Source organism: Hemitrygon akajei, chromosome 15, assembly GCF_048418815.1.
Source record: "Hemitrygon akajei chromosome 15, sHemAka1.3, whole genome shotgun sequence".
Lineage (NCBI taxonomy): Eukaryota > Metazoa > Chordata > Chondrichthyes > Myliobatiformes > Dasyatidae > Hemitrygon > Hemitrygon akajei.
In genome coordinates, this window is record NC_133138.1 from 14,738,247 (window position 1) to 14,882,425 (window position 144,179).

At 40.6% G+C, this 144,179-nt stretch overlaps 1 pseudogene; it reads right to left on the bottom strand.

Annotated features, from left to right (window-relative positions):
* Positions 1–17,745: 17,745 nt before the first annotated feature.
* On the bottom strand, positions 17,746–75,908 carry LOC140739539 (elongation factor 2b-like; annotated as a pseudogene).
* Between the last annotated feature and the right edge of the window lie 68,271 nt (positions 75,909–144,179).

Sequence of the window (144,179 nt, forward strand, 5' to 3'; positions counted from 1 at the left end):
ACCAGATCCGCACACAATACTCCAGGTGTGGTCTTATCAGCAATTTGTACAATTGCAACGTAACATCCCAACTCCTGTGCTCAGAAGGCAAGCATCCCATATGTCTTCTAAACCACCCTGTCCACCTGTGTTGCCCATCTCGGGGAACTATGCATCTGTAACACTAGGTTTCTCAATTCTAAAACACTCTCCAAGGTCCTACTGTTTACATACAAGTCCAGATGTAACTTACCAAAGTGCAACACCTCACACTTGCTCGTAATTAATGGAGCATGAGATAAATGCAACTTCAGTCTGGAAAAATAACACATCCTACACTTCCTCATCAATTGCAAAATCTTGGAAAACTAGAAAAGCATAAATTAAAGCAATAGTGATATTTGTGATATCTGGTTCATCAAGTAAAGAGGTCTCATTATTAAATATTCACTATCAATGTATGGATATTGCAGAAGAAAACTAATCATCTGCTTGGGATGAAAGAAAGGTAATTGATCAGGTCATTTGTAAGACATTGTGGAAAACATGTTCCAAACTACAAGGCACAATTGAAGAATATACAGTCAGAGGTGTACTGTATAAAAAAGGCCCTTTCAGCCCAAAGTTTCAGCTATATGCTACATTTTACTGCATTTTACAATACATTTCTATTGTTACATGCCACAGTGAGATCTTGTGAGTGGGATGATGTAATAGTTTTGTGATAGTGGGGTGATGTGATGTCACATGATGGGATGGTATAAAAGAAAAGCCCGCGACTGTGACGCAGTTCTTATTTGTATTTTACGGCGCAACCCTGTTGATGTCAGTTGGCAGTTTTGGTAAGACGTCACCGGTTTTGTTTGTTGCACACTTCTTTTTCCCATACAGTTTAGTATCGGAGAGTGAAGACGTTACCAGCGTTATCCGAACCCAAAGGATTGGGTAAAGTTAATGTCATTCGGTGTTTTGGAATTCGACCTTTTTGATTCTTCGTTCGGGAAATTGTGGTATGCACGTTTGAGTTAAACCCCTGCAAGGTCATGAAGGTTTGTGCAGTGACCACCCTCCAGCCAAAAGGTCAGTTCCTTTAAGACACTTCATTTCTTCATGATCTCTTTGGACAAGGCATCTCTCAGCTGTGATCGTCAGATTTGTCATTTCTTCGAAGGAATCACTGTTTCGGGAAAGTCTCTCCTTAATGACTGTATAAATCACATGGACTTTTGAATTTACCATTTGAAGTCTGTGCTTGAATGAGAATTCGTTAAGAACTATTTCTAAGTTTGAGTGTTTGTTAGATGGAGCCTCATAACTGTTTACTTCCGGTTAGGTTAGTTGTTTGCTTACTTTTCTATGTTCTTGAGCAGAGGTTAATAAATTATGTTGTTTGTTTATAAATCTGGACTGAATTTCATATCTATTGCTGCTGGTTCATAACAGTATGTACATCTGATTAATAAGTAAATCTATGTCTATGTCCATGATATCGGTCTAGACTAGAGAAATACATATTTGTTGAAAAGCATTAATCTATATAAACAGGGTATTAGTCAGCATCTACTGCAGAGACCTGATATTCTATTAGTCTGTATTCAGGTTTCTGCTCCCTTGAATCTAATAAACTCCATTCCATGATTTCATGGATGCTTTCCTAATCCTTGGAGTAACTGGTGAAGGAGAGTGCACTTGCTTCTCAGCAGGTCACAGTTGGAGTGTTAGCATCCTTCACAGTGCCTGACAGTGAACGAACAGAGTGGAAAAGCCACTGCAATCAACATGATAAACATGCCCTAGATTCTGCTTCCTGGGCACAAGTTTCTGCTCTTAGCAACACAGTTGAATCATGGCCGTTGGCGGGCTATATTCCCCACAAAAATTGATTATTTTAAAATAGTTCATCAAACCTAATTAATTAATTCTCACTAAAACATCTAAAAAAGGTGAACTCAGATCCACTATTCCTAAGGATTATAAGGTACTTATAAGGAAAATTGAAATTCTCTACAACAGTAGAGAATCCTTCACAGAACGTAAATTTGCATCACGCTGAACTTTTTGATCCTATTAGATAACCCAACCATCAGAATCTCAATAAATTACAGAGCATGCTATAAATACAACTTTATTCTAGAGAAACTACATATCCTATATGCTTGTGTTGCAATAGAATGTCTGAGAAATTTAATCACCTGATGTTGTTAATGCAGCATTTGTTAAAGGAAATCAATGTTAATTGTCATCACTGAAAGGATATAAAAGCCACTTCCCAGTTTTGCAACAGCCCTGAAAATCACTTCTTGGATGCACCATGTTTGCACACTGACATGATTTATGGGTCAAGGACACACACAGGATATATTCTTCCTTTTGGAGTACTTTAGAGAAATGAGGACCATGTTGCACCAACGGTAAACATAGCAAAGCATAGGCAGGACAACCACATCAGCCAGCAGGGGTCAACAGGGACAGCTGCCAGAAGAAAAACTATCATTTACCTTCTCTTGTGTCCCTATTTAACTTCATACTCAGGAAGCACATGCTGCACAAAAGTATTGCGCCAATCCTATACCTTGTCCCTTCATTGACCCCTCATCCATCACAGTTCCTCCAATCAGTTGTTCCTCCACAAACCCATCACAGGTCACCCATCTCTAGCCCAGTCTTAATCGCATGAGCTACCACACACAGCCCATCCAACAGTGCAGGTCCAGCCTTAATCTCCTGAGCTCATTCTCCATCCCTTTCAGCATCATAGACCCACACCCTGCCACCCTAACCACTGCCCCGATTTACCCATCCATCAAGACAGGCTACATCCTGACCTGCTTCCCATCCACACCCAGGTGCAGACTAGACCAGCAGCATGGAGGAGTCCTGGGGAAGACCAGACATCAGCCATTCAGGTGGGGCTGAGAGAAGGTTGGCAGCTGCTGCCTTTTGCTTTGGTAAGAGGAGGTTCAGAGTCTGTCAGAACTGTAAGTGATCAGGTATTGTAGAGGTTATGATGTGGCTCAGGGATATTGAAAGCTATGTTTTAGAGTTGTGCAGTTACAGTTCTTCAGTTATTTATTGTGAATGGAGATTTTAAAACATATATGAACAAATAAGTACAAGAGGTGATCTGTTCATGGCCTAAGGTAGGAGTCAATTTTAGAAAACCTAGCACATTTATTTTTCAACATAGTCCCCGCCTACATTTACACGTTTAGTCCAGTAGTCCTGAAGCATACGGATCTTGGACCTCCAGAAAGCGGCCACAGGTGGGTGATCAATAAGTTCGTGGCCTAAGGTAGAAGGAGATGAGTTATACAGCTCTCATTACACGCACATGCAGTTCAACTCTTTGAGTGATTATGCAGAAAGTTTGAAGTTAATAATGTATCTCCTTCTACCATAGGCCACGAACTTATCAATCACCCCTGATGAGTTATTAACTTTAAACTTTCTGCATAATCACTGAAAGAGTTGAACTGCAAGTGCATGTAACGAGAGCTGTATAACTCATCTCCTTCTCAAGTCAAGTCAAGTCAAGTCAACTTTTATTGTCATTTCGACCATAACTGCTGGTACAGTGCATAGTAAAAATGAGACAACGTTTTTCAGGAGCATGGTGTTATATGACACAGTACAAAAAACTAGTCTGAACTACGTAATAATAAAAAAAACAACACATAGAAACCTGCACTAGACTACAGACCTACACTGGACTGCATAAAGTGCACAAAAACAGTGCAGGCATTACAATAAATAATAAACAGGACAGTAGGGCAAGGTGTCAGTCCAGGCTTCGGGTATTGAGGAGTCTGATGATTTGGGAGAAGAAACTGTTACATAGTCTGGTTGTGAGAGCTCAAATGCTTCAGAGCCTTTTCCCAGATGGCAGGAGGGAGAAGAGATTGTATGAGGGGTGCATGGGGTCCTTCATAATGCTGTTTCCTTTGCGGATGCAGTGTGTAGTGTAAATGTCTGTGATGGCAGGAAAAGAGACCCTGATGATCTTTTCAGCTGACCTCACTATCCGCTGCAGAGTCTGGCGATCCGAGATGGTGCAATTTCCGAACCAGGCAGTGATGCAGCTGCTCAGGATGGTCTCAATACAACCCCTGTAGAATGTGATGAGGATGGGGGGTGGGAGATGGACTTTCCTCAGCCTTCGCAAAAAGTAGAGACGCTGCTGGGCTACCTTTGCTTTGGAGCTGGTGTTGAGGGACCAGGTGAGATTCTCCATCAGGTGAACACCAAGAAATTTGGTGCTCTTTACGATCTCTACCGAGGAGCCGTCGATGTTCAGCGGGGAGAGGTCGCTCCGTGCACTCCTGAAGTCAACAACCATCTCTTTTGTTTTGTTCACATTAAGAGACAGGTTGTTGGCTCTGCACCAGTCCGTTAGCCGCTGCACCTCCTCTCTGTAAGCTGACTCGTCGTTCTTGCTGATGAGACCCACCACGGTCGTGTCATCGGCAAACTTGATGATGTGGTTCAAGCTGTGTGTTGCAGCACAGTTGTGGGTCAGCAGAGTGAACAGCAGTGGACTGAGCACGCAACCCTGGGGAGCCCCCGTGCTCAGTGTGATGGTGTTGGAGATGCTGCTCCCGATCCGGACTGACTGAGGTCTCCCAGTCAGGAAGTCTAGGATCCAGTTGCAGAGGGAGGTGTTCAGGCCCAGTAGGCTCAGCTTTCTAATCAGTTTCTGAGGGATGATTGTGTTGAATGCTGAACTGAAGTCTATGAACAGCATCTGAACGTATGTGTCTTTTTTGTCCAGGTGGATTAGGGTCAGGTGGAGGGTGGTGGCAATGGTGTCATCTGTTGAGTGGTTGGGACGGTACGCAAACTGCAGGGGGTCCAGTGAGGGGGGCAGCAGGTTCTGCCATAGGCCACGAACTTATCAATCACCCCTGCTGTGGACACTTTCTGGAGGTCCAAGTTCCATATGCTCCACGACCGCTGGACTAAGTGTGTAAATGTAGGAGGGGACTATGTTGAAAAATAAATGTGCTAGGCTTTCTAAAATTGACTCCTTCTACCTTAGGCCACAAAAATATCAATCGCCCCTCGTAGGTCAGGTTTCTTTTATCTTCTGTTCATCCTCTTAGTTAAATTATTTCTCTTTGCTTATTTCACTTTCTCTGTCTGATTTACAGGACTGAGGCATATATATCTATTATATAGTGAGGATGCCTAAGACATTTGCACAATACTATATCTGTCAACGTGTAGCAGGGAGCAAGTTTATAAATGTGGCGGGAACAAAGGATATTAGGAATGGCGAGGGTGGAACACCACTGGAGAGATGTGGGTCAGGTGGCAGAGAAGCAGTGCCATGAGCAGGGAGTGGCACGGTGCAGCCACACCCAGTCTGAGACAGCAGTCAAGCCCATTTTATTCCAAACATTTGTTTACTTGATCACTGCACCTCTCATCATCCTTTGCTCCAAAGAGAAAACTGTAGTTCATTCAATCTGCCTTCATAAGATATGTCCTCTAGTCCAGGCAGCATCCTGGTGCATCTCTGCACTCTCCCTAAAGTTTCCACATCATTTCTATAATAAGGCAACCAGAACTGAACACAATATTTCAAGCATGGTCTAACCAGGGTTTTATAGAGCTGCAACACTACCTCTTCTCCTGGCTTAATCCTCCCAACTAATGAAGACCAGCTACCCATATGCTTTATTAACAACTCAATCAACTTACACAGCAATCTTGAGGGATCTATGTACGTGGACTATAATGATAGTTTAATCTCCAATGCATGGAACAAGACCAGGGCCCTTAAATATTGACAACAGTTAAGTCTCACATCCATTTGCAAAGCAGGGCCCCTCTAATATCAGTTCCAATGACATTATTTAAGACCCACAAGGAGGATCTCACCTGCTTCCCTGCCTCTGTACCCAAACCTGCGGATACTGTAGCATAGGCTAAGAAATGTGATTCCGTAAAGCCACTTTGTCTCTGCTGTAGGCTGACAGCGTGGAAAATGCAGCTAGTACAATCTACAGTGAGGAAGATTCAGTGTAATGAATCAATACAACAGACCAGCGGGAGTCTTTTAATTACAGTAGGGCATTCTAAAAAAAGGCTATATAATATCAGGCTCAGCAGACATCTATAATCCTTATTATGGTGGTGATGCCATTGTGAATCAGGAAAATGTCAACATTCGCACAAATATTAACTAAAGGCAGCTAATTATCACCATTCACATAGTATTTATTGTGATTTGTTGAACTAGTGATTGCTTAAGTGCTACAGCAAGATTGTTTTTTTCTCATTGTGTAGAAATTCTTTAAGTACAAGAAATATTCTATCTGACACTGGGACCTGTTAAAAGTATGTTGAATTTAAAGAAAAATGTCCTGATGATTGTATTTCTATTTCAATCCTTGTCATTGCCAAGTTCTGCCATTGCAAAATTCAGTCATGATATGACAGTGCTGGGTCAGTTCTAATTCTATCGTACACACCTATACTTACAATAAATATTATGCCTGCTACTATAACAGTAGGAATGTGCTGATGTTAACAGCAACCTGAAGTAGTCAGAAAACAAGCACCATAACTCAGTTTTCGTGGAAGGACACTTTCACAAGGGATGGTTTAAAGAAGCAACAGCAACTTGCATGTTAGAGCCTAGCTGACTTCTACTAACTGTAGCTTTTGCTGAGTCATTTGCTTTGTAGGATTTCCTGAAGGTGTTAGAGGGAGCAGTCATGGGTTTTGAGTTTTGATCTTAGCTTCAATATTCTCCAAAAGACAATTGCTCCAACACTGCTAAATACGATAAAATTCCTCTTGGAATATGTCATGGCTGGGTACATGAGTATGCAGAGGAGGAGTTCTGGAGATGACTAAAATGATGCAAGATCTCCTATTGGCTGCCATTTCCATCCATGGGCTTTCAGGGAGGAATTTTCCTCCCTGAATCTAAGGAAGAAATTGAGTATGAAGTGGTTAAACTTGAGTAAGGGTATCCTAATTTAAGTATCTCACCAACTCAGAGCATACAAAGATTCTATCACTGATGGCTTTTAATATCATCAAGTCTGTGGAATTCCTGCAGGCCAGCAATGAAACTATTTGCAGTATTGTTCAATTTTCCATGAGAGAATACTGGACCGCCTACAATTCGCCTACCAACACAACCAATCGACAGATGACACCATAGCCACAACTCTACACACTGTCCTTGCACACCTGGAGAAGAGGAGATGCTTATGTGATCTTGGACTTCATTTCAGCACTCAACCCGATAATTCCCTCAGGCTTGACAAGAAGTTCAGAGACCTCGGCCTTCACCCTGCCTTGTGTAGCTGGATCCTGGACTTCCTGTCAGATCGCCGGCAGGTGGTAAGAGTGGGCTCCCTCACCTCTGCCCCTCTGACCTTCAACACAGGAGCCCCTCAGGGCTGTGTCCTAACACCCCTCCTTTACTCTCTGTATACCCATGACTGTGTCGCCACCCACAGCTCCAATCTGCTAAATAAATTTGCTGATGACACTACACTGATTGGCCTTATCTCAAATAATAATGAGGCAGCACCCTGACACAGTGGTGTCAAGAAAACAATCTCTCCTTCAATGTTACAAAAACAAAGGAGCTGGTTGTTGACTACAGGAGGAACAGAGACAGGCTTACCCCTATTGACAACAATGGATCTGGGGTTAAGAGGGTGAAGAACTTTAAGTTCCTGGGTATACACAGCACCAAGGACCTCACTTGGTCTGTACATACCAGCTGTGTGGTGAAAGAAAGCACAACAGCGCCTCTTTCACCGCAGACAATTGAAAAAGTTTGGCATGAGTCCCCAAATCCAAAGACCTTTCTACAGGGGCACAACTGTGAACATCATGACTGGCTGCATCACTGCCTGGTACGGGAACTGTACTTCCCTCAATCGCAGGACTCTGCAGAGAGTGGTGCAGACAGCCTGGCACATCCGTGGATGTGAACTTCCCACCATTCAGGACATTTACAGTGACAAGTGCGTAAAAAGGGCCTGAAAGGTCATTGGGGTCCCAAGTCACCCCAACCACAAACTATTCCAGTTGCTACTATCCGGGAAACAGTACCACAGCATTAAAGCCAGGTCCAACAGGCTCCGAAGCAGCTTCTTCCACCAGGCCATCAGACTGATTAATTCACGCTGACGCAATTGAATTTCTAAGCTACATTGACTGGTCTGTCGTACGTGCTATTTATTACAAATTACTATAAATTGCACATTGCACATTCAGACGGAGACATAATGAAAAGAGTTTTCATCTTCATGTATGTGAAGTATGTAAGAAATAAAGTCAATTCAATTCTTAATTCAATTTATAGTATTTTTATGTATTGCACTTTACCTCTTCCACAAAACAGAAAATTTCACAACATATGTCAGTGATATTAAACCTGATTCTGTAATCTCAGCGCAATGTCAGGAAGTGGTAAAGCCTAATGGCACATACTCAAATAACTCCCAAGTCAGAACGTGTTCCAATGTTTCCAGAAGGCTACAATACACATCCTCCTTAAGCAATACACAATGGGATTAACACTGCCCAAGCACTGAAATATTTCTTATAAGCAAACCACATGAATATGATGAACTGCCTTCATGAACGGCAGGCAAGCATAGGTTAATTAGCCACCGCTCACTGTCAGGGACAAATAGGCTCAACTCCGTTCGTCTCTTTGTTGACTGGTCTGTCATAAATGTGCTATGACTGGATAAAAATGAGATCTAGGTTGGCATTCTCAATCAGAGAACCCACTGGGAGAGTTGCCATGGAAATTTCACTATTACCGTTGAAAGGAGGGTCATTACAACGTTTGCATGAAGTAAACAAGTCAGTCCTGAAGCCATATCTCTTTACTGAAGCATTTTGTTTTGGACAGATAGAGATATATAAAATTTGGTGAATTCATCATAATTGGCTCACCCAAACATTATCTGTCTATAATTAAGTATAATTTTCACACCTTAAAAGTGTTAATTAATAATACTCCTAGTTCCTGGCTCATTGATATTCATTACTCGATTTTATTCATATTAATTTCTCCTGATCTCATCTTTAATTGCCCTGAAATTATCTATAAACCTCACATTAATATTCCTGAACAAACTTTAGTAGCAGAAAGGTGCAGTTCACTTGATAAGTGCTGATTATTTATTCACAGGAGTATTTCTGGGTTCCTCCAGGTTATATAACACATTATAGTCATTGCTTAACATGGAGACTTAAGTTGTCCCTCTTAAGCAACAATCCAAACTCTACCAAATCTATGATAACCAAATAGTGCACAGTGGAAATATGCAGCCCCCTTCTCTTTCCCTGGTTCAGTCAGCCTTCCTACCACTGCAAGTCAGCTCCAATCATGGGACCTCAATGGCATTTTAACCGGAAGCTTGTGTGGGGAAGTTTTATGACTTTCCCATCAAACAGCCCACAATAAACTGCAAGGAGAGAAAGGCCCCACAGAGATAAATAGTTTTTTTTTGGCGTGGAGCTGGGGAACAGAGAACAAATCTTACTTTATGCTGAATGGGTACATAATGATGAGATCTCATAGGTACACAGTCTGAGTAGCCTGTGAAAGCAGATACTCTCGTATTTAAGTAAATGCAAACGATGAATGTAACTGTATATCTCCATGTACATGTGAGGAACAAATCCAGATCTGAATCTGAAGCATTTAGATGAGCATCTGAATTGAAAGACATTGAAGGCTACAGCCAAGTGCTGGAGAATGGGACTGCATACTTGTTGATATGGACATAGCAACACACACAAAATGCTGGTGGAACACAGCAGGCCAGGCAGCATCTATAGGGAGAAGTACTGTCGACGTTTCGGGCCGAGACCCTTCGTCAAGACTAACCGAAAGGAAAGATAGTAAGAGATTTGAAAGTAGCAGGGGGAGGGGGAAATGCAAAATGATAGGAGAAGACCGGAGGGGGTGGGGTGAAGCTGAGAGCTGGAAAGGTGATTAGCAAAAGGGATACAGAGCTGGAGAAGGGAAAGGATCATTGGACAGGAGGCCTAGGGAGAAAGAAAGGGTTTGGGGAGCACCAGAGGGAGATGGAGAACAGGCAAATCTCCCCTCCCACTTTTTTTCTTGTTGTGTGGTGAAGATTGCATCCAATATGCTTCCAGATGGAAATAATCCTTATTGCAATTTGGGGTCCAGCTCTTTGGCCACTTGGAGAGGTAGTTGAGAAAGACTCTGGAAAACCCTTTTCATGTGACAGACTGCTGAGAGGTCTCTCTATTACCACCACCAAATTTATCTGCTATTTTGTTCAGTTCTGATCACCACACTACAGGAAGCATGTATATACTATAAAAAGAGTGCAGAGGAGATTTAAAAGGATGTTGCCTAGATTGGAAGGTGTACCTTACAAGAATAGTTTTAGTGAACTCGGCCTTTTCTCCTTGGAGCGACAGGGGATGAGAGGTGACCTGATAGAGGTGTATAAGATGATGAGGGGCATTGATCATGTGGATGGCCAGAGGCTTTTTTCTCAGAGCTGAAATGGCTGACACGAGGGGGCATAGTTTTAAGGTGCTTGGAAATAGGTACATAAGGGATGTCAGGGTTAAGTTTTTTTACACAGAGGGTGGTGAGTGCGTGGAATGCACTGCCAGTAGTGATGGAGGAAGCGGATACAATAGGGTCATTTAAGAGCCTCTTAAAGAGGCACATGGAGCTTAGAAAAATAGAGGACTATGCGCTAGGGAAGATCTCAGCAGTTTCTAGAGTAGGTTACATGGTACATGGTTGGCACAATATTGTGGGCCAAAGGGCCTGTAATCTGCTGTAGATTTCTATGTGGCTTGCTGTTTATGTGTATGTATGTGTATATATATACAGAAAGAGATATAGATATTCACAGCATATAATTGGCTTATGGTCTTGTCAGTTTGGTAAAGGAATAATTGAAAATTCAGCTGTTCTGTGTTTAGACACCAACAGTAAACAGAAAAGTGATAATTAAAAATAGTGTGAGTTAGGATGAAGGTAGCACAGGTCTGTGTATATAAAAAGTTGGAGAAATTCCAGGACTGCAATAGATTAACTGGGCCTACAGGTAATGGAAGGACAAATAATTGTTTCATAGTAATGGTTTCATTGAAAGTAGATGATCAGCCATGATCTCAGAATGGCGGTGCAGGCTTGAAGGGCCGAATGGTCTACTTCTGCACCTATTGTCTATTGTCTATTGTCAGATAAGCTGAATTTGGGCCATGCTGGCACTGATGTAGGGATGAAAGGAGATAGGCTTGATAATGGACAGAAATTCAATACATTTTGCAAACAAGTCTCATTCAGCCTCAGAAAAAGGCCAGGGAGAATGAATTAGAACTAAAGAAAATAGCTTCATGTAGAATTCAATTGGACAACATTTTTGCTCATTCAATAAGAGGTGGTGAGAAATCGGCTGGTAATGAGTTGGTGAGTCAGGACCATATGTCATCAGCGCAGATGTAGGCCATCACATATTTCTAGGAGATGTCTCCAAGGGGCAACATGTCATTGAAAATTGGAAGAGGACAAGAATAGATACTTATGGAACTCCAGGGGTAACATGAGAAGTCATAGTATTTCATTACTCTGGCTATAATGACAGATACTTGAATGGAACCAATTAGTTTGTTCCACCCAGCTAAGCATCAGATGAAGATCATTAGAGGAGGGGTGTGGCCATGCATGTTGAAGGAAGGATGAAGAAGGACAGATTAGTTATGGTTGCCTTGCTTAAGAAGCAAACTGTGACACTGAAGTAGGTCATTTCAAAGCAAAAACCTGATTAGAGACATTCAAGCATATAGCCTCAGTGCTTACAGCTGGTAATAAATAATGGAAAGAATGACTTGTACCCTTCAAGACCTCAGGACATCCCAAAGCACTCCTTAGCAAATTTTTGAAATGCTGTCACTGCTGTAAATTATAATAAACTCCCAGAAACAGATAAGATGATGGATAAGATCATCTGTATATAGTAATATAGCTTGAGGAATAAATACTGGCTATGGCACCTGGGAGATCTCCCCTGCTGTTTTTTGAAATAATGCCAAGGATCATTAACATCCTTCTGGGAGGATGGGCAGGACCTTGGCGTAATATTTTATCCAGAGGACAGTTCTCCCTCAATGCAGCACAGGAGTGTTGACCTAGATTTTCTGCTTATTACTTGGGATTCGTTTTGGATCCATTAAAAAACTGCTGAGAATGGGCTAAGATATACTACAATTACTGTTGTTTGCTCCATTTGCCTTAGTGTGTTCCCCTGAAGTTAAAAGATAATCATTTGATAAAATTAGAGAAAATAGCTCAGGTATAGCAATAGGATCCACAAAAAGAGAGATAGTTGATCAGCTGATAGAGTCACTAAACCTGGAAGGTTTCAATAATCTTGTAATTTAACTGTATATTTAATGCTAAGTGAGCTCCCTCTCGTTGTCAGGTATCCATAGGGCGGTTCACCATTGATACTATTGTTTAATTAAACAAAGAATGAACGACAGCAATAAGCAAGAAAAATCAATCATTGTCATACCTTTGGAACAGGTAGCTCTATGAAATATGATCCTTATTGTTTGTTATACCCTAATTATAACTTCATCATCAAAGCACTGGCACAAGCCTTTACTATACAATATTAAAAACTGAAATATTGGAAATATTCAGCAGATCAGGCAGCATGCTTCTGATCAAAGAGAGATCCACTTCTGAAGAAGGGTCTTCAACAAGAAATGTTAACTATGTTTCTCTTTGCCACAGGTCAACATTTACCAGGAGCAGATCTCCGTGTGAAGAATTCCAGAACAAAGCTGACTTCAATGCAACCAGTGAATCCATGTGGTACTGAGTCTTCCAGTCTTCAGTAGCGGGACCAAGCAAACCCCAACTGCAGAACTGTTTTGGTAGCTGATTAAGTTATTCCCCGAGACAACTGACTATCTAAGCTGTTCAGCCTATTGAGGTGTCTGTAAATGACATTAAATGGCATAAAAGTCTTGTTCAAGAATATTCAAAGCTATATTAAAATACAATTAAAAATCTAAAAATTATAATAAAATAGTTTAAAATAAGAAATATTAAAATTCAAACATTAGAAAATTCTTTAAAAAACAATTAAATACGTTTAGGTAAAATCAACCAATTCAGAAAATTGTACCTCCTGTTTCACCTTCTTCCCTCACAGCTATTGATCTCCAATAAAATAAATTAAACATTTGCACTGTCATTAGGGATTCAGTATTCAGATTCCTTAGCATTATTATTGGGAAATTGCAACATATGATGCTGTCATCATTGGACTCAATCATGGTCCAATGTTGGAGTAAAATAGGGAATCGGCAGAAAGCTCTTCTTAAGAAGTTTGAGTTCCATATTCCTGCACACCTACATGGCACAGATGCAACCAGAGCTAGCAAAAGGAAAATAAATTTTTCAGCGGCCTCACCTCTACTTCTTGCTAAAATGGGTTCAGTACTTGTTGAAAGATCCTTAATCAGTTGTAATTTGTTTATTCTGACCTCAAATTTCAAATTCCAGACCTCAGACAACCCTGGCTCCATTTCTTTTAAGATTATAGCGTTATAGTACATTAAGTCAAAAGCTTCCATTTAATTAGTTAGGAATGGCAGATTATGGTCATTCTCAAATCACTGCACTTCAGCTAAATATATACTTGGAAATCATGCCTTTATGACAAAAAGTCAGCCAAAACTAATTTCCAGCTAGTTCTGAGGTGTTGTCATATGGGAACTGAAGAAGGAAATTAATATGCTAATTAGCAATTTCCCACAAAGCATGATATAGTACTAAACATTTTGGTTTTAGTTATGATGACTGGGTGATACATATAAACTAGAAGTGAATCACCCAAACAGGACACAAAGTTCATGTAATGCCAAAATACATATTTTATAAAGATTCATCTTGTCCCCTTCACCCTTGTACTTTTTTTTCCCTCAGATAACGTTTAATGACACTTCCTTCGTTCAATATTACACCTGTGAAACTAAAGGCTATAAACCGACGCAGTGTTTTCATACTTCACAGATATATTGACATATTCAAAAAGAAATGGGAAAAGATTGAAATGACATCACAAGACAACCCTTGCCATTAATGCAACCATTAAGTCCAGGGTTGCATTTGCATTTTTTTAACACTTTCTTAACATGTTAGTACTTTCAATGAACTTAGCACCCTCAAACTACCCTGTTCTTGAACCTTTATTAGATTGCATCCGGTAATTTACCTCTTCTCTGTCTTCCCACCAGAATGCTTTCAATGGGAGAATTAAGTTCCATCAGGCACCTAACCTCTAATTCCACCAACCTCACTGAGGTTCATTGATGTACATTAGCATTCTCCTCACATTCACTGTAGGTTTTGTGCCATCAGCAGATTTGAGAACTGCTATATACACCCATGTTCAAGAATTTCATATACATTAGGGAAAAAAATGATTCCAGGATCAAGTCCTAAGATAATCCACGAACTAAATTCTCCAACACAACACTGTTTCAACTTTTGTGGTCCTCTGGCACTGGTAGATATCCATCCAGGTGTGAGGTTTACTGTCTGGAGAGATGAACGGGACTCTGAAGTGCACCACAGGACCAGACTGTTCCAAACCAGGACAAATAGGTGGAATATGTTTGCTTCTGAGGATAGGGCAGATAACCTTAGATCTTGATCCCTGACCACAATTCCAGAGTGTATAAGATGGTGGAATGTCTAATGCAAGGGGTAGGATTTGAGCCCTTAGTGCAGGTAGGAAATAGGTATTTTTCCTCCTATGGTGAGCATACCACATTCTCCTGAACCTTCTCTACATACTCATCTCCTTCCAACTTTACAAAGTATGCAGCAACTCTGTGAAAAGTCAGCCAAGCCAAAAAGAAGTTGCCGGTTGGGAAGCCAAAATTTTTCCACAGTTATATTTTGTCTACGGTAATGCTTATTTGATGGTTTCAGAATTTAATGTTCATGCAAGAAGACTGACAAGATCAGAATATGCTGCTAATATGATGCTTTCTTTGACCATTTGCTTGTACTAATTTTTAATTATTTTGAAGCTGCATTTATATTCTGATATGTGATGAGATTTTTGAAAATATCTGTGTGATTTCTGTGTTATGCTAATTCACTAAATTCTATGTTTAGTTCAAGAATAATCTGTTTATAGTGATACTTGCGGGTGAGGTTCACAGCTGCTGCACTGTTTCTTGGTACCACTAGCTTTCTAATGATGGACATTATCCCTTAGCTAAAGTGTAATCTTTTGTGATTATGACTATTACTGAGAGCTAAATTTAGGCCGGTTTGTAGCTATAGCGTCACAGAACATGTTTGTAAATGTACACTCACTGGCCACTTTATTAGGTACCTCCTGTAGTACATAAAGTGGCCACTGATTGTGTATGTTGTTCGTGCTCTTCGGCTGCTGTACCCATCTATTTCAAGGTTCAATATGTTGCGTGTTCGGAGATGATCTTCTGCACACCACTGCTGTAAGGAGTGGTCATTTGAGTTACTGTCGCCTTCCTGTCATGAGTCTCACCTTTCTCCTCTGACCTCTCTCATTAACAAGGTGTTTTGATCCACAGAACTGCCACCCACAGGATGTTTTTGTTGTTTTTTGCACCATTTTCTGTAAAGTTCAGAGACTGTTGTGTGTGAAAATCCCAGGAGATCAGCAGTTTTTGAGATACTCAAACCACCTCGTCTGGTACCAACAATCGTTGCCCAGTCAAAGTCTCGTGGGTCAGATTTCTTCCCCATTTTGATGTTTGGTCTGATCAACAACTGAACCCTTTGACCATATCTGACTTGTATGACTGACCGTAGTGAAAACTGAGAGGAAGCTACTGACATGATGAAGGAAGCCCTGAACTCTGCAAGAGATGGAGGACTTTCATTGTTGCCCTAAATGTCAGCAGTATAACAGGCAATAATAGTTGGTAATAGTTAGTAACAGCGTAATAGTTAGCAGTGAGTGTATAATATCATTGTCTGGCCCACTCTGTGGTTTCATTAAATAGCTCTGTTACTTGGTTCTGTGTCCAAAGATGAGGGGAAATTATAGACATTAATACCTCATTAGTGGCTGAATGTGATTGAACATCTTGTTATCTAATGGCATACATGTTTAATGCAAATCAATCGCATAATCTATCCAATGTAATCTGTACATGTTTAAAAGATTGAAAGGTCACTTCCAAGTAAATTTCAAAACTGAATCTGTTGAGCTTTGATGATCAAAGTTGCAATTAATTCCTATTGCACTTCCTAGTTTCTGTGCTTTATTTGCTATCGTGCCTCTCAGCTGGAACCATCTCTCACTAAATAGACAAAGCAAAGCAAAGGAGAAAAAAATGGAGTGATTGGGAGAATAAAAAGGTAATATTCAGATAGAATAGAAAGAAACACAGTCAGTTAATAGAACAAAGACCTTCTCCATGGCCTCAAGCAAAACCTTCCAGTATGTATGCCCAGATATTGCCGGTAAATGTGGATGTTTCTAAGTAGAATTAATGATCCACACTTACCCATTGAAGCAGAAGTAGTTCCCTTATTACTTAGTCAGATGTGGGATACAATATAACCAACAGGCTTGGGATGCCAAATCAATCAGGTCACTCCACTCTAATATCAGCATACTGTATATCTGCAGAACACATTTCCACTAAGAGAACACATCTCTGGGATCCTGCACTAGGCACAGGATCTAGAACACTGGTGACCTCAATGGGGATTGTAGAACTGCTAACTGAGAAGAGGAAGATAAGATCCGTTGATGTAAATTACTTCAGTTTAATTTAATGTTTTTAAATTATTTATAATAAATATTTTACACTGCTTTGCCATTTTGGTTTTAACAATTTTAAATTTTACATCATATGTACTTTGATGTAACCATTTTTAATTGTCCTTGAATATCAGAGGCACTTAAGAACATTCAGTAATCTAGTTATCTTTACTACTAGTAATGCAGTTTCAGGGCTGTGGAGATTTCTTAGTCGCGTGCCAAAGACTCTGCTGCTACTTAGCCCTTGCCACTGATGCTCAGGCAAGGATGGTTCTCCACTTCCAGGCTTGCAAAGTTCAAGAATCAAGATGACAATTCTGGCCAAGGGGCCGTGCCATCAGGATTGATTATCCTTCATACAAACAGTCATTAGTTGTAAAGCTCTCTGATTAAAATTAAAACAGAAACAATTCACCTTTTTTAACTATCTTTAAGATAGATACATCCTCAATTATGATACTCAAGGAAAATATACACTCAGTGGCCACTTTATTGGGTACAAGAGTGGAACCTAGTGTGCTGCTGCCATCCATCCACTTCAAGTTCCAACATTCAGAGATGCTCTTCTGCATACCATTGTTGTAACATGTGTTTATTTGAGTTACTGTTGCCTTCCTTTCAGCTTGAACCAATCTGCCCATTCTCCTCTACCTCTCATTAACAAGGCATTTTTGCCTACAGAACTGCCACATGCTTTATCTTTTTTTTTTGTTTTTCACACCATTCTCTAAACTCTAGAGACAGTTGTGCGTGAAAATCCCAGGGGATCAGCAGTTTCTGAGATACTCAAACCACCCTATCTGGCACCAACAATTATTCCATGGTCAAAGTACTTAGATCAACATTGTGTATTAATACTTCAGTAATATTTGAGTAATATTGTAAATATATTGTTATGTTAAATATTCTTTGTTTGTTTGTATAATTCAATATGGGTTACATTTTAAAATGTGAATGGCATACAAATGTGCTGCGATAAAAGTAAAATGAAACCAAAACACATTATCTGTGGCTCCATGTTTCTCTTTTGATTAGTTTTATGTTTTGGTGCTACAAAACACAATAGTGGTGATGAAGAAGGAATCCAAGGCAACTTGACAGAAAGCTTCTTGCCATCAGCATTCGTGGCTGACTTGCCAGCAGGAGGATCAAAATACCTGTCACACCATAGTTCTCTCATCATATCTTCCACTTCCTTGGCATGCTTATCTGGAGAGAGGGAAGCCTCACCTTTGCCAGCAACTTTGGCAACATACATTTCCGTAAACTACTTCAGAGTGAAGGCCCATCCATGAAGCCCAGAACCAAAATCAACTGTCCCAAAATTTGGACCTACTGTGATGTTGCTCATGGAAACCACCCGCAGCTTCTCTGTAGGTGGAGAGGACGACATTGACATTCTCCATATTGTGTAGGAAAGTCCAGTACAGCTCCTCAGGGACAAGCTGCAGTTCCAGCAAGGCCCAGTCCACTTTGTTCACCATTAGAACTGGTTTGACTCGCCCAACAATGGCCTAATGGAGCATGATTTCATTCTGTATACAAACCCCTGAGACACAGTCTACCACAACTAGAGCACTTTCAGTTACACACAGAGCAGCTGTCATTTCAAAGCAGAAATCAACTTGTGCAAGTGAGTAAATCAGGTCGATAAGAAAGCCACTACCATCCTTACAGTGTTTAATGAAGGCCAAATTTTGTTCCTTGAGCTCATAACCTTTCTTGTTCATCCTTGCATGTGTCAGAGAACCTGGTTTCACCAGCCTGAGAGGGTCAGTGAGAGTGACTTGACATGGTCAGCACATGCAATCATGGACATGCTACAGATGTTGGACTTTTTGCCCGTTATCACACGGATCTTGTCTTCTGTGAAGTTCACCGTCTCGCTGGATTGAAGAGGATCATGTGGCTCTCAGACTCAGCTGTAGGACGAGCTATGCCAATCACCTAGGTGTGGACAAAATGAAAGTGGTGGCTCCAAGCATTGCCTAGTGGCCTGGGATAAATCAGCAGATTGAGCAGCTTACCACACACATTTCGTGATGCCACCACATCCAGACAAAAGGTATCCAGAGCTGTCAAGATTACTTCCTGCATTCCCAGAGTCAACTCCCACAACCACCGTGGAGGAGGCTTCACAACCTAAGATTGTTTCATAGTCACTAGTCTCTCCTGCCAAGCAGAGTAACGCCCTTATCAAGAAAGACATTAACCAACAGGAGGAAGAAATCCTCCACAATGATTAAATCTTTAGGCCTGAATGGGACAATTTAGAATTTACTAGGCTGTGGATATTTATTTATTACAAGTTATATGTAAAAGTACGTGAATGGCTTACGTTATCATACCACTGTATCACGTGTGTTTGCCTCACTAAAGGTAAAACAAAACTAAGACACGTTATTCCTGGATCAATGTTTTTCTTTCTTTAATTTTATGATTTGGAGTTATAAAACAACAATCACATTTCTTCCCCATTCTGATATTTGGTCTGAACAACAAATGAACCCAAGCCTTTAGAAGTGAGTTGCTGCCACATGATTGGCTGATTAGATATTAGGAATTAACAAGCAGGTGTACCTAATAACGCTGCTTTTATTGCTGCTATTTATTTTCATTGGCGGATACATCACTTGTTAATTCATCACAGTACATTGATTCACTAGAAAATGTTCAGCACTTCTGTGGTTGTAGTCTGTGTTATAAAGCTTGTAGACAGTGCGAGAGGGAGAACAGGCAGGTGATAGAGAAGGGACGCACTCAGACCGAAGGTTTGAGATGTGTCTATTTTAATGCAAGGAGTGTTGTGAACAAAGCGGATGAGCTTAGAGCGTGGATCAGTACTTGGAGATATGATGTGGTGGCCATTACAGAGAGATGGATGGCTCAGGGACAGGATTGGTTACTTCAAGTGCCGTGTTTTAGATGTTTCAGAAAGGACAGGGAGGGAGGCAAAAGAGGTGGGAGCATGGCACTGTTGATCAGAAATAGTGTCACGGCTGCAGAAAAGGTGGACGTCATGGAGGGATTGTCTACGGAGTCTCTGTGGGTGGAGGTTAGGAACAGGAAGGGGTCAATAACTCTACTGGGTGTTTTTTATAGGCCACCCAATAGTAACAGGGATATTGAGGAGCAGATAGGGAAACAGATCCTGGAAAGGTGTAAAACTAACAGAGTTGTCATGATGGGAGATTTTAATTTCCCATTTATCGATTGGCATCTCCCTAGAGCAAGGGGTTTAGATGGGGTGGAGTTTCTTTGGTGTGTTCAGGAAGGTTTCTTGATACAATATGTAGATAAGCCTACAAGACGAGAGGCTGTACTTGATTTGGTATTGGGAAATGAACCTAGCCAGGTGTCAGATCTCTCAGTGGGAGAGCATTTTGGAGATAGTGATCATTATTCTGTCTCCTTTACAATATCATTGGAGAGAGATAGAAACAGACAAGTTAGAAAAGCGTTTAATTGGAGTAAGGGGAATTAGGAGGCGATCAGGCAGGAAATTAGAGGCTTAAATTGGAAACAGATGTTCTCAGGGAAAAGTACTGAAGAAATGTGGCAAATGTTCAGGGGATATTTGTGTGGAGTTCTGTATAGGTACGTTCCAATGAGACAGGGAAGTTATGGCAGGGTACAGGAACCGTGGTGTACAAAGGCTGTAATAAATCTAATCAAGAAGAAAAGAAAAGCTTACAAAAGGTTCATAGAGCTAGGTACTGTTAGAGATCTAGAAGATTATAAGGCTAATAGGAAGGAGCTTAAGAACGAAACTAGGACAGCCAGAAGGGGCCATGAGAAGGCCTTGGCAGGCAGGATTAAGGAAAACCCCGAGGCATTCTACAAGTATGTGAAGAGCGAGAGGATAAGATGTGAAAGAATAGGACCTATCAAATGTGACAGTGGGAAAGTGTGTATGGAACCGGAGGAAATAGCACAGGTACTTAACAAATACTTTACTTCAGTATTCACTATGGAAAAGGATCTTGGTGATTGTAGTGATGACTTGTAACTGACTGAAAAGCTTGAGTACATAGATATTAAGAAAGAGGATGTGCTGGAGCTTTTGGAAGGAATCAAGTTGGATAAGTCTCCAAGACTGGACGAGATGTACCCCAGGCTACTGTGGGAGGCAAGGGAGGAGATTGCTGAGCCTCTGGCGATGATCTTTGCATCATCAATGGGGATGGGAGAGGTTCCAGAGGATTGGAGGGTTGCGGATCTTGTTCTTTTACTCAAGAAAGGGAGTAGAGATAGCCCAGGAAATTAAAGACCAGTGAGTCTTACCTCAGTAGTTGGTAAGTTGATGGAGAAGATCCTGAGATGCAGGATTTATGAACATTTGGAGAGGTATAATATGATTAATAGTAGTCAGCAAGGCGTTTTCAAGGGCAGGCCTTGCCTTACGAGCCTGATTGAATTTTTTGAGGATGTGACTAAACACACTGATGAAGGAAGAGCAGTAGATGTAGTGTATATGGATTTCAGCAAGGCGATTGATAAGGTACCCCATGCAAGGCTTATTGAGAAAGTAAAGAGGCATGGGATCCAAGGGGGCATTGCTTTGTAGATCCAGAACTGGCTTGCCCACAGAAAGAGTAGTTGTAGACGGGTCATATTCTGCATGGAGTTTGATGACCAGTGGTGTGCCTCAGGGATCTGTTCTGGGACCCTTACTCTTCGTGATTTTTATAAATGACCTGGATGAGGAAGTGGAGGTTAATAAGTTTGCTGATGACACAAAGGTTGGGGGTGTTGTGGATAGTGTGGAGAGCTGTCAGAGGTTACAGTGGGACACTGATAGGGTGCAAAACTGAGCTGAGAAGTGGCAGATCAGCGTGAAGTGATAGGTCAGATATGATGGCAGAATATAGTACTAATGGTAAGACTCTTGGCAGTGTGGAGGATCAGAGAGATCTTGGGGTCCATAGGATGCTCAAAGCAGCTGCGCAGGTTGACTCTGTGGTTACGAAGGCGTACTGTGTATTGGCCTGCATCAATCATGGAACTGAATTTAGGAGCAAAGAGGTAACGTTGCAGCTATATAGGACCCTGGTCAGACCCCACTTGGAATACTGTGCTCAGTTCTGGTCGCCTCACTACAGGAAGGATGTGGAAGCCATAGGAAAGGGTGCAGAAGAGATTTACAAGGATGTTGCCTGGATTGGGGAGCATGCCTTATGAGAATAGGTTGAGTGAATTTGGCCTTTTCTGCTTCGAGTGACGGAGGATGAGAGGTGACCTGATAGAGGTGTATAAGATGATGAGAGGCATTGATTGTGTGGATAGTCAGAGACTTTTTCCCAGGGCTGAAATGGTTGCCACAAGAGGACACAGGTTTAAGGTGCTGGGGAGTAGGTACAGAGGAGATGTCAGGGGTATGTTTTTTACTCAGAGAGTGGTGAGTGCGTGGAATGGGCTGCCGGCAACGGTGGTAGAGGCAGATACGATGGGGTCTTTTAAGAGACTTTTAGATAGGTACATGGAGCTGAGTAAAACAGAAGGCTATAGGTAAACCTAGTAATTTCTAAGGTAGGGACATGTTCGGCACAACTTTGTGGGCCGAAGGGCCTGTATTGGGCTGTAGGTTTTCTATGTGTCTATGTAACTCTTCTAAACAGTTTTTTATTGCAATGATAGCTGCATAACTCATACAATGCACATGTGCATCAGTTAGAATGTGTAAAATGGGTGTAATTTGACAGTTGTTATCTGATGGGTAATGAAGACGTACAAGAACTGCCACAGGTATTTGCAAAATCCATGCTGTAGCAACAAGACAAAATATCAGATTTTACTTTGTGAATGCAGAAATCAAAAAACAATTTAAACCAACCACCAGCTAAAGAGAGAAAAGTGCAATGCTTAACCTTATTAGCTTACTGATGATTCACAATGTTTTGTACAACATTAATGCCTCACAAACTGTAATGGCATCCACTTAGCATTCAATACAAATGTACTACTTTTTTCTTGGTTCCTTTAGGTAGTTATTGCCAGGAGTAATAATGGAGACAAACTCCCACTACCTATTAAATGCTGCCAATGGTGTGTAACTCGGAGTCTCTGACAACCTCGTCTAGCTCTTGGCCTTCACATGTGGTTTAGCTACTAAGACCTGCGGAATCATTTCTACTGACAGGAGAAAGGGAAAAGGTGGGTTAGTTGCACCTTAAAACCAGTCGCTTCAGGCAGATGGGACTCACCTGCTGTGGTTGGCAGCTTATTTAGGAGAAGGAAATCTCTGATCTCAAACCTCCTCTGCTCTGCGGTCATACCCATTCATGAGAAAGGCTTCGGGAGTAAACCCTGAGGGGAAAATCAGGAGCTGGAGTCCCTAAGGCAGTCCTAAGTTGAGTTCAATGCTGACTAGTACCAAACTCTACAGGTCTCTGTCTTTCCTTTGGGTTCATCAGATGAATAGGGAGGGAGAGCTTACTACATGGGCGCCCGCTTGCTCCTCATATTGTACTGCCCTGGCCTGCATATCTTGCATATCTAGGCAGATAGGACACAACATCGATGGTCAACCCAGACCAACGGAGGCCTCACCTCATCTTTACTTTTCCATTCTATTGCTCCCAAAATAAGATCCAGAGCTTTGTTTGATTTTGTTATGGTCTTCATGATCTCTGAGTAAATTGGTCACTACTTACAAGTCTGTACTCATACATCTTTTATTTTGCCTCATTTTTAGCTTTTTAAATAATAAGTGATCTCCTCACTTATCATAAGTATTACCTTCATCAATGTGAAATTAATTTATTAATTTTATGCATTCTTCCAGGTTGCAATTCATTTTTGCATTGTTGATGAAGGGAATGAATTTGAAACACTAAACATCATCAGCAGCCACTTCTGTGTACAAACATAGCAAAGTGAGACTACATTATAAAGCAGAGTATCAGCAAGAAAGGAAATAAGGAAAACTTTTCAATGATGAAATGAGAAAATGCCCATTGATTCATCTGTGCTTTATCACAGTTCTTAATATGATCTAAATTAAAAATAAAAACCTTAACAATGACACTCTCACAAAAAGCATTGAGAAAAATCTTCAATTCCATCAACTTCAACTAAAGCTTCATAGTTGATAATTTAAGTCCAAGTCAAATTAACCCAGGTAAAAGCCAATCAAATTCAGTCTGCATTGCAATCTAAGGCAATCTCACTATAAACCTTGAGTACATACAATGTGACAGAATCCAATCATCACTAAATAATGCTTTAAAATTAGCAATAAATCAAAATTATTATCATGGCATTGTCACAAATTTGATTTTGAAGAAATTGTATTACGCTAAGTGACGTTATTCAAAACCTTAGTATTGAATCCAAAATCTGAAGCTTGCTAAAATTAGCAAGGTTTAAAGCTTTAGCCAGTAAATTGAAATTGGAATATAAAATGGAAGCATATTTGCTGATGAAGCACTTTCTGCATTAAACAGCTGTGTAGAAGGTATATTTTAAAATAAATGTGATCTATCACAATTAAATTTTGGCAAAGAGTGAAGAATGAAAAGAGACTCTTTCCTCAAAGATCATTTGTACCAGCCCTTCCAATAAAAGACGACTGCATCACAAGTAAGTGTATTTACAGTTTGCCTAAGTAGGAAATGCAACTTTGATATATATTTTGATCTTCATTGATTGGAGAGAAATTAGCACTGGATCAGGAAACAGACTGGTGCTTGACGTGTTATCTGCAATAGTCTTTTTCCATTACTGCCACAGAATTCTAACTCAGGCCTGACAAACCCACATTTAGATTTAATTCCAGATGTCCTTAGCCTCATCCACATCTGAAGAAATAGGGAAATGATTTAAGTTAGTGAGGTCTATGTTTGAGCTGAATGCAATCATCCTAGCTAGTAAGTAATGTGTGTACACATTCTAACTCAATTTTCTCAGTGTTATTTAGACACGGTTGTTGCTTCAAGTTGATGGAAAGCATTCCTGTTCATGCCAATTAAAGCTAACTTCAGAATACTATCACACATTTGTCCTTGAAGCTTCTTGTGTACACATCTCTTACTTCATACTCCTTCTGCAATCTTATTTAAATCAGCTGCTGATACATCTTTTAATAACCTAGCATCATCTTGTGTTATTTTAATCTGCACTGTATACTTTTCCTACAGAATTTCATTTGGCTTGGATCTCGTCAGATAACAAGCAATTCCTTATTATACTGGATGCTGCTTCACTTAATTTAAGTTGAACTCTACATAAAAATCTGCAATCACACAGAAGAATTTGGTGTCTTAAAGAATAGGGAAAGATTTACATTAGCTGAAATATATAATTCAGGCAATTAGCAATTGTGACTATGTGTTGAGGCCACAGTCTGAAAAATTTTTCTCTGTTTGTGTACAAGTCCTCAAATTGTGGGGGTTGCTGTCAGCTAATGGTAGCTGAATACTCAAAACTGTTCTCTGGTTTATCCCCAGGGGCACTTCAGCCTTTTCTGCCTGCACCTTGGTTGTAGTCTATTAACTGAGTATTATTTTGTTCAAAGCTTCATATGGTGGGTGTGCATCTCAACTTTGGTCAAACCTGCAGTTCTTCATTGCAGCCCTTTGGGTGTGGTCATTTAACAGAGACAATTCCCGAGTTAGAGATTGCTGCTGAAAATCTGGGCTGGGGTTAATTGTCATAATTTGCTAGGATTACTCGTAGTAGTATTGTTAGGACGGTATTGGTTTTCATTGATCACTGACTGCACTGTTATTGCCCAGGTTCTTGTAATATCTCAATATTCACTACCTGTTTCCTTTCCCAAACTTTTGTCATCACACTCAACAGAAATGGGGCATATATGGAAAGAATTATGAAAAACACTTATTTACAGAATAGTTCAAGCATAGAAGGCCACTTAATTTATCAAGTCAGTACTGGCTCTGCGTAATATAGCTAATCCTGTTCTTTTGTCTTCTCCCCGTGAACCTGCTGATTCTTTCTTTCAAATACTTATCCAGCTCCCTTTTGAACTCAACAATTCAATCTTTCACAAGTATAACCCCTGACAATGTATTCCAGACCCTGAGTACCTGCTGTGGATAAAAATATTTTTGTTTCACAGGTTGCTAGTGCTTTTCCTTTTGCCAGTCACCTTCATTTGATGACCTCAATGACCCTCTTCACCAATGACAACAGTTTCTCATTAACCATTAATAAAAGCCTTCATGATTTCAAATATTTCCTTGCATCCTCTTCTATCTGAAAACAGAGACCTGGCTCCTTTGATCTATTTAATCGGATCAAGTCTCTTATGTCTGGAATCATTTAGGTAAATCTCTCCTGCACTTTCTTCAAAATTGTCTCATCATTATTTAAAAGGATGGTACCCCAAAATAGATACAAGACTCTTCTTGACTGAACAGATTTTTATAAATGTCCAACATTATTTCTTTGTTCCTGTACTCTTTGCCTTTAATTGTAAAGCGCAGGTTCTGATATGAATATTTGCTACTTCTTTTGGTATCTTAACAAAGTCTATGACTGCACCCTTCACAATTCATGATGGCAATATTTTATGCCATCTACAAACTTGGAAATTGTGTCTGTACTCCTGTTCGAATCATCATTATATATTAGTCAAATAGTGTTCTAATATAGCAAAGCCAACGTCTTATTAGGCAAAACTGTGGTCTTAATAATCTACAATTGTTTCATAATAAATGGCTCATTAAATTAGCACATAACTGTCAACATAAAACATGCAGATGCTTGAGGCTGGAGCAACAAATAAACTATTGGATGAAATTAGTAGGTCAAGAGGCATCTGTGAGAGGGAAGGAATTTTTCACATTCTGCGTCTTGATGCAGGGTTTGGACCCAAAATATTGACTGTTCCTTTCCTCCCACAGATTCTGCTCAACCCATTAAGTTCCTCCAGCAAGTAGTTCTTTGTAGTATACAACTGTTTCAGTTGAACACTTGCATCCCACTAAATTTAAAGGAAACCCAATTACACCCAGGGGCTTCTCACCCATAAATCAAGACTTCAATGGCCATTCTTTGCTATTCCATCAGACTATGCTTGTGCACATATCCTATATTAAATGACGGCTGCTCATTCATCTGACCATCTTTAACAAACTCCAGCTTGTACATCTCTGTTGGAATGGCATCATCCTTTGAAAACTGCAGCCAGCCAAACAAAGAATAATTAGCATAAACTTGATACCAAGTGTTCCTGGCAGAGTGACATTGGAGCGCCTAGAAATCCAAACTTATTCAATGACTTCGACAGATCTGGGCAGCAAGGTCCCACATCACCAGGATCAGGGACCCAACAAACATCAGACTCCTGAATCAGTATGGATAACTTCACTCACCACAACTTACAGAATCTCTTTAAGTGACTCTACAACTCATGTTCTCAGGATTATTTAATTTGTATTTGCACAGTTTGTCTTCTTTTGCACATTGGTTTCTTGTCAGTGTTTGTTTATACTATTTATTTCCCTCTAAATGCCTGCAGAAACTGTATCTCAAGTTAGTATATGGTAACATATGTACCGTTTGTATTTGCTAATACATTTACTCTGATTTTGACTTTGAGCACAACATATATTATCACCCATAAGGGGATATGGCGGATATGACTCGGAGAGCTCCCACGGCCACCGGCGATCTAAGTGTCTGAGGCCGACTTGCGAGCGGCCTTCAGGAAAGTGAACCCTCAAGAAGCATCCGGCCCAAACGGGGTACCTGGCCAAGTAGCAACAATTTGTGCTGATCAACTGGCTGGAGTATTCAATGAGATATTTAACCTCTCACTTCAGTAACCTTAGGTGTCCACCTGCTTCACTTATACCGGTGCCTAAGAAGAACGTGGTAACCTGCCTCAATGATTATTGTCCAGTACTATTTACATCCACTGTCATGAAATGTTTTGAGAGATTGGTGGTGAAACATATCAATTCCTTCTTAAGAAGCAACTTGGATCCACTCCAATTTGCTTGGCAGTGCAATAGGTCCACACCAGATGACAGTTCATTGGCTCTTCACTCAACCATGGAACATCTGGATAGCAAAGATGCATACATCAGTATGTTCTTTATCAATTGCATCTTGGCATTCAATACCATCTTCACCTCAAAAACTAATCAATAAGCTTCAAGACCTTGGCCTTGGATAAATGGATCTTCAATTTCCTCATTTGAGGACCTCAATCTGTTCAGATTGGCAACAACACCTCCCCTACAATTTCCATCAGCACAACTGCACCACAGGGATGTGTGCTTAGCCCCTTGCTCTACTCACTTTACATTTACGACTGTGCGGCTAAGCACAGCTCCAATGCCATATTCAAGTTTGCTGATGTCACCACTGTCATTGGTTGAAACAAAGGTGGTGACAAATCAACATATAGGAGGGAGATTGAAAATCTGGCTGTGGTGCCACAGCAACAGCCTCTTACTCAATGTCAGCAAGACCAAGGAGCTGATTATTGACTTCAGGAGAAGGAAACCAGAGGTCCATGAGCCAGTCCTCGTCAGAGAATTAGAGGTGAAGAAGTTAGCAACTTTAATTGCCTCAGTGTTATCACTTCAGAGGACCTGTCCTGGGTCCAGAACACAAGTCCAATTACGAAGAAAGCACAGCAGTGCCTCTACTCCCTTAGAAGTTTGCGAAGATTCAGCATGATATCTAAAACTTTGACAAACTTCTATAGATTTGTGGCAGAGAGTATATTGACAAGTTGCAGGACAGCCTGGTAGGGAAACACCAATGCCCTTGAACAGAAAATCCTACAAGAAGTAGTGGATACAGCCCAGTCCATCACGGGTAAAATCCTCCCATCATTGAGTATACATGAAGCATTGTTGAATTAAAGCAGCATCCATCATCAGGGACCCCGACCATCCAGGACATGCTTTCTTCTCACTGCTACTATAGGGAAGAAGGTAGAGGAGCCTCAGGACTCACACTGTCAGGAATAGGAATAGTTGTTACTCCTCATCCAGTGGCTGTTGAACCAAAGGGGATAACTTCACTTAACTTTACTTGCAATGTTTTCACAACCTATGGACTCAGTTTCAAGGACTCATCATCTCATGTTCTTAATATTTATTGCTTGCTTGTTTGCTTATTTATATATTTTTATTATTATATATTTCTTTTCATGTTTGCTCAGTTTGTTGTCTTTTTGCAGACTGACCAAGTTGTTGCAGTATTTAATTAATTCTATTATGGTTGTTTTTCTATTATGGATTCATTGAGAAAATGAATCTCAGCATTGTATATAGAGACATATGTACTTTGATAATAAATTTACTTTGAACTTTGGGGGATCAATATGGGTACAGAACAACTAGAAGCAGCCTTCAAGGGCAGAGGAAGAATTGTTGAATACATCTTCCTCTCCAAGGTAGCAGGGTAATGAACAATATACAAAATGAGGATATTCTTCCAGATGAGACCTTTACCTGTTATAAAAATTTCTGGATTGCTTAAGATGAGCCATCACAGTGCAAGATCAGGGACTGACTTGTAAGTATGACTTACGCTAGAAAGAAATATGACTTTGGTGTAGGAAGTAGAAGCCTGTCAGATTTTAGAATGCACATTTTTTGATTCCTTTGCTTTATTTTCCTTTTCTCGTGACACAATTGATGACAGAGATAATTCCAGCTTGTAGCAATGCCAGTTTTTCAGTTATAAAATAGCTTCATTGAAAACGTAAAACACAAACAAATTCTGAAAAAAATAGTTGCAACGTGCCCAAGTAAAGTGACAAATCGCCTTTCCATTTTTGTTCTCAAAAGCAGATTGTTTTGGTTTTCAAAATTCCCTGGAAACCATCCCAGTTCAATCACTATAATTTTCAGTCTTGCTGACATCTTGATTAAAATGCACTTAGAAATTACAGCTAACAATTTCTGTTCTGTAAGAAAAATATCTTTTAATTTATTCAGTTTAAGGCTAGTTCAAAATTATTTTTGTAAATTTCATTCAAACTGCTTCTGACAATAATTATAATTTGAAGAGAAGAAAGGAAATGAACATCCAAATTGTTTAAATGACTGAAGAGCATAGCACAGCAATTGTCATGCTTGTTTAAAATTGCAGCTGCCCAATAGCTATGTAGAGTTCTTGGACCATATTTGCTCACTCCCACTTGGAGATTGCCAGCGCTGAAGATATAATACACAGTCATAGAGTCATAGAACTCACAGCACAGAAACAAACCCTTTGGCCCATTGCATTTCCACTGACCACTTTGCCCATCTACAGTATTCCCATTTGATTTTTTTAGGTCCATGTCCTTTTATGTCTTGTTTAATCAAGTTTCTGTCTAAATATAGTATCTTAGTAACTCTTAAGTGTAGTAATTGTATCTGACTCATTACCTCTCTGGTAATGAGTCAGATACAATCAGGTAGGCTCCAGATGTCAACCACTCTCTCTTCCCCTCTCTCATGCAATGTCATAAATAAGGCCACACTAATTCCTCCATTACCTAACTAAACTGCTAATTTTACATGAAACACAACCACTGCACTTGAACAGTTTTAGGTGCACAACTCAATTGGATTGCTCATGAAGTTAATGACTTACAGAACATGCCAATTTAATCCTAGTCTTATCACAGGACAATTTACAATAAAGAACTAACAGTATGTCTTTGTACTGTGAGAGGAAAGCAGAGCACCCTGAGGAAACCCACATCCCTCACCGGAAAGACATACGAATTTTCTTACAGAGGATGCCAGAATTGAACTTAGACGCATTGAGCTGTAAGAGTCTTGCACTAACCACTATACCACAGTGGCACACAGCAGAAGCTGATGATGTCCAATTACTATGCATAAATATACTAACACTTCTTTTTTACTATCCTAGTGTTTTGACAGTCTTCTGCAAAGAGAAAGGATATTACTTCTCCTTGGGTGTTATCTCTTCCTTCTGGTGCCATACATTCTGACCAAAAGAATTTACTGGAGGTCTGTGAATAAAATGACTTACTATCAAAAGACTTAATCACTCTAAGAGCTGACAGAGTGTTAATGTGTATGTAAATACACTCAGAGGACACTTTATTACATATACCTGTACACCAGCTTGTTGATACAAATATCTAATCAATCATGTGGCAAAATTTTAAAAGCGTACAGACATGGTTAAGTGGTTCAGTTATTGTTCAGACCAAGCATCAGAATGGGAAACAAATATGTGACTTTGAGCGTGGAATGAATACTGGTGTCAGACAGGGTGGTTTGAGTATCGGAGAAACCACAGATCTCCTGGGATTTTCATGCACAACAGTCTCTAGAGTTTACAGAGAACTGTTTGAAAAACAAAAAATGACATCCAGTGAGTGGCAGTTCCATGGGTGAAAGTAAATTTTTTTTATAAGAGAGTTCAGAGGAGAATAGACAGTCTGGTTCAAGCTGATGGGAAGGTGACAGTAACTCAGTTGGCCGTGTGCTACAACGGTAGTGTGCAGAAGAATATCTCTGAACACACATATTGAACCATGAAGTGGATGGGCTACAGCAGCTGAAGACCATGATAATACACAGAGTGCATTTCTGTTTATCAGGTTAGTCAAAAATTTGTTTTTACCCATATTTTATTGATTGTGATTCTCAATGGAAATATATTCTTGGAACAATGTAGAAAAAGTCAAACTCAACTGTTGATAAGAAATTGATTTCCATCAAAATGCAACTAGCTTCAAATAAGAGATTTTGTAGAGAACTATATCTGACTCTCTGCCCCTTTGCCTTTAAGCATACATGGAGATCAAAATTATTTAATGTATTGTCCACATAATTACTGGTGTGATGTCCACACAACTGAAAAGGTTAATGATGGTGCTAGTGTGATGCTAATGAATCTTGAGAAAGTACTACTGTACATAGAATTAATATTATATTTATTATCTGTTTTACTTGTCTAAAATCACTTTTTCCTACTGTACAATTATTCTGTGTTGTTTCTCCATTATAAATATAAAAAAACTTTTTTGAGGGAGAGAGAAACATTTTAAAGTAATGGAAAGGAACGATAACTAAAGTGGAAGAACAGGAGATCAGATTTGGATGACTTTAGTAAAAAGCCAGTTCTGTGTCACTTGTCTATAAACGTCTGTATGAATAGTCAATGAAATAGACAACCTTGGTAAAATGGTTACTGTTGTTCATTCACATTGCACAGTGTTTTAAGGGAAACAACTTTCCCGTCTTACCTAACAAGTGGGCTTCAATAAAGCAGAGCAATGTATTTGTCCTAATGGCATATGATAGATTTTCAATAAGCTTCTAGAGTCATTGCAAATCCAGACTGCCATTAATTTAAATTTCATTATTCTCTGCCTTTCTCTTCATTCCAGATCAAACATTCTGCAGACAAAACTGAAATGAGAGACCTGTCAATGGTGGTGAGCCCAAGTGCAGAGTAAGGTCTAGAATTAACTCAGACTCAAACAAGATGACACAAATAAAATTCAAAGGCAAAATCGCAATCAGTAGTACTACAAATGAAACTCTTACAAATGGCACCTGAGTGCTTGGCATGAAGCCTTTAAGTATAGACATTCCATGAAGGAATGTGGCAGGCAATAATTAGCAGTCTGAGTCTTAAAGGGAAAGCAGCAGCTAGTTATACTCTGTGGAATTGCAGTGCTGAACCTTGGATGCCTGCTGCTGTTCATTTTGGGACCATGGCAGTAGGGTTTAAGATGTCCCATGAAGGAATCCAGTCATAATCCAAGAGGTACTGCCTTTTACCTCAAACAAGCAGGTGTCCAAAAGTCTCCAGACTGTGTAGGTGGATTGTCCCTCAAAACTTCTGGGAGACGGAGGAGGTTTGGGAACCAGAGCCTAGGGGCTCACACTTAAGGGCTTGAGAGGGGACATGGAATGTGGGGTGAATCTGCATGGTGCTTGGGATTTGGAGAGGATAGATAACTTAGTTGATGAATAGCAGTTTTTTGAATGGACCTAAATATCGAAGAGCCAATTTTCTGGATTCAACCCACATAGGAAGACCTCTTTGATAGCCAGGCCCACTGACTGGGAAGAAGTTCTGGTCCTTGTCTTCTCCAGCGGTAGGCCTGGTCTTCTTGTTGCGGCAAATTGGTCAGCATCTCTCTCGTCTTAACCCTTTTCTGGTGACATCTCTGGACCAGTTGGTCCACTGATGGAACCCGCCCCCCCCCCCCCCCGCACCCCCAACTCCTCCTCTTGTTCCAGGAACTGTGGAGAATGATACCCAAATCAGCATTTGAAAGGGGAAATTCCAATAGGCAAGTGCTGAAATGTGTTGTGTGCAAGCTCTGCCCAGATCTGACGTCACGCCAGATGGTGGGGTTTCCAGTGGCTAGACATCTGACTGGTCTCCCTAGGTACTGGTTAACCCTCTTCATCTGCCCACTGGTCTGCAGATGGAACTCAGATGGCAGACCAGCAGAGGCCCCTATCAGCTCACAAAAAGTCTTCCGAAAACCTAGAGACAAAATGATCATAGACAATGTTCTGGGGGAAACCGCGAATCATGAAGACATGCTGTGACATGAGCTTGATGGTTTCCGAATGGTAAGTTGGGAAAAGATACAACGCAGTAGGCCTCAGGGTATCTGTCTACAAACACCACAATTACTGTATTACCCCGATATGCTGTAAGACCAGTGACAAAACCCATGGAAATGTGGGACCAAGGGTGAGTAGGAATGGGGAGAGGCTGAAGCAGACCTTGAGGTTGTGCTCAGGATTCTTTATTTTTTACATGGTCATCAAACGCTAAAGCATATTTCCAGACAGCTTTGATCATGCCAGTCCACCAGTAATGTCTCTTGATGACCTCTAGGATGCAAGCCACCCCGGGATGCCCTGCCAAATTTGAAGCATGTCCCCAATTGAGCTCCTCTGAATGAACAGAGTCAGGAACAAAGATACATCTGGGAGGACGATTACCTGGGTCAACCCTATGTTGCTCTTGGGCTCGGCGTATATCAAGTCTATGTTCCAGAAAATGGACATCATAACTCTAGAGCTGAGAATTATATTTGAAGGGTTCTCTTCCCGTTAGGTGCTTCGAACTTTTGAGAGAGGGAATCTCTCAAATCTCTCTTTGATTTTTTTTTTGATCCGGAGTGGTAAATAATCAGAAAGTTGAACCTAGTGAAGAATGCGGACCAATGTGCCTGACTGGATTTCAGTCTCTTCACATCCTGGATGTAGTCTAGGTTTCTGCGGACTGTTCATGCCACAAACGGATGTTTTGGACCCCTTCAACCAGTGCCTCCGCTCCTCCAGTGCCAGGTTAACATGCATCGATTCCTGACTTCCAATGTCATCGTTTGCCTCTGCCGGAGAAGGGCATCTTGAGTTGCAGGTCATTGGCATGAGATGGCTTCTCCTTCCATGTCCGACACGTTGACCTCCACCACAAAAGGAAAGTCCAGGTCTGGTGGAACTAGAATAAGTGCGGATGTGAACCTTTGTTTTAACTCCACAAAAGCCGCCTCAGCCTCTAGGGACCAATAGATTTCTTTGTGAGGTTGGTGACCAATGCCACCACTGAACTGAAATTGTGGATGAACCGTTTGTAAAAGCTGGCAAAACCTGGAAACTGCTGATGTTGTTTCATGGAGGTGGGCTGCGGCCAATTCTGCATGGGATGGGTCTTATTGCGTCCATTTGTAGGTTGCCATTTGATATAACAAACCCAAGGAAGGAGACTGTGGATACATAGAATTCATTCTTCTCTGGCTTCATGATAGTTGCTTCTCAAGAAGATGTTGTCAAACCTGGCAGGCATGGTGGACGTGTTTGTGAGTGGGCCGGAAGAAAGTAAGTATATCATGTAGGTAGACAAAGATGAAATTCTGTAGCATTTCCCAAAACACATCGCTGATGAAGGGTGGAAATACCACTTGTGTGCTTGCCAACCCAAAAAGCATGACCTGGCATTCATAGTGGCCTGGAGGTGTGTTGAAGGCCATTTTCATTTCACCCCCACCACAAATAAAATTGGATTGTGGGACCGACGGAGGTCCAATTTGATAAATATTGTAGCTCCCTGGGGAATCTCAAAGACCATTTTGAGAGAGAGAGGGTACTGGTTTTTAACTAAGATCTTATCAACACACGCTTGGCAAATACTCTGAATGCTCATCCAGACTTAATAATTAAATATCAGCTATGGCTTCCATGGGAAAATTTGGCTGATATGTAGGTTCAGTCTATAGCACTTGAAGAAGAATGCTTACAAGTGAAAGTCACTGCTCTCTGTAGTTGCACATCAGCGTTTTCAATATAAAAGTGGGGTTGACAGTTGTGTACAATATATGAGGAGCACTATAGCAGGCACCAAAGTTGAAATGAGATGTTAAACTATGATTTTGTTTGTAAGTGAGAATGTCAGGAGAATTAAAAAAAGGATTAATATAGGATAAGCGTAACGGGTGGTTGATATTAGCACAATTCGATGGGCCAAACTGTCTCTATGAATCTAAGGCAATATTGAAGGTGAATGGAGACAGTCTTAAAGTTCTACCAATACCTGTCCTCCAAAGGCTTCCTGACTATATTTTATGGAACTTATCATGTGCAAATTAGCTGCCAGATTTCCTCAATGTGCTTTGGGGTGATCTGGTCCTTTAAATTGTGCTAAATTTACACATCTTTCTATCTTTAATCCAGTGTTTATACAGAGTAATCTCTTTCATTATGGTTACATGGGAGGTGAAAAGCTACTATAACAAGAATACGGGTTCTTCAAATGGTCATATTAGATAACCACTAGGAGCTCAGGGGACACAACTGCAATTTAAAGACAGTTCAAGCCAAGTAAAGAATCTTGACTGCAAGTTTAACTGTCATCCAGCCAGGTATATAACCTAGTGTTTATCCTGTCTACCAACGGAGATAAAACCAATCAAGATTCACAGACTGGCACAGCCAGAATGATAACAAAAGTGTATGAAACTGAACAATCACAACAAATAAAATCAGTGCAATTAATACCAATAATAGGACAAAGACATCATATAAAATTACAAAAAATATGATATAAAATAATGCAAACTTATGAACAGTATTACGACTTCTGAAAACTTTACCTTAAGTGGTCAGGTAGATGCCACTTAAAGATTGTGAGGGCCTTTGCCTCCAACCCCTCAAACATTTCAGACCCTACAACCAACTGAAAAAGATCTCAGACTGATAAAGTTTTTACCCGTATATCCACTGGTTTCAGACACCTCTACTATGAGGCAAGATTATTAACTTTCTACTGGGTGTAATTTTATATGCTTACCCTCCCTGGCTTCACCACTCCAAAGCATACAAGCCCAGTCTATTCAGACTTCCCTCACAACTGACACACTCCATCCCAGTGAATCTCATTTGCAGAGACTCTAGTGTGATCATGTTTTCCCTGAAATGTGGTGAAGAGAATTGTAAACATTGCTCCAATTGTAACAAAACCAAGCCTTCATATAGTTGTACTATAACCTCACTGCTGTTATATTTTATACCCCTGCTAGAGAGAGAAATTAACCTGTATCCCTCAACCACCTTATCGACATGCCCTGCCACCTTCTAACTGGAAACGATAGTAATTACTGCCAGATGACTCAACCCAATGTGGGCATTACAGATAGCGACTGCTTTTATAAAATAATATAAAGTAGCTTTAAAAATATTTATAACCGTGTTAAAGCAGCTTGGACTGCTGCCAATGTTCAGTCACGTTACGATGAAGACTTTGTTACCTTTCCAATTAGGGTTTCACGGAAGGCACAAGTGCAAAGGGCATTGGAGGCCGGAGTACTGTGTGAGTAGTTAAGACCTAAGTAAAATAGACCCCAGTAGGAGGCCTAGAAATCCCAGAGCAGTGTAAATAACCGGAGACCCAACAAAATGGGAAAGTCAGACCATTACATAAAATAAATCATGTAATGGCTGTGATTAAAGTAAAATTTATGTAACTGTCATCTTGTCGTGTTCAAGTCCAACCCGCAAACCTTAATTTAATTCATTTACTATTTTAGACTTCATCAACACTTAGACATTCATATAATAAAGAAAAAGTAATACAGATTAGCTGCAGTTCAGGGATATAAATACCTTATGCAATCAGCTTGACGCAAAATGCTAAATTCCTGCCATTATACCTTGCTGTCAAAGTAATTAATGTAAATATTGAACACAGCAAACCCTGATTATCAAGTAGGATACTTCAAGGTTTGCTTCGAGGATCACAAATTCAGGTGCTAAAATTTAATCAATGTAGAAATGTAAACATTAAGAAAGTTTTCCTTGACAAGCAAAACATTGCAGGTGCTGTAAATCTGATACAAAACCAGAAAATGCTGGAAGTGCCCGGCAGGCCAGGTGGAGAGAAATAGAGTTAAGATTACAAGTCAATGATACTAAATCGGAACTGGATTCTGATGAAAGATTATCAATCCTAAATGCTAAGTTTGCTATGAACACTTTTGTGGTAAACTATGTGTATACCTGTCTGGACACGCCCCTCTGCTGACTGATCCTGTGGCTCCTCCCACAGACCCCTGTATAAAGGCGATTGGAGGCACTGCTCCTCCCTCAGTCTCCAAGATGTTGTGGTCACTTTTGCAGCTAATAAAAAGCTGTCGTTTGCCTCTCATCTCCGAGAGTTATTGATGGTGCATCAATTTTCCTTAAATATCATGTGTGGTTATTGCGTGCAGTTCTGGTCACCTACCTACAGGAAAGATATCAATCAATAAGATTAAAAGAATACAAAGAAAATTTACAAGGATGTTGCCAGAACTTAAAGACCTGAGTTATAGGGAAAGGCTGAATAGGTTAGGACTTCATTCTCTGGAGTGCAGGAGAATGAGGAGAGATTTAATAGAGGTATGCAAATTGAGGCATAAAGAGAGAGTAAATGCAAGCAAGCTTTCTTCCTCTGAGGTTGGGGGAGACAAGAACTGGAGGTCAGGGGTTAAGGATGAAGTGTTTAGGGGGAACATGAGGAGTAACTTCACTCCGAGGGTGGTGCAGTGGATGCGAGTTTGATTTCAGCATTTAAGGGAAGTTTGGATAAGTGCAAGGATTGGACTGCTAAGGCGGGCAGGTCAATGGGACCAGGCAAAATAATAGATTGGCATGAAGGCTCGATAACTCTATGAATTTTAATTGATATTCCCGTCCATCAACTTCTGTGGAGAGAAGCTGGATTGTAAAATAGCAGGGTGATAACGAGCCATAAGATAGAAGAGTGTGATGCTGTTTAACTTCAACCAATCTGATAGGCTGCACTTGAAGACCTGTTTCTGGTTCAATATCTTTCTGGGATAGGTAAAGCACTTCACCTCTCAGTTTTGTAGAAGGATGTTAAATGAAGTTACAGGAGTATAATGTAATATCATCCAGACTGCTCAGCAGTATTTTCATTCACAGTTTGTGCTAATATGAAGTAGTTTATCTATTGATCACATTTTTAAAAAGGCATTGAATACTATCCATTTTTTCATGTATTAGCATCAGAAACAAGTTAGCTGGACATTGTTTGTGAAATTTTGCAAACAAAGTACTTGTCACTGCTCTTAAAATAAGTAATTGTGTGACAACCCGTACAGCACACAAGCAGATCTTTCACTTAGTTAAATGAATATCATCTTCTTTAAATAACTACTCACTTTGACAGGATTCCATTAACACTCTGTACTATATCTGTATGCACAGGATGTAGTCAAATTTAATCAGCCATTAAAGAAAACGAGTTCCTTTGACTGACAGGTGAATCAAAATACTCGAGCATCTTGAGCAGGCAGCACATGTAGCAGCTCCAAGGAGCAATCGATAAAAATAATTAAAGGAAGACTAGCACTGTCATGACACAACAATTTTCTTGAGGGCAGTGCATCACCAAGGAGATGGAATATTTCTCAAGATTCTTGCACTTGATTACATTTATTTAACACTTTCCAATACGTATTTTCATTGAAACAGAAAATGGAATCAACAGAAAATGTCTGTTCTCCATTTTAAACTGGTTTACTTTGTTTCTGGTAAAACTTAAAGAGAATTGAGTACATGCACCACAGTCTAATTTCTCTGAGCTATTTATGTACTTTCATCATTGATGTGTATTTTATTGTTCTTTCATCTGTGATTGAATAGATGTTTTAGCAACATTTTATCCCCGATAGGATGTCTTTAGACTTCTCTCATTGGTGACTAGATTGATTTTTTTTACAATAATAACATCAAAGATATATACCAATTAGTTGCACACAGTAACTGAATAAGAGGTCATGCAGAAGACCAGAATTACTGCAGGGTCACTGGAAAAAATCTGAAAATGGATGAGGACCTTAACATTAAGACATTGTTTAACCAGGAATCACTGCAAATGCGAAGGGACTAGATGACAGAGAGATGGTTAACTTGGGTCATGAGTGTTACCATTTTGGATAGTAAGTCTATGGGAGATGGGAAATGAGACATACCCTCAGAGCATTGAGAGAATTTTTGATCACCCCATACTGGCAGTCAAACAAGCCAAACCTGAAGGTGGAGGAGGTAGGATGAGAGGTGTAATTTTGAGCCATCAATATAAATTTGGAACGTGATGCCGCTAGCATGTGTAGCATGTGAATGGTCAGCGGGGGTGAGGGAAGGGTGGCAAAGGGTTGATCCTAGAAAAATGCAGAAGTCATGATGAGTGAGAAGAGAAACAGTTGCAGGATTTCCTCTGACAATAATTGCAAAAGGGAGAATAAATCAAGTCCTTCATCTCTGATTCATTGTTTAATATGTTTATTTTCTCAAATGGTTTAAGAATTTTTTTATTTGTAATGAATGCTTAATGTTCCTACATCCCAGAGAAAATAGCTTTCGTGTTCTTCATGTAAATTGTGTATGTATGTAATATTAGTCAATAAATTATCCATTAATTCTGTCACCCTCTTTTGAACTCGATCATTTGACTGCATGCATGTAGGTTTGGAGTGAAGTGTGGGACCTTGTAGGGAGAGACGGATTACAGGAAAAAGAGAAACATTCTGATAACATTTCACATTAATGTTGAAACAGTGCACGAGGACAGAATGTCCCAAAAGGCAGGCAAGTTTGAAAAGAAAACAACTAAAGGCATATCTTCTGGCTTTGCTAGAACTTCATTTTTTTAAATTTTAAATGACCGAGTTTACAGCAACTTGATTATAACTAAGGTAGACTTCATTTCATCCTTATTCCAGTAATTAGAAATATTCTTGCAACCCAGAATAGAGTTTTTGTTTCTTCCAAAAGATTTAGATTTCTTTTGTTCATGATTTCTGATTGTACATCCTGATTGCATAATATTATCAGACAATGGAGATGGAGGAGAGTTGTAATTTATATTACGTTATCATTTTGTTAATTTTTGTCTTGATCACACAGGCTGTGATCTATTTCAGGAGAACAATGAAGTATTTTGCATTAACATACTGGCAAAGCTACACTGCTACTTAATAGAAGCTATAAACAAACCCTCCCCAAAGCTCCCCAGCCTCCATCTATCGCCCCAGTCATTGAACTTTATGCTGAGACTGCTCAGGAACCTAGAATGTACTTTCACAGAGGAATGATGATATTTTAAAATCTCTATTTCCATCATCCTTCAATGAAGTTGGGCCACTGCTGCAAATCCATGTATCTAAAGGTCCCCAGCAAGGTCAGATATAGAGTACTGCAGCATGAGCAATCCTGGAATTACCAACACACTTCATATTCCCATACTTTCATTTTGAAGAAACTGCTATTATCACAATTAAATACAACAAATTAACTTAGCTACAAATTGATAACTTGGATATCATTCTTGTTATTTTGTGTACTTTTCTTTATTATATATTTTCTTCTATTAACTAATATCTATAGATTTGAGGTATTACGACTTCCAAAAACACAGATAGGACTGCATTACTAATTGACCTTTCCCCTGTTAAAGCCATCCAGAATGAAATAACATATCATTCCACACTACAACAATTGAGTGGCTGGTCAGAGCAGGTTATTGAATTACACTTTATAAGTTCTTTGAGAGTAATTGATTGAATACAGAACATATTACATTTCACATTTTGACCTTTTACAGAATGCCTCAATCATGTCATCAGATTTAGATCCAAGTTGAAATGGCTAGGTAAATGGGGTCAGATAAATAGTAGCAACCCATTATGTTTGTATGATGTTTATCAGTGGATCGTTCTAATTATTACTTGTAGATTTACATATATGATGGGTTCTCCCATTTTCTCTCTCATCACTTCCTTTGATGGCTGGTGCCAGTGAAGCAGCATCAGAATTAGCCAACAAAATTAAATTTTGCAAATAACAACCCCAGATAAAAATAAAATTTCATCTGATGTGAAAATCTTAAGAACTCTTAAATTTTGTCTTGTTACTTCAGTTTATATTTACATTTATTTCATCATCTTTGCAATATTTTGCAATTTCTATGACATATTATTCTGCTATGTGAACTAAATCACAAAAAGTGAACATTATTAGAACATAGAACAGGGTACAGGCACTTCAGCGCACAATTTTGTGCCAACCTTTTAACCTATCCAAGGTCAATCTAACCTTTCTCTCACACATAGTCCTCCTTTTTTCTTTCATCCTTCTACCTATCTAAGAGGTATCAAATCATAGACGGCATCAAATGTTACAGAGTATTACAAATGTAATTGTTTTGGCCAAATTTTGTCATCAGATTGGTATTTGTTAATCATTGGACAATCTTCCACTGGGAACTTTAAACTGTTCTTAAATTTTAGCACCACCTTTGAAGAAAATGCAATGGAATCGTACTGGGCCAGATGAGGAGAGGCAGGCATGATTCTGAGACCTAACTACATCAGGCTGGAAAAGAGGGCTTGGGTTGTTGGCCCAAATTGGGAGGAGGTTGCCAGACCCTGAGATTATGTTTCTGGATCGCTATGTTTTTTAAATGGATGCAGGTTATAATTTTTGAGGAATCTGTTGGTCTCACGAGACCATGATCTGCGCTTGGAAAGTCTTGCTTCAGTCTGTGCTCTCCAGGGCGCAGGCCTGGGCAAGGTTATATAGAAGACTGGCAGTTGCCAATGCAGTGAGTCTCCCCTCTCCATGCCACTGATGTTGTCCAAGGGAAGGAGAAGGGCCAATACAGCTTGGCACCAGTGTCGTCACAGGAGTTGCCAGAACGAGATTGAAGGCAACATTGGGCTACCTTAGGGACTCCAGCTCCAGATTTGTCCTCGGGGTTTACTCCCAAAGCCTTTCCCATGAGTGGGTATGGCCGCAGGACAGTGGAAGTTTGAAATCAGAGTTTTCCCTCTCTTAGATGGACTGCCTTCCTAGCCTGACAAGCTCCATCTACCTGAAGCACTGGTTTTAAGGCACCAGGACCCGCCTTCGCCCCTTCTCCTGTCAGTAGAAACAGTTCCGCCGGACTTAGAGGCTAAGCCACATGGAAAGGCCAGGAGTTGGACTTGGTTGTCAGAGGCTATTTGAGTCGCATGCTGTGAGGAGCACTTTTAGGTAGTGGGAACTTGTCCCCACTACCACTCCTTGGCTTGACAACCTTGGAACCAAATTATATTAATAAGGGTATGAATCAGAAACTATGGCTTGTTCTTGCATTCTGTAGCACACTAAAGACCTATGATTTTCCTTGGGTTTAATTAAATTAGCCTGAAATTTCTGGATGAATTCCCGATTTCCTGCCATAACCTCAATAAGCACTTCAAACTCCTACCCCTGCAGGCAACAAAGGTCTACAAGGCTTTGTTTATCCTTTGCTCATCCCTGAGCTTAATAACTTTGCAATTGATGTACCTTTACATTAAGGCCCAAGCATTAAATTTTCTTCTCAATAAAATTGTTCCTCAGCATCTTGTATCCCCTTCAAAACATTCTTTAAAACTTACCTAACATTTGACTCCTCTCCCCTAACATCCCTGGACTTACTTACTTCAGCCAATCACCCCTTCTGGGGTATAGACCGCTGACAGCAGCTCATCAGAGTCCTCTGTCCTGGGCCAGTTTTTCAAATTGACCTCAGGTGTAGCCCATTGAAGATTTTTCCTCTCCCGGGGATGAAGCATTTGGAGCTTCTGCTGGCATTTGTTGCTCTGGGCTTTTATGGGATGAGGTTACGAGTTCTATGCCCAATTGTCATCCTTTTGCAGCCTGGGCTTGGGACCATCCATGTGGGGCTATCCCATGTAACTTGCTTGGTAACATTCTTGACTCATAAATTCTGTTATGGCAATTTAAGTGCAAAATCACCAGGTTTCAAATGACAATGAAAATTATTATTTTCAATGTCTTACTCTAATCACAAGGGATTCTTCTAATCTTTCAAGCCAATCAGGAGAAGATCTAGAGGAATTCAGGTTCATTGTGTGCATGCAGTTACCCCAAAGAAAGACTCCAAGCACAGCAGTAGTCCACATGATCAAAACCTGAAATAATCCACTTTATCTGTGCATAATTTGCAGAAGCTGTGTGTAATAAAAATGTTATTCTGCAGCTATCCAAGAAGCATCAAGCAATGAATATCCCTTCACACATGCAACCTCGACTGTTTGAGTAAGCTGCTTGGTAGCTCGGCAGTTAGCGTAATGCTTTTGCAACCTGGGTTCAATTCCTGCTGCTGTCGGTAAGGAGTTTGTACATTCTCCCCATGACGACATGGATTTCCTCCAGGTGCCCCAGTTTCCTCCACGTTCCAAAGACATATGAGTTACATATGAAAATAATTAGTCACATGGGGTGTAATTGGGCAGTACAGGCTTGTTGGGCCGGAAGGGCCAGTTACTGTGCTGCATCTCTAAATATAAATATATATTCTAGCTCTCTCTGATTTACTTGTTTGTTAATGTCACATGTACTGATATATATAGTAAAAAGCTTGTCTTGTCAAATGGATCAAATCATTACACACTGCATTGAGGTAGAATAAGGTAAAATAATATTACAGGATAAAGTGCAACAGCTACAGAGAAAAGCAGTACAGGTAAACAGTAGGCTGCAAGATATTAATGAGGTAGATGGTGAGGACAATAGTCCAATATCATACTAGGGGCAAATGGAAGTCTTCAATGTACCTGCAGCTACCAAAGATTTTTTTGCTAATGAAAGGTCCCAGACCTGAAACATTTCTCTCTCCACTAAAGCAGCCTAACCTGCAGAGAACTTCCAGATCTTTTGCTTCTCATTCCTAATGATGATGATGATGATGATGACATCAAATCAGGCCTGAGAGGCCAGCATCGAGCATCTTCATGCCTTACAAGGCACAGAACGAAAGACTGTGTGGCGTGCCACTCCTCACACAGACATTTCGCAGTATTTTTCTTTATTTTACGTGGTTGAGTTGCGAGCTCAACACTCAACCCAGCACAGATGGAAAGCGTATTCGGGAACGGTCTCACTGGATTCGAACCTGGGAACCTCCGTTCCAGAGTCCGGCGCTGATGTCACTGCGCCACCAGCTGACCTATTCCTAAAGTCTGCAGTTATTTTGATTTCTATGCATAAGTTTTTTTCCTGTTACATCTAGCTCATCTAATGAGTGTTTTGCGTAATTATGCATTGTCCTTCTTACACACATTTCAAGATCATTCGATTGGTATGTGCTTCCATTACTGGCTCAGCACAGACTATTCAGTTGGATTGGACATGTTAAGATACATCTGAGCGTTCTGCAGTAGGTCTCACTATCATCTATCCCTGGCATACACTAAGTGTAATTGAAAGCTTATGAAATTCTAAATCTTGTCATAATATTTGTCAAAATAAGTGAAATTTTATGCAAAGACTTATTTAATCAGGAGTAAATATTTCAATTTGTTGCAGCTACCCTGCAGGGAAGCATCAGTGCTCAATATATACACAGTAGGGTTAATTTACCCAAAAGACACAATTCACATCAGCACAGTAAAAAGACTCCAATTCAGTTTCAGATGAGTTCACTTCTAAATATTCATATTTTGTGCATCCCATCCATGCATTAAATCCATTACAGAGTCAATTTGCTGGCCAAATAACCAGAATTTCAATGAATCGTGCTCAGGTGGTTAATTTTGTTTATTTAAACAATTATTTGCCTCAGCTCCTCTTACGAAGAAAAAAAATAGTTTCTAAGAATTCTAATTAACTTTAACATTTCCTTCTTTGTAGTTTTATTACATTTATATTAAATGTCTTAAAATTTTAATTTTTAAATAACAACATCCTAATTCTATTAAGTGGCTAATTATCTCTATAACCAGTGTGAAGGAGCTGAATCAGTACAAGTACTAAAGTTTAACTGATCACAAAAACTGGGTCAATTTCAATTTAACTTCCTCAGGCAGTCACTCCTCCCCAGTACATTCCACTGAGGTCATCACTACCTACTCTTCAAACATTGCTCTTTATTCTTAAACTTGATCAAATTGATGACCATAGTTGTGTATATTTCTAAAAAGAAGATTTGTACACAAGACCTTTATACTGCTAAGTTACCTGTCTCAGAATCATCACTATCCAAAAACTCTCAAATAGATGCCTGAAGATTCTTGAACCCAGCTATATTACATTGAACATTGACATACTAGTTGTTGTTATAAAAAGACAGCAAGCTGGAAATAACAGGTCAGGTCTCATCTATGGAAAGAAAAAGCAAAGTGAACACTTCAGGTTGAAAATCCTTGACCAGAACTTTACATCATCACTGAAATGAGGTGCTTAGCCAGGTGAAACCAAACATCAGCATTTTGCATCAGCACAAGTTTTTCTTGAAATTTGTATTTTCTTTCTTTTCTTGGCAGATTTAAACATATTAACATGGAAAAATGGAAGAACAATTAAGAGGTTGCAGACATCTGCAGCTGTTAGGAAGAAGAAGCATTTTGGTACCATATCCGTTTGATCTCATTTAAATTTGTGAAATCTCCCTACATTACATTTTTTTTAACAATGTATTTCTTCCAATGGTTCATTCAGGTAAACAGCCATCAAAGTGACAGAGAAAGTTTGAAAAGGGGAATGTTAAAACCTGTCCAGTTTGTGTGGAAAAGTGTGACACAAGGGAAAGAGTTTGGTGAATGAAAAGGAGGGGCTTCACAAGTTATCATTGCAACCAAATTACTCTGGAGGAGGTACTGGGATGAACCTCAGTTTGGACATGGTACAAATGAAGAAATGTTTGTTGAGAAGAAGTATTGTTTCAGGTCAAAGACCCTTAACCAGAACTGTGAAGGAGAGTAAAGCAACCTATTTATCTGCAGGGAGATGTTATTGATAGCAGAAAACTGAAATAACCATAGTGATAAAGGGTATAAAAGGTTATCTGGTCAATGAGTGAATGGGAGCAGTTAGGGTGACAACATGGGCAATGGAGCATAGTCATAGAGTGCCTGGATTGGAGGACTTTAGGGAGAGATTAAATAACTGTGTCTATTTCCTTTGGAACAAAGGAGGCTTAGAGGGAGGTTTAGGATGAGAGGAAAAAATTTTAAAGTGGATATGAGGTGTAAGAGAATCTTCTCCACAATTTCACGTATTTTCTGTAATGTGGTGACCAGAACTATTCACAGCACCTAAACTGTTATCTTACTAGTTACTATACATAGTTCCCTCATAACTTCTCATATTCTTTGCAAGCTACAAACGAACACCACAACTGTGTCTTTTTAACAACCTTGGTCTCAGTCTTTTAGGGTTCTGTAGACATTTATTCCAAAGTTCCTTTGTTCTTCCACAGCATCCAAAGTCTTGCAATCCATTATATATTTCAGAATCTCTGAGATTCATAACACAGCATCTGGCCCTTTGGCCCATTGAATCCATACTGACAATCAACCACCCACTTTGATACCCCCTTGATTTGTTGTATTTCTCTGCATTTTTTTGCATTTCCCTCGATTAGGTTACACTTGCCACTGTTCTGCCCAGTCTTATCTTTTTCCAGTCTAAAGCTTTGCTCCTTCATGTCAGGGCTTTCTTAATCTGTCACCTATTAACTTTGGTTTCCACTGACTGAACAAATTTTAGATAGAACTTGCCATTTCTTCCTGGGAGTTTATATTTTTGATCGGCTTCAAAGTAGGACCTTGGCAAAACACTTGTTAAAATACATAAAGACTGCATCAAATCATTATTCAAAGGGCTTCAGTGCCCAGCATTCATGAGGAAAATGTAGGGCTACAAAATAAGGAAGGGAAAGTGGAGTTAATGTTGTTGTTCAGCCGTGGCCTTCTTGAATTACAAAGAGAGGGAATGTCTCTCCAGTTCTTCCAGTGTTAATTCTTTACCCTATTGTATTGATGTATTCGGAATTAACTAAAATCTTTTTACTGTATCAAATCCCATTCCTGTAATACCTCCTATAAATACACTGAGCTGTACGAAGATTCTAATATATGTGAGAAAGGTTGGATTAGCTCCCCATATAGAACAGATGCTGAAAAAGCTTACCTCACCAAACAAAACTATCTTTAAAAGCACTTACAAAAATATCATACTTTGTTTCGAAAGCTCCTCTTTTTCAAGCACCTCCACTCCATCTGTAAGAAGCAGAATATCCCAGTTGCTAAACATTTTAATTCCTATCCCCATTCCCATTCTGACATGTTGGTCCATGGCCTCCCCTCCTGTCACAATGAGGCCACACACAGGGTGGAGGAGCAATATCTCATATTCCATCTAAATAGTCTTCAATATGATGGCATGAACATCGATTTCTCCTTCCGGTAATCTTTTTCCTCCCTCTTCTATTCCCCACTCTGGTCTCTTGCCTCTTCTCCTCACTTGCCTATCACCTCCCCCTGGTGTCCTGGTGTTTCTCCTCCTTCCCTTCTCCCATGATCCAATCTCCTCTCCTATCAGTTTCCTTCTTCTCCAGCCCTTTGCCTTTTCCACCTAACATCTCGCAGCTTCTTACTCCATTCCCCCCTCCTGCTCACCTGACTTCACATATCACCTTCTAGCTTGTCCTCCTACCCCTTCCTCCATCTTTTTATTCCATCATCTTCTCCATTCCTTCCAGTCCTGATGAAGGATCTCGGTCTGAAATGTCAACAGTTTATTAATTTCCATAGGCACTGCCTGACCTGTAAAGTTCCTCCAGCATTTTGTATGTGTGGCTTTGTTTTGAAATGTCCATTTTGATCCATTGATTCATTTTCCTCTTGCAGTGTTACAATATAACTTCACCAAAGTGTACATGCACAAAAGTTAACATCAGAGCTCTGTTTGTATTCAACCCTTGACATTTTATTATCATAGTCATAAGAGCCATACAGCATGAAACCAGACCCTTCAGCCCAGCTGGTCCATGCTGACCAAGATTCCCATCTGAGCTAGTCTTATTTGCATGTATTTGGTTCATATACTTTATTAGTCATAAATTTGTCCTTTTTAGTTTGTTAATGTACCTGCCTCAACCACTTCCTCTGGGAGCTGAAAACACTCAAGGTGAAAAAATTGTTCATTGAATTCTTGTAAATCTTTCCCCTCTCCTCTTAAACCTATGGCCTTTTGTTCTTCATTTCCCAGTCTTTGGAAAAAGGCTGCACATTCAACCCATTTATATTACTATACACCTCTGCAAGATCTCTCATCATTCTCCTGCGTTCCAAAGAACAAAGTACCAAATTGCTCAATCTCTTTCCATAACTCAGTTCCTCAAGTCCCAGCAACATCCTTATAAATTTCCTCAGCACTCTTTCCAGCTTAATAGCGGCAGGATGACCAAAACTGAATACAAGATGCCAAATCACCAAAGTTGTGTAGAACTGTAATATCCTAGCTTCCATACTCAGCACACTGACGAATAAAGGCCAGTGTGCAAAAGCATTCTTCACCACCCTATCAAACCACAATGCCGCTTCAAGGGAAGTGCTAGTATTCCTAGGTCCCTCTGTTCTACAACACTCCCCAGGACTCCAGCATTCAGTGCGAAATTCCTACCCGCACTTGTCTTTCCAAAATGCAGCACCATGCACTTATCCAAACTAAACTCCATTTGCCATTTATCAACCCACTTATCCAGCTGATCAAGATCCCTCTGTAAATCCAGATAACCATCTTCACTCTCAATGACATTTATTTTTGTGTCATCTCCAAACTTACAAACTTGTACATTCGCATCAAAATCATTGACAGATGACAAATAGTAATCAACTAATACTGGCACTCTGGGAAACACCACGAGTTGCAGATCTCCAGTCCTAAAATTAACCTTCCACCTCAACCACCCCTGCTTCCTACCATCAAGTCATCATTGTAAGCAGTTAACTTGCTCTCCCTGGATCCAATGAAATCTAATTTTCTATTGTGGCCTACAATGCAGAACCCTATCAAAGGTCTCACTGAAATCCAGATAGACAACTTCTGACACCCTGCCCACATCAACGTTCTTGGTCACTTTTTCAAAAAAAACTCAAGCAAATTTGTGAGACATGTCTTTCCCCAAACAAAGCCACATTGGCTACCCCTGGTTTCCCAAATGCTTGAATTTCTTATTCCTCAGAATCCCCTCTGGTAACTTTCCAACACAATGTTAGGCTTACTTTCCCAGTAAGTTCCCAGTATAGTTCTCAAGCTTTTCTTTGTAACCTTTCTTAAGTAAAAACACAGCACTAGCCATCCTCCAGTCTTCTGACCCTTCACTCATCACCAACAACGATGCACATATTTCAGCCAGGGCTCTGGCAACTTCTCCTTTAGCTTTATACAAGGTTGTAATTTTGTGGTAAGGAGTGGAAAATACTTGTGTTCAATATTATCAAAAAAAAGGGAACTGTGTGTCTACACTTAATCTAGAGTTCAGAAACAAAGCAGAGAAAAAGAACAGGTTCAGAGTAATTGTATATTTACATACTGAAATTTTATCTTTTGCATGACAAACAATTTACTTCATCAGGAATTTATTTTCCTGAGTTCATAATTTGCCACAGATTTTCAAATAAAAGAGAAAACAGAACTCTCAACCCCTTGCAATCCAATGTGACACCGTTTAATTGCATAAGCCAGTTAATCAGTCACTCATCATCCCGTCGAAATCCCTAAACAAAATTCCAAAGGATGACTACAAGCAGGGGCCTGCTCCCAACATGCAATGCTACCTTCAATAAAACGCAAATCAAAAAAAAATCTGAATTTGAAAATGGTGAAGAACAATATCCCTCATTATGTTAAAATGAAATAAGCAACAGCACAGATATGTTGAATATGACTCCCATGATGATTGTGAGACAAATCACAATTCAGACTGATGATTACAATGTAGAACATAATAAATCTCATCAACCTTACTAGGGTAACGGCTGCAATGTATTATAGGTGTTTCTTTCTTTTTGAGCTCCTTTTCAAATAGATTACAATACTAGAAAACAGACCTTCCACATTTAGAAATGGGCAAGGAAAAGAAATTCAGGATGTATATTGAATGTATTTCTCTGACATGAAATGTACTTATTGGAAATTAACAGTTCACTCAACTATTCACACTACCCAAATGTGAATATTATAGATGTTTTGCTACCAATTTGCTGTAGAAGTTTTGTTTCATGTATAAAGTAACCTTGAAACTGTTTTCAGCGTATAGGAATTACAAATCACGAAGATGCACATTATGTTCCTTGTACTAATGCTGGAAGTTCACTTGATTTCCAATTAAATCCAATTAGTGTGGCAGCTCATTCCGCATCCCATTTTTCACCCTACAGCATAACTTAATGCTATTAATCATAAATTTTTATTTACCATCTTAAACTAGTTCATTTTTATTTTATATCAATAACTTCAGTGTGAAATAACTCTTAGAAAAATCCCTAAGTTTCGACCTGATTTTCAGCTTCAATTCATTATATGATGTTGAGGTAAAACTAAGCCATTTGCAACATTGGTCTGTCTTAATGTGCTTGCACTCTGGTTGCTACCTTCTGCTATCCACCATCTGTCCCATCATTGTGGCCAAACATGCAATAAAAACATATTTAACTAAACCTGCACTGGACGGCCAGCTTTTATGACCTTCATACCCTCAGTGGTCACTTTGTTAGCTACCGCCAGTACCTAGTAAAGTGGCCACTGAACGTATGTTTGTGGTCTTCCACTTCCACTTTAAGGTTCGACATGTTGTGCATTCTTCTGCACACTACTGTTGTAACGCATTGTTATTTGAGTTACTATTGTCTTCCTGTCAGCTTGAACCAGGCTGGTCATTCTCTTCCAACCTCCTTCATTAACTATCATTTTCATTCACAGAAGTACTGCTCACTGGATTCTTTTTTGGGTTTTTTTTTTGCACAGTTCTCTGTAAACTTTAGAGACTCTTGTGCATGAAAACCTCGGGAGATCAGCAGTTTCTGAGATGTCTTGTCTGGTACCAAGAATAATTCCATGGTCAAAGTCTCCTAGATCACATTTCTTCCCCATTCTGATGTTCAGTCTGAACAACAATTGAACCTCCTGACCATGTCTGCATGCTTTTATGCTTCGAGTTGTAATCGCAGGAAAGCAGCATCCAAAGTCAAGGATGCCAGCCACCCAGGTCATGCTGTCTTCTCACTGCTGAATAGAATAGAATTAGAACCAATGGTGCTGAATGATGATCAGCACAGACTCAGTGGGCCAAAGGGCCTGTTTCCCATGTTGCATTTCTCAATGTCTATGGTTCAAGATTGCTAATTCTGCTTAGATATAATGCTGGATTAGAGGATGGATTTTTTGTACCTTCAGAATGAATATTTTGGTTAATCTTTCAAATTATTAATTACCTCACATAGCTCATTATAGTTTGCTTGTACCTTCAGTTTGTACCTTCAATTGTTTCCAACTGGATATAGGGAGAATCTCCTTCCATATCTGTCTTCTCTATCTGTCTCCCTTCATTTAGATATGATTCCATGCCATTCCATCAGACTGCCTCAGCTCTTCCTTTATTTCATTGAAATGGAACATTTTAAAGTTCACTTATGTTCATACATGTCCTTGCAACTTCTGAACCTCAGTGTCCATTCATTTTGTGATCATTGTTCACAAGGGATAGCTATGATTTCTTAATGTATCATCCTGAATATTAAATTTTACAAATACTTGGATATAATAGATCTTTGACTTTTTTAGTAGGATATTGCAATAAATGATCAGGCCATTTATTGAAATCTTAATGCTCTAATTTCAGCTTTTTCAAAAATATCTGATTAGGTTTAGACTTCTGCAGCTTTGCTCCACCCTGTTGCTCCAAATGTTAAAAGTCCTGAACAAATTAGATATGGCAAAGTTATTTCCCATGGTAGGGGATTCTAGGACAAGAGGGCACGACTTCAGAATTGAAGGAAGTCCTTTTAGAACAGATGCAGAGAAATTACTTTAGTCAGAGGGTGGTAAATCTGGGGAATTTGTTGCCACAAGCCGCTGTGGAGGCCAAGTCATTGGGTGCATTTAAGGCAGAGATAGATAGGTTCTTGATTAGCCAGGGCATCAAAGGGAATGGGGAAAAGGCAGGGGAGTGGGGATGAATGGAAGAATTGGATCAGCCCATGATTGAATGGAGGAGCAGACTCAATGGGCCGAATGGCCTACTTCTACTTCTGTATCTTATGGTCTTAAGGTTTTATGTTGACTTGTTTGTTAGGAACATCAAAGATAAAGTAAGTGTGTGTGTGTGTGTGTGTGTGTGTGTGTGTGTGTGTGTGTGTGTGTGTGTGTGTGTGTGTGTGTGTGTGTGTGTGTGTGTGTGTGTGTGTGTGTGTGTGTGTGTGTGTGTGTGTGTGTGTGTGTGTGTGTACATACACACACAGGTGCAATGAAACATGTACATGCAGTAGCATCTCAGGCACATAGCAGCAAAAGTGCAACATTCCAAAAATAAACGTAATTTTTTACAAATAAGAACTGAGTTGGAACAAAAACCATGTCCATTTCAGTGCAAACCAGCCATAATGTTGCCACATTCTAGAGGTTAAGATTGTGCCAGATGGTTCAAGAACTGAATGGGTGAGGTGAAGAATCTGTTTTGGAACCTGGTGATGTGGGATTTCAGGTTTCTGTATCTCCTGCCAACTCACAGCAGTAGAGACGAGTTTGGATAAAGAATCACTTGCTCTAGGTAGGTAAGGCACTTCAATGAATTATACTAATGTATTTTATCTCAACCATTGGACAAGTCCTAGGTCATTTGTAAAGCTTACTTTAATTTCCTAGTTTTCACCCTTTCAACCATAAATTCACAAAATGGCTTGGTAACTTAGCATGGAAGGACAGTGAAGGTTCCGAGAAGGACAAGGGATAATGCCCTACTAATTTTTGAATATAGTGGAAATTGGGATGTCTATGTTCTTGGATAATGCAGAGGATTTACCATCATCAATACATTAATTCTATTTCTTATCTTTTGACTTTAATAAATATTGCACCAAGTTTTAAAATCATACTGAATCATATTAAGCAGTTCAGAAGCATAATCACCAAGATAGTCATAATCATTACTAAATTAAATCTAAATGGTTCTGCACAGCAATCTATTTCCCCATTTAGTGCATAAACAACAATATATTCTACAATTAAACAGCTTTGGAATTGTATGCCAGTGGCAGTTTGCCAACTTTATCCCCATTATATTTCAAAATAAACTTCTTACTGGAATTGTGCCTTTGCCCTTTCTGCTTTTTGTAAAATCAATCATTCCTCCAAAGTCTCACTTATTCATAATCCTTCTCATTCTCCATTATCGCACCAAGTTTGCTTTGCAAAATTAGATTGGTATTCACTGCAATACTGCTTTATCACCTTTACAAGACAGTGCTGTCTTTTAGCAGCTTTAAAGCTTATTTTGGTAATAAAGATAAAGTCATAAAAACAGAGAGCAATATGTTGCAGTAATAACAACATCTCAAAAATTATACAGCCTCACTTAATTATTTCACTTGCAGCTTTTTAACTGATTGTGGTTACAGTGAGAGCAGTCTTTGTATATTATTCAATTGCCGGACAACTAAATGAAGCAAACATTTGTTCACAGTGTGAACTTTATCATTGTTAGATACCCATTACACATGAACTGATTTGAAGACCTGTACTGATAGAAGGAACAAATTCCTGCAGTGCAGTCTGATGTGGTTAAATCACTAACATAAAATAGGTAAATTAAAAGAAAGGTACTTGAAAAGACAATTGGAGAAAACTATAAAGTTCCATAGCAAAATGACAACCATAATTATTAGTGACCCAGGGAATGCATTAAACAGCGAGGGGCTGCCCCTTCCCCCCCCCCCCCCCGTGCCCATCCTCCCCCTCATCTGGTTTGAACTATCACCTGCCAATTTGTACTCCTTCCCCTCCCCCACTTTCATATTCAAGCTTCTTCCCCACTTCCACTCCATTCATTGTGAAGGGTCTCAGCTCAAAATGTCAACTGTTTATTCCTCTCCATAGATGCTGCCTGACCTGATGAGTCTGTCATCATTTTGCATGTGTTACTCTGCGCTGATAACCTAGAAGATATGAGTTCATATTACACTATAGCGAGCCATGAAACTAAATTCCTTAAAATATGAATATCACCAAAATGGTAAGCTAACATTTTTATATAGTATCATAATACCTAGTACAGAAGGAAGCCTTCTGGTCCATCATCTAAGCCTCCCAATCTCTTAATAGCTGAACACGAAAAAGATTCAAAAAATTTTATACAGAAAAAAAACCCCTAAACTAAAAAAACAAAACAAAAGCTGGGCTGCCATGTTTCATCAGTTAAAATCATTATTTGTCATTAACTCTGCTCCTCTGTACACGAACAGAAGGTTATTGAGAAGGATTCGGAAAAGGTCAGCTTGCATCATGTGAAAATGGTGAATAACTGGCCTCCAAGTTTCTTCAAATTTAACCGAAGTGCCACTCCTAATTTTTTCTAAGTTTAGACATGTTATAGTTTGGAAAAACCATTGAAATGTAGTAGGGAGATTAGAATATTTCCATTTAAATAAAATGGATCATCTGGCTATTAATGTAACAAATGCAATCAAATGGCAAACTGAAGGGGATAAGTGACTAGAGTCCATCACTGGTAATCCAAAAATTGCAGTAATAGGATGAGGTTGTAAATCAATACACAAAATACTGAAATCATATCAAAAATGTCTTTCCAATAATCACATTAAGTTCAAGGATCACGACAGAATCAATGAAAAACCTCATCCAACAGGATGGATAACAACAATATGCAAAAGTAAAACAACATACTGTGCTAATACAAAAAGAAAGAGAAGAAAAAGCAGTAGTAATAATAAAATAAATAATTAAGCAATAAATTGGAAAATAACCATAATAGAATCCATGAAAGACCATTCCAACTTGAGTGCTCATCAGTGTGCAAAAGACAATAAACGGTGTAAAAGACAACAAACACCACTTATGTTTTCAATTGCTTGAATGACCTTATATTTTCCTCTTGTTGTTATCTCCTCCAGCCCTCCAACTCCCCAAGGTGTCTACACCCTCTGCATGCAGCCACTAGATCATCACTGAATTTAATTGCTCCACTGTTTGTTACTGTGCCTTCACCTGCTAATGCACTGGAATGCCCTTTCTAAATCAGAATCAGGTTTAGTATCACTGTCATACTGCATGTCATGAAATTTATTGTTTTGCAAAAGCAGTACATTGCAACATATAATACAAATGACTAAGTTACAATAAGAAATATATACAATTCTTTTTATATTTTTAGGCACATATACAATATATAACTAGGGTGCTTAAGACTTTTAAATAATATTGTAGTAATTTAATGTATTGCATTGTACTGCTGCAAAAAAAACATTTCATGACATATGTGACTGATGATAAACCTGATTCTAATATGGGTCTCTATTGTGGTCTAAGTATGAGAAAAGGAGGGGAAGAGGGGAATCATGGCTGGGGAAAAGGGGAAGGGAGAGAGAAGCACTGGGAAGACATTTTGTAATGATCAATATTCCAATAGCTTGGAATCAAGTGACCTTGCCTGGTGTCTCAGGGCTGGGTGTGTCTCCACCTGCACCACCCTGCCCCAGCACTCCTTTTCTGCCACCTGTCCCACACCACTCCCGCGGTATGCCATTCTCAGTATTCCCAACATCTTTTGCTCACACCAGATTTACAAATTCATTCTCCACTCCATGTTGACAAATACAGTACTGTGCAAAAGTCTGAGGCATAGAACTATATATATGTGCCTAAGACTTTTACACAGTACTGTATAAAAAATTAAATCAAATAAGCAGTGCAAAAGAGATGGAAAAAACAATGAGGTAGGTGTACCTGGGTTCTTTGTCCATTCTTTAATCTGAGGCGGAGGGGAAAAAAGCTGTTGCTGAAACATTTAATTGTGCGTCTTCTGGCTCCTTTACCTCCTCCTTGAAGGTAGCAATGAGAAGAGGACATGTCCTGGTGATGGAGATTCTTAATGATAGATGCTGCCTTTTTGAGGCATTGCCTTTTTAAGGCATCCTCGATGTGGGGGAGGCTAGTGCCCATGATGGAGCTGGCCGAGTTTTCAACTTTCTGTAGCTTTTTCTGATCCTGTGCAATGTCACCTCCGTACCAGACAGTGATGCAACATTGTGGAATACTCTCCACAGAACATCTGTAGAAACTTACAAGAGTCTATGGTAACGTACCAAGTCTCCTGTAACTCCCACTGAAATACAACTGCTGTCGTACCTTCTTTGTAATTGTATTAATATGTTGGGCCCAGGCTAGATCTTCAGAGATGCTAACGCCCAAGAACTTGAAACTGCTTGTACTTTTCACTTCTGGCCCCTCAATGAAGACTGGTGTGTGTTCCCCCAACTTCCCCTTCCTGAAGTCTACAATCAATTCCTTGGTCTTATTGACATTGAGAACAAGGGTGTTGTTGCTACACCACTCAACCTGTTGATATATCTCTCACTCCTGTATGCCTCCTCATCATCAACTGAAATTATACCAAAAATCTCAATCTTGCAGCATCTCTACCTCTTATCCTTACTTTAAGAACTTACTTCAATTACCAGGCTTGTTTCATCTGCATCAAAATATTTCAAATTTTGTTTAATAATGTTCTAAGATGCAATTGGGATCATATTTTAATTGTGTGCATTGACAGTTGTATTTTAATGTTAAATAAACCTATTAATTGATGACATTGTTGCATACCCAGATCTATTTTGGCATATCTCAGATTAGTTGCCTTAATCTGTGAGAGTGCTGATGATTTACATACGATCTTATTGCCCAAAACATCGATGCAATCATGAAGAAGGCATACTAGTAGCACTACTTTGTTACAAGTTTGAGAAGATCTAGTAGGTCACCAAAGGCTGTTGTAAATGTCTATGGATGTATGGTAGGAAACATTGTGACTGGTTGCCTCACAGAATCACAAGCAGCAGCAGAGAGTTATAGCTCTACCAGAGGCACAAGCCTCCCCACCATCAAGAATATCTTCCAGAGTAGGTGCCCCAAAAATGTGGCATCCATCACTAATGATTCTCATCCAGGACTTGCACTCTGCACATTACCACCATCAGGAAGGAGGTACAGAAGCCTGCAGATTCACACTCCATGCTTCAGAAATAGCTTCTTACCCTTCACCACATGATTTCTGAATGGTCCACGAACACCTCCTCATTATTCCTTTATGTGCGATTTGTTTTTGTAGTGTTATAGCTTGCACTGCAGTGCTGCTGCAAAACATGTGTCAGTAATAATCAATCTGATTCTGATTTCACAAGAGAAAGGTCCTGACCTGTGTCAACTTTTGCAGATGCATCTGGCACTCCACCCCAGGGCGTAGGTAGCATAGCCGAAGAACTGCCAATCTGAAACAAGTAACAAAGGCGATATCACACAGTCAGCTTTCCACTACTTCATCGAGAATATTGGGCATAGTTACAGGGCAAGGGCTTGCCAGTTAAGTTTATATAGGAATTATTTATTCTCCCAGCCAGCAGGAATCTTTTAAATTTTCCTTTCCACAGGATCGTGGAGACTGTTTCGTTGATTCTATTACAACTCTAAGATAGACAGATTTTTGATTTATAGGACAGTCAATAGTTATGGGGAACAGGCCAGAATGTAGAGAAAACAGCAGCCTCAAAATAGCAAAATAGCAGAGCAGGCCTGAGAGGGCATAGGCCTAATTCCTGTTCCTGTTGCTTGTGCTCTTGTGCAATAAGTAGAGGGGAGGTAATGCAAGCATGCAGTTCCGTTTTGATTAGCACACAGCTGCACATGCATGCTGTTGGAGCATTTGCAAAAAGATTCTTTAGACATTAATTAGCCTTGAGATAGAATGCAAAGTCCAAATAAAAATGGAAATTGCAGCTGGTTGGTACAAGCTACAACCAATGTTTACAATTCAATGATGGCTTTCAGGAACAAAATCTTTTTACACTAATTCAGACCCCTTTACAAACAACTTTTGGCATAGGAGCATTCTGCACTGTGTTACAGAATTATTTTTACACTGTTTGCTTTAGAGTTGGATTTCTTTCATGCAGTTTAAATAAACCACAATACTTTTAGAATGATTCAGCTGGTTTGACTTTATTATTGGTTGAGTTCTGCAAAATGAGCAACTAGCACTGGCCATTTTCATTGAGAGTTCTCAAATCATACTGTTTTATACATTTCCATCTTCTCTGTTCTTATCACTGGCTGCTTTTCATTCAGATATTGGAGTACATAATGATAAATTGTATTGCACAAAGGGCTGGATCTACTGGCTTTACTCTGATCTTTGTTATAACTGTGACAAAGTGCACAGTGAATTGAATGTTATGGAATTTCATACTAGCAAGGAGATTAAGGGCTACAGAAAGGCGGCTGGAAAATGGGGTTAAAAAATCAGACATGATTGTATGGTGCACTAAGCTCGATGGGACAAATGGCCTAATTTTGTTCCTATATCTTAAGATCTAGCAGTGGCCTCAATTCATTGGTACCTGGGAAATGTGTTAAATGATCATGATGTTGCATACTGGCTAACACTGGTCCAACCAAGTCATCGTCAGTGAGCCCTGGGTCAATACCAAAGGTTTCAAGGACCTGGGAAGTTTGATCACAGGTCTAGATGTCAAGGTCTTCCGACCAGGGCCGTGAGTCTGTGAATATCTGTGGGGAAAGCAAATATGCAATGTCTGCAAATCTGTGAGTCTGCTAGGGGCTGAATGCCAAAGACAGCCTATCTTGGGGTTAGAGGACTGGGTTTGTGCATGGGTGGATGGGAGGGAGGAATGGGGCTGCCTTGCTATTGTTACTTTATCCCTTGGTACGTTCTGTATTGTTCTGACGAAGATGGTGGATTGCTATGGTGACGCTTGTGGATTAAACCCAGCACATTCTTGAGTGTGTTGGTTGCTAGCACAAACGACCCATTTCATTGTATGTTTCAATGTCCATGTGATAAATAAATCTGAATCTGAAATCTGAAGCAGGTTATGGGTGGGGGTTAACAATGTTGGGTAGGGATGAAGGTGTGTAGTCTCTTCCGTGTTGTAGAAGAACTGAAAGAAAGGAGGTTAGTAAGAGAATCTAGTCGAGTTGGGTAACATACTCTAGGCTATGATCCATTTAGGAAGCCATGCTATTAAAATCCTATTGTTCAGAGAGTCCCTAGAGACAGACAAGTTTTAAAATAATGTGACCTGGTTTTCCAGGCAAAGCTCTAAAGTGGTGTAACACACAAGCGTGATAGTCCATCATTCCATGTGCTGTTGCTGTGGAAATTGTGTCACTAGAGCAAATGCATCATATGACCAGAAAAGCTCAGTTGTATTCATGGACTAGTGGAATTCAACTGTGATACCATCTCAATCCCATTCCAGTGTATAAATAGTTAACTGCAGACATTTCACACTGAAAACGCAGTACCAGCCATATTCATTTCTAGGCCAATATGATACTCTTCTGCTGCCTAAGTGCAAGTATCTTTAAGCTATCCTTTCAGCAACAAAATAGTTCTACAAGCAAGCATCGAGTCAAGGGAAGCATTGCATTTAAATGATGATGTTCACTACGCCATGGTGCACTTGTGTTAAATAAAGTAACTATCTAGACTAATGGTTAGACAGTTTAAACTGATGTTGTGTCAAGATTTTTGGATATGTTGGAGCTTCATTCATGGAAACAAAAAGATATTATACTTTTATAGTCCTAGTTGGTCCTGTAGATGCTGGAAAAGCTTTTGGAAGTCTGGAGATGATTATTATGTGGAGTTTATCCAACCCTTCTTTACTTCTGCAGCCACAGTATCCAATTAAAGTTGCTGGCCAATTCTGGTCTCAAGAAGTTACTGACTGATTATTAAGAATGGTCAGTCTCTCTCCTGGCAGGGGCGGTCATTGCCTGAGACTTATATGCGTCACTTTTACTGCCACTCATTGGCTCATGCCCAAATGTGGTGCAGGGATCTCTCCTTACAGGTGCAAGCTGATTTATTTTGTGAAGAGCTGAGGTTTGGTAGGCTAGCTCATTTGCCTTAGCTGTCTCTGCCTAGAAAAATGGAGCCTAATGCAATTATAGCTGCCAACTATGAGTTCTGTTAGTTGGAAATCAGTAAGAATGGAGGTGTGAAATCTCACATGGAAGGACTGCAAAAAGAGATTTGCCTTGTCAAGTCTAAGCTGATTTTCTGTTTGAACCCCTAATCTGATCTACTTTTAAGGCACATTTCCAGTTTCTAAGAAGATATTTCAAGGACATCTTTTCAACATACACAGTGGAAAGTAAGTTAGAAGTTATCTCTCCGTACCATAACACTTTTGATTCTGTTATGCCTGTTCTTATTACAAACATGAATTACCTCTCAGGGAACCTCTAAGTTCAAGCCAATAGTTTGGTAGCTGAGGTGAAACACTTCAGATCATTGCTTCTTTCTTCCTTCTACAAATAGGGAATTGCTATTCACTAGGTACCATGAATAAGAAATTCAGGCCTGTCAGTATTATTACATGGAACACACTTAAGCTGGGTTCATTCATTCATGGGAACCACAATAGCATAGTGGTTAACACAAAGCTATTACAGCTCAGGGTGTTCTGGAGTTCAGAGTTCAATTCTGGTGCTGTTCTGTAAGGAGTCTCTGTACGTCCTCCCCATGGAATACATGGGTTTTCCCCTGATGCTCTGGTTTCCTCCCACAGTCCAAAGATATTCCGGGCAGGTTAAATGTCATTGTGAATTGTCCTGTGATTAGGTTCAGATTAGTCGTGTTTGTGGGCATGTTGAGGTGGTGTGGCTTGGTGTGCCTGAAGGCCCTACTCTGTGCTGTATTGCTAAATAAAATGCTAGGCTAATGTCGAGTAGACAACAAACTCGGATCAGAATGTAAACTCTATTTTGTTGTATTATGATTAATTGAATACTTAAATTATTTTTGCATATTGCACACTCGTTTACAGATTGGTTGTTTGTCAGTCTTTGATATTTACAGATTTTCATACAGTAAAGTTTATTGTATTTCTTTATTTTCCTGTAAATGCCTGCAGGAAAATAAATCTCAAGGTAGTATATGGTGACAGATACTGAACATACTTTGATACTAAATCTACTTTGAACTTTGAATTTAAATGGGGTAATATGAATGGGCATTTGTTGGATATCTCTATTGCATACATTCTCATTTAGGTCAATCCACAGCAAAATGCTGCAGTTTTTAAGATGTTAGAATAGCATTTATTTACCTGACTAATGGAGCGAGAAAAGGTTTCAGTCTACTCTTAATTTCAGGTCTCCTTAAACCAATAACAATGAATTTCTTCATTGATTTCCAATTTTATGTTTTTGTCTTCAGCTACTGCAGAAAGGTTTCATTTCATTTCATTTAGTGTCTGCCAGACACCTGTCAATGCCCATTTTCGAGATCCTCACCAGGTAGCAGCAGATTGCAGAGAACTAAGCTTCTTCACACTCTCTGCAAACCTGCAGAAACAAAATTAATGCTTTGGCAAAAGGCTAATGAAATCCTTTCATCTGTGCAGTAGAAAAAATATTTCATGGATCCTCGTTAATGAAACTGGAAGTATTTTGTGGTCTCCGTCCAAGAACAAGTCTGAACAATTTTGTCAATTCTGACCCAAGACATACCTCATATCATACTCCAAAATTCAGGATCATTTATTGTCCTTCTTCAGTACTCGTAAGTAAAGGAGAACAAAATGATTGTTACTCCAGATCCAATGCAGCATTAAAAAACTCAGTAAGCATAAAGAACCCAATAAAAATTCAACAAGAAAAGACACAATAAAAATAAATGTATAAGCATTCATATAAAACACAATGTACAAATAACATTTTACAGTATATATGCAGATTTATTGTTTGAACATAAAGTAGCTCTAGGTGGCCTGTATGCAGTAGAGGGTAGTGGGGTGAGTTAATGGGTGGAGATGTTGATCAGTCTGACGGCTTGGGGGGAGTAACTGCTTCAAAGTCGAGTTGTCCTGGCATGGATTCCCTGATGCGAGTCGGACAAGCAGTCCATGAGCAGGTTGGGTGGGATCCTCTGTGATATTGCTGGCCTTTTTCTGACCCTTTCTGTATACAAGTCCTAGATGGTGAGTAGGATGATGTCACTGATACACTGGGCAGTTTTACCTACCGGTCGTAGCACCTTCCTGTCCACCACAGTGCTGCTTCTGTACCACAAAGTACTTCCCTTGTCTGTTGCTAGTAATGAACTTGAAAATTAACTTTCCCCCAAAATCTCAGAAGAGGCCTTCACTTCTGTATCTATATAATGTAGTGTGTTTTATCTCTCAATGTTTCCATGCAGAATAGTTAGTAGATTAAAGGCAACTATTAATCCACTACCATTTTTATGCCATGCCCTCAACAGTTGGGGATGAGGAGACAATACCAAAATAGATTTCTGTCATGTTTAATCCTTAAGTCCAAGACACGGATCGTGCTTACCTGTGCAGACACAGATCCCTGATGTCATACTTCAGTAACATGGTTGTATGCCAAAAGGGAACCCTAATCAATCAATACATGCTTCTCTTAACCTTGAAAACCATAGAAAAATAATATTCAAGATTTATAGCCTGTGAAACTATGTGATACTCCAATGCAATAACACTTAGAATCAAACTATTTTCAGTATAAATCGACAGCAGGTTGTTTGCTTCATCACTCTCAATATGCCAACAGATGGCAACCATTGGGCTCCATCATCTGTCAACACTGGGGTGCTTCACAGAGCAGCAGCAGGAAAATGCTTCCACAATAACTCTGTACATTAGTTCCTCAGTAATTTGTTAACTGAGAAAATTAAATCTGCTGAAGTATATTGCCACCTTCGCAATCTGAATACTAACTTAGTACAAGCTGGCTGTTCAACAAGAAATAGTTAACATAAACACAAGAGATTCTCCAGGTGCTGTCCCTCATAATCTCGTAAACCTCTATCAGATCTTCCCTCAGCCTCCAGCACTCCAGAGAACCCAAGTTTATCCAGCCTCTCATGATAGCACATGCCCTTGAAACCAGGCAGAATCCTGGTAAACCTCTTCTGCACCCTCTCCAAAGCCTCAACATCCTTCCTATAGTGGGGCGACCAGAACTGTATGCAATACTCCAGATGTGACCTAACCAGAGTTTCATAAAGTTGCAACATAACCTCCTGACTTTTGAGCTCAATGGCTCAACTAATAAAAGCAAGCATTCCATAAGCCTTCTTAACCACTTTATCAATCTGTGTAGCCACTTTCAAGGAGCTATGAACTTTGATCCCAAGATCACTCTGCCTACCAACACTGTTAAGGATCTTGCCCATAGCAATATACTGTCTCCTTGCAATTGCCCTACTGAGGTGCAACACCTCACATTTATCTGGGTTAAACTCCACCTGCCATTTCTCAGCACATATCTGCAACTGATCGATATCTTGCTGTATTATTTGCAAGTCTCCTGCACTATCCACAACTCCAGCAATCTTGGTATCATCCACAAGTTTACTAACCCACCCAACAACATTTTCATCCACATCATTTATATACATCACGAACAGCAGAGGTCCCACCACAGATCCCTGTGGAACTCCTCTAAATACAGTCTTCCGGCTCAAATAAGTCCCTTCAAACATTACTCTCTGACTTCTATGCACAAGCCAATTCTGAATCCAAACAGCCAATGCATCTTAATCTTCTGGATTAGCCTCCCACACTAAAATCGACGTAGGCAACATCCACTGCCCTACCCTCATCAATCTCTCACCAAAAACCTCAATCAACTTGGTAAGGCACTGCCTGCCATGCACAAAGCTAAGCTGGCTCTCTCTCATTTGGCCATGCATTTCCAAATGCTCTAATATTGTATCCCTAAGAATTTTATCCAGCAATTCCCCTATAACTGATGTGAGATTCACCAGTCTATAGTTTCAAAGATTTACCTTGTTCCCTTCTTAAATAAAGGCACAACATTAGCCACTCACCTGTGGCTAGAGAGGACACAGGTATTGGTGAAGGACCCAACAATTTCATCTATTGCCTCCTTAAGTAACCTGGGTTAAATCCCATTAGGCCCTGGGGACTTATCCACCTTAATACTCTTTAGGATGCCAGACACTTCCTCCTCTTCAACCTCTAAACAACCAAATGTATTTTTACACTCAACTCTGATATCCTGGTCCTCCAAATCCTTTTCCTTGGTAAATACTGAAGCAAAGTACTCATTAAGTACCTCACTCACATTCTCTGCATCCAAGCAAATTTTCCCTCTTTATCCTTGAGTGGTCCCACCCTCTCCCTAGTTATCCTCTTGATCTTGATGTGTGTATAGAATGCATTGGGATTCCCCTTAATCCTACTTACCAAGGACCTTACATGGCCCCACCTGGCTTTCCTAATTCCTTTCTTTAGTTCTTTTCGGCCTTCTATATACTCATATGCTTCATTTGATCCTAACTTCTGAAAATTTACAAATTTTTCCTTTTTCTTGACTAAATTCGTCACCTCTCTGGACATCCATGGTTCTCTTATCTTTCCATCCCCATCCTTCCTTCTAACAGGGACATACTTTTCCTATATGCTATGCAATTGATCTTTAAACACCCTCCACATGTCTGATGTGGACTTGCCAGAGAAAAGACGTTTCCAATTAATGCTTTTTTGTTCCAGCCTAATGCCCTCATAATTTGCCCTACTCTAATTTAAAATTCTCCCACAAGGACCGTACTTATCTCTAGCTATCCTGACAGTTAAAGAGTTGTGGTTACTGTTCCCTAACTGTTCATCCACTGAAAGCTCATTTCACTGGCCAAGCTCATTACCCAATACAAGGTCCAGTACTCCAATATGTTGGACCATCCACATGTTGATTTTAGAAACCCTCCTGATATACTTAACACATTCTGCTCCATTTAAACCCCTTGCACTAAGGAGGTCCCAGTTTATATCAGAGAAGTTAAAATCACCCCTGACAACAACCCTAATATTTTTACACATTCCCTTAATCTGATTATGTATCTGTTCCTCAATGTTCCGGTGGCTATTAAGGGGTCTGTCGTACGATCCCATCTGTGTGATTGAACCCTTCCTATCCCTGAGTTCCACCCAAATGGACTCAGTGTCTGACCCCTCCAGTATGTCTTCCCTGAGTGCAGCTGTGATATTGTCCCCGATTAGTAGTGCAGCTTTCCACCATCCCCCACTTACCTTCGCCTCAATCTTTTCTAAAACTTAAAAAACCTGTTAAGAGTAATCAATCATTCCTGCCCCTCGCTCAACCGAGTTTCAGTAACAGCATAGTCCCATGTACTGATCCACGTTCTAAGTTCATCACCCTTACTCATAATGCCCCTAGCATTAAAATATGCATACTTCAAACTATCCGACCCATCTTAAATGCCATTTTAAATTTGCCTTTCAATATTCTTCCTGACATCTATCCTCTGGTCCAATCCTTCCCTTACTGACCCAGGGCTCTGTTTTCCAAGCACCCCCACCCCGGAAAACTAGTTTAAACTCTCCCAGGTAGCGTCGGCAAACCTCCCTTTCAGGTTATTGGTTCCCCTCCAGCTGACCCCAGAGGACATAACGGTCAGTGTTGATGAGGAGTCCCTGTTGATGAGAGTGCCCATTTAAGGATACCTTGGTCCTTCAGAAGTCCAGGTTTGATAAGGGTACCATTAACTCTTTGAATGCACCCTTACATCGACGTACTTCCTCGAAGGGGAATTACTACGATCAGATGGACAGAAAGGCCATGCGATCGCCTCTGTTGCCGACTATTGTTAATTTCTACGTGGAGGACTTTGAGGAGTAGGGGCTGAATTCATCGCCCTTACGCCTAAATGCTTCCGCAGATACGTCAATGACACCTTCATAGTGTGGCCCCATGGATTCCAGGCACTCCAACAGTTCCAGAACCAACTGGACAGTATACATACAAACATTCAATTTATGATAGAGATGGAGAAGAGTGGTTGCCTCCTGCTCCTGGACATTCTAATAGGGTGGAAACCAGCCATTAGCCTCAGGCAAGGCATCTATTGGAAACCCACTGACATGGACTTGTACCTCATCAACAGCAGCCATCGTCACACCTCCCCAACATAGAATGGTTCCTTCTTCATTGATTAACCATGCAAAAATTATTTCGGTCTCAGAGAGCTTCCATGAGGAAATAAGACAATTACACACGACGTTTCTACAGAGTGGCCAGAAGGTGAAAGAGATCAATCGGACCTTTAAAAGGGCTGACAGAAAAACCAGGAACTTAACAACGAAGAGGAACCCATCACTACCACCTGTCTTCCCTACATTTCCATGGTTCCTGGAAGGAACCTAAAGAAATACCAGATTAATATCGTCCACATATCCATAAGGAAGATCAAATCACAGCTCATGCAGGTCAAAGGTGAGCTGGGATTCAAGACGGCTGGTGGTTACAAGATTCCCTGCGAATGCAGAGCAGTGTATGGTGGTTGATGGGGCGCACGGTAGATACCCACATCAGGGAGCACAGGAGGTGTATCAGTTTGGGATACCCAGAGAAATTAGTGATATCAGAACATTGCAATCACAATAGCTATAAGATTTACTTTGACAACACTGAACTACTGTGCCGTGCTAATGGCTTTTGGTACCACCTGCTGAAGCAAGCCATTGAAATAAAACTAGAGAAATAATAAAGACGAAGGTTTCGCTGTAAGTAAGTGTAGCCCCCTGGTAAGCCTCAGGCTCGCTCAGCTCGCTTCCGTCTAGGGGGAGCAGACTTCGGCCCCGCCAAACTGGGTAATCAGCTTGTGTAGAAGCTGTGTGATGTCCCCGCCTCGCCCAAAAACAGACAGTACACCATTGGCGAGGTAGATAATTACACTTTATCAATCTTACTGGAACTATGTACTTAACTGAGATACAATATAACAGGAAAAGTAAAAGGCGCCAAACTTATCAAAGTCCAACCACTTTATGCACAACCCGTTGGAGCTCAGTTAACGAAGTCTTCTTGCCACCATTCGATCCCCTCCGACCTCCTCAACCCGCCGCCTGGGACCAACAATGGTAGTCAACCAGACGCTCCACACGAATCTGTCCTCGTCGAAACCCTGGGCCTCGGACCCCCGCTCGGGGCCGTTCCGTCACCCTGCTTACAACATCGCGTCTTCTCCTTCTAACCCCCTTGCACCGTCTCTCCAAAAGTCCACGAAACCACAGCTCATTGTCCCACAAGAAAGAATAACATCCATTCCAATTGGTTAACAAAGGAATACAATAGCCATTATCAGTAATCATAACCCAAACAAGCTTCGAGAGAAAACACCCTCTCTCCAGTTAGCATAACAAAGAAGCATTTTTACTTTTAACAACCAAAGAAGCCATTTTGATTAACGCACTCAGTAACATAAAGAGACAAAAAAACCCTTACACCAAGAAGAAACCCCCTTACATAAAAACTGGAATTCAATTTTAAATGGGGTGGGACTGCATGATCCTGATTGGATGAGGACAAACCAATTAGAAGGGATGAACAATGGGGGTATATATACCACCAGTCTAGACATGCCTAGGCATCATTCCTGGTGAAATTGCAGAGTTTGTGATTGAAACATCAGATAATATTGAACCTGTACCTGGCTGGAAGCCCGAGAAGAGTTTATTCATCATATCTGCTGGGAAAATACTAGATAATTTATCGGTTCCCCTCCATTTCAGGTCCCATGCCTCCGTGCTGCTTTACTTGCTGAGTTCCTCCAGCATTTTGTACGTTGCAACAGGAAATAGTTTGTGGTTTAACTTTTCCTAATTCCAATAAAAGATCATTGACTTGAAGTTTTAACTCTAATAATCTTCAAACAGCCAACCGGGGTGCAGAGTAAGCTCAGGACTGTAGTAGAAACTAATGATGGAGAATTATTGGGAGAATAACACAAAGAATTGTCAAACTAAGAGCTCACTTACTCAGGACTTGAGCACACTGACTTAGGCTCAGAGTGACTTTAAACAGAACATAAAGCACAAGGAGCCCTTGCAGGTCGAAATCAAAAACTAATCACTTAAGAATGGGAAGCATAAGGAATTCATGTTCACATAACGAGCATCACAAAAGGCAGTGACAGCCATTCTCTGCTTGAAATACTTTTATGGATGAGTCTCATATTGCCTCAGAAGTAGGCCCAGATGATGGACAAATTCATTCCAGTTATTTATAGTTTTGTTTCATTGAGATAACAGAGCCTGCAAATGGATTACTGTAGGTGAGGAGAAGCAGGTAAAAGGGTCAGAAGATTAACCACACAACCTCATTGCCAGCAACTTCCATTTTCATCTCAGCGATGTCATTAACCTGTGCAGGCCTCAGTGAACCTAGGGCAACCATTTCAATGGTTCCACCACCATTTTCCATCTGCCTGATTGTCAGTGTCATTACAGGGCATGAGTGAGTGCACAATGTAGATTGCTCAATTTGTCATCACGGTACTTCTTGGATTAGCAATTCAATATGCATCTTTCATCCCACTAAATGTTGTATCTACATTTGGATTTATTAACAATTTAGCTCCATGATATTTTACAATGAAGTTTTTTGAATTTTAAACTGCCGAGGAGGGAGAGAATAGGAATTTATTTTGGGGATTTAAAAGTATTACGGGATTTGGAGGAGAAAGAAAGACATATGCTAATCAGGTTACTCAGTTATCAAGCTGGCCTGCCATTTAGTCACATCGTATCCTGCAGGGCTTTCTGCAGGTTCTTCTTGCTTGAGTTGCCTCAAAAATATATTTTATCTCCTGTATATCTCCTATATATCAAAAATATATATTAAAATAAAATAATCATGTGACAAAGCACATGCAGGTTTAAAGTTAACAGTTTCCAGTAATCAGAGACAATGCATTGACTGACATACCTGACAATATACATCAGGTAATCAGATTAAAAAGGCTTTGTTTCATGGGAATTGATTGCAGTTGTCACCATTGAATCATGACAAAATCATTCAAAGTGCCTGGACCTGATCAATGGATCAAGCCATTCCATTTGATGAAGTTCAATGTGTGTTTATTATCAAAATATGTACAGTATAGTGCAAAGGTCTTAGCCACATGTAAAAAAAATTCTGTAAAGCTTTCAAAAATAGTGAAATGAAAAGTTTCTATTTTTTCAAAATAATTTGCTATAAAGAGGAGTAAACAGTAAAAAGATAAAGAAATCAATATTTGGTGTGGCTGCCTTTTGCCTTTAAAACCGCATCAATTCTCTTAGGTACACTGTCATACAATTTTGTAAGAAAATCAACCAGTAGGTTGTTACAAGTATCTTGGAGAACTTGCCACAGTTCTTCTGCAGACTTTGGCCATCTCACTTGCTTCTGTGTCTCCAGGTAATCCAGACAATCCAGACAGCCTCAATGATGTTGAAATCAAGGCCCTGTGGAGGCCATGCCATTTGAAACTATATATATTAAAAAAAAATTATTGGGTGTCTAAGACGTTTGCACAGTCCTGTATACTATATATAACTGTAACCCCCTCACTGGACTCCTTAGCTACTTCTGCGAACAGCTTCGTGACTCAGTGGTGGCCTCCTTTCATAGACAATAAACATCCAAGGTCAATATGATTTAGGGTTCAACCAAACAGGAACACCGTGATGTTTCAATTAAAGAAGCCTCAATTTGAGTGAATGCGGTATAAAGTCTGCCTAAACACAATTATTGGCCGCCAAGAAATAACTGATCATACACTGTATAAAATTATAAAGTAAGTATATTTACTAAATTCAGCTTTATCAAATAATTATTAGAAAAAAGAAAAGAATAGGGCCCACAATGTGCACATAATCATTGGAGCTCATCTCTTCCTAAACTGGGTATTTGGGGGTGTATCTCTTACTCACAAACTGGACTCACGGTCTGCATGAAAACACCTACCACATTTTCGAACTCCCCTTGAAGCCCATCTCAAGCAAACTGGCTCTCTCTTTCAGGGAGTATTGCTCTTCCTCCTTGGAACCATTTATCATCACAAAGCACTTCTTGCAAGGGGGACTCTCGTTTCCATGGCATTCTGCAGCACCTTCCCTTTTGTCCTGCTTTGCAGCTCCCGCCAAAAGACCCCAAACCAGACTACAGTCCTTCAGAAAACTTCTCCCCATAGCTTCACAGCTCCAAGAACCTTTTCTCACATCCCACAATCCTAATTCAGTGGCTCACATTCCTAAGCTGGACAACATGGCTCCTTATCTTAGCCAAAGCCAAAACACACTTTCCAGCATGGCATACTGCTTTTACAGAAGACTGTTAATATGAACTATCTCATAGCATAGCAGTAGAAATCCTAACCAGGGAATTATGCAAACTTGAGATTTGTCTCCTTACAGACAGCCACAAAAAAATAGAACCTGTTAAAAAAAGACCATCAAACACATAATGTATAAACAAAATGAACAAATCATGCAAACAATAAAAAGTAAGCAAATAACATTCAGAACTAAAGTTTACAAAAGCGAATTCACAGCCAAGAAGGCAGCCATGACTGCAGCTGATCAAAGGGCGTGTTAGTTACAGGCCACAGCGTCAGTTCAGTGCAAACCTCGCTGAGCAGCAAGTTGAGCACTGGCCAATCCTTTGCCTCTGGCCCTGGCCCTTTCAATCTGGTCCTGCACCTAAATCAGCTGCCCAGTGCTATCATGTTTGCTGTTGTGTGCTGGGGCAGTAGGCTGAGGGTAGCAGACACCAACAGAACCAAACAAACTCATTCGTGAGGCCAGTGATGTTGTTGGGGTGGAACTGGACTCTCTGACGGTAGTGTCTGAAAAGAGGATGCTGTCCAAGTTGCATGCCATCTTGGACAATGACTCCCATCCACTCCATGATGTACTGGTTAGGCACAGGAGTCCATTCAGCCAGAGACTCATTCCACCGAGATGTAACACTGAGCGTCATAGGAAGTCATTCCTGCCTGTGGCCATCAAACTTTACAACTCCTCCCTCGGAGTGTCAGACACCCTGAGCCAATAGTCTGGTCCTGGACTTATTTCCACTTAGCATGATTAACTTATTATTATTTAATTATTTATGGTTTTATATTGCTATATTTCTACACTATTCTTGGTTGGTGCGGCTGTAACGAAACCCAATTTCCCTCAGGATCAATAAAGTATGTCTGTCTGTTCTTCACTCTCAGACCTGGGCCCTGTCACACTCGCCTTGATTTGGCCCATACCCGATTATAAGCATCTTGGGGGACTGTTAGCAGCACATATTTGCTGGGTAGCTAGTTAGCATCATTTTGATTGCTGTGAGCGTCTGAGCACTTAATTGTTATATTGGTTGAATGTGTATAGTCTGAAGATTTTATAAACAGAAGTGATTCTGCAGCCGCTGGATATCCAGAACATCACATACAAAATGCTGGAGAAACGCTGAATCAGGCAACGTCTACGGAAATGAGTAGATAGTTTATGTTTTGGGCTGAGGCCCTTCATTGGGACTGGAAAGGAAGGGAGAAAGCTGAGGAAAAAAAATAACAGCAGAAAACATTGATATTTTGCTGAGTAAGTTTGCAGGACCTGTATCAGAATAGAATTACAGGCTGACATTAATGTTTCCATGGCAGTCATGAAAAATAATGTTCATACTTTTTCATACTTTAAGAAGCTACATAAATTTTGCTGTGGATTGACTGGACTGAATTCAGTTCAATTATCTGTTAAACGTTCAGTAAATTTTATCCAGTCGCCCATTACTTAAGTCATGATCAGATGGAGGGGCATATTCTTTCACTGAGAGACAGTTCGGCAGGTGTTGTTACAAAGATATGAAGTGATTTATTGCAGTCAGCGGAACAGTAGCATTGTCTCGGTATCTGAATGTGGGTAGCAACTTATTTATAGAACATAGAATATTACAGCTCAGTACAAGCTCTTCGGCCCACAAATTTGTACCAACATTTTAACCTGCTCTAGGATCAATCTAATCATTCCCTCATCATTAGCCCTCCATTTTTCTATCTGAGTCTTTCTATCTGTCTATCTAAGAGTTTCTTAAATGCCTCTACCACCACCCCTGCAGGGCATTCCATCCTCCTACCATTCTCTGAGTAAAGAACTTACCTCTGACATCCCCAGTATACGTTCTTCTAATTGTGCCCCCTCATATTAGCCATTTCCACCCTGGGCAAAAAAGGTCTCTAGTTTATCCACTCGATCTATGCCTTTTAACACCCTGTACACCTCTATCAAGTCACCTTTCATTGTTCTTTGCTGAAAAGAAGAAAAAGACCTTACTCACTCAACCTATCCTCATAACACATGTTCTCTAGTCCTGGTAAATCTCCTCTGCACTCTCTCTAAAGTATCAACATCCTTCCTAAGATGAAGCAACCAGAACTGAACATAATATTCCACATGTGGTCTAACCACGGATTTACAGAACTGCAACATTATCTTTCCGCTCCTAAGCTAATGGAGGCCAACATACCATATGCTTCCTTAACCACCCTATCAATTTGCATGACAACTTTGAGGAATCTATTAATATGAACCCCAAGATCTCTCTGCTCCTCCACATTGCCAAGAATCTTGCCATTAATCCTGTATTCTATCTTCAAATTCCACCTTCCAAAATGAATTATTTCACACTTTTCCAGGATGAACTCTATCTGTCACTACTCAGCCAAGCTCTGCATCCTGCCAATACCCCACTGCAATCTAAAACAGTCTTCCACACGATCCACAACTCTACCAACCTTCATGTCATCTGCAAACATACTAACCCACCTTTCTACTTCCTCAAAGCAGTCATTTATAAAAATCACAAAGAACAGTGGTCCCAGATCAAATTCCTGTGGAACACCACTGGTCACTGACACTCCATCTGCTACCATCCTCTACCTTCTATTGGCAATCTAAGACAATCTCAGACAAATGTCCCTGTATCCTGACTTTCTGATTGAGCTTAATATGATGTGTTTAAAAAATGCCTTACTAAAATCCATATTTGCCACATCTACCTTCATCAATATTCTCTGATGCATCGTGAAAGAACTCCATCAGGCCTCATGAGGCATGACCTGCCCCTAACAAAGCTACGCTGGTTATCTCTGATCAGAATATGTTTCTCCAAATGCTCATAAATCCTGTCTCTAGTTTGCTCAACACTGAAGTGAGATTCACTGGTCTATAATTCCTAAGTTATTCCTACTCCCCTTCTTGAACAAAGGAATAACATTTGTCACCCTCCAGTCAACTGGTACTATTCTTGTGGCCAGTAGAGATACAAAAATCATGACCAAAGGCACAGCGATCTCTTCCCTCAATTCCTGTAGTAAATCTGGACTATATCATGTCTGGTCCCTGGGACTTAACTATCCTAAAGTTTTCAAAGGTTTCACCATATCTTCTTCCTTAATGTCAATATTCTATCTGGATATATTTCATAAGGCATTGAATTGCTTCAGCCAACTCTGTGCCTCGATCGTGTTTTTGCTTTTAGTCTGCTCAGCGCTGACTGCATTGTTTCTCCTTCCAATGCACCAAACATGAAAAGCAACAGCAGACGCTGGAAATCTCAAGTAAAAACTGGAAATGCTTATCCTGATGAAATGTTTATTCTGGTTCAGACTCCATATGTGCTACCTGAGTTGTTGAGCATTTCCAGCGTTTCCTGTCAGTACCAAGCTGAAGCACCTTTTTTTATGTGCAATACAACTGTCTGTGACTTGCTCCTCTATCCCTTAATCTAGATGACATTGAGATGAAATGCTGTTATTGGAAGACCCCCCACCACCCACCCAGTCATACTCTCTTCTCACTGCTGCTATCAGGTAGAAGATACAAGAGCCTCGGGTCTTGGACCACAAAGTTCTCTCACAGCAAATACCTCTCAGTCTGCAGGCTGTTGAATAAAAAGGGATAACTACACTCAACACCCATAACCATTACAAGGACTCTTTTTCTCATTATCTTATGTTCTCATTATTACTATTTATTTATGTTTGTATTTGCACAGTTTGTTGTCTTCTACTCTCTGTTTGATCTTCCATTAATCCCATTATAGTACCATTAAATAGATTTCTTGAGTGTCCCCACAAGAAAATGTATCTCAGGGTTGTATATGGTGACATATATGTACTTTTATAATAAAGTTTAAGTTGAACTTTAATATCCCTCCCTACTAGATCTTACCAATGTTGGTTTTGAAACTTTTAATTGGTGTAATAGCAGTCAGAACTGGTTTAATATCAATATGGACAGAGCATGTGAGAAAGACAACTTTCTGATTTTTTTATGAATGCCTTAGTTTTAATCTAAGTACTTCAGTCACTTTTTCTGAACTTCCCAATCATAGGAAATTATTTGTATTAGAAGCTTATTCACACAGCACATAAAAGTGTGCTATTGAAAATAGCTTAACACAAAGTAGAGCATTTTGCACATATTTCATGGTGTTTTAGTGCTCATCCCATTTTTTGGCCAGGAATTTATATATGGTGCCAACCAATGGATAGAGGATTAAGAAAAACAGCGGCGGATTATGAGAAATGATTAGATAGGAAACATGACACTCGTCATTCCAGTGGGCTTGGAGACAGAGTGTGAGCAAAGGAAGGGGATTCCTTCTCTACATCTGAGATAGATTTCTTGATGGCTGAAAAGTGCACGTTCAGCAGCTGTCAGTCAGTCTTCTCTACTTGTCAGCCTCAAATAAGCCATTATGAAAATGAGTGGCCAGAGATCCTCTATTGTTACGTGCAAGCAATTCATACAATTTTGAAACAAATCCTGAAAGCTACAAGCTGTTAGTTATTCATAAATTCAGAACCAGAATCAAGCTTATTATCATGGGCATGTGCTGTGAAATTTGTTAACTTAGCAGCAGCAGCACAATTCAACACATGATTAGATTAATGTATAGAAAAAATACATTAATTAATAAGTAACAGTGAATGCATATATATAGATTAAAAATAGTGCAAAAACAGAAATAATGTGTTGTAGTATATGGGTTCAATGTCCATATAGGAATCATATGGCAAAGGGAATCACTGAGCGTTCCTGAATCACTGAGTGTGTGCCTTCTGTACCTCCTTCCTGGCAGTAACAACAAGAAGAGGGCATGCCGTTGGTGATGGAGGTCCTTTATAATGGATGTCACCTTTCTGAGGCACTTCTCCTTGAAGATGTCTTGGATATTATGGAGGCTAGAATTCAAGATGGAGCTGACTCATTTTACAATTTTCTGTAGCTTCTTTTGATACTGTGCAGTAGCACCACCCCCCACCCCCACACCAAACTGTGATGTAGCCTGTCAGAATACTCTCCATGGTACATCTATAGATGTCTTTGCATGTTTGATGTGACAAACTGAATCTTCTCAAACTCCTAATGAAATATAGTGGCTGACTTGCCTTCTTTATAGCCACATCAATATGTTGAGACCAGGTTAGATCCTCAGAGATCTTGACACTCAGGAACTTGAAACTGCTCACTCTCTCCAGCTATGATACCTCTGTGGATTGGTTCGTGCTCCTTCATCTTACCCCCACAATCGGCTCATTTGTCTTACAGACATTGAATGCAAGGTTGTCGCTGCGACACCGCTCAGCAAACTGGTATATCTCACTCCTGTACGCACTCTCATCGTCATCTGAGCTTCTACCCATGATGGTTTTATCATCAGCTAATTTATAGATGGTACTTGAGCTATACCTGGCCTTATGGGTATAAAGAGTAGAGCAGTGGACTAAGCACACACCCCTGATTTGCACCATGTTGATCATCATTGAGATATTATCACCAATCCACACGGACTGTGGTTCTGCCAGTTGGGAAGTTGAGGATCCAAATGCAGAGGGAGGTCCAGAGGACCAGGTTCTGTAGCTCGTTGATCAAGACAGTGGGAAAGATGATGTTAAATGCTGAGCTGTAGTCAACGAACAGCATCCCGTCAAAGATGTTTGTATTGTCCAGCTGATGCAAGGCTGTGAAGAGCCATTGAGATTGCTTCTGCTGTTGACCTATTGTGGTGATAAGCAAGCTGCAGAGGGTCCAGGGTTAACTCCTTTTACTCTGACATGGCATTTTCGACAGATTATGCAATTAATCTGAAATCCTCAAATTTCTGGTATGTTTCTTTGATCAAGTTAAAAGGAATTGCTCTGTATCTGAAAAGAGAATGATTATATCAGACCTGCTTAACACAAATCGACCTGAAGACCAAGTACCTTTAGAAACTTCAGTCTTACAGGTATCTACTATTGTATTTCTCAGCTATTTTCTTGTTTAGTAATAAACAATGTGGTGAAAATTTTAAGCAATTGAGAATGATGTAGAGAAATGTGAGATTATCTGTATTGATAGAGGGAAAATAGCAGAATTTTTCTTTACTGAAGGCATTAAAGAGTGCTGCTATACAATGGGGTCTGTCACAATGTTCACCGGCAATGTTTGAACCCAAGTGCAGAGGAAAGATTAGCTCCCATGTAGAGAGAGCAACCAGAGTTTATTCATTCATATTCCAACAGAACATCGGTGGCTCAGCTGAACTACACCACGAAACATAACTTTCTCAAAACTAGGATTCCGCGGTTAGTGCTAATTGGATGTCCACTTAAATAATACGAGTAACATGGAATCCCTGAGTCTATCAAAACAAGCCAGAACATCACATTACTAAGAGAGAGCCGCTTATGAAAAACGCAAGGAATTCTAAGTGATAAATGACTCTCGTTAAACAACAACTAACCAATTCAGGCACACTAAAAATGTTTGCAGCCTAGCACTCTCTGGCTCCCCACATAGGCCCAAAGAGCTTACTACAGGGGTCTGCAACCAGGTAAATGTACCGCAAAGCTACCATGCAGATTCAGGTAGTTAGACTGTAAGACACAGGAGCAGAAATAGAATTAGGCCATTTCGACCATTAGGTCAGCTACGGCATTCAGTCATGGCTGACCCTTTTCTCCCCTCCTCAGCCCCACTCCCTGGCCTTCTCCATGTAACCGTTGATGTTGTGTCTAATCAAGAACCTATCAATCTCTGCCTTAAATACGCCCAATGACCTGGCCTCCACAGCTGCCTGTGGTAACAAATTCCACTAATTCACCACCCTCTGGCTAAAGAAATTTCTCTGCATCTCTGTTTTAAATGGACGCCCCTTTATCCTGAGGCTGTGCCCTCTTCTCCTAGACTTCCCCTTCATGGGGAGACATCCTTTCCACATCCACTTTGTCTAGGCCTTTCAACATTTAAAAGATTTCAATGAGATACCCCTTCATCTCTTTCTTATTTATTAGGAAAGCAAATCATTGCTGTCATTGAAAAATGTTGGAGTATAAAAGTTAGGAAAAGTTTGTTCCAACTGTGCATGGCATTGACGACACAAAACCTGAGGTAGTATATATCAATTTAGTCTCCTTATTGAAGGAAGGTTTAGTTATATTGAAGGCAGTCTAGCAAAAGCTGATTGGGTTAAATCCCAGATTCAAAGGATTGACTGATGAGGAAGTAGTAAGAAGATTCAGCTATTAAGCATTGGAACTTATAGGAATAAGAGGTGATCTCACTGAAGCAAATAAGGTTTTGACTTATTTGAGAGTTAATTGAACAATATTTGCCCTAGCTGAGAGAATCACAAAATAAGAAGGATAGTTTCAGAATAAGAGATGGCTCACTCAAGCCAGAAATGAGTAACTTCTCTCAAAGGAAAGTGAATATTTGAATTTCTCTATTACTGCAAACTGTGCTGAATGAATGATGGAACACGTTCAAGGATGAGATAAACATTGGAATCTTGGACCAGTAAAGAGCCAAGAGGTGTGGAGATAAGGCAGACTGATGCAACTGAGGCCTTGGTATCTTTGTATAGCAGGGCCGGCTCTTACCCTACTTCTTACATTCTTAGAATCTAGTAAGAATGTCTCAAATATTCTTTCAGATAGATAGATAGATAGATAGATAGATACTTTATTCATCCCCATGGGGAAATTCAACTTTTTTTTTCCAATGTCCCATACACTTGTTGTAGCAAAACTAATTACATACAATATATAAATTAATTATTATTGCTATTTTCACAAAATGTGTTCAAATAGTAGTTGACATCCTACTTTGAGCATTTAATCATTTAAATTTTTAAATTAAATTAATTTACCTCACATGTTGCAAGATGGAATTCAAGACAAATAGAGCAGGACTTATACTTATATATTCCAGAATACTGTTGAAAAATATCTGAGGCTGTAAGAAACTGATTTCTTTCTTGCATATTCTGTAAGAAAGGGAGTAGAGATAACCCAGGAAATTATAGACCAGTGAGTCTTATTTCCGTGGTGGCAAGTTGTTAGAGAAGATCCTAAGAGGCAGGATTTATGAACATTTGGAGACACATAATCTGATTAGGGATAGTCAGCATGGCTTTGTCAAGTTTAGGTCATGACTTACGAGCCTGATTGAATTCTTTGAGGATGTAACAAAATGCATTGATGAAGGTAGAGCAATGGATGTAATGTATATGGATTTCAGTAAGGCATTTCATAACCTTCCCCATGTGAGGCTCATTCAGAAAATAATGAGGCGTAGGATCCAAGGAGAACTTGCTTTTGGATCCAGAATTAGCTTGCCCACAGAAGTCAAAGGGTGGTTGTAGAAGTTAGTATTCTGCATGGAGGTCAGTGACTAGAGGTTTTCTGCAGGTATCTGTTCTGGGATCCCTCCTCTTTGTGATTTTTATAAGTAACCGCGATGAAGAAGTAGAAGGGTGGGTTAGTAAGTTTGCTGATGGCACAAATGTTGGGGCAGTTGTAGATAGTTTGGAGTGTTGTCAGAGCTTACAGAGGGACATCAATAGGATGCAGAACTACAGTTCAGCATTCAACACCATAACTCCTTCCAGGCTCGACAAGAAGCTCAGAGTCCTCGGCCTTCACCTTGCCTTGTGTAGATGGATCCCAGACTTGCTGTCAGATCACCAGCAGGTGTTAAGAGTGGGCTCCCTCACCTCTGACCCTCAACACAGGTGCCCCTCAGGGCTGTGTCTAAAGCCCCCTCATTTACTCTCTGTATACCCATGAATGTGTTGCCACCCACAGCTCCAATCTGCTAATTAAATTTGCTGATGACACTACACTGATTGGCCTAATCTCAAATAATAATGAGGCCGCACACGGAGAAGAAGTCATCACCCTGACACAGTGGTGTCAAGAAAAAAAACCTCTCCTTCAATGTCGCTAAAACAAAGGAGCTGGTTGTGAACTGCTGGAGGAATGGAGACAGGCTAACTCCTACTGACATCAATGGTTCTGGGGTTCAGGGGGTGAACAGCTTTAAGTTCCTCAGCATAGACATCGCCGAGGATCTCACGTGGTCTGTACATACCGACTGTGTGGAGAAAAAACACAACAGCGCCTCCTTCACCTCAGATAGTTGAAGTAGTTTGGTATGGGCCCCCAAATCCTTAGAACTTTCTACAGGGGCACAATTGAGAGTATCCTGACTGGCTGCATCACTGCCTCGTATGGGAACTGTACTTCCCTCAATCGCAGGACTCTGCAGAGTGTGGTACAGACAGCCCAGCGCATCTGTAGCTGTGAACTTCCCACCATTCAGGACATTTGCAAAGACAGGTGTGTAAAAAGGGCCCAAGGGATCATTGGGGAGCCAAGACACCCCAACCACAAACTGTTACAGTTGCTACCATCTAGGAAAGTATACCACAGCATAGAAGTCAGGACCAACAGGCACCGGGACAGCTTCTTCCACCAGGCAATCAGACTGATTAATTCATGCTGATACAGTTGTATTCCTCTGTTATATTGACTATTCTGTTGCATATACTATTTATTACAAATTACTATTAATTGCGCATTTAGACAGAGAAATAATAAGGATTTTTATTCCTCCTGTATATGAGGGATGTAAGTAATAAAGTCAATTCAATTCAAATCCTCCACAGCAATTAAATCTTAAGGCATGAATGGAACAAATTAACATTTTCAATGTTGTGGATGTCTATATGGTTATTGTATTATACAGTATATGCATATAAATTGAGATGCATTCTATACAGAGTTGGATTTACAGCTAAGGAGGCAGAAGTGTTGTGTAGTTAATATTTCAATCATTTTGTGTAATATTGTAAATATATTGTTTGATTAAACCTGTTTTGTTTGAATAATTCATTACAGATTATATGTAAAAGTACATGAATTGCATACATCATCATACCCCTACATCATTCATGCACATCTTGCTTAAAGTAAAATAATAAAACATATACATTTATTCTTCGCTCCATATTTCCTTTCAATTCGTTTTTATGTTTTGGAGGTTAAAAAGCATACCACTTACCACTCTCGGGCTGAAGAAGGGGCCACTCACTTCACCTCCAATACCCTAAATCTATATCGGATATTTTTTTCCACACCTGATATGGGTGACATTTTACTGCAGTCTACCCTATCGATCCCTTTCATAATGCAATATTCTCTCTTACTTCCTCCTCTGCAGGAAGAGCAAAGCTGACTTCCAGTCTCTCTGCATAACTGAACTACCTCATCCCAGCCTATATCATAGTGAATCTATTCTGGATACCATCCAGCAGTATAACATTCTTCATAGAGTAGGGTGACCAGAGCAACATGCAGTACTCCATCTTGGGAATGAGAAAGGCTTTATAAAGATGCTGCATAACCTTTCTACTTCTGATTCAGAGGAGACAATGTCTGTGGACTATTTTTTATTGGTTAGTCTTCTTGCCCTCCCTGTGGAATGTGTGGGTTTTCACCGGGTCTTCTGGTTTCTTTCCACAGACCAATGATGAATCAGGTAGGTTAATTGGTCATTGTAAATTGTCCCATGATTAGGTTAAGGTTAATTGGGTGTGATGGAGGTTGCTAGAGTGATGTGACTCGGGCTGGAATGGCCTACTCTGCACTGTATAACTAAATACTTTTAAAATAAAAATAATGATATTCCAGGTTTCAGTGAAACATCTGACCCCATAATGTTAACTTGTCATATTTCTTTACCAATCAACCTACATTTGATAATTTTATTTTAAGTGAATTAATTAACAGGCACATTTACTTGTATTTACACAACAGCTGTAGTTTAGCAAATATCCCAAGTGGCTTTATTGAGGTATAATGAAGAAACGCTTTCACTAGTCATTTTAAGAAAAACTGCCTTGAGGCAGGAGGCTGGTGTATTTAAATTAATGTAGCTAGATAATGAGCCAAGGTCTTCATGGTTGTGTGAAAGCATGAGAACAGCTCTGAAACCTTTTGCAGAGATGGGTTTAAATTTGAGAGATAATGCTTCAATTGGCACTGAGCAACATTGTCACGTTGATGTTGCTATCCTTGCAAACTGGAATAGTGTCGCCATCAAAATAGCGAAATAAGGTTGACAGGAATGAACAGTACATCTATATGTAAATTAATAGCCTGAATGTGGCATAACTACATAGTTTAAAATGGAGATGATGTAGAGCGTCCCTCTTTAAAAAGCATAGATGTTGCAACTAACTCCAGTCTGAGTAATGTATGCACAAGTGGTGATTGTTAACCTTCAGGGTTCGAACATGTTCTGAAACTCCTGGTATCTTCTGGAGTTTATCAATTGCAGCATTCATCACTTTCCTAACAGTTGTATTCTGAATATCTCCCAATATATTATGGTATTTTTTTTAATTTGTGCAGTAGTATTATTCGGGTATTTTTGAAATTTCAACTCCAATATTCTATTGAAAATTTATCATTTAAAGTGTGAAGAAGCCTCAGAGGAAATATAGCAGCTAAGAATATGGGTCAAGAAAGCTTTGCTAATAATAGTAACAAAATGTTTCTCAGCAGCATTTATGCTGAGTGCTGGGGGCCAAATTGTTTCCAGAGTAATATTCAATCAACATATTCATTTGTTGAAAGAGTCAAACTGGACATCGTATTGACAAAGTCAAGAGTATGTGGAAAGTTAACACTAAAAAGTATGAAAAGAAGGCAGAGATATTGTAAAGCAATATAACTTACTGCCATCTCTGCTTACTATTCTTACCATTTCCTTCTAATTTTACTGGTGCTCATCAACTGAAAAAATCCCCACTAATACTGGCTGGTAGCTTATTAATTGTTGCCATATTTCTACAAGTGTTGAGTGATTTCTAGAGTATTATGAAGTTGCTAAAATCTATAGATGTGGGAGGTGCTAATGGACAGACTTTAAAAAGAACCAACACAACTAAGTGCTCCCAGACAGGGCATATTAATCAGAATGCCCCTAGGAATACAGCATGCCTGAGAGAATGAGACCATGATAAGATGGCAGGAGAGGGATGAAAGAATAAAAGCATTCCCAACAGAAGGCTATATTCTCATGTGAAGCTGGAGGGATTAATTCTCCCTGAACTTCCAGGAAGAACAGTGATGTCAGTACTTTATTAATGATGTCCTAATTATAATCTTGCCACCTCCCCCATCAAAATTGCTACCTAAGAGCAAGGTGAAGAATAGACTGCCAGACTAGATAACCATGATTAAAAATGTTTCAACATTTGATCACTTACAATTTGGACCTAGAAATATTGGCACTGATTTCTTTTTAAATCACCAAGATCAGTAATCATCACTATTCAAAAAGAGCAAGCTTCATTTAATTGAAAAATAATCAATAAATACAAATACAAAATTTCTGAAATAACACCAGACGTGTTAGGGATGCTCAGTGGGCCGAGCAACCTCTGTGGAGAATTTTGCTATGCTGAGAACTGCAGGATTTCTCTATAAAATTTCATCTGTAGATAATTATCACCAATATTTTCAGCTTTTAACTTTATTTCATTCCCATTGCCCGGAAGATAGAAGAAGTTGTAGACTTCACAATAGATGGTGCACATTACTTTCTGGGTCCTATCTATACCAACTCTGAGGATATATGATAATTGTAAGAGAATTGACCATACCACCGACCACCACCCCCTCACCCTTCCATTCACCCTCATTTATGGGTAATGAGGGATGGGGATGTGGTACATTGAGAAGAGTCTGGGTGAAGTTGCTGGCAATTTACAATTCATTCAGTAATGTTGACTAGATGTCAGATCAGTGAAATTCTTACAACTCTGCACCCAAATCTTCATGGCTTGACAAACATTGTTCATATTTTAATCCAATCCAACTGTCTTTGAAAACTTTTTCTGAGGATCTCCTGGGCCACCACAGTTAATTGCATCTCTTCTCGGTCTCTTTTTCATCCAAAATCCCCACTGAGCAGAGAGAACTATTCATATGTTTTTCATATCACCTTCAACAGTAAGATACTTACCAACACTGCTTCCCCTGAGAAAAATCAGTTAGCTTAAGTACTGGGAATCATCCGAAATGTGTACAAACCAACCATGTATTTTGTCCTATGGCACATATATGCAAGCAGAAAAAAATAACTTTGCAAGTTCCATCTGAAGTATTGGATGTAAGTTTATCTCACATCACAAACTCTTATTCAAGTAATCACATTTATCCACTGGAAAGTTAGAAGAATAATTGTTTGGCAACAACACTCTAATTAGCCTTCTTCATGCAAATTCTAGTTTGAAACTGGTGTACTTATCCATCAATACACTGAGGAATTATTTCCCTTGTTCAGATGTCGTGTGGTTAAGGGATGGATTACTGTGGTTAATAAAAAGATACAGAGAATGGTCTTTATTGTTCAATGAAAAGATGGATTGTAACATATTCAAAACTTGCTGAGGCTATGGATCACCCTCCACTAGTACAAACTCAACAACCCTTTCTTCAATCAATTTCAGCACAGGACAGAGAAACGGGAGTAGATCTTTAACCCCTCAGACCTGCTCCACTATTCAATAGGATCACTGATGATCTGACATTCTTCTGATCTATTTTCTTGCCCATAACCCTCAGCTCACTTACTGATTAAAGACTATCTCTTTAGCCTTAAATATATCCAAGGTCTCTGTCCTTACAGATCTTTGGGACACAGTTGTGATAACTCAACAAGAATGTCTAAAAAAAAGTCTCTCTGATCATCAGAATGCATTATTTTAAGGTACATTTGAGACAAAACAATTATTGATAGTTGAAAGGTGTGAAAAGAAAAATATCAGAAGTATTGTCAGGGTCTCAGGTGACCACTGTCACCTGCCACATTATCTCGCAAGAGCCTGCATGAAGACCAGTTCAATACATTTTGCCTTTCAAGCAGGAACTTAATCTTTAGAACATCATTCACCTTCACTCGCATGTTTCAGTTGTCAAGATATTGAAGCAACTAACAATTTTATACCCACCGTTCTTAGCCAAACATCCTTGGACTGTCTGGTACAGCAAGAACAGCTAGCACCTGACAAATGACAGCCCTGATCCTGCCTTTATGAAACTTTTCCTTTGGTCAAATATACCAGCAGCATTGTTAAATTTATCTAACTTTTTTAAAAACTTTGTAACATATGCTTTTAAAACTGAATTGTCCAATTAGTACATTTACAATAGCGTAACTGGTACAATGAGTGATTTGTCGAACTTACTAATCAAAGAATAAGAACTTTAAATAGAGGCTAGTGTCTAATGCTAACTTGTTTCTAAACACCCCACCACAACCACCACTATATCCAAGAGCTATACAGATAACTTAGAGGGTTTATATTCCTAGCAAATACAAAGGTATGTAATCTACACAATCATGGGGAACGTCAAACTGAAAGACAGTGTTTATTTATTTACTTCGTTGTCCATGTAAACATTCATGAGAGTGAATCTTGTTCTATATCTCAAATTTTTAGGGAATGATTTATGAATTCTGAAACAGCAAATTTCCATTTCCCAAACATCCAAAGCACAGGAGCTGTCTGTACTTAACACCATCACAAAGCCAAGGAGGAAGGTGAGCTGTGAGGAGAATTTGACAAATGGAGTATAAAGTGGAAAAATTAAGTTAAACACTTCGGAAGGAAAAATATTTAAAAACGTGGTGTAATGTGATCTTGCTGTTCTAGTTCAGGAAACATCAAAAGTTAACGTCATTATAGCAAGCAAATTGAGAAACAAGTCTAATGGAATCAGATACAGACACTACAAAGAAGTGGCCCACCTAAAACATGCCTATTGATACTCAGCCCATATCTTTCAGTATAGGTGTTAAACTGGGACTTTGTCAATTCTCTTAGAAGAACTTTACAGATCTAATGGCAATAAATTAAAAACAACATGAGACTTTATCCCCAGTGCCCTAGCCAATATTTATCCCATAATCAATGTCACTGAAACATCATTATCACAATGCTGTTTGTGTACTAGGCCTCTATATGTCCTTCACTGAATTTTGGACTATAGGATATCTGGAGATTACATTAATAGAAAATACATAGTGTTAATGGTATTTAAGTGGTGAAAAATTGCAGCATGCTGTTGTGTAGAGGAACTTGGGAGTGCTTGTGCATGAATCGCCAAAGATTGGTTTGCAGGTGCAGCAGGTTACCAAAAAAGGCAGATGGAATGTTGGCCTTCATTGCTAATGGGAATGAATTTAGGATCAAGGAGATTATGCTGCAACTGAACAGGGTACTTCTGAGATGACAGCTGGTGTATGACATGCAGTTCTGGTCTCCTTACTTGAGGAAGAACATGCTGGCTTTAGAAACGGTGCAGACGAGGTTCACCAGATGGATTTTGAAGATGAGACTGCTAACTTATGAGGGGAGACTGAGTCATCTGGGTCTATATTCACTGGAATTCAGAAGAACAAGAGGCGTATTAGAGGAACATTACATTATGAAATGGATGGACGAGACTGAGGCAGGGAAGTTCTTTCCACTGGGAAGCGAGACTAGAAATAGAAGAGGCACACCGTCAAGATATGGAGGAATAGATTTAGGATGGAGATGAAGAGAAACTGCTTTTCCCACTGAGTAGTAAATCTGTGGGATTCTCTGCACAGGAAACAGCTAAAGACTACATCATTACATTTAGTTGATGATAGTTGGATAGATTTTTGCATAGCAGGGGAATTGAGAGTTATGGGAAAAGGCAGGTAGACTTACTTGAGACCACGCCCAGATCAGCCATGATCTTATTGAATCGTGGACAGCCTTGATAGGCCAGATGGCCTGCTCCTGATCCAATCTCTTATAATCTAATGTAAAACTTCTTTTGCATTGTATCATTCCAAATTTGTGGGCTTTGATTGCAAAGTTTGCTAGGAATTCCATAGTGGGAATGGATGATAGCATGCCCAAAGTAGCCCTTATCAAGTTGGAATGGCTAGTGGGAAGAGGAGTCCAGGAGAGGTTAACTCTTACAAACCCTGTTGCGAGGCCTAAACACTACCAATACCCAGCAAATTATGTAACTTCAATCATTGAATATAGTTAGGAATGAAATAGATAGCCAGTGATGGCATCTAACATTATAGGAAACCAGACAAGAAAATGAACAAAGTGCAAGATCAGCCTTGATTTTTATTGAAAGAAGAATATTCTTTAAGGGTCCATTGGCCTTGTTCTGTTTTTATTTTTTATGCACTCTGGTGATACAGACTATGTCTGGAATATGGAAATATCTGATCTGATCTGGCAGTGTACTTGATTACACTCAATGGCCATCAGGAGAGCTACTTTTGCACTTTCATATACGTCCGTTACTGCATTGTTCATACATTATTACCCTTTAAGTAGTATCTCTCAATGTATTGCTATTTTCTGTCAACTTTTGTGTTAAAGTAGAATCAAAAAGACGGGAAATGATCTGGCAACCAGATCTGAATTTGTATTACACACTGTTGTTTACCAATGTTATAATAAAGGACAAAAAGATTTGTATTTATACAGATGTGCATAGCTTCCCTCCTTGGTTCTGATTGGCTCAATGTATCCAGAACTTCTGGTTATCTGTCACTTTAATTCTACATCCCACACTGATCTTCCAGACTTTGACGTTTTGCACTGTTTCGTCAAAGCCCAATGTAAGCTGAAGGAACAACCCCTCGACATAAGACTCAGCGCATTCAAGGATTTAAAAATGAATTCAAATATTTCATCCTCTCCAGCATGTAGCAGAACTGGCCTATTCTGATGAAAGGTCATCAACATATAATGTTCACTCAGTTTTCTCTCTGCAAATGCTACATAACCTGTTGAGAATTTCTATGATTCCTTTAATTCTAAGCACTGATCCCTAGCTTCTTCTCCCACAAGAGGAAACAACTACTCCAAATCTATCTGCTCAAAATCACTGAAGATGCCATATGTTTCAATTAAAGCTCCTCTCACTCTCCAAAACTCCAGCAAATACAAACTAAGCCTAAGTCTTCCTTGCAAAGCAATTCACCCACTCCAGTTATGAAGCTAATAAATCTTCTCCAAACTGCTTCCAGCACATTAACATTATTCCATATGCAAGAAGAGCAACACTGTTGGTAAATACAGCCCAGAGTATCACAGCCTTGTTAGTTCCTTCCATCAGTCAGTCCATCTGCATGCTTCAGGAAGTGCAAAAATATTGTCAAAGGTATTGGCAATCCTGTCCATTTCCATTTCTCTCTTCTATTTCTGGGGAAGGCATAGGAGTTGGAAAGTCTATATGCCATTAATTAAGAACAGTTTCTTCCCCGCTACCAGTAGTCTTCTGAACCAGATACCTCCTTCACATTGCTTTCCCAGTGCTGCCACCATGTTCTCCAATGTTTAATTCTACCTCTCTCAGTTGTTCCATTATTGTCACTTTAGCAGTTTTTTTGCATTACTTCAAATTCCACTCTAATCTTTGTATTATTCTGCTGTTTTGTGCTCTGTTGAATTTATTATTGCATTTATTATTACCGTATACACTGCTTACTCTGAGCTTCACGCAAGCAAGAAATTTCATTGCACCCTGGCGTACATAACAATAAACTGAACTGAAATCTCTCAATATGCTCTAACCACTGTCCTACATAACTAAAACATAACCTCTCCACTTTCGTATTCAATTCCCCTGGCAATAAAACAATAACAATATGTTAACTTTCCTAATAATTTCTAGTACATATATACTAGTCTTCTGTAAGTCATGCACCAGGAAGCCAAGATCCTCTACGTAAAATGTAGCGCACAGTATTAAAAGGACAGTGTCACTTCAGTGCCAGACAATGGATTCAAATATAGTTAACTCATCTATCAATTAAGCTACAACTTCTAAAGAGAATGCACCATCTTGGCTGCCTGGCAGGGTTCACACCACAGCATTAAATGGCATATCATTTTGTAAATATTCATACTCAGGAGAGTGTGGGTCAGATATGGTTAGCTGCTAATTGGCATGAAATTGCTGGCAAGGATTCTGCCTCAGGATCACACAGCGAAAGGAAAAAGTTTAAGAATATGCAATGCCATATGGAAGTGAATGCAAGGCACGCCATCTGACAGTGCAGATTTGAAAGGATCGAAAGGAAGAACGTGAAGAAGCAAATGGACTTGAAGCAGTGCATGGCAGCAACTAATGGAGAAAGTATCTGTCTTCAACACTCATCTATAAGCTTAATATAGACTTTAACATTTATAACATTTCCACTGCTTCTTCACAGCCCATTTGGCTTTCATGATATCTTTGGCTGCTAATGCTAAATGCATGCACAATATTTGCATCCCACTCCACCCCCTCCCATGTGCCAAACCAATTTTCCAAATCAATCCCCTGTATTTGGATATGTTAGCAAAATGATATATATTTCTTTTCCTGACGTGTAGATGTGTATTCCTAATGTTTTACTTTGGGTCCCTGTGCTGCTGAATACTTAAAGATTTTGTTTTAATGAAATCAGAGTAACAGACATTTGCTATTGTGTGGATTGTTTGGGACATGTAGACAGATCATCTATGAAACGTTTTGCTCTGTGAAATGAAAGTTGCATCAAAAATAGCCATTGCACATGGTATGATAAACCTTAAGAACAAAATCCATATTATACATCCCTCTGTGCCCAATAGAAGTTAATCTGTAGGCAAAGGCTTTCCTCCTTCACTCTGTCATTGAGCAGAGGAACTTGGGCAGATTGAAGATCACAAACTCTCTGTGGATACCTTCACTCACCTCTACACTGAACTGATTCCATAACCTATGGACTTACTTCCAAGGACTCCACAATTCATGTTCTCAGTATTATATGTTTGTTTCTTTCTTTCTTTCCTTTTTTTTTGCAATTACACAATTGTCTTCTTTCACACATTGGTTGTTTGTCAATCTTTGTGTATAGCTTTTCGTTGATTCTAATATATTTCTTTGTTCTGTGAATGCCTGAAAGAAAATGAATCTCGGAGTAGTATGTGGCCACATATACGTACTTACTTTGAACTTTTGAACAGAGACATAGCCACAGTTAAGAGATTGTCACATTTCAGCCATAATTTCAATAAATGGCTAAAGGGGCACAAGATGTTAATGGAATAATTCACTGACCCAGCAGCTAAGTAACTCTGAAATTTCTAGTATTTGTATTTTTTGAGGTGTAGACCAGGTTGGATTGGAGGTATATAACACATGTCACTTAAGCTTATTTCTGTTATCTACATAATGTAGCCTTGACTAATAGGATGAAAACTCCATGTCTTATGCAAGATACTACAGATAATTCTCATTCAGATAGAACCACGTAACCTGTTTGGAGAGATGGAAAACGCAAGGGTGAAAATCTGAAAGATTCCACTTGATTAGATAGCTGCATCTGATCTAAAAGGTCCCATCAATAAACTTCTTTCTAGCTTCCAGTCTGGTACTGATATTGATTATAACCAACATTTAGATGACAATCTCTGCTATCTTCTTCAGGGAAAGTACCAGATCCTTTTTCAGTCCCATCAACTTTAAATGATAATACAGTGCAACTATCTAAAAGAGGCTCTACTCTTACTTGGGGGAAAAAATATAACCATTTGGCATTTACTACAGCTAACAACTTGTTCCAAGTTTCCGTTAGTCTTGGACAAAGAAAAAAAATGTATGGTAATCAAGTTGTCAAGTCAAGTTTATTGTCATTTAACTCTATACATGTATATAATGTATATAGCCATATAATGAATATAGAAATGAGACAACATTTCTCCGAACCAGGGTATAAAGCACAGTAATACATTTATTACATTTGGACATATGACTTCATGTCCTCCTTAGCCTGAAGGAATTTGGAATTCAAAGAAACAGTCACAAATGGATGGCTTCATCCTTAGTGTATTTCCCATTTATCATTTCTCCATTAACTAGATCCATGCCCATTTAGTCAATATTCTTGATATTGCTGCATATGATATTGCTGCATATTTATCCTTTTACCTGCATTAGTCCTCTAGAAGGAATATTTATGAAGTTTCTGCAGATAACAGGTTTGTAAAGAGCAAACATACTTTAGCAAATTACAGATGCTCAATTCCTCCTAGATCCCAACCTTACCTTGCTCACAGAAGCTCATGCTTCAATATTTAGCATTTTTTCTGCATGCCCTTTAAGTCACATTGATTTGTTTATACATTAGTATATATAGATTCTGCATGCTTTTCCTAATTGAGCAAAATATATTCCAGACAATAAACAAACTTACATACATTATTATAGCCAAACACTTCAGCCTCAGTCAAAGCAGGTTCCAACATAAGAATTCTGCAATATTCCCCATTTCAGTTTCTCCATACCAATTCTCTGTAAATGAAGGTCATTTAATGTTACAAACCATTCTGAAAGGTGCAGATTCAGAAGAGACCTGCATTGCAGTAAAGATTACAAACAGTAAGACCATAACAAATAGGAGTAGAATTATGCCATTTGACCTATCTAGTCTGCTCTGTGATTCCATCATGGTTGATTTATCATTTCTCTCAACCTCATTCTTCTGCCTTTTGATGTTGTTACTAATCCAGAACATATCAACATCCACTTCAAATATACCCAATGACTTGCCTTCCACAGCCATTGTGGCAGTGTTCTACAGATTTACTAGACTCTGGCTAAAAAATTCCCCCTCATCTCTGTTCTAAATGAACGTCTCTCTATTCTGAGGCTGTGCCCTTTAGTCCTAGACTCATCCACTACAGGAAACATCCTCTCCACATCAAATCTATCTAGACCTTTCAATATTCAATAGGTTTCAATGATGTTTCTTTCATTCTTCTAAACTCCAGCAAGTACTGGCCCAGAGCCATCAAATGCTCCTCGCACATTAGCTCTTCCATTCCGAAAATCATTCTTGTGTACCTCCTCTGGACCCTCTCCAATGCCAGCACATCTTTTCGTAGATAAGGGGACCCAAACTGCTCACAATAATCCAAGTGCAGTGTGACCAATGCCTCATAAAGTCCCAGCATCACATCCTCGCTCTTATATCCTGGTCCTCTTGAAATGAATGTTAATATTGCAGTTGCTTTCCTTACCACCAACTCAGCCTGCAAGTTAACCTCTAGGGAATCCTTCATAAGGACTCCTGAGTCCCTTTGTACCTCTGATTTTTTAAGATGTTCATATTGTTTAGAAAATTGTCTACGCCTCTAATCCTTCTACCAGTATTCAGGACCATAAACTCCCCTACGCTATATTCCATTTGCCACTTCTTTGCACTTTCTCCTCATCTGTCTAAGTCCTGCAGACTCCCTGCTCCTTCATCAGTACCAGGGCCTCCACCTATCTTTATATCGTTTGCAAACTTAGCCACAAAGGCATTGATTCTGTCATCCAATTCATTGACATATAACATAAAAAGAAGCCGCTCAAGTACCGACACCAGCCAACCAGAGTAGGCTTACTTTATTTTCACTCTTTGCCTTCTTCCAGTCAGCCATTCTTCTATCCATGCTCATACCTTTTCTGTAATGCTGCTGGCTCTTGTTAAGCAGCATCATGTACGGCACCCCGTGAAGGCCTTCTGAAAATTCAAGTAAACAACATCAACTGATTCTCTTTTGTCTATCCTGCCTAGTATTTCCCCAAAGAATTCCAACAAATTTGTCAGGCAAGATCCCCCTGAAGGAAACCATGCTGATTTTGGCCTATTTTATCCTGTGCCTCCAACTACCCTGAAATCTCATCCTTAACAATGGACTCCAACATCTTGCAACCACTGAAGTCAGGCTAACTGGCTTATAATGTCCTTTCTCCTCAATGCTTCCTTTCTTAAAGAGTGGAGTGACATTTGCAGTTTTCTAGTCCAGTCACATTCCAGAATCTCGTTATTCTTGAAAGATCATTACTAATGCTTCCACAATCTCTTCAGCCTCCTCTTTCAGAGTCCTGGGAAGTAATCCATCTAGTCTAGTTGACTTATCTACCTTCAGACCTTTCAGCTTCCCAAGCACCTTCTCCTTAGTAATCGCAACTACACTCACTTCTGCTGCCGAACACTCTTGAATTTCTAGCGTATTGCTAGTGTCTTCCACAGAGAAGCCAAAATTACCTGTTAAGTTCGTCTGCCATTTCTTTGTTTCCCCCATTACTACCTCACCAGCATCATTTTCCAACAGTCTGATATCCACTCTTTTCTCTCTTTTACTCATTATATATCTGAAAAAATCTTTCACTTTCCTCTGTTATATTTCGATACAGTGTGTAGCCTTGGACATTAAGCTCCCAGCTATAATCTTCTTTCAGCCACGACTCAGTGACGCCCACAACATCATACCTGCCAATCTCTAAATGTGCTGCAAGGTCATCTGCCTTACTCCATTACTGCATGCATTCAAATAAAGCACCTTCAGTCCTGTATTCATCACTCTTTTAGATTTTACCCCCATTATACTTCAACTCATCCCGCTGACTGAAATTTTGTCCTATCATCTGCCTGTCCTTCCTCACATTCTCACTACAGATTGCACCAACTTGTATAGCAACTGCCACATCCTCAGCCCTATCACTTCGATTCCCATCTCCCTGCCAAATTCATTTAAAACCACCCCAACAGCTCTCACAAAACTGCCTGTAAAGTTATTCATCCCCCTGGGTTCAGGTATAATTGATCCTTTTTGTACAGGTCGTATCTTCCCCAGAAGAGATCCTAATGATTCAGAAATCTGAAACCTTTCCCCCTTGCACCACTTCCTCTCCCATTCATTCATCTGTACTATCATTCTATTCCTTGCAGGTGGCACTGGCAGTAATCCAGATGTTATTAACAGAGAGGTCCTGCTCCTCAGCCTCTTCCCCAACTCCCTATACTCACTGCACAGTCGTCAAGTTTATTGTCATTTCGACCATAAACTGCTGGTACATTACATGGTAAAAATGAAACAACGTTCCTCCAGGACCCTGGTGCTACATGAAACAGCAGAAAACTACACTAGACTATGTGAGACAGCACAAGGTTACACTAGACTACGTAAAAACAACATTAAAACTGCACTAGACTACAGACCTACACAGGACTACATAAAGTGCACAAAACAGTGCAGGGCAGTACAATAATTAATAAACAAGACAGACAGTCAGACAGACATACTTTATTGATCCCAAGGGAAATTGGGTTTTGTTACAGTCGCACCAACCAAGAATAGTGTAGAAATATAGCAATATAAAACCATAAATAATTAAATAATAATAGGTAAAAGACAATAGGCGTAGTAGAGGACAAATTACAATATAATAATAAATGATGTAGATGTCAGTCTAGACTCTGGGTATTGAGGAGTCTGATGACTTGGGGGAAGAAACAGTTGCACAGTCTGGTCGTGAGAGCCCGAATGCTTCGGTACCATTTGCCAGATGGCAGGAGGGAGGGGTTTGTGTGAGGGGTGCGTGGGGTCCTTCATAATACTGTTAGCTTTGTGGGTGTAGCATGTGGTGTAAATGTCTGTAATAGCAGGAAAAGAGACCCCAATGATCTTCTCAGCTGACCTCACTATCCCCTGCAGGGTCTTGCGATCCGAGATGGTGCAATTCCCGAAGCAGGCAGTGACGCAGCTGCTCAGGATGCTTTCAATACATCCTCTGAAGAACATGGTGAGGATGGGGGGTGGGAGATGGACAGGTCCTCTTCACCCTTTCTACTGTGCCATCGGTGCCAATATGCACCGTATCCTCTGGCTGTTCACCCTCCACCCCCCCCCCCGAGAATCTTCTGCAGCCACTCTTAGATGTCCTGGACCCTAGCATCTGGGAGGCAACACACCGTCCTGGCTTCCCTTTCGCGGGCACAGATTTTCCTGTCTGTTCCCCTAACAATTGAGTCCCCTATCACTATCGCTCTGCCTGACTTTACCCGTCCCTGCACAGCCACATAGCCGGCCACAGTGTCACTGACCTAACTGCTGCTGCTACTGTGCCCTGACAGGTTATCTACCCCAATAATATCCAAAGGGGTATCCTTGTTGCTGAGGGGAGTGGCCACAGGGGAACTCTGTATTGACTGCTTACCTCCCTTACTTCTGATGGTCACCCATATACTATCTCACATGGTCTGTACATACTGGCTGTTCCTGAATGTTAATGATGTCAATGAAGAAAATGTCAATTAAATGGCAATTACTCATTCTTACCCTATATAAACAATGTTGAATTCAGGTTCTGCATGGGTACCTGGGGTAAAACCTTTTGAATCTTTTGTTGATGGTCACAAGAACTGAATTCCAAAGGTGAGGCACAAGTGACTAAACTTGATATCAAGGTAGCACTTGATTGAGAGTGTCTCTAAAGATCCATGATTGTATTGAAATCAATTTGAATCAAGGGACATGTAGTAAGCTTGGTTGGAGAGAGCCACAGAGTAATTTTTCAGCTCAGGACATAACTTCAGAATTTCACAGGGCAACATTCTAGGCTCAACAATTTTCATCTCTTTTGTCAAGAAACACCCCTCCAACATTGATCAAAATTGCATGCTTCATTGTTGTTTGCATGTCTGTAGATGGTAATGCAGCGTGTCGCAAACCTAAACAAGCACTCAACATGGACTGATAGACAACACTCACACCACAATGATGCCAGACAATCACTTTCTGGAGGTTAAGAAATTCTGTCCACCCCACCTTGACATTCAGTGGCATTTCCATCACTGAATCCCTATGGTTACTATTGATCAGAAAATCATTAGACGACACACATCAACACAGTGATTGCTATAGCATGTCTGATGTTCCTTATTCTTATCAAGTGCGTCACTTCCAACTTCCTGAAACCTCATCACATTTATAAGACAAAGATATAATGAAAATTCTTCAATTATCTATATGGATATATCAATACTCAATAACCTTGATGCTATCCATGTTAAAGTAGCCACACAATTAATATTTAATTTGCTTCCTGAAGGATCCATTCATTCCAGGAACAATACACCATTGTATCCATTCCAGAGTGCAGCAAGCTATAAGGACTTTGCCAGCAGCATTTGTTGAATGTGCAATGGCATCACATAGAAAGGCAACAGGTGCATGGAATCAGTACCTTTATTAAGTCTTCACCGCTTCCAGCTTTGATTTACTTTAGCACTTTATCAACACTGGATTTAAATTACATAATGCATGACACCATTCTGATCTGCCACACTTACTCCAGAACAAGAAATTCACAAAAAGCAAGAAGTACCAGTCTGATGTATCTCTGAAGGCTTTATCATGGTCTTTCAAACCCATCTCACCTTTAGCAATTAATACATTAAATTTTGACAGATTTTTTTGAGTAGCAATATCAAGTGGATCAAAGACAGGTAATAAGGTTAGCTTGGACCAATTGAATAAGAGAATAAGCATCAAAAGCTAAAAAGATGACTTCTGTATCTGTGACATTACGCAAGGGTAGAAGTTTATCCACGGTCACATACACTAAATGTGGAAAGCAGTGGTAGATATTTGCTTCTGAAATTAAGTTCCACTGGCAGCATTGGGACCATTTTCAGAAGCAGACTGCAAAGTTCAGCCACTGCTATAATGCATGATTAGCACATCAACTGAAGCTTAGTTCCTCCTCCCCGTGCTATTACCAACTTAAAAGACCACATCACCATCACAGGCTAGTTAATAAAAGAATTAATACTTCCTGCATTCAAAGCAGGTGAGAGGTTTGCTCTCCAGGGAAATATGACTTCACAATGCAATATCAGGTCAACTGCTGAAATATTTAGCCTAACAAGAAACAGAAATAGCAAAGTAGCTCATACCTTATAAAACAAAATGTCTGCACGTAATGAGATGCCTGTTTCCCTTATCCACACATCTGCATTTCTTAAAATAGCAGTGGCAGTAGCCAAGTACCTACCTCCCAAAATATGTCGGTCATTGAAGATCTTTTAAATGTAGCCAAACTGCCATCTGCTGGATGGTGCTTTAAAGACATTTATGTAAGTATGTATTAGTTAATTAGAGCTCATTTATAACCCATGTAGAAAATTGTCACTGAACTTGAAATAGTCTATCAAAACAGTGGACAATGGATTTGCAGATGAAGGTTTACCTCACCTGGAAGGACTGTTTGGAGCCCTGAGAGGCAATGAGGGAAGTGGCAAATGGTCAACACTCCATGCCCAAACCTACTGTGGTTATCTACCGTAAGCAGTGCTCCTGAAGCTCCCAAAGCACCTGTTCCTTCCTGTCTAAAGATCACATTAAAGATATTACCAAACTGAAGATAGCCAAAACCACCTGAGAGAGATTCTTTTATAACCAGGAGTCAAACTTCAACATTTTGTTTACTTATATTAGACAAGTACAGCAAGATCTAAGTCAAAATTAACCGACTCATCAGTTCACTTGTGCTACTTTTAAAAACTTCTCATATTATGTAACTAATATTACATGCAGAAGGGAGGTGGAAAAGAAAATATGGAGTTGATTTATCTCAATATTTTACTTAATGGAGCCCGATCTGCTCAGTATTTTCTGTTTGTTATTTCAGATTTCCAATATTTAGAATATTTTGCTTTTAGTAGTGGTTTTCTAAGTTGTATTTGGTTTTCCTAATGTGAACGCAGTGTTTGTAAATGAAATATAACTTGCTTCCTTTGATTCTGACTAACCTCCTATGCTTTTCTAATGTTTTTGTTAATACTTCAGAGAGATGCAATCAAGAGTAATTTAGTTATTTTTTTAGGCTCCCTTCAGCTTTACATTATATAAAATATCCTTGCTTGCTAACATTCCCTGAAGTTTCCTGTTCCACAAACAGCCTATGGCTGTAACATATTAATTGGTCCAAATTTCATGTGGCTACATCTGTACTTTTCGAAAACTGCTCATTCACAATACCTTTCCCCTGTATATATAAGGACTATCATTAAGTGTGACCCATTGCTCCCAAAATTTGTTTTGACATGCAAGCTCGTTGCCTTCTTCACACATCGGAGCAGTACAAAACAAACATGCTTTTGACTGCACATTTATATTTCTGAAGCAGAATTGATGTTGTTGTAGCAAACTCAGATTTAGAAGATAAGGCATAAGACCATAAAATATAGAAGCAGAATTAAACCATTCAACCCACTGAATCGGCTCTGCCTTTCCACCATGGATGATTTATTTTCCTTCTCAACTCTTTCTCCTACCTTCTCCCTATAACCTTTGATGTTGTTACTAAATAAGTACCTATCAACCTCCACTTTAAATATTCCCATTGATTTGGTCTCCACAGCTGCCTGTGACAATGAATTCCACAGTTGGCTAAAGAAATTCCTCCTCATCACTGGTCTTTCTATTCTGAGACCGTGCTCTCTGATCCTAGACTCTCTTACATTTGACAAGGTTCCACACGGTAGGCTTATTCAGAAAGTCAGAAGGCATGGGATCCAGGAAAGTTTGGCCAGGTGGATTCAGAATTGGCTTGCCTGCAGAAGGCAGAGGGTCATGGTGGAGGGAGTACATTCAGATTGGAGGGTTGTGACTAGTGGTGTCCAACAAGAATCTGTTCTGGGACCTCTACTTTTTTGTGATTTTTATTAACATCCTGGATGTGGGGTTAGAAGGGTGGGTTGGCAAGTTTGCAGATGACACAAAGGTTGGTGGTGTTGTAGATAGTGTAGAGGATTGCTGAAGATTGCAGAGAGACATTGATAGGATGCAGAAGAGGGCTGAGAAGTGGCAGATGGAGTTCAACCCGGAGAAGTGTGAGGTGGTACATTTTGGAAGGACAAACTCAAAGGCAGAGTACAAAGTAAATGGCAGGGTACTTGGTAGTGTGGAGGAGCAGAGGGATCTGGGGCTACATGTCCACAGATCCCTGAAAGTTGCCTCACAGGCAGTTAGGGTAGTTAAGTAAGCTTATGGACTGTTAGCTTTCATAAGTCGAGGGATAGAGTTTAAGAGACGCGATGTAATGATGCAGCTCTATAAAACTCTAGTTAGGCCACACTTGGAGTACTGTGTCCAGTTCTGGTCGCCTCAGTATAGGAAGGATGTGGAAGCATTGGAAAGGGTACAGAGGAGATTTACCAGAATGCTGCCTGGTTTAGAGAGTATGGATTATGATCAGAGATTAAGGGAGCTAGGGCTTTACTCTTTGGAGAGAAGGAGGATGAGAGGAGACATGATAGAGGTGTACAAGATATTAAGAGGAATAGACAGAGTGGACAGCCAGCGCCTCTTCCGCAGGGCACCACTGCTCAGTACAAGAGGACATGACTTTAAGGTAAGGGGAGGGAAGTTCAAGGAGGGTATTAGAGGAAGGTTTTTCACTCAGAGAATGGTTGGTGCGTGGAATGCACTGCCTGAGTCAGTGGTGGAGGCAGATACACTAGTGAAATTTAAGAGACTACTAGACAGGTATATGGAGGAATTTAAGGTGGGGGGTTATATGGGAGGCAGGGTTTGAGGGTCGGCACAACATTGTGGGCCGAAGGGCCTGTAATGTGCTGTACTATTCTATGTTCTATGTTCTATGTACTATTGGAAACATCCTCTGCATGTCAACCCTATCTCAGCCTTTCGATATCCAGCAGGTTTCAATGAGATTCCCCCTCATTCTTCTAAACTCCAGCGAGTACACACCCATAGCTAATACACAGTGGTAATTAATGTTCTGATGTAAGTCCCTGACATGAAACTTCAACGGTTTCTCTCACACCAGCCTGGCTTACTGAGTAATTCCAATTATTTCTGCATTGTTGACGATATATAACAACGGTGTAGAACAGTGCATATCACATTGCTTGGCAATCCAGGAATAATCTAGATTGAAACAATTGAAGAACTTGTACAGTTGCTGCCTCACACCTCCACCATTTTCAGTTCAATCCTGAACTCCAGAGCTACCTTTGTCACAACATGGATTTCACAGATGCCCTGCTTTATTGGCTATTGTAAACTGCTAAAGGTCTGGATGAGTGGTTGAATCATGTGGTGTGGGAGTGGGGAGGGGTCTTGTGATGGAGTTGATGATACCATAGGGAGAATAAGTTGCAATAAAAAATAATTAGGAAATGGAATTGCTCTGTGAACCAGCTTAGAATTAATGACATAATCCAGAAAGAGCTACATTCTTAGCTGATGGTACAATAGTAAGAGCTTCAAAGCATATTGACAATGAAGCCCAAACAGTTTGATTCTGTTGTCACCATGGAAACAGGTATCCAAAGCTGAATGTAAATTCTTTTTAAATAGATTCTGGAGCATATTCTCATGCAAACAATGATGTTCTGCTGTGAGCTCTACTATACATATACTCTATTATACATGTGGAACATGCCCCTACATGCATGATATCTATAAGTCTGTCAGTACCTCCAGCTGAACTCTGTCCTTTTGTATGTTTCCCCCCAGCTGTCAGTCTGTGGTTTTGTATTGCCATGTGCTCCTGTCCCCACTCCTGCTCTACTCCAGCCCCTGTATCACTGAGTACTCTGTCTCTCATCTGTTTCTCATTATTACCTGTTTTGCTGCCACCTGTGTCTCATTGTGCTCCACCTATCATCTGCCTCTCTGTTTATTGCTCAGTGTATTTCAGTCCTGTGTTTCCATCTGTTTGTTGTCAGTTTGTGCCAGTGTATTTTCCTGAGTCTTTCCAGCATTCATATCTGTACTCTGTCTGACAGAATATTGACCCTGCCTGATTCTGGTTTTTGGATTGCCCTGGATGTTTTAATCTCTGCCTGAACTTGGTCACTGAATTTGCACCTCGGGATTTGTTACTCAACTAATATCACTGTATGCACATTGCTGGGTTTGTGATTGGATCCCTGCTCCAGCATCCTGACAAAGTCAAACTGCACGTAACCTGGTTATATAGCATGTAGTCAGTTCCACTTAACAGTGCATTACACTAATAGACACGACCATTATTGCATAAATAGTTAGAAATTTCTTTAACATCTTGTCTATGATGACCACAAATATTTTTAGAATCTGACTTTGTTTCAGTAAGAAAGGTGGGTATATGATTGAAGTTGTTTGTTAAATAATATTGGATTTCTTCATCCACATTTAATGTGATTCTACATGAAACAGATCAAACTTGGTAAATACTTCAGCTCTGCTGGGTCTGCATATAAATACTGTAAAGAGGAGAAAGGATTTTGTTCATGTTCCAGGGATTAAAGGTTACCCTAACAATATCCCAGCAACACTGGATAGTTTTGTTCTCTTTGGGCAGCACAACAATGGGTGAAATTCAAACATTTTGTACAGTTTTGACCAAATATTGTATCATTCAAGATTGTTCAGCTTCTGCTATACATTAGTCTTCAGTGCCTAGGTCTCCAGAAAATAGGCTTAATGTTTGGCATAATGCATATATTTTCACACATCAGCAAAAGTTTCTTTAAATTTGGCATGGTTTATGTTCTTTGTGCTTTGTTCCATACGAAAGGCTGGTATATGATTGAAGTTGCTTGTTAGTTAATGTTGGCTTTCCTTATCCACATTAATATGATTCTGTATGGAACAGATGGAATTATTTTTGTCTCATTTATATTTACTCATAACCAAGCAGTCAGCAGCTTACCATACTGTCTATTTTCACTTTAATTGAAAGAAAAAGTGTTCCTTTTCCATTGTTAGCCCATTTCCATAAATGCTGCTAAAGCTTCTCTCTTCACACTGCTTCAATATTGTACATGCCTGCCTTTTCTGGCTTTGCTTTTGATCACTGTTTCCTTCACTCTGACAGCCTACTTACCTGAAATTATTCTGAATTGCCACTTTGAATCTAACTCTATGCACTGAGCTTTTATACCCTTTCCTTTTAGAGTTAAAATATTACATGAAAGATCATGCTCCAAGCTGGGATATGTGACATATGATCTCCATTACATCAATGGCAGCTTCTTCCATCAGTATCATCTTTTACAGCTTACTTATTCACAATACACAGGCTTTATAGGAGAGTTCCTACTTTTGCTATCGTTTTCCAGTATGCCACCTTAATGCATGGCTAAAAAGTTAGGTTCCTGTAAACCATCTCCATCAATGTAGCCATTTTACTGAATGTGAACAATGAGATGTTACATCATAAGTACTGAATAACTTAAATTGAATCAGCTCTTTGGTGAACCACACATGAACTTGCTCCATGGTGCTCGATTCAAGAAGATGCCAATATTAATGTTGAGACAGAAGCTTCTTCACCACTATATAATCACTAAGGGTTTTGGCTGCCCTTTGCTTTCTAGTCCTTAATTTGTAACTTTCTGCAATTTATTATGGTGCTGGATTAAAGTGATTTTGCAGTCTCACTGTCACTGTGAAACATCCTTTGTCTTGTATGGCTCCAGGAGGTCTGCTAAATTGGTATATATTTCCCAGCCTATCCCTATTAATAACATAGCTTTCTTACGTCCTTGAATGGTTTCATTTCTAAGAAAGCATGCTTTCACCCTTGCCCTCATTTTTACAATTTTGTTTGTCCTGAAGAACATCCCCACACAATCTGCTTATAAACTGAAAGGCTTATGTGCTTTATTTTAGGTACCGAAGTCCCTGTTGAGCCAAATTGGATCTGAGCTACCCTGTCACACTATTCCCTCTTTAACAGTAACAAAATTTATATTCCATGAACTGCATGGATTATATTTTACGTATCCTGTGCTTGATCCTGAACTCAAGTCTAGCAGTTCAAATTTGCTCAAATGAGTGACCATGAATATTTCATAAAGTCATAGACACAGAGCCTCATAGTAAATAAATAAGGGCCTCCAGCCCACAGTTCTATGCTGGCTATGAATTAGAAACAGAATCAGAGTCAGGTTTAATATCATGGACATCTATAGTGAAATTTGTTGTCTTGCAGCAGTTGTACAATGCAATACATAAAATACTATAAATTACTATCTATATAAAATATTATATATAAAATTAAATTATTAAATAAGTAGTATCAAAGGAGAACAAAACTAGAAAATTAGATTGGTCATATTTATGGGTTAGTTCATTGTCATTTCTAAAATCTGATAATGGAGAGGATGAAGCTGTTCCTAAAACATTAAGTGTGTGTCTTCAGGCTCCTGTACTTCCTTTCTGATGCTAGCAATAAGAAGAGAGCACAGTCTGGGTGATGGCGCCGATGTGACCAGTCAAGTTCACCCAATCACCACAAGTTGACCAATGCATTTGATAGCTTAGTTATTTCTGATAGCTTCCAGTTTTTTTCATTCCATCATTGTTACCTGTGTAGTTTATATATGGTCACATGAGACCCACAGGAGGGGAGCTGTGTGGCCCTGATTGTCACATGGACGCAGCATCACATGTTACAGCCACCCAGGGGAGCTGGCGTCGGAGGTGGTCAAGGAGAGAGCAGAGACAAGACAGATGTGCTGAAATTCGCGCTGGGTTGGCGGCTGGCTCCTACAGGCCAGCACTCCCGTCAGTGCTGCTCTCCAGTGTTCGCTCCCTGGAAGATAAGCTGGATTGCCTTCATCTGTGGCTGACCCAGCATGAGACAAGAAACTGCTACTTGTTTCTTCTTGTAAAAATGTGGTTCCATGAAAATATCCCATGCACCATCAATCTTCAGGCCATGGCCCTCAGAGACTTACGCTAATATAATTTTGTGACTGTAGGTGCTATTATAACTAAATGTGTTGTGTGCTGTGTATGACTGTATGTACTATGTTTTGTACCTTGGCCCGGAGGAACGCTGTTTCATTTAACTGTATACATGTGTATGGTTCAATGATAAATAAACTTGAATGTCAACTTGATATGTAGTCGCCAGTGAAATTTACAGGAAATTATATGGAAAACAGAGCTATGAAAAGTGAGCCAAGTTTCTCTCAGACTGTATGCATACCCATAAGTTCTACACCTGTTACTTTCTGTAAACATACCCGAACTGCTCGCTCTCCAAGCAGCAAAGGGAGAACTGCCTTTCCTTGAACTGACAGCCCTTGTCACCACCTAATGCTGTGGTGCACTAAATGTAGGAGGAAGATTCTGATTTCTACTACAGCTGCTGAAGTGTGCTGTATGCAATTAAATCAAAGACCACTCTAACTTTAAGTGTCACAGGTAGATTGGAACAAGTATGACTCTGTTCCTGAAACTCTGCCATGACCAGCTGGCAAATCCCTATGGTCACTTCATTGGACAGAATCCCCATATTGTTAAGAAACAAAAGACCTTGGTTCTATTTCTAAAGGATAATCTCTCTCTTCCTTCTGTCCTTTTTGCTATTTGACCCTTTTCATGAGGATAGAGAACACCAATTGCTTTCCTTGCAAACATCACGTGCTTGCCCCATGTCCACACTGTCACACTGTTCCATTTTTTGTAAATGTAATTTTACATTAATAATACAAATTATAAAAGCTAATCAGCCCTATACTACTGACATAAAAGAAGTTCTGCACAGCTTATCCCTGTGTCAACCCGTTGGTGCCGAAGAAAGATATTAGAATTGAAACTGAGGAGTGTAGTTGAAGAATGTTTCCAGTGCATGACTTGATGGGACACAGATTAATAACATAATCATTATTACTTCAATATCCTAAAAGAATTGAGGTTGAAACAAATTTCAAATCAGCTCATATTGTCTATGAACACATGGCACAAGGGAGCTCAAATTAATTAATTGCCATGTGGCAATCTCGTTCAGGAAGGTCAGAGGCTGAGCAGTGAGATAAATGAGGTGCAGAATTGAATGTCTTTATGTCTTTTAGCTTTAAGCTTCATTGTTTGCATGAGTTCAAGAATGTTTTATTTTGCCTCCATTCTAACTGGTCTGAAGTGAAAATACATAATATTAACAAGGGCTGTTTAGTATAGTATAGCTATTGCTCATGATGCTGTTTTTAGATATTTATTCATTTGTGGGTATTGGATTCTGCTGGAAGTGATTGCATTTATTTTTCATCCCTATTTGCTCCTGAATTGAAGAGGTAAAGATTTAAGCACATTATATCCATCAGTCCTGCACACCAATCTCTCTTTATTCGGCTGAGACACATCATCAGTCATCCCCATCAGGGCTGATGAAGAGTCTCAGCCTGAAATGGCAACTGTTTATTCTTCTTCATGGATCCTGCTTGACCTGCTGAGTTCCTCCGTCATTTTGTGTGTGTAATTCAAAGCCATTGTTTAACCAATGAACATAACTGTAGCAGGGAGGAATACAGATGATTACACATTAACGCCCTGACATGTATGAGTAAGAATCCACTGTGAGACCTTAGAAAGCTCACCATTTCTTAGAAACTAGCCAAAGAATAAGAATGGAACCGGTCATTCATTCATTTTCTAGGTTACTTACTAAGGAAGCCTGCACTGTTTAAAAAAAGAATGATTTTATACCTTCATTAATAACCATAGAACAAGTACTAACAATACATAGAACATTACATTTTAGTGCACAGATATCGCAGATTCATTTATTATTCTGTCAGGAGAGTCACTGAACATTTACTGCACTGATCTTATATGGAAAAACATGTTCTAGCACTGGCTATTGATTGAACAAACATGAGCTGGTGTTATCAAACACAAGTGTAGTGTCCTACATGCACGTCGAAGGGCTATGACTCAATGCAGTCTGGGCAAATTAATTCACAATGTACTTATTAGCTAGAAACTTTATCCCCCAGATTCCAATTCATTGACAAAAGTACAAGTTGGAAATGCTTTCTTAATATTCTCCACAATAAACCACATGAAATCAATAAATCAAGTCCATTACAGAAATTGAAGGCAGAAGAATGGGTTTTAGCTCACTCTGTGTTTCTTTCATGCTTCTTGATGGTCCTTACCCCATTCCTGACAAACCTGAACTGCACTCTGCAATTATACAGTTCCCTTGCCACTTGGGCGACTTTACAAATATATAATATTCCTCAGATTCCCCCTTTTTACACAAGAGGACTAAAAGCTTCCTGCAGACACATTTCCCAGCTAACTACAATCAATACTGCAAAGTAAACTTCTCTGAGTACATTAACCTTCCAACTATAACACATCAGTTATTGATATGCTAAATTATATTATCCATCTGAACTGCAAGCTTCTTTGAACTAAGCAACTTAGCTTCTCTGTTTTGAAAAAAAAACTAATTAAATAATGTAAAAAAAAATAAAAAAACACAAAATGCTGGCAGAACTCAGCAGGCCAGACAGCATCTATGGGAGGAGGTAATAACGGGGTTTCGGCCCGAAACGTTATTATTACCTCCTCCCATAGATGCTGTCTGGCCTGCTGAGTTCTGCCAGCATTTTGTGTTTTTTATTTATTTCCAGCATCTGCAGATTCACTCATGTTGCCTTTGAAATTAAATAATGTATTGTCTTATGCTGCATTTTGTGAACAATAAGACTGACATTGTGGGCTAGAAGCCTGCTTTCTAGATAGAGCTTGCTTGCAAAACTGTGTTTTTAACTTCAAACTGATTAATGCTTGCCATCTACATTTTCAGAACTGAAGACTGGCTCCCATTTATGACCAGAAACTAAACAGAGCATTCAGCTGAAAGTTTAACTTACACTATTTGATGTTACAAGAGGCAGCTGCAGTGTTTAGAAAGCTACCCTTGGCAAACTTGAAGGTCCCCACCCAGGAAGTGAATATCCATCACAGATGATCCTACCAAATTCATGTAAATAATTGACTTGACCCCACAAAGAATAGGAACATAAGAAATAGAAGCTGATATAAACAACGTGGCCCCTTGTGGTCTTTTCCTCTATTCAATATTGTGCCGGATCTTTCACTTCAGTGTGACTTACCCGCATTAGCATTGATTCCTTTAATAGCCAAATATCTATCAACCTCTGGCTTGAATACTCAGTAATGGAACCTCCACCAGACTCTTGGGAAGCAAATTCCAAGAATTTGTTAGTCTCTGAGTGACAAAATTTCCAATCAACATTTTCATTTATGACCGCTGCTTTACTTTGCGGACACCCCAAACAAGGGAAACGTCAAATCAGTACTAAACTTTAAGAATTTAGTATGTTTCAATGAGGTTATTTCTCACTCTTAATTCTTTCCTTAGCTAGCTTGGACCATACTTGTACAGAGTATACCAAGTATAGCACCAACAGGGCACTATATAATTGAAGCAAAAACTCTTCACTTCTGTATTCCTGTAGTAAAGGCCAGCATAGCATTTGCCTTCATTATTACTTGTTGAATCTTCATGTTCAATTTCTGTTTTTCATGTACAAAGCACCTAGGTTTATCTTTTAATCTCTGTGCATTTTTAAAAATTCTCTTTCTATTATTTCCACCAATGTGAATGACCTCACATTTTCCACATAATTATTGTCTTAGTCTGATTGTATGCATCTGTAATTTTCTGATGTTTTATTGCTATTATTGTTTGGGGTATTGGGATATCTTCCACTAATGTTTTTGCCTAATTGTGTACCCCTTCTTAAGCAGCAGTGATTGGATGAGTACCTTCAAGTTCCTGGGAATCAACATCTCAGAAGATCTGGGCCCAAGATATACTAATGCAATTATGAAGAAGGCATGCCAGCAGCTATATTTCATGGGGATGTTAAGGAGATTTGGTTTGTCACCAAAAATTCTAGCAAATTTCTACAGAAGTACCACTAAGAGTATTCTGCTTGGTTGCATCATCATCTGGTAGGAAGGTGCCAATACACAGGATTGGAAAAATGCTGTAGAGGGTTGTAAACTTGGTCAGTTCCATCATGGGTACTAGCCTCCCCATCATCAAGAACATCTTCAATAGGCACCACCTCTGATGAAAAACTCTCACCAACCACGACATGCTCTCTTTGCATTACCAGCATCCTTTGGATCTAAGGACTCAATTTGGTTTGGAATGCTGTTGTTCGTGCTCACTTCTATTTCTGCATGATTTGTGTGCTTTGTTTCCTCTTTGTGTGCATTGGGGGTTGGTCTTTACTTTTTTAAATTAGGTTCTTTCAGGTTTATTGCTTTGCGGCTGCATGTAAGCAAACAAGTCTCAAGGTTGTATAGCTTGACTGGCAACTCCTGCAACACTGCTGATACCAAACTGTGTCGGTCTCTGCCATTCCTTTGGGTTTATCAGTTGCATGGAAAGGGGAGCTTATTACATGGGAAACAGCTTGCTCTCTGTATCCTACTGCCCAGGCTTGCGTAACTGGACTGCTAAGATGCAATATCCATGGACGACTCTGATCGATGGAGATCTCTTAAGTAATATTTCATGTATTGCACTGTACTGCTGCCACAAAACAATAAATTTCATGACGTATGTCAGTGACAATAAAACTAGTTCTGATTCTACTTCTCAATTCTCTTAACTAAGATCCTTCTTCTTTATTGCCTTTATCCCATTCCTATATTGCCTCTCTTTCCTAAATGTATTTATGTATCATGAAGTATTTATTTTCCAACCTTAGCCAGTTTTTCTTTCCATATCACTGCTTTGGCTAGTAGATTGTACTCATTTATTTCTAAATATGCTATTAATTCCCCCACCCTCTTACAAATGTTATATGCTTTCAAATTTCATAAGTTTGTCTTTTTTCCACAGTTCCCCAGCCTAAGTCTAATTGAAGATAGACATTGTTTCCTCCTACTTATCATTACCTTGCTAATCTGACTATGTTGTCTTTAACTCTCTAAATTCTTTTTCGCAAGAACCCAGCACAATCTCACCAAAGGGTTTATGTCCAACCAAGTAATTGTGAATGTTATTGGAGTGCAGGGGTTTGCTGTTTAGAATAGCAGACATCTGTTATCACATCATAGTCCTTGCAGAATTTTTGAAGAATGATTTGGTAGAATTAAGAGTTATTGATAAGTCAGCAGCGAAAATGTTGATTTAGAAAGATTTATTTCAGTTTTTTTAAATTTAATCCTACTCTGAAAGGCAGATTTTACATTGTGTAAAGCTTCAATATTTCTCTAACATGTGATATCTCTAGGCAGTTGCTCCATTTACAGGTCTCAAGGATCTGCTATAATTTGATAATTTAACCGTAAGTATTCTTCAGTACTGTTAAGTGTTATGTTTTGTAACTCCAGGACATAAAACTAATCAAAAGAAAAACTTGGGAGCCTGGGGATAATGTGTGTATTCTTCATTTTCACTTTAGCACGGCATGCCCATGTGGCAGAGTGATGTAATAACATATTCATGCACTTGTACATATGTAATGAATTAATACTTTAACGTAATGAATTAAGTAAACAACAAAGAATGCTTAATCAAACTATATATTTGCAATTTTACTCAAATATTACTGATATATTATATACGTGAAATGCCTCGCTGCTTGGCTATAAACTCCAACTCAATATAGAACACATCTCAACTCTACACCCAATATACCATATAATACAACTACTATGCAGAAATCCTCAAAAGATAAACACTCGCCCATACAAGCACTGGTCAAAACGCTTTTGGAACTGCTTGAAAGTGATTGAAAGACCTCTCTGCCAATCTGTGTGTAATTTTTCTCTGCAGCGGTAAGGGAATGTGATGCAGAGGCTATGGGGTGTCCACTTCCATCACTCATAACATCAATGAAACCCAAATATTAGGCCGCCTTTTTATAGTAGTTTATCTGCTGCAATGGCTGTATTGAGAAAGGTTATTCAGTCCTTCCTGCCGTCATCCTTACCAGTAACAATGATGTCATTCCAGGTAATACTACATGCGTGGGTAGTCTTGCAGCACCCGGTCCATAGTTTTCTGCCAGGTGCAGATGTTACTCCAAAAATAAGCCTATGATAGTGATAAAGCCCTTTGTGAGTGTTTATGATGGGAAACAATTCAGACTCTTTTTCCATCTCCATCTGTAGGTAGGACCCAGCTAAGTCCAGTTTTCCTCTCAATGGAGACAGAGGAAGAGTACACACATTATCCCATCTTCATCACTACTGTTATGTTTTGTAACACCAGAATACAAAACAAATTTTAAAAAAAACATGTAAGTCCAGGGATAAAATGTGTACTCTTTGTTTTTACTTTAGCAAGGCATGCCATAAGACATAAGACCATAAGGCATAGGAGCAGAATAAGGCCATTCAGCCTATCAAGTACATTCTGCCATGTCATCATGGCTGATCCTGGATCCCATTCAACCCCATATACCTGCCCACTCACTATATCCCCTGATGCCCCAGCCAATCAGGAATCTACCAACTTCTGCTTTAAATATACCTACAGACTTGGACTCAACCACATTCTATGGCAGGGCATTCCACAGATTCAACAATCTTTGGCTAAAAAAATTCCTCCTTACTTCTGAATTAAAAGGTCACCCCTCAATTTTGAGACTATGCCTTCTAGTTCTGGATACCCCCACCAAAGGAAACATCCTCTCCACATCTACTTTATCTAGTCCTTTCAAAATTCAGTAGGTTTCAATGAGATTCCCACACATTCTTCTAAATTCCAGTGAGTACAAGCCCAAAACTGCCAAACGCTCCTCATATGTTAACCCCTTCATTCCCTGAATCAACCTCGTGAACCTCCTCTGGCTTCTCTCCAATGATAATTCATTCTTTCTGAGATAAGGGACCCAAAACTGTTGGCAATACTCCAAGTGCAGCCATATGATGCAGTGGTGTTCATGTACATTTACGTATAACCCATAATGAATTATGTAAACAACAATGATTGCTTTATCAAACAATATATTTACAATATTACTCAAATATTAAACAAATGTTAGAACAAAATGAAAGCCTTGTATTTACTTATATATTTAGAAGTATTCAAAGTTCATATTTCAAAACATAACTAGCAATCTCCCAAATCTGCACACCCTCTTGTGAATTTCCAGCATCTGCAGAATATCTTATGTCTAACTGCCTCCCAGATGTGGACTGCCATCCAGATCAGAGTTCTCCAAAACTCTAAACCAATGATAAACCTAATTTGTGGAATGGGTTGTGCTTTTAACTTGATCAGTTTGACTCAGTTAATATTTGCTTCTAACTTGGAAGTATAAAATCAGGCTTGAGCATTTAAGTTAGGCCCTCAGAGAAATATTGAGAGCATTGCATTGTTGGGGGTGTCATTTGGCGGATGAGATATTCATCAGATGGAGATTTGCCTGCAAGAGAATACTTCAGCCCAATTGCTAAAGGACACTGGTGTTGTCAACATTTTGCTGTTGACTGGTCTTACCTTAAAATAAACCGATCCAATCATTTATTCTTTTGCTGTTTATGATATTTTGCTCTACAAATATTGCTGCTGTGTTTTAAGTCCAATGGGTTCACTGCATTAGTAGGAATGTCAACAGTAATCCAGATGCAGGAATGTTATTTCTACTGAAACCATCCTCCGGGCAAACATACTGAACAATGGAATACAATGGCATTACTTGTAGAAACGCAAATGCATTCTCAAAGCAAACACAGGAAGAAGACACACATAATAATAACATATCTGTGTCCACAATCATTTGGCAGAGGTGTCTTGTATTGATACATAAAAAGTTCAAAAACATTCAAAGGTTTCATTTCTTATCAAAGTATACAAGTCTGAAATTCTTCTTCTCCCAGTAGGCAAGAAAACCCTCAACTACTCTTGCCCGCACAAAAAAAATTGAACAAAAATGGAACAAGCACATCGGCACCCAAATCCCTCCTCCCACACAGAAAATGAACAAAAACGGAACTTGCACATCAAACCCCAAAATCCACCCACCCTGCCCACAAAAAAAGATGAGAAAGACCGTGTGAAAAACACAGATTATAAAAAATTATATGACTGAAAAACGCCTGTAGTCCAAGTCCACACCAAAACACAGAAAACCTGGGCAACGCTCTCCAGGCCCAGCGGCAGACTTTTCCCTCTCCGTACCAAAGCAATCAAAAGACAGGCAGCCGGCACTTTCACCTCGCTGTTTCAATCTCCCTCATTGCTTTCATCGGTGCACAATGGCAGCTTTAATTAGCAAAATGGAGTAGGCGAATTAGGCTATAACTTAATTCCAAGTGACAATATTAATAGCTAAATCATGTCTTCACTGTGATCATCAGAATAATATCAAAATAAAGATGTGTGCATGAAACTCATGAAATTGATTCTTAATCTAATGAAAACTATGAAAATTTAATCCTGAAAGGTTGTAATATAGTCAATGTAATCCTTGGGTTGCAGTTGACCAAAGCCCAAATGAACATAATGCTCCTAAGCAAGAGATATCAGGGGGAATAAATACTCTTGCCCTGTTTTACCCTGATTTTCATTAATCATTTCAATCTCAACTCTCTCAACAAATTATCAATGGCTTATAAAAATACTGAAAGGATTGAGCTATAACTATGTTTGGTTTGCCAGATTAAAATTTTCTTACAATTCTCACCATTGGAGGGCTGAATTGTGTTGTCTCAGAATGAAAAAAAAAACACTGTTCAGAAATTGACAATGAGGCAGGTCCAGACAAAGCTTGAATTTCTGTCCTTTGGACTACACTTTGCAGAAGGTGCTGGAAAAGATGATGCTGAGAAAGTTAATGACAATAGATAATTCTCTTAAGAACAACAATGACAAGGGATTCTTCCCTGGGAAATTTCTCATCAAGAAGGAGAACCTGAACTGGTTTTGAGGAAGTAAAAGGGGTCAACAAGAAGGAGGAGAGGGAAAAAGGAGAAGAAAGAGAGAGAGAGAGCAAAACTCGAAAAGAGAGGAATGATATCTTGTGGAAAAGATTCTTGTTGTATGGGGGGAGAAGTGGTGCATGAAAGAAAAGGAGTAAGTTAAAGTAAGTGAGAAAGAGAAAGAGAGAGTGATCCCAAATCTCACTCTCACACCTGTATATCACTCTCTGTTTTTGCCTTATTCCTATCTCCAATCTCCTTCCCCTCAACTCTTCCTTTCTTCTCCTCCCCTTCCAGCTTTTCCCTCCTCACTTGTATTACTCTACACAACCATCTTATTCTTACTCCCTCACCCCACTCTCACTCTCTTAGAAACTTTTCATTCTCCACCCTCAATCTCTCATTCATCCCAGTTCCCTCTGCCTTCCACTACTCTCTCCTCTCACCTCTCTTCATACCTACATTCCTACCATATTCTCTCTTCCTATCTACCCGTTCTTGTCTTTTTCTCTTACTCTTTTTCACTCTCTCTGCAAACTTTCTCCTCTTCATATGGCTCTCAGTTCCCATCTCCTCCAAGTACACATTTTCACACATGAACTATCTGTCCCTCAGATGAAACAGCAGCAACCCTTCTCTGAAAGTTTTGGCCAGTGTGGTAGGTCAGTTAAGATGGTAGGAAGGGAAACGACTAGGAGAAGGCTGCTTTCAGTGACTTAAAGACCAGGCCCGACATCAATGAAGCCCAAGGATTGGGCCTAGCTTTTATTATAGTTTATCTACTTCAACGGTTGTATATAGAACATTTATTCAATCCCACTTGGTAATTTGTAAGCATATTGTCTCTCTGATTCTCCTGCATTGAACATGTGTTTCTGCACTTTTCTTGAAACCTGTAAATTCAGCAAGAACTAACAGCAATAAGGCAATAGATCTTGTACTATCACTACACATAAACAAAACAGAACAGAAAATGTATTACTATGAGAGGCATTAACAAACCTAAACACAAAAAATAAATTCTAGAGATCTTTATAATGGTCAGTGATGAATTGCACCATACATTATCACAACACATTACTTCCTGTCTGTTGACATTTACTCTAAAAACTGCTATGCGTTATAAAGGGCTCGTGTCATTATTCACTCCAATTTATCTGATAAATAGGTGCAGGAAGTAGTTATCTGATAAGTAAGCCTAGAAAAAAAAGATAGCAAGTGGTTTAAATAAAATCAACCATAAAAGGCAGAGAATTAGTTCAATATTACTCCATCAGCAGCAGTCAAAAATAGGTAATGATGGAAGATGCTCAGGGGCACCGTTTAATGAAGAGTCAGCCATTCAATAGTAGAGGAAGCAAAATTCAGAAATATCACAAGTACAAACTGCTTTTAAGGTCAGACAAAATATATCACTTCACATTTATCTGCACTAAATTTTGTTGACACACTTTGCCAGTTATTAAGTCAAAAAGCACATGATCCGAATTAGCCCCTTTAGCCCATCAAGTCTGTTCCTTCATTCCATCACGGCTGATTTATTATCCCCCTGAACCTCCCTTCTCCCCGTAGCCTTTTGACACCCTTACTAATCAAGAGCCTATCAACCTCCACTTTATATATATCCATTGGCTTGTCCTCTACAGATTCATCACCCTCACTAAAGAAATTCCACTTCACATCTATTCTAAGCAGAGATCCTTCTATTCTGAGGCTGTGTCCTACAGTCCTAGACTCTTTCACATTACTGTCCTCCTTAACGTTCACCACATTTCCAATTGCAGTGTGCTCTGAAAATTTTGAGAGTTCAAGCAGCCAAAATCAAGTTAACAATCTGCGTCGCCAAAAATCAGGTGGCACTAGTGTTGACTATTGAACTATTTATTTATATTTATAATTTATAGCAATTCCAAGTTTGTACTGTACTGCTGCTGGATTACAACAAATTTCACATATTTTGAGTCAGAGATTGTGGATCTGATTCGAATTCTGATTCAGATTCTGAGCAACAGAGGAACAGCTTATAAGGATTTACATTGCGGATCCAAGTAGGAATTCTTTAAATAGCATTTCCCTTCAGTCTAGTTGAGAAATATGCCCATTTAACCATGTAAATACTGTGAGTAGGTGCAGTGGTCTCAAACATTTGACATCAGCAGTTGCCAACATCACACAAAGTTTAATCAAGAAGCACAGCTGAACCAGCTGGCAACCCACAATCCTAGCTCTGTGATTAGATATTTGAGAAGGGGAGCCACTGCATTTTAAGTCATTTCAGAATTTCAGTCAGTGGTTTTCAATCTTTTAGCATAGTAGTTTTGATGTATGACAACCTCGTCATCACATATTAGAATGATGTGTTGCAGGCCTCTGCACATCACCATGTTCAGTGGTTTATATCCCCACGTGTGAAGGACCAGGGTGAGCACAAAACTGGGAGAGCAGGTTGATGCACCGTCAATAACTCTCGGAGACGGGAGGCGAACGATAGGCTTTTATTAGCAGCAAGAGACCACCACACAACATCCTGGAGACTGAGGGAGGAGCAGTGCCTCCAATCGCCTTTATACCGGGGTCTGTGGGAGGAGCCACAGGAGCAGTCAGCAGAGGGGCGTGTCCAGACAGGTATAGGTAGTTCACCACATTCACCCCCCCCCCTTTGTTTTAAAAGAGAGTCCCCATGGGGTGAGGTTTCTTACAAGTATATTTACAGATTAAGTCTATCAGGCGGTCAAATCTGTCGCTGCGATCTACGTAGCACCGGTGGCGATTGCACCGGTGACGGTGGTTGTGCTGACTCCGGCCTGACTTGAGGTGCCAGCCCATTAGGCGTCAGTAACCCCTCATGCGTGTGCCAGGCGCCCAGTATGGGAGTGTCGTGAGGAGTCTGTGTAGGGCTTGGTGTGCGCGGTGTTTCGTGGGTATACACCTCGGTGGGTACGGGGTTCATAGTCACCGTGGAGTGTTCGGGGTAGGGGTCTGGTGCTCCTGTGGGTGCCAGGTCGTGGACGGAGACCGTGTCCTCCCGCCCATCAGGTAAGACCACGTAAGCATACTGGGGGTTCGCATGTAGTAGGTGAACCCTCTTGACCATCGAGGAGTATTTATTGCTCCTCGCAAGTTTCCGGAGCAGCAATGGCCCTGGGGACATCAGCCAAACCGGTAGGGTGGTCCCAGTGGCAGACTTCCTGGGAAAAGAAAAGAGTCGCTCATGAGGGGTGACATTGGTGGATGTACATAACAGGGAGCGGATGGAGTGGACCTCCGCCTTGGGGAGGACCTCCTGCCATCGAGAGACCGGCAATCCCTTTGACTTAAGGGCTAAGAGTGTGGCCTTCCACACAGTGGCATTCTCCCTCTCCACCTGTCCATTTCCCCGGGGATTATAGCTCATGGTCCTACTAGTAGCAATGCCCCTAGCCAGCAGGTACTGGCGCAGCTCGTCACTCATAAAGGAGGACCCTCTATCACTGTGGATATAGCAGGGATATCTGAACAGAGTGAAGAGCTGGCGCAGGGCTTTTATGACGGATGTGGCAGTGGTATCGGGGCAGGAGATGGCAAAGGGGAACCGCGAGTACTCGTCGATTATGTTGAGAAAGTAGACATTGCAGTCGGTGGAGGGCAGGGGGCCCTTAAAGTCAACACTCAGTCACTCAAAGGGGCGGGTGGCCTTGATAAGTTGTGCCTTTTCAGGACGGTAGAAGTGCGGTTTGCACTCAGCACAGACTTGGCAGTCCCTGGTCATCATCCTGATGTCCTCAAGGGAGTAAGGCAGGTTCCGGGCTTTCACGAAATGGTAAAGCCGGGTGACCCCCGGGTGGCAAAGATCTGCATGGAGGGCGTATAGCTGGTCAAGCTGTGCGCTGGCACACGCTCCCCGGGATAGGGCATCAGGGGGCTCATTGAGCCTTCCAGGCCGGTACAAGATATCATAGTTGTAGGTGGAGAGTTCCATTCTCCACCGCAAAATTTTATCGTTTTTGATTTTGCCCCGCTGTTGGTTGCTAAACATGAACGCAACTGAGCGCTGGTCGGTCAGCAAGGTGAACCTTTTGCAGCAAGATAGTGCCTCCAGTGCCTAATAGCTTTCACTATGGCCTGGGCTTCTTTCTCCACCGCGGAGTGCCAAATTTCAGGGCCTTGAAGGATACAAGAGAAGAATGCTACCAGCCTGCCTGCCTAATTGAGGGTAGCAGCCAGCGCAAAGTCGGAGGTGTCACTCTCTACTTGGAAGGGAATGGTCTCGTCCACCGCATGCATCGTTGCTTTGGCAATGTCCCCTTTAATGCAGCTGAAGGCTGCACCAGCCTCGGCAGAGAGGGGAAATGCGGTGGACGACCAGGGGGCGGGCCTTGTTTGCGTAGTGAGGGACACATTGGGCGTAATAGGAAAAGAAGCCCAGGCACCGTTTGAGGGCTCTGAGGGTGGTGGGAAGAGGGAGTTCCAACAGGGGGCGCATACGGTCGGGGACAGGGCCAATGACCCCGTTCTCCACGACATACCCAAGAATAGCAAGTCAGGTGGTTCCAAACACACACTTGTCCCTGTTATAGGTGAGGTTAAGAGCTTTGGCTGCTTGGAAAAATCGTTGGAGGTTAGTGTCGTGATCCTGCCAGTCATGACCGCAGATGGTGATGTTATCCAGATATGGGAACGTGGCCTTCAGTTGGCACTGGTCCACCATCCGGTCCATTTCCCTCTAGAAGACAGAGACACCATTCGTGACACTGAAGGGGACGCGCAGTAAGTGATAGAGCCTGCCGCCCGCCTCGAAGGCAGTGTAGGGGCGGTCCTCCAGGCGGATGGGGAGCTGATGGTAAGCGGATTTCAGGTCTATGGTCGAGTACACCTTGTACTGAGCTATCTGATTGACCATATCCGCGATGCGGGGTAGGGGGTACGCGTCAAGCTGCGTGAACCTATTGATGGTCTGGCTATAGTCCACAACCATCCTATTTTTCTGTCCTGACCGAACAATGACCACCTGGGCCCTCCGAGGACTTGTGCTTGGCTCAATGATCCCCTCCCTGAGCAGTCGCTGCACCTCCGACTTAATGAAGGCCCTGTCCCCCGCGCTGTACCTCCTGCTTTTAGTTGTCACAGGTTTACAGTCGGGGGTCAGGTTGGCGAACAGCGGTGGGGGAGGGATCTTGAGGGTGGAGAGGCTGCAAGTGGTGTCAGTAGCGCGGCTGTTGGCATGGTGCTGGGTGGGATGTGCGGGTCAGTGTGTGTGTGTGTGGTCAGTAGCGGGGTATATGACAAAGCCCCACAAAACTGAGGATTTCTGACAGTGAGTGGTGGGAGGGGCCCGTCATATGCCGTAGTCACACTTTCGAGGTGGCTCTGGAAGTCGAGCCCCAATAGCACAGGGGCACACAGTTGAGGCATGACCAGTAACGCAAAGTCCCGATATTCTGTGCCCTGCACCACCAGCGTCACTACACAACCCCCCCGGATGTCTGTGAAATGCGATCCAGAAGCCATGGTGACCCTCTGACTTACCGGCTGTGTCACGAGTCCGCAGCGTTGCACCGTGTCCAGGTGAATAAAACTCTCAGTGCTGCCCGTGTCAAACAGGCAGCTAGTCCTGTGCCCCTCCACCAGGATGTCCATCATTGACCTTGCAAGCTGGTGTGGAGCGCTTTGGTCGAGGGTTACGGAGGCCAGAGTTGAATCGCTGTCTTGGTGCCCGAGAAGTACAAGGCGGGCAGGCAAGGTGGCAGCAACCAAGATGGCCGCCCCCATGCCTCACACGAGGCGGGCAGACAAGATGGCGGCGACCAAGATGGCAACCCCCATGCCTCACACACGGCGCTGTTCGACCCTGCTCGTGGTTTAGACTTACAGGCCTTGGCGAAGTGGCCCTTCTTTCCGCAGCTGGAGCAGGTAGCTTCTCGGGCCGGGCAGCATTTTTGAGGGTGCTTTTTGAGTCCGCAGAAGTAACACTGCATGGACTTGCGACTGGCAGGAGCCATGGTCGATTGCGGGGACTTCACGGGCTCACGATTGGCAGCAGCCATGGTCGATTCGCTGGAGGGTTGCGGAGAGTTCACGGACTCGCAAGTGGCAGCAGCTGTTGTCGATTCGCCGGCGGGTGGCGGGGTCTGCAGCGTCCATGGGACCGGCGGGAGATCGCGCGGCTGGACAGCATCAGCATTGTACAGAGCAGCCTCCAGCGTGTCGGCCAGCTCAATCGCCAACTGTAAGGTAAGATCGGCATTTTCCAGCAGCCGCTGGCGCACGTACACCGACCTGATCCCTGTAACGAAGGCATCTCGTACCAGAAGCTCCGCATGCTGTTTCGCCGTCTGTCCCCTGCAGTCGCAGGCCCGCACAAGTGTCTGTAGGGCCCGGACAAACTCAGCGCTCGACTCTCTGGCCCGCTGCCGCCGTGTCGCTAAGCAATGTCTTGCGTAGACGGTGTTCACCGGCCGCAGGTACTGTCTTTTGAGGGCGTCCAGTGCCCCTTGGTAGGTCGGCAGGTCTCTGATTAGGGAGTATACCCGCGGACTGACTCTGGAGAGGAGAACTCTGTGCATGATAGCAGGCTCAGTCACGCGGATCTCTTCCAGGTACGGTTGGAAGCATGCAAGCAGAGTTCAAAGGCAATGGCTGCTTCGGGAGATTGAGGATCAATGTCCAATTTGTCTGGTCGTAAAATGCTCTCCATGTTTTAAAATTGCAGCTAATAAAATTGATGCACCATCAATAACTCTCGGAGATGGGAGGCGAACGATAGGCTTTTATTAGCTGCAAGAGACCATCACACAACATCCTGGAGACTGAGGGAGGAGCAGTGCCTCCAATCGCCTTTATACAGGGGTCTGTGGGAGGAGCCACAGGAGCAGTCAGCAGAGGGGCGTGTCCAGACAGGTATATGTAGTTCACCGCACAGGTAAAGGTGAAAAAAATAAGGGTTTTATTACCCAAAATGTTTACAAATTCAACAGAACTGTTCTAGAGTCCAAACTTGAATCAGCTAAACAGAACTTGGCTACTACAACAACATAATAAATACTCCTCCAACCAAGTGACACACTTATCTCCTGACTGTGGGTTTATATTCAATGCTGGCCAGTCCATAGTAAATTGCAGGGGAGAGAAAACATTCCTCTCCTTAAAAAGATACGGCATGAATGAAGCAGCTCCAGAGAACACCCCTTCTGGCTGTAGCAGAATTGCCCAATCCATTCATCCAGCCCCATCTACTCAGGCTGGTGTAATGCAACAGCTCAGTCATTTGCCAGATTATCAGGAGGATGGTTGGCTACAGGACACTTTAATATGGCTGGTTGATGGTGTGGCTGGTAATTGCAGCCGCCACACTGCACATACCACCAAACACATCTTTACCTCCCACATCCCCCCCACCCCCCACCACTCTGCTTTCTGCAGCGATCGCTTCCTCCATGATTCTCTCGTCCATTCATCCTTCCCCACTAATCTCCCTCTTGGCACTTATACCTGCCCATTCACCTCTCCTTCGCTTCCATTCAGAACCCCAAACAATCCTTCCAAGTGAAGCAACAGGTGCTGTATCCACTGCTCCTGGTGTGGTATCCTCTACATTAGAACATAGAAATTTACAGCACATTACAGGCCCTTTGGCCCATAATGTTGTGCCAACCATGTAACCTACTATGGAAACTGCCTAGAATGTCCCCAGCACATAGCCCTCTATTTTTCTAAGCTCCATGTACCTATCTAAGAGGCTCTTAAAAGACCCTATTGTATTCGCACCCACCCCTATCTGTGTGAAAAACACACCCAACATCCCCTCGGTACCTATTTCCAAGCTCCTTAAAACTGTGCTCCCTTGTGTTAGCCATTTCAGCCCTGGAAAAAGCCTCTGGATATCCACACGATCAATGCCCCTCATCAACTTATACACCTCTATCAGGTCATCTGTCATCCTTCATCACTCCAAGGAGAAAAGTCCAAGTTCACTCAACCTATTCTCATAAGGTGCGGCCTCCAATCCAGGCAACATTCTAGTAAATCTCCTCTGCACCCTCTCTATATTACCCACATCCTTCCTGTAGTGAGCTGACCAGAACTGAACACAGTATTCCAAGTGGTGAGACCCGATGTAGATTGGGGAACTGCTTTGTCAAACACCTCTGCTCCACTCACAAAAAAGCAGAATTTCCTGGTGCGAAAACATTTTTATTCCTATCCCTATTACCAATCCAACATATCAGTCCATGGCCTCTTCTTCTGACACAGTAAAGCTATCCTCATATTCCATCTTGGTTGCCTCTAACCTAATGGCATGAATATCGATTTCTCCAACTTCTAGAAATACTTTTCCCCTCCCCCGTCTGTCTTCTTCAATTCCCCACTCTGGCCCCTTACCTCCTCTCTTCACCGGCCTATAACTTCCCTCTGGTGCCTCACTGCCTTCTCTTTTCCCATGGTCCACTCTCCTCTCCTCTCTTATCAGATTCCTTCTTCTCCTGATCTTTACCCTTTCCACAGATCATCTGCCAGATTCTTACTTCATTCTCTTCCCACACTCCTCTAGTTTCAAGTTATCACCTTCAAGTTTATTCTCCTTCCCTTCACCCCCACCATCTTATTCTAACATCTCCCCCCTTCCTCGCCATTCATGATGAAGGTTCTCAGCCCAAAACATTAACTGTTAATTCATTTCCATAGATGCTGCCTGATCTTCTGAGTCCCTCCAGCATTTTGTGTGTGTTATTCGGGATTTCCAGCACCTGCAGTATCTCTTGTGTTCACATATTAAAATCCCTTCATATGGTAAAATAGTGTGAGTTGACATGAAATCCTTTGGGCTCGCAAGTATTAGTGTGATGGCTCGAGTACAACTTTCTCCTCAGGGGTTGTTAATTGGTAACTGTACAGGCTGATCTAGGATCCATACATTCTGGGGCAGTAAATGGTGGTGGTGTTCTGCTCTTCCCTTTCCGTTCAGGGTTCTGAAGCAATTACTCCCTCCGCAATACCCTCGCTCCTGCCGTCTAAAAGCCTAAACAAAGAAGGGCTGGCTGCTGTACACCATATCTCTATTCAATTCACAAACATGAGTCTGTGTTTCCATTTGCTTCTCACTTCAATTGGAATTCCATCTCCACTCTATCCTCAGCCTTCTACAGGATCCCCATGAAGCTTAAAGCACTTTTTCCCCAATTCTGCTGAAAGGTCCTTAACTTGATAATACAAAGACTGAACACGAGGAAATCTGCAGATGCTGGAAATTCAAACAACAACACACACAAAATGCTAATGGAACACAGCAGGCCAGGCAGCATCAATAGGGAGAAGCGCTGTCAGGACGAAGGGTCTCGGCCTGAAACATCAACAGCGCTTCTCCCTATTGATGCTGCCTGGCCTGCTGTGTTCCACCAGCATTTTGTGTGGGTTGTTGTTAATACAAAGACTGGTTATCTTTCACATAGGCTGCTTATTCAGCTCAGTTATCTAATATTATCTATTTGAGATTTCTAGCATCCAAAGTGTAGCTTTCATCATAGTATTCACCCTGCCTTTATAATACTTCATGGTATCCAGCCTTCATGCCGTTAGAACTCGTTTAGCTCAGATCTATGCTTTTTGTTCTTGATTTACTGAATAAAATACCAAGAATGTAGAAATACTCTAAATAGCTTTTAATATGGCAGAGAGGTAGAATATCTACCTTCTGTGTCAAAAATTATCTAATTCTGTAAAAAAAACTTAACCAGTTTAAAACTGTGAGGAACACCAAGATAATAATTATACATGGAAACTGGAAGTGAATAAGATTGCTACCGTTGAATGTATTTCGGGTTTAACTTTATCTTTCTGCATTTTCACTAGCATTGACTTTTTTTGCTATTTCCTGCTCCCCAGTATCAACAACACTAATCATCACTGACTTTTGTTCACATACAATAATGATACACACATGATTAATCTGAATACTGTCACCTACTAAACTGACTGTCATAATAGGCTGTCTGCAGAAATTAAGATTATTTACATGCTTGTCTATTACATAATTACAGCTTTCTCAAGGAAGCTTATAACTAAACAGTTAATTCTAAAAGCTTCTTCTGTATCTAGTTACTGCTTGTATAATTACAATATTTCTCATAATTGCAAATCCAACATGAATTAGATGTTATGCACTTGTGAGATAGATTACAATCCCTTTCAATATGTGGAGTTATTCTGGTGAAAACTATTAATGCAAATGATCCTCTTAGCATATTAAATCCAAGAGGGGATAGTTTCCTCACTTCATCCAATCTCAGTTGACATCCCAATGCTGAAGACGTTACTAAACACATCTTCAGCTCCTTTTTTCTTCAACATTTGAAAGGCACCATTCTCTTCTGATTCTCCAGCTTATTCTGCCTCTTCAGCACAGTTCCAAGTAAATGTTGAAAATGAAACATCCACCCTTTCATTTCCTTCCTTGGCTAGGTTTCAAGCACTCTTTAAACACCAGTATATCGGTGCCCCTTTCAATTCAGCTTGCTGCATTTGCAGCCCACAATGAGGTAACTTCTGTGTCTCTCCCTAATGTATGCCTACCTTGCCATGAATCCTACTGAGGACATGGAAGAGTATAATTGATAATTGGACAGTATCCGAGCATAGTAGAAATCTAGCAGAAATGTGACTACAAAAATGATTTTATAAACTACAATATGTTACTACCCTTCCAAAATTTGAAAGGAATAAAGGGGAAACTATACATGAGGAAATCTGCAGATGCTGTAAATTCAAGCAACACACACAAAATGCTGGTGGAACACAACAGGCCGGGCAGCATCTATAGGAAGAAGCACTGTCGACGTTTAGGGCCGAGACCCTTTGTCAGGACACCCCTCAGAGCTCGACGGGAGAAACAACGGGCGGCAGAGTCAATTAAATGTATCTGGGATCCTCAGAAGGTCCAAATTGAGAAGCTCGAAAACGGATCCTGAAGCCAACTGGAGTCAGTTGGTGGCGGAGACACGTTCCAAGGAAGGATATATGGCTGTAATAGCGGGTCTGGGTCAAAATATGATCGAAAAGTTGAAGGGCCGAAGAAATTATAGATGGGGAGCAGCAAGAGAGGGTTTCACTGAACTCCCGTCGAAGAGAAGATTTAAACTTCTTCAGTGTAGGCATCACTGGCAGAGGCTTCGCAGTAGTGAATTTGAAAAGCAAACACGAGGAAATCTGCAGATGCTGGAAATTCAAGCAACACACACAAAATGCTGGAGGAACGCAGCTGGCCAGGCAGTATCTATAGGAAGAAGCACCATCAACGTTTCGGGCCGAGACCCTTCGTCAGGGGAAAATATAAACATCTGCAGTGCATTTAACATTTCAGTAATATTTGAGTAATATTGTAAATATATTGTTTGATTAAACATTGTTTATTTACAGAACTCATTGTAGGTTTTATGGAAGAAGTGCGTGAATGGCATATGTCACTGCACCACCATGTCTTATATAAGTGCCTCACTAAAGAAAAACTAAGTCGACAAAACAGATCCCAGCTCCTGTGTTTTTCTTTCAGTTCGTTTTTGGAGTTACAAAGCATAACAGAGGCATTGAGTAAGTTTCAAAATTCACCTGAGAGAACTAACTACATGCTGGAGTGCAGCTCGAGACATGTTCAAGTTTTTAAAAAAAGGCAGAAATTAGCTGAAATTCACGGGTTCATAAACAGTGAGTGCAGGGTGATAATAATGATAACTTTGAAAAAAAATACAAATGACTGATTAGGTTGGAAATCAATTGCACAACAGATAACCGGATGATGCGTACTGAACAAATTGAGCAGAATTTTGAAGCAAATGAAATAGCCAATGAACAGCGAGTGCCAGCGTTACTGAGTACAATGGGTGGAAAAGCACATAGAAATTTAACTACTCCAACCAAATCAGCCTAAGTTAGCTTTGCAGATAACGTGATTGTAATGCAGAAAATTTTACCACCAAAAGCACTGTCGATTGCAGAACATTTTCTGTTTCATAAGCAGAATCAAACAAAAGAGAAGTCCATTTCAGCTTACATGGCTGAATTGGAAAAAAATTCCAAGCATTGTCAATTCAGTGATGGGGTTAACGATGCACTGAGAGATCATGTAGTTCATGAAATCTTACAAGAAAGCATTCATAAGCAGCTGCTAACTGAATCACAACTCACATTTAAAGGAGCAGTTGAAAGTGCTATGTCAATGGAATCAGCAGTCAGAGACACAATTGAGTTGCAGCCAGAAGTGAAAGTGAGTGTGAACAAAATAGATAGATAGATAGATACTTTATTCATCCCCATGGGGAAATTCCAACTTTTTTCCAATGTCCCATACACTTGTTGTAGCAAAACTAATTACATACAATACTTAACTCAGTAAAAAAAATAAAATAAATATGATATGCATCTAAATCACTATCTCAAAAGCATTAATAATAGCTTTTAAAAAGTTCTTAAGTCCTGGCGGTAGAATTGTAAAGCCTAATGGCATTGGGGAGTATTGACCTCTTCATCCTGTCTGAGGAGCATTGCATCGATAGTAACCTGTTGCTGAAACTGCTTCTCTGTCTCTGGATGGTGCTATGTAGAGGATGTTCAGAGTTATCCATAATTGACCGTAGCCTACTCAGCGCCCTTCGCTCAGCTACCGATGTTAAACTCCCCAGTACTTTGCCCACGACAGAGCCCGCCTTCCTTACCAGCTTATTAAGACGTGAGGCGTCCCTCTTCTTAATGCTTCCTCCCCAACACGCCACCACAAAGAAGATGACAAGGAGAATCTCCAAAATCTGACAACACTGTTAAAAGATTAGAAGATTATGAGTTCAGAGCACAATGCAACAAGTGTGAATTCTTTAAACCAAACATCACTTAATGTGGTCACACCACTGATGCACAAGACTTTAAACAAGTGTGCTGAGAAAATTCAAGCAGTGGCAGATGCCCCAGATGAAAGGGCATGTCACATTGGCAATCTCTTTTAAGATTTGTCAATTACTATAACAAGCTCCTTCCAAACCTGAATACTGTGCTTCACCCCTTGAACTTATTACTACAGATTGGGAAGAAATGGCTATAGACAAAGCAGTGTGAGGTGGATTTCCAAAAGGCAAAGGAAATGGTTCTGTCAGATAATATACTCAGAAATTATAATCCATATCATCCAATGAAGCTTGCCTGTGACATCTCGCCTTATGGTATAGTCATGTCACATGTTCTGAATGGTGGAAGAGAACAGCCCATAGGCTTTGCATCATGTACCCTCTCTGCTGCAGAGAAAATTATGCACTGATTAACAGAGAGGCCTTGAGTCTGGTTTGGGGTGTAAAACACTTCAAACTGTACTTATATGAGAGAGAGTTTGCCCTTATTACTGATCATCAACCACTAGTGTTCATTTTCAGTCCACAGAAGGATGTTCCATTAACAGCAGCTACACAAATGCAGACATGGGCTCTGTTTCTTGGAGGACACAATTACAAGATCGAATTCAAGAGGACAACTGAACTGAAAATGCTGATGGGTTGTCCCATTTATCCTTGGAAAAAGAAATATGTGAAACTTTTACCAAAGAGGACACTCTCTTGATGTATTTGCCCTAAAGCAAATTGAAAGTTTCTCTATCGTGGCAGAGATGATCCAAAGGGAAATCAGAAAGAAGCCAAACTGTCTCAGGTCTCCATGGCAATCAAAAGTGGCAATGTGCAGCAGAGACTCCAGTTTCCACATTATTACCAGCACCGGGATGAACTTACCCTTGACGGGGGTTGCTCTATTTGGGGATTGGGAGTTGTTGTACCATCCAAGCTGAGAGCAATAATATTGGAGGAGATACATGCCAGTCATCTAGATGTAGTCAAAATGAAAGTTTTGGAAATGAAACTTGGCCTGCGACATGTTAGCAGTTTGAGCAGTTTGCCATACACTGTTTGGGATGCTAATACAGAAGATGCCCAGAGCAGTGCCTCTCCATCCCTGGGAATGGCCTGCATTGCCCTGGCAGAGGATTCAAGTCAATTTTGCTGGACTATTCTGGACACAAATTTCTTGGCAGTAGTGGATGCAGCTACAAAGTGCCCAGAAGTGTTCCCAATTGCCTCCACCACAGCTTCGCACGCTGTTGAAGAGTTGAGAAGCCTCTTCTCAAGGACTTGGTGTACCAGCACACTTAGTCATTGATAATGGACCACAGTTTGTTGCAGAACATACACCTGCACTGTACCACCTAGCTACAAATGGCTTTGTCCAGAGTTTAAAGAGTGCAGTGTGATCAACGACAACGGAACACACTACACTGACACTGAATCGGAAGCTCATTAATTTCCTCCTTGCTTTTCTCAATGCAAGACACTTCGTGGCCAACAGCTCTCCAGCTATGCCACTCCTGGGTCATCCCTTGTGCTAATGCTTGGAACTGCTCAAACTCTATTTCAGAAGCAGTATGCAAGACAGACAGACAAATTGAGGGCTCCTCAAACAAGGAGATTTGACATTTCTCTCCTGGGCAAGCAGGGATTACAGAGGTGATCAAAAGTGGACACGTAGAAAGATTAAGGACAGAACTGAACAACCTTGCTACCCAGTGCAGATTGCATCTGATGTCATCTGGAGACTCACATAGATCAATTGAGAAGAGCAGAGTCAGTTGTTATAGAAGAAAAGTATCTAGAGCTGTCAGATCCTCTTCCTGCAGTCCCAGAGTCAACTCCTACAGCCGCCACAGAGGAGGCTCCAGAACCCGAGACAGTTTCACACTCACAAGTCTCACCTGCCAAGCAGAGTGACCCCTCCCCCACCAGCCCCCATTAGGAAAGACATTTTCCCACAATAGTAAGAAATCCTTCCTTTAGGCCTGAATGGGACAATTTAAAAATTGACTTGCTGTGGATGTCTATATAACAGTTCTATTACATTGTATGTTGTGTATATATAAATATATGCTATACAGCTCTATGTTACGTATTTGATTTGAGATGCATTCTATTTGAATTGGAGTTTATAGCTAAGCAGTAAGTAATGTAATTTATTTAATATTTCAATGATATTTGAGTAATATTTGCCAATATATATTATGCCACCACTTCATCAACAAAAACTAAATTGGCCAAACAGTCCTAGCTCCTGTGTTTTTCTTTTGATTAGTTTTTGGAGTTACAAAGCATAAAAAAGGTACATTTTCCAGAAAATGTATAGTATATTACAATCGACACCCTCATCCAACGTTACAATGAAAATCAGGCTTTTCAGTAAGACCCCAATTTGGTGATCAGCCATGATTTGGGAAATAATACTGGGAAGAGCATACAATATGGGGGTGTCCATCGTGTCCGATGATGTTCGTGAAAAAGCCATAGCTCTGGGGCAGTTCCACTCTCTCGACCTCAAAAGTCCAGGTCCAGTGGTAGGAGCAAGCATCACAGACGAGAGTCTTTCTTGGTTGCCGAGGATGACTGTGACACTTTCCGTGTCTTGTCAAGCCCTTTGCTCTCTACGGGGCATTGGAACACCACCTTCCTGGCCATTGAATCCCATTTCAGATTTCACCGCCCAGTCCACCGGAGCGCTAGGACAGGCATCTCACCAGGTAATAAGGCCGCTGGCTACCCTCATCTGGTTTAGCCCTCCTATCGAAGCAGTGTCGCCCCTGCGGCATGCAAACAGCTACTTGAAGCCACAGGTAAGAGCCAAGTGTCCGCTGAGGGACCGAAGGTGAGTGAACTTCCCCAGAATGGAGACGACAAGCCCCTTCACCATAGGTACACAGGTACAGTGAAGTACAAGATAAACTTGTTTACAGCAGTTTTATAGGCATGTAGGTACAGACAAAGCACAGATTACAAATTATAGATAAAAGTAAAGAGAGAGAAACAGCGTGAGCAAAAACAAGATAATGAGACACACAAATCCATGGTAATCCAAGAGGTTCACTGTGTTCCATTTGAAGTAGGACTGGGGCTGTGTAGGTCGGTTCAAGAACCTGATGGTTGTCGGAAAGTGGCTGTTCCCGAACATGGTGGTGAGGGACTTCAGGATTCGGTGCCTCCTGCCTGATAGTAGCAATGAGAAGAGCACAGGACATGGCTGACAGGAATTCATGATGATAGATACTACCTTCTTGTGACAACACCTCCTGCAGATGATGACAATAGTGCAGAGGGCTGTGCTGGTGATGGATCAGGCTGTGCCCATGACTTTCTATAACCTCTTACACTCCTCTGCATTGGAACTGCCATACCATGACACAACCAGCAAAGATACTTTCACCAATACACAGTTTGTCACAGTATTTGGTGATATACTAAACCTCCATAAGCTTCTAATTCAGAAGAGTAATGGCACACCATCTATGTAACTGAATCTGTGTGCTGGGCCGGAATGGGTCTTCTGAGAAGCTAGTGTTCAGGATTTCAAAGTTTAAAGTAAATTTATTTATTCTCAAAGTATGTGTATGTTACTACATATTACCTTGAAGTTCATTTTCTTGCAGGAATTTACAACAAAAAATAAGAAATAAAATGGAATTTACACAAGTCTGCCAAACATCCAATATACAAACTGTGCAAACGTTTAAAAATATTGAAAGCATGAATTGTAAAGAATCTTTGAAAGTGAGTTTAGAAGCTGTGGAATCAGTTCAGAGTAGTGGTGATAGAACCAGTTCAGGAGCCTGATGGTTGTAGGGTAAAAACTGTTCCTGAACCTGCTACTGTGGGACCTTGGGCTTCTGTACCTCCTGCCCAATGGTAGTAGCAAAAAGAGGGCCAAGCCCGGCCTAGATGGTGGAGGTCTTTCATGTTGGATGCTGCTTTCTTCTGGCAGCCCTCCATATTAATACATTCAATGGTGAGGAGGGCTTTGCCTGTGGTGCATTGGGCTGTGCATCTATAGAAATTTGTCAAAGATTTTGGTAATGCCAACTTTACGCAAACTTCTAAGAAACTAGAAGCATGCTATGCCTTCTTTGTGATGACACTTCTGTATGGACCCAGGACAGATCCTCTGAAATGTTAACACCAGGCCACTGATCCTTTTCACCTTCATTCACCTAATGAGGATGGGCTCATTTACCTCTTGTTTCTTCTTTCTGTACTCGATAATCAACTCTTTGTTTTTGTTGATGCTGTTGTGCTACCTCCACTAAATCCAGGTTTTCAATCTCTCTCCTATATGCTGATTCATCACCGGTTTTGATTTGGCCAAAAATAATGGTGTCATCAGCAAGCTTAAGTAGGGTGTTATAGTCGTAATTAGCCACACAATCCCAAGTATAAAGTGAGTGGAGTAGGAGGCTAAGCACATAGTCCCATGGTGAGTGAGTGTCCCATGGTGAGTCCCATTGATGGTGAGTGTGGAGGAGATATTGTTGCCAATCTGTACTAAATGGGGTCTGTCAGTAAGGAAATCAAGGATCCAGCTGCACAGGGGAGGGATCACACCCCAGGTCTTGGAGCTTACTGAGAAAGCTCCTTTTTACTCCAAACCTGCTGAAGGATTTCGGCCCAAAACATCAACTGTACTTTTCTCTGTCGATGCTGCCTGTCCTGCTGAGTTCCTCCAGCATTTTGTGTGAGTTGCTCAGCTTTGCAGCATCTGCAGATTTTCTCCTGCTTGTGATAAAGCTCCTTACTTTCTGCATCTCTGACCCAACAATTAGAAGTAGCACATGCTCTCCTAACTTACCCTTCATGAAGTCAAAAAATAGCTTCTGGGACTTGATGAGTGGAGCAATGAGGTTGTCATTGTAGGACCACTCAGAACTTTTGGGTTCAGTCTCATTCCTGTACACTGACTCATCTCTACCCTTGACTCAGCCAACAACAGTGAGATCATCGGTGAATTGGCAGTCATTAGAGCTCGTTTATCCACACAGTCTTTGGTAAAAAGAGGTTAGAATGGGGCTAAGCATGCAGCCTCGGGGTAAATCCTGAGTTCTACATCCTCAATTCATAAAGTGACATTTACAATATATAATTACATCGTTAACACTCAGATGCTTAACATTAAAGAAAAGATTCAGCTAATCCAATATCCAGCTAGTTTGCAATCAACAACAAATTATCTTGTATGTCGATCTTCCCCCAGCCATATGCTCTTATTTTAATGAGCTTCTGGGGGTCAATCTTCTTGAAACAGAAGGGTAACCTCTCAGTGGGATTAAAGGCAGACTGATGACAGTTGCATTATTTTGCCAGAGTCCAATTGAACAAAACTATTTTGAGGCCTCATACCAGACTCGTCAGTTAACAGGACAGACATGTTATACTTGCTCACTAGATTGCCTAAACTAAACATGTAGCATCCTGCATCAGAGTATCTTGGAAGGTTATGGCATGATGCATGATCACTTTTCTGAAAAGGCTTCTCTCACATATGATAAAAACATGCATTATGCATTTTACAAATCCAAAAGTACTTAGTGAACAACAAGTTAATCTCCACCAAACATGAGTCTCATCTGACAATTTCCCTCTAACCAAGCCCCACTGCTCCAGGAATCCATTCATATATCATGCCAAGAATACAATGGTAAATGTTTGAATGGGAAGCATAGCAATTACTGTCTAATTTCCAGCTCACTTTACAGTACAAGAACAGCACAATAATACAAAAGAGCACCAAAGGGAATCATAGATATAAGGCATGGCTTGGCAAATCTCAAGCAAATTAAAATCTCTCCTCTGCTTGCTCTAAGGGACCAATGTGGAGTTCATTTGAACAATTTCAACTTAATTTCTAATAGGCACAAGACCACAGTTCAAAATTGCCTTTTTCTTTCACACTAATTGGTGCTATATTAGCAATCACACTCATACACCTAATAGGATGGTTGGGTGGTAAATGGAAAATATTGCACTGATGGTCTATAACTGGAACTAGGAATATTGTTAAAACAGTGTTGGTCTGACTTTATAATGCAATTGACTGTACAGTATATTAGAAGAGTTCCATTAAACAGAAATATCAGTCCTTAATGAAATTCACCTCAGGAAATTATCAACTCAGAAAATTTGAAAAGTTTGTGGCGACCCACTTTCTGCGCAGGCGAACCGGCTCACAATTAGCCAGCGCGCGGGGGGAGACTTTGGTAATGCACCTCTGACATCATTTCCACCCGGAGAGGGCGGGCACTAGGGATTAAAATGCCAGTGCCGCGAAGTTTGAATAAACTAGTCTCGAAACGACTTACCGACTGCATGTTGTTATTTCAGCGCTGTGTGTAGCACATTGCTACATTGGTGACCCCGACGGTCCAAACGGGATTTGGACCAAAGATGACCGACTCTTCATCTGTTCACACAGTTTTGCTAAAACTGCCGACTTTCTGGACGCTGCGGCCACGCGTGTGGTTTAGCCAAGCAGAAGCCCAGTTCCAGATTCGGCAAATATCCTCTGATTCCACGCGTTACTACCACGTGGTGAGCGCCCTTGACCAGGAGATGGCCGCCTGGGTTGCGGATTTCATACAGTCACCCCCGGAAGAAGGCAAATATGAAGCATTCAAAGCGCTGCTCATTGGGACCTTTGGCCTCTCACGGCGTGAGCGGGGTGCCCGCCTGCTTCACCTGGATGGTTTGGGAGACAGACTGCCGTCAGCATTGATGAACGAGATGCTGGCCCTGGCTGACGGACACAAGCCCTGCCTCATGTTCGAGCAACCGTTCCTAGAGCAACTGCCCGAGGACATACATTTGCTGCTGGCTGATGCAGATTTCAGCGACCCCTGGAAGGTGGCGGCCCGGGCAGACGTGCTGTGGAAAGCCAAGAGGGAGAGCATGGTGTCCATCGGTCAGATTACCAAGCCACGTGCCCAACAGCGGACCAGACCATGCCCGGCAGGGGGCGCACACAACACAGAGGCAGGAGTGAGGAGGCCAGTGAACAGTGGTGTTTCTACCACCAGCGGTGGGGCACAAAAGCCCACCGTTGTCGCCTGCCCTGCAAGGGCCAGGGCCAGAGCCAGCTACTGCTAATGACTATGGCGGCTGGCCACCAGGACAGCCTCTTGTACGTCTGGGACAAACAGTCGGGACGCCACTTCTTGGTCGACACCGGAGCGGAGATCAGCGTCTTGCCCCCGACGGGGTACGACAACCGCAACAGGAAGCCAGGACCCACCCTGAGGGCCGCAAACGGCAGCACGATACGGACCTACGGCACCCGCACAGTGCAGCTGCAGTTCGGCGCCAGCCGGTTCACGTGGGACTTCACACTGACTGCCGTGGCCCAACCACTCCTGGTTGCTCACAGCCTGCTGGTCGACTTGCAAGGGAAAAGACTGGTACATGCTGAGACTTTCCAGACGTTCTCCCTGGGTGAAGCCAAGTTCCCGGCCCCACACCTGGACTCCATCACGCTGTTGGACAACGAATTCACCAGAATCCTGGCGGACTTTCCATCGATTCTGGCACCGCAGTTCACGGCAGCCATGCCCAGACACGGGGTACAGCACCACATCCCGACCCAGGGACCACCCCTTCATTCCTCTGCACTGAAGTCTCCAAAGTCAGTCACCCGGAGAGTATCTATGCTGGATTTCTTTGAGCTGCGACACCCAGTCTTTAAACTGAGGGCCTTTTACAAAGAGTTGGGTGGAAATTAGGTGAGCAATATTAACCACAAGTGCTACAATGACACAGCAGCAGAAATAGCTGGTCTGCTGTTGGTGCTGTGGGAATTTTAATCATCTGACAGGCAGTTCTGTAGCTATCTCAGCAGAAACACGGCAGATTAGCGAGTGCCTTCTGCTTTTTCTTTTCTGCAAATGGGCCTGCTCCTTCTGGAACAAATGGCTTACTAAAGCGGAAGCTAAAAATGCCAAGAAACCTGAATTTAATACACTGTCTCACCTGAATCACAATGACCTGTGATAAATACTAGGAATGTACTCACACACAAATGCAAGCACACACTGACAAGTGCTTTCCTCAAGATCAATAGCAGAAGTCCTGAAACAACTAACCCACCATCATCAGTTGCTTCCCAACTGTACCCTGCAAGCAGGATCTTACTGGAATTCCTCTAACCGTAATATAATCTGTTCTTGAATCCTGCTTCAGTTTAAATGAACAGGATGTGTCACTCATTTAAAAAGAGATCACAATGCTATGGGGAAGGGAAAATATGATTCATTAATAATTTATTTGTGTCACGTTTAATGGCTTCAACAATTTTAAGTATATTTATATGATTTTGTTGATTAAGTTTCGTATATAAAATACATGAATCTTATATCTGGTTCAGCAAGCAGATGTTTAACATCTCTAAAATTTGGAAATATTGAGCATCTTAGTAGCTTTGACAGCTGGCAAAGTTAGGGTGAGGCTTCCAAAAGAGTTTTGTAGCTGAGCTTGTTCTGGCTCTCCCACTTACATCAGTTGAGGCCCTGTCTTCACTTGGACCTCCTTTGTTGGCTCAGGGTTGTGTAGGCCTTCCACCCTTGGCAAAGGTCTATAGAAGTGGATAATGGAGCTGGGTACGTTAATAGACGAAGGTATTTTGTTATTGATTCTGCTGCTACTCATTCACCGAAATCCCAGTGCATCTGCTGCTAATTCATCAACTTTCACTGTATTCTGATACCACACCCAATTACAGAGACAAATTCAAAGGAGATAGGTCTAGAAATTCTGTCCTTAAGAACTTTGAATTTCTATGTAAACTATTTTAGAGATATCTGGGCAATTACCACATGAATCATAAGGGCTCCATTCACTTCCAGAGCCCTCCGAGTGTTTGTAAAACCCAGGCAGGTTCAGTTGTGTTCACCTTTGCATAAATCCATCATGAAGTTCCATCATCTACTGGTGGGCAAAGGGATGTCACAGACATCTTTTATAGAAGATTGTCTTCACAATACATGAGACTGTTTTGACTCAACTTAAATGGAAACTAACTTAATGTAGATCTTGGATCCCACACAAGGTGTCTTCTTCCTTTATGAGTTAAAAATTAACCTATTGCATTAGCAATCCCACTGGATTATCAAACTCCATCTCTAGGTTTTGCCCTACTGCCTCTAAAGGCCCAGACCCCCTCTCTAAACACATGAGCCTTTCCTGCACCATTGCTTCTTAGCAGAACACAACCTTGCAATGCACCTCTCCAGTTTAGATTCCAGTTCCTCAAATAATACAGAACATTGTTCTCCCAGTTTGACCATCGGCCTCTCCACCATGGCTCGCGAATAAAATCAGCATCTTACTGGAATATGCAAAATATAGTCAAGCTAAAAAGCAGAAGAGTGGAAAGTGGATCAGAGCTTAAGTGTTAATGTTACTGTTCCATCAATCCGGGAAATGATAGTTGGTCATTTCCTAAATGGCTGGCTTAAAGATTTCCACTCACCAGCTCAGTCTAAGCACACAACCTTGCTCCAAAATACTGAGCACTACACTTGTAGTTTTGAGAGGCTTTCATAAAAGTGCATAATCAAACCGCAACACTTAGGTGCTGTGGTGAAGGATGTCATTATTTGGTTGTAGAACATCCCAAGCTTTTACCTTTCAATCAATTCCTAATCCTTAATTGGAAGCTGTTGTATTCCTGTGGGTTCCTTGCTATGTATATGACTTCTGACTCTGCATAGTCTTTAAATGCTGAAAGTCTTAGAGTACAGCATAGGGACATGTAGTATGGTCATGCACATAGGTGGAAGAAAAAAATTAAGACATCGGCTATTTTCTAAACAGGTAGTGAATTCAGAAATTGGAGGTACAAGGGTAATTAGCAGTCCTAGTGCAGGATCCTCGTGCAGGATTCCCTAAAGGTTATCTTGCAGGTCAAGTCAGTAGTAAGGAAGGCAAATGCAATGGCAAGTTCATTTCAGGAACTAGAATATAAAAGGTAAGGTATAATGCTGAGGCTTTATAATGGATTTCTTAGACCACGTTAGGGGTATCGTGAGCAGTTTTAGGCTCTGTATCTAAGAAAGGATGTGCTGGAATTGGAAAGGCTCCAGAGCAGCTATACAAGAATAATCCTGAGAATGAAAGGATTAAACCTATGAGGAGTCTTAGATGGCTCCACGTCTGTACTCACTGGATTTTAGAAGAATGAAGGGGGATCTTATTAAAACCTCCTGAATATTGAAAGACCCAGACAGAGTGGACACTGAGAGACTGTTTTCAATAGTGGGAGAGTCTGGGACCAGAGGGCACAGCTTCGGAAGAGAGATAATGGGGAATTCCTTTAGTCAGAGCGTGGTGAATCTGTGGAATATATTGCTGTGATGGCTGTGGAGTCCAAGTCTTAAAGCGGAGGTTGATGGTTCCTTGATTAGTAAATTCATCAAAGGTTATCAGTCACAAGTTGGAGAATGGAGTTGAATGGGAAAACAAATCAGCCACACTTGAGTAGACTCAATAGACCAAATGGTCTAATTTTGCTCCTTATGTGTTATGGAAATTTTGTTTGAAACATGGTGTGTTCTGCATGCGAAGAAGCGATCATAGCAAAATATTGTATTACCAATGACTTGTTTTGTGTGAAAGTTCAAATCCCAGCTTTGATTGTTCATCTGTACTGACAAACTGACCTTAACGCAATTTCATCTGGAGTTGGCAAGTAGAGTATGTGGTTGATTTTAAATTTTGTGATTTAGAATGAAGAAAGAGAAGGATATTCCTTTCATCTGAAGACAGATTGCATAGTATTAACCCTGGGACATGCTCTGAAATCTGCTGCTTAAATCAGGACAATCTTTTACAAGCAACAGGCCAGGCAGCAACCAGCATTTTGTGTGTGTTGTTTGAATTTCCAGCATCTGCAGATTTACTCGTGTTTGCTCTATATATTTATATAGTGATTTCTCACCATAGAACATAGAAAACCTACAACACAATACAGGCCCTTCGGTCCACAAGGCTGTGCCGAAATGTCCCTACCTTAGAACTACCTAGGCTTTACCCATAGCCCTCCATTTTTCTAAGCTCCATGTATCCATCCAGAAGTCTCTTAAAAGACCCTATCGTTTCTGCCTCCACCACCGCCGCCGGCCTATTCCACTCATTCACCACTCTCTGTGTAAAAAACTTACCCCTGACATCTCCTCTGTACCTACTTCCTTAAAAACTAAGGTTTTAAGCACCTTAAAACTATGCCTTCTCTTGCTAGCCATTTCAGACCTGGGGAAGAGCCTCTGACTATCTACATGATCAATGCCTGTCATTATCTTGAACACCTCTATCAGATCACCTCTCATCTTCCATCGGTCCAAGGAGAAAAGGCCGAGTTCACTCAACCTATTCTCCGAAGGCATGCTCCCCAATCCAGGCAACATCCTTGTAAATCTCCTCTGCGTCCTTTCTATGGTTTCCATATCCTTCCTGTGGTGTGGCGACCAGAACTGAGCACAGTACTCTAAGTGAGGTCTGACCAGGGTCCTACATAGCTGCAACATTACCTCTCAGCTCTTAAACTCAATCCCACAATTCCTTTGCGATGAAGCATCTCCTTTGCTCGCATCTTTGGAAACAGCTTTATTTCTATCTTTGATATCTCTTTTTTTCCCTTTTCAGGGCGTTGGGGTTTCTTTTGAAGGCGCTGACCTGGAGTTCCCCTCTAACGTTGGTTCTTTGCAGGAATGGGACCCGCTCTCAGGGCCACATGACTGGCAGCTTTTTGATATCCCAAGGATGAAGCCTGGTAGATGAGCACGACTTCAGGGTTCCGGGATTCCTTGGCTCTGGGACAGGCTGATTCTAGGCTGGTGCCCCTGACTGAAGCATTGCAGGAGAACACAGAGCATTGGGAGCAGTAGGTTAGCTGCCGGGGGTTGTGTGTCTGGAGAGCTGCGACTTTTTGGTGCCGACTCTCTGGGAGCAGAGCTCAGAAAAAGTGACGCAACAGACTTTTCACATCGTAAATCAGCTAGTTGTTTCTTATGTCTCCCCTCTCGCTGTTAAACAGGGATACCTCTTTTCCCCTCATTAGGGAGAGAGAGAGAGAGAGCCTGTGGTATGTCGAATTACCAGGTGAACGAGTAGTCTTTGGGGTACTGCAAGTCTGTGTCTTTATTGATGCTTTGCTGCACACTTGAGTGCTCGGTGGAGGGTGCTGATGCTTTCTTGCTGGTGGGGGGGGAATCGTTGTCTTGCTGCTGCTTGTGCGTGGGAGGGGAGCTTTCGGGTTCTAACGTTTAACTCTCATTCACTCTTTAGGGCACTCCTTTGTTTTTGTGGATGTTTGCAAAGAAAAAGAATTTCAGGATGTACATTGTATACCTTTCTCTGACATTAAATGCACCATTTGAAATCTATTAATTCACCCCCCCCCCCACCTTTTCACCATTTCCCATCCCCTTTTCCATCTCTCACCTTATCTCCTTATCTGCTTGTTGGGTCCCTCTGGTGATCCTCCCCACTTTTCTTTCTTCCATGGCCTTCTGTCTTTTTCACCAATCAACTTCCCAGTTCTTTACTTCATCCCTCCCCCTTCAGGTTTCACCTTGTGTTTCTCTCTCCCCACCCCCCGCCTTTTAAAATCTACTCCTCAGCTTATTTCTCCAGCCCTGCCGAAGGATCTCGGCCCGAATCGTCGACTCTTTGCCATAGATGCTGCCTAGCCTGCTGAGTTCCTTCAGCATTTTGTGTGTGTGTTGTTTAGAAGTGGGTTAACTTCCGTGCTCACCAAGAAAACTTAATAGCAGCCCAATTTCACATTTGTTATCATTATCATGCTTTAGTTTACAAAGCTGCTGCACCTCCTACTTGCCTTTGTAGATCGCGATGAAAAATCATTTTGCACCTGCTTCTCACTGAACTTACTAATCACATTTTGTGCATTCACATGCTTGAACAAACTTAAAAGGCTTTGCATTCTCAACCAAGACATTCATTCTTTTCTTCTTCCTGTTGCTTAGTGTTCTTTCCAGTCCTTAGTGCATCCTTGGTAATGTTGCTTTTTGAAACCCAACACCCTCCCAGATGGCACCAAAAGTCTTAAAACAATCTATTGCAAAAGCACAACTTCAAGAAACCTTGTACTCATGAGACTGACTGCAAATAATGAAGAAAAATACATATTGGGTACACTTACCATGATGCTGGTTGTAACAATCCATGTGTTATTTTTTATTGAAAAAATTAATCCATAATTCATTATTTATTACTTTCAGAAAAATTATTCAGATTATTTAAAGGAAAAAAGATTTATGATTGTCTTGTTAATACTTCCAAATATTTGACAGGCTGCCTTCATCAATCATTGCAGCAAGATTTTAATATTTGTTCCAGCTTGGGTGCTTTAGAAATATGCTTTTTTATATCTTTAGTGCCTCTTCCTATTGAAATATTCATTCATTCATTATCTTAAATGCCTGACTGGTTTGCTAAGAAAAATTGCACAAGCATCTGGGTTATGCTGGCTCTGGGGTTTCCACAGACAATGACAGCAAATCACAATTTGCAAACCTACATTTTACAGCCATTTAATTATTTGTTCAGCAGTTAAATTTAAATAGGAACTGGAAATCGCTTGATAGAACAGATACATGTTTTGAAATTATGTTGATGTAAAAACTCATTTTAATTATCCTTATTGAAATAGAGCTGTAAATTCAGGGATATGGAGTAGCACATTTTTCCAGATGCGTCAATGCATTGTTGCATAGTGCTGAACAGGGAATGTGGTTTCTACACTAACATTTTCAAAAAAGGCATTAAACTAATTAAGAAAGTTAATGCTGGCATAATTGCCAGCTTCCTCGGGGACAAAACAATATTGCAGAGCATTCTCTTTAATTTTCTGTACTCCACCCCCACCATTCACACCCACTCTTGTTTTAATCAAATCAATGCTGATCCAATATCACAACACAGACATGCAACACCAGCCATTCTGGTTTCACATAGGGATCTGCACCTTCGGCGATCTGGGCAATGTGACCAGCAGCTAATGTGGGCAGTCTCCTCTTCTCAGTATTGCAAAGGCAAGGATCCTGACAGATATAGGATAGAATTACAGCACATGGACTCGAGCAGAATCACTGTCAGTAATAGCAACAGTCGTGCTGAAAAAAAAGAGGGATGCCTCCCATCAAACACAGCTGGGAATGGGGGAGCAGCAGGACTTCAGGGAAGTCAAGGGGGCAGTAGATCATAATGATAACCTATCATTATAACAAGGTGACATTATTACAATTATTTATTCAATGTTACCCCGAAATCTTCCCACACCAGTCAGAATTATGCAGATGCGAGGCACCAAAGACTAGACTGGCTACTGCCTACAGTCTCTCTGTGTTTCTTGCCATCTTTTGCAGTGCCTGTTTTGTCTTTCAGATGCCCCCGACTCCCACTTCCTAGAAATGGACAACAGAGCAATTACAGTGGGAGGAGCAGAGGAGAGCAGAAGAGGATGAAGAGGAGTAAGAGAATGATGACACCATATCTTGCATTCAACTAGTCAGGGCTGAAATCATAGTGCGCATTCTCTGAGATGGTTACATGGACACCGGATCAACTGGACATTGAGTTTGAGCTTCACTTAAGAAACTGGTCTGACATGATGACATAATTATGCAAAGGGTTTTTAGTGCACTTCTGTGTTCAGGTTTTGGAGTTGAGTAAAATGTGCTATGGTTTGTCTTAAACATAAAATGCCTCACCGTTTGATTTGCGAAAGCCTACAACACACACACCCATGTGCTCAACTCTGCCGTTGTTCAGGATGTGGATTCTCTAAGGAGCCTCCTCCCCCTCCCACTGCCTGTTTAAGTATCCACCACCATTCACGATTTGATGTAGCAAACCTGCAGAACTTCAATCTGATCCATTATTAGGACTTCATTGTCTCTCTGTCTACTGCATGCAGTTTCAGTAAGGAAAGAAGAGCAAAGTTCTGATTCACAACAACGACTGTAAGCCTCACGATACAGTTGCTTGATAATGACTATCACTGAATTTGCTGGAAAGACTGGTTGATACATATCATCAAAAAATGCCACGACACAGAATTATGCCATGCAGTTTATTGGACTACGCCAGACAATAATGAAATTATAAGTGGGTAAATAATCATCCTTTTATTTTCAGTTTTAAGCAGTGATTAACACAAAGACGTAAAGTAAGTAACACAGAAACAATGAATTCTTCTAAAAATAGACACATGCTTCTAGCTTCAGTCTTCACAATGAGACATCAAACCATCAGCTCATCCAGCTTTCTGGATGGATGAGAAGGATCTCTCAATAGTACTTAGAAGAAAATTAGTGCAGTAGAGCCACTTCATTGTGGTTTTTAAATATCTTAACCAGTGTTTTAAAATCCAGATGATTTGGTCATTGTTATTAACAAGGCTTTGGTCAGTGCAATTTGGCAGCACTGTTTCTATATTATAAACATGACAACATTTTAAAGCTACTTCATTGATTGCTTTGGACATCCTGAGTTTGTGACAAATGGTTTACTTCCAAAAAAAATCTCACCGTGCCACAGTGTAGAGAAAAAAACAAGTGACAAGCAGTCAGTCTTTCTGAAATCATAAAATGCAATTAAAAACATAGTGGATCAGTAAATATTTATGGTGTTAATAGCAAATTAGCAAGGGTGCTAAATGGAAAGAAATATTTGTAAAAGAACTGAGTAGTAATTCTTTATTCAACTGTTGCGCTTGTCAGTAGTTTTCCTTCAGTGATTCATGCTATACCACTTCTCAGTGAGTATGATTCACTGTGGTGGTTAACCAATATAGGGCAGTGACATGGCTGTGGAGATGTGAGATAAATTACTTTAGCCTTATTAGGAGCACTTAATACATCACAAGACCAGTCGAGTGCCTGACTTCTAACAACAGGACATATTGTACTTAAAGAGCGAGGAAAGGGACAGCTGATCACCGAAGAGGGCATCAGAGGTTCAGATATTCAAAGGTTCATGTATCCATATACAACTCCGAAATCCGTCTTCTCCAGATAGCCACTAAAGAAAGAAAGAACATGAAAGTCACTCAGAGAGGAATATCAATCCCACACACAAAAGGTACGACAACATGATCATCAACCCCCAAAACCCCTCCCTTTACACAACATGGAACAGGAACATCAACCCCCAAACATCCTCCCCTTGCACAACAAAACGGAAAAGGAACAGATGATTAAAAAAAACACTTAATATAAAAAACCAAAAAACTGAAAATGTTCACAGTCCATCACCGTAGTAGTCCAATCCGTAAACGCAGAAACACAATACCATCCTCCGATATCACCGTCATTCATCGAAAGAAAGGGACACTCTACACAAGGCAGAGAGGCCTATCAGCCTGCTGCAGCGAGCTACACAGCAATAGGCCATTCACAGATTCCTTCTCCAATGGCAAACAAAAGGAAGGCAGTCAGTGTTGACCTGGTGAAATGGAGTTGAACATCAACTCATGCTCCGCCTCAAAGTTTCTTCACATCGATGCTGTCTGAGTACGTGCTCGTTGCCCAGAATCTTATCGGAGATAGCAAAGTGCTGGATCACTCTATCGACCTCCAAACAGTAAATCTCAGGCCCTAACATTCCCAGAAATACATTTAAAGTGAAAAACAGACATAAAGGAAGTAAAAAAGACATTTTCATGAGGTATCTGGAAAAACTCGACTGAGGGAGTACACTGGCGCCATCTTGGCCAGATGTCATAGAAGAACTTTAGATCTGTCTTCACTAGGGAAGACACAAGCAATCTCCCAGATGTATGGATGGGCCAAGGACATAGGGTAACAGAGGAAATGAAACAGATTGACATTCGGAAGGAAACGGTGATGAGAAGACTGATGGGACTGAAGGCTGACAAATCCCCAGGTCCAGATGGTCTGCACCCTAGGGTACTAAAGCAGGTGGCTCTGGAAATTGCGGATGCATTGGTAATCATTTTCCAATGTTCCTTAGATTCAGGATCAGTTCCTGAGGATTGGAGAATGGCTAATGTTATCCCACTTTTTAAGAAAGGAGGGAGGGAGAAAACAGAGAACTATCGACCTGTCAGCCTGACATCGGTGGTGGGAAAGATGCTAGAGTCCATTATTAAGGATGAAATAGTGAATAGTTTAATTTGTATAAGTTTTTTATGTCATTGTCAACTCTTATACCTAAATATTTTATACCATTTGCCGGCCATCTAAATTGAGTTATTAATCGACATTGACTATAGTCTCCATTAGTAAGAGGTAAAATTTCACTTTTATCCCAATTTACTTTATAACCTGATATTTTCCCATATTCTTCTAATCTATAAGATAATTTACCTAATGAATGTAATGGATCTGTTAAATAAAGTAGAACATCATCAGCAAATAAATTAATCTTGTATTCTTCCTGATTAACTCTGAAACCCTTAATATCTGGGTCCATTCTAATTAATTCAGCTAATGGCTCTATTGCCAACACAAACAAAGCAGGTGATAATGGACAACCTTGCCTAGTTGATCTTGTTAACTGAAATGGTGTCGAAATTTGACCATTTGTCACTACTTTAGCTTTGGGATTAGTATTTAAGGTTTTAATCCATTTTATAAATGATGTTCCTAATCCATATTTTTCCAATACCTTAAATAAAAAATCCCATTCCAATCTATCAAATGCTTTTTCTGCATCTAAAGCAACTGCCACACTCATTTCCTCCCTCTTTTGCGCTAAATGGATTATACTAATTAACCGGGTTACATTATCTGCCGATTGTCTATTTTTGATAAATCCTGTTTGATCCATATGCACTAATTTTGGTAAGCATTTAGATAATCTATTAGATAAGATTTTTGCTATTATTTTATAATCAGTATTTAATAAAGAAATAGGTCTATATGATGCTGGTTTTAAAAGGTCTCTATCTTTTTTTGGCAATACTATTAAAATAGCTGTTGAAAAAGATTCTGGAAGTCTATGCGTTCTTTCCGCTTGATGTATTAACTCCATAAAGGGAGAAATTAATAAATCTTTAAACTTTTTTTCTACACTTGTAATCATTTAAAAATGCAATTAAATAAAAAATTTTTTAAAAAGTTTGTCTGTATAACCATATACATTCATTTTCTTGCAGGCATTTACAGGAAATTAAAGAAGTACGATAGAATTTATGAAAAATATACATAAATAATCAATGTACAAATAAAGACAAATTATATAATATGAAATAAATAATGCTGAGAACAAAAAAAAAGGATGAAATAGTGGCATATCTAGATAGCAGTGATAGGATTGGGCGGAGCCAGCATGGATTTACCAAGGGTAAATCATGCTTGACTAATCTGTTGGAGTTTTTTGAGGATGTAACCAGGAAGCTAGACGGGGGAGATCCAGTGGATGTAGTGTACCTCGATTTTCAGAAGGCATTTGATAAGGTCCCACATAGAAGATTGGTGGGTAAAATCAAAGCTCAGGGCATCGGGGGGAAGGCAGTGACATGGATAGAAAACTGGTTGGCAGATAGAAAGCAAAGGGTAGCGGTGAATGGGTGTTTCTCGGAATGGCAGGTGGTGACTAGTGGGGTGCCACAGGGCTCGGTATTGGGACCACAGCTGTTTACCATTTACGTTAATGATTTGGATGAAGGCATAGAAAATAACATCAGCAAATTTGCTGATGATACTAAGCTGGGTGGCAGTGTGACATGTGATGAGGATGTTAGGAGAATTCAGGGTGACTTGGATAGGCTGGGTGAGTGGGCAGATACTTGGCAGATGACGTTTAATGTGAATAAGTGTGAGGTTATCCACTTTGGGAGTAAGAACAGGAAGGCAAATTATTATCTGAACGGTATAGAATTGGGTAAGGGAGTAATACAAAGAGATCTCGGAGTCCTTGTTCATCAGTCACTGAAGGTGAATGAGCAAGTGCAGCAGGCAGTGAAGAAGGCTAATGGAATGTTGGCCTTTATTACAAAGGGAATTGAGTACAAGAGCAAGGAAATCCTCTTGCATTTGTACAGAGCCCTGGTGAGACCACACCTGGAGTATTGTGTACAGTTTTGGTCTCCAGGGTTAAGGAAGGACATCCTGGCTGTAGAGGAAGTGCAGCGTAGATTCACGAGGTTAATTCCTGGGATGTCAGGACTGTCTTACGCAGAGAGGTTAGAGAGACTGGGCTTGTAC